Below are 141159 nucleotides of genomic sequence, written 5' to 3'. Positions count from 1 at the left end.
GAGAAATTATTACACAATCAATTGTCTACGACTCAATTAACAAAGCACAAAAGACATATCACAGTTGTGTCAAATTAAACTTTGGTCGAGATCACACGAATTCTATTAACCGAATGAAATCAAAATTTAGTGAGATTCACTCAAACTTGAGCAGATAAGTTCTTATATATAAATAGATGAAACTTAACGTACGCAGTTAGGTACTACCTCTATTTCTATTTTACTGTTTACTTACATTTTTAAGATGACATTAAACAAATTTTTCTAATAATACCCTCTTGCAATAACTGATGAGAGATAAAGGAAAACATAGATGATGTGGAAGAATGTGAGAGAATAAATGTTGTGAAATAGTAATAAATAAAGTTCATAACGGTAAAATAGAAACAAAAATTCTACATCAACAAAATTAATTGCAATTCTTAATTTTGTGTTTTTTTCTCTTTCTAGACAATTATATAGGAACGGAGAGAATACAATATAGCCTTTAATTAAATTTTTTTCTGTTCAGCCCTACTGACTTGAATGTTGGAGTTTCCATTGTGGGTACCCACCAAACAGTTTCAACACTATTACCTACTAGTAGGGGCGTATCTAGGGAGGGGCAGGCAGGGGCCACGATCCCCTCAATAATTTTAACTTTATCACTGACTATAGGTATATTAATGTAGTTTTGTTTGTGGTCCTAACAAAGTTTTGTTGTTGTTGTAGAATTCTAGTCTCATCCCATAATTATCACAAATTGATACTTTACAACGTCCTGGTGAAACTAGATAGAGTCACGTTTTAAATTAATAACAAGTTTGATAAAATTATTTAGTGAAATTGCTAAGGTTCTTGAAAACATAAATGAGAATGTATTTAATTCTTCTCAACAAAGAGATACAAGAGCAACTTCTAGAAAATTGTTGAGTTTTGAATTTGCTTTTATGTTAAATATGATGAAAAAATATTGCGAATCAATAATTTATACCATTTGTCGATCAGTCCTTACAACTATGAAAGAAATTTTTCATTTCAGCTAAGACATTATCATTTAGATGTTTTCCGAGATCTTCATTTAGGAAAAATGTCTACTTTATAGCGATTTTTTATCTTTCAGCTAGATTGATGTCTTGTTTTGGAACTTCCTATTTCAATAGTATATATATATATATATATATATATATATATATATAGCGATATTTTTCTGCAACAAAATTTGTTAAGACTCAAGTTCGCAACAAGATTAAAGATGATATTCTCATAAATGTATTAGTTATATATATATATATATATAAACAACAAATTAAAACCAATAATAACCAGTGTCTGATCCCAGAACCCTTCCCTTACGGGAAAAGGCTCTGGTACCAGGTTTTGCGGAAGATACAGTTCATAATTAAATGCAGAGAAATCAGAGGAAGTACTTACTAGAACAAGCTTTTCTTATTGAAAGATCAAAGTTACAAGCATACCAAAATATAGAAGATATAGAGAGAGAGAAGAGAGCTAGGGAAAGAACCCGATGCCTCTCTTGAACTCTTAGGTACCTATTTATACAAGCCATAACCATGGTTACTTTTGAAAAGTAACTCTGGTTTTCGTAAAGGTAACTAGGGTTATACAAAAAGTAACTACGGTTTACACAAAGTAACTATAGTTACAAAAGTAGGAACTTTAATAATGATAAAAGCAGATTCTTTGTCTACCATGATAAAGAATCTTGATGATGACCTCTTTGTCTTTTGCAATCATATCTGGTTACCTATCAGGTAAATGGATGATAATTGATTCCCAAACAGTCATCTCCATTATCTTGAAGGTAATTTTGACTATTGACTGATGAAGTATCTGAATCCGACTTTTGACTCCCAGACACCATGTCCAATCTTTTTTGGAACTCTTCTGGCGAGCTGGCTGATGCTAATTCGGCCAAGATTTTTTATTTTTCTTGCAAGAACGAGGCCTCTTGAGTAAGATGGAGAGCGGGTGTAGCTGATAACTGTTTCTTGCTCTGTTGAGTAAGATGATAAGTCCTTACCCATGCCTCAATCTTGGTTTGTTGAATTAAGGAAATATTGAATTTTTCCCACCACTTTATCCTGATGATACGATAAAGTTGATAAAGCTCAGTGTCCTCAAAAATTTAAACAGATTTCCAGTCCCAAGTTATGATCCAAGAAATGGCTTGAGAAGCTGTGAACATAAGGAGTTGATCTTCCATGACAAAATTAGTTCTTTTAACAAAATATTTGAATAATGGTTTAACCTCTTCAGGAAAAATGGACTCATCTAATCCTATTTGATAGAACCAGAATTTAAACCATTGTGGAAATTTCAAAGAAATTCCCTTTTGAAACCAGATGAACCAGGAATGTTGAAATGGTTTAAGATACAAGGTGTGATACCAAGCATCCATGTAATCAAAATAATTATAACTAGGAGGATCAAATTGTCTGGAAAATTGTTTGAAATAATGAAGAGGAGCATTCCGGTCTTGAGCTGATAGAACTTTGAGAATTTTGATTTTTGAGAAAGCTATTTCTCCTTGTTTATCTGGAGTATGGGTGACTTCTATGGAGTCAGAATCGACTAGAATGAATTCATAAAAAAGTCGGGTCTTTTTAGGATGACCTGGGACATAATGAAAACTTGGAGGAAATATCTGGGTAGCTATCTCTCTTGGATGTAAATTGAAATATTCTTTTTCTATAATAAGGGATGGCAAACCTTCTGATTTTTCCAGATACTCGGTTTGTTCTGGTTTGACGGAAGATGTTGAAGAGGGTTTAGTTAGTATGGTGTATTTGTTAGTCAATGGGACCAACGAGGTTTTTTGAGGAGGGGTTTTGACAATTTGGGAGGTAGTGAGTCTTTGGGATGATTTTGAAGGGGTGGCTGGTGTGGAGGACCCAGCAATCTTGAGAGGTGTTACTGCAATTGCCTTTGAATTTGATGATGATGATAAACCCAGTGGGGGTCCATATTGATCTTTTGACTTCGGTTTTTCACTCATGCTTTCCCTGTAGGAATTCTCTTGTCAGGAAATCTGGAAGGGAGTTATTATCTCCTTTAATATGAGTTATATCAAAATCAAAACAAGAAAGTAACGACTGCCATCTAGCAAATATATGTTTTGAAACTAAATTTTGAACATCTTTTTGTAAGACTGAAGGTGCTGCTTTACAATCAGTTTTTATCAAAAACTTCTTGTTAAAGACGTCATCTTGAAACTTTTGAACACATAAAACTATTGAAAGGATTTCCTTTTTGACTGTGGAATATTTTTGCTGAGCTGGGTGCCAAATACCTGAATGATATCTAACAATTTGTTCTTTTGAAAACTAGGGTTTGACCTGTTAAAGTATCCCTCCATACCTAAGTTCTGAGGCATCTGTTTCTATGATTAATGAGGCTTCTGGGTCTGGTATCCCTAAACAGGGTAAGCTTTGTACTAATTTTTTAACTTCCCTAACACTGTGGCTCATTTCTTCGGTCCAAGGTGGGGAATTTTTTCTAAGTCTTTTGAACAAAGGGGCACAAATTATCCTTATATTAGGAATAAAACCTGCTACATAATTAACACATCCTAGAAATCTCTGTAATTGAGTTTTTTCTTTTAGTTCATCTGGAAAGTTTTTTGCAAATTCCAATGATCTTTGTATTGGGGTAATTTGCCCCTGATGGATTTCGTAACCTAAAAATCTTGTTTTAGTTTCAAAGATTTTCATCTTTCTTGCTGAAACTACTAATCCATTTTCTTTAATGATTTCTATAAATTTTTCTAAATGTTGAATATGTTGGTCTATCCCTTTTGAAAAGACTAGTACATCATCTAAGTATACAATAGTGAAATCCATATATGGATAAAATATATCATTCATGATGTTTTGATATTCACTAGGTGCATTCTTTAGACCCTGTGGCATGACATTCCATTCATAATGACCAAAAGGGACGACAAAAGCAGTTTTATATCTGTCATCTTTCGGAATGCCATTTATGAATTATAACTAAACTAAGGAGATTAATATAATTCTCGTCTGGTTCTTCTTCATCTCTATTTTGAGGTTGTTTCTTTCCTGAAGTACTAGCTAGAGTTCCTTGTGTTTTAATAATTTCTTTTCCAGCTAATTCCATTAATCGGAATTCTAAGTTAAGATCATTTTGTTTAAGTTGATTGATTTCTTCTTTTAATATTTTTACTTCTTCTTGAAGATCTGATAAGGTTATTGTGGGTTTAGGCCGGAATCTATTAAAGATTCCATTCATGCTATTTATTGGAGGATTAATATCCTTTTTTAATGTTTCTTCTTTTTTAACTAGAAGATTTAATATTGATTCTCCTTCCTATTTCTCCTAAGCATCCTGCACAGTCGCAGAATCCTGAACTATCCTTGACACATTCTTTTTTCTCTTCTTCTTCTGAAGAGAAATGAGAGTCTGATGAATATTCGACCAAATTTACATCTTGGTCTTCATCTCCTTCATATTCATATTCTGAAGAATACTGAGGATCTTCAGTATTAATAAGAACACTAATAAGGCTATCCTTAATTTTTTGATCTAATTCTAACTCATTTATTTTTTGTTGAGTTTTACATTTGTTTGCATAATGACCTGGCTTTCCACACTTCCAGCATACATTTTTCTTTTTCTTTGGGTCAACAGCTTTCTTGATTGTAGGCTTTTGAGTCGAAGAGTTTTGTTCATATGATCTCTTTTGAAATGGCTTTCTCTTTTTATAGCCTTGAGATTGCTTTGTTTGGGATTTATTAATTCGTCTAGCTTTTGAACTAGGAGCCTGTAAAGGTTCTACTCCGTATTGTTCACAGAAACTACCTACTTCTTTTCTTGAAATCTGCATATCTTTTTGCATCTTATTTTGAAGTTTAAAATCAGTACATACTTGTATTCCTGTATAAACTACAGTATTATGAAGTTGTCCAAATGATAGAGAATTAAAATTTACTGGATTTCCTTGATTAAAAAGGGATAAATTAGTTAATACTTTTGATTGCATTAGCCTAGGTAACCCGGCAATAAAGCGCTCTTTCCAGAAGGCGCTGTTGCCATCTTCTCTTAAGGTTACTTTTGAAAAGAAGGTATCTTTATACCATCTGTAATCTGACATAGTAGGACAATAAAGATTAGAGAGCTGGCTTGAAGCTCTTTCTCTAAATATACTAGGGTCTCCTATGAAATGAAGTATAATGGTATATACTAATGTTGCTACATCATCTTCTTCTCCATTTTCTTTCCTTTTATTTAATATAGTTAGTTTATCTTCAGAAGTCATGATATTATCCCACCAGCCACGTAGTTGACCAGTGAAACCATGAGTAATCATTAAGGCTGCATTTCTATCTGTATTGTTATGGACCCTATAGGCCGTAGCGGCCATAATCATCTTATGAGTAATATCCAATATATTTTGTTCACTAAAGCCATTTATATTCCATTCGTCGAGGCTAGTTCCGCTAAAAGTATTTTGAATAAATTCTCTTCGTTCTTCAAATCTCATGTCCGGATAGGTGGGTCTAGAATAGTAAGCTTTTTTATTACTTTCTGGCCCAAATTTTCTAATTTTATTAATATTTAGATCTTTTTCTAAATGATTTAATGAGAGTTTATTTAATTTTTCTTTTAATTTCTCTACACTTCCTGAAAGATTGAAGGAATTAAATTCTTCCTTGGTGTATTGAGGAATTTTAAATATGGGAGTTTGCAACGGGTTTCCTAAGGTAAATGATGAAGGAGATTCCTTGTGTATAACAGAGGGTTCAGGTTTTTGAACCTCTATTCTTCCTAGTTGTTTTAACATGACTGTTAACATGGTATTTGTGAAATTTAATTGTTGATGAATTTTATTAGCCTCTGCTTTATAAGGAGACGCCTCAATTTCTTGACCATCTTTTATTGCTAATTTTACTCCAATCTGCGGAGGATATTCGGAGGTAATTGTATTATTATCAGGAGTTTTCCAAATGGTATCTATTTTTGTGACTGGGTTTATTTCTTTTTTAAAAGGATAGTCAATAGCATTTTTGGTGCAATAATTATCCAACCAGTTAAAAAAATAGATGTTTATTTCAGAAACTTCCATTTCCTTATAGTACTCAACTTCTTGTTTACTAAAATTCTTGAAGTACCATAACCTCTTACCTTTATTATAATCGGCCATAAAATCTTGTCTAATGAAATTTTTATCTATTTCAAAACCAGATTTCACCCTACTTAACATGTTAATCTGGGATGGGGTTGGAGAATAATTATTTGAACTAGACTCTTCATCTTGATATACAGGTGTTGCTATACTAGGGCTAGAAGTTGTATCTATTCCTTTAAATTTTGATGATACAGAAGATCTTGGAAGGTCTACTTTGTATAATTGTTGAGGGGTTCTAATACTAAATGAATTTGACCTATTCATTCTTAAAGTCAGATTTACTCCTTCTTGAAATAATTCTCTTACTTGGGTATTATGAACCTTTGGTTGAGGTAATGAGTTCTTGAACACCCATTCTTCAGGGATTTTACTCATAATTTCGTCATGAGTAAGCTTCTTAGGGACCTGTACTGAAGATCTTTTTAAATTTGCTTCTAGCATTATGGTTTCTTGTTTTGGTGATGATCTTAAGGCTTTAAAATTATAATTAATTTTTGAAACTTTATAGTATACTCTATATATTATTGAGAAAGGATCACTTTCTTCTGCAAATATGTCATTATTTGCTAATAAATCTAATTGTAAAGCATTCTTAGTCCAACTATTTTGAAGATTCATGGCATAATTTGGATAGCAGTTAAAAAAGACAGGACCATCATGAAGATTTGATTCTAAGACTGCGATTAGTGAATCTTGTGGTTTTAATAGTCTCATATCTCGTAACATTACAATTATCGGGGAATTAATTCCTAAACGAAAATTAGGTTTTGCGGCTACTTGTATTAAGCCTATATGAATAAAATTAAAACCATTCCTAATATGTTGATCTAGAATGTCTTCATTTAATAATTTTATAGTACTTGTATGATGAGAACTATGTTGACAACATTCTATGGTAAAAATAGAATCATCCGATCTATTGAATAAAGTATGTTGAACCATAATGCTAGAACCAGCTGTGGTTGCTGATGGAATCATAATCTTGTTGTTTTTTCCTAAACTTATTTCACTTAAAGTTTTAATTAATCTAGCCATATTATTATCTTAAAGATCCTAAGAGTGATAATGCTTCTTCCCAATCTAGCTAAACCAACGGTCTCACTACCTATCTCAGGCTTTACTGCCGGGACCACTAGACTCCAGGGATACCTCACACTAAGTTCTTAAGGCCTTGATGATAATAACAGGGGTGACTAATGAAAACGGTAAGCAGAAACAAAATTTTAGAAAAACAACAAATTAAAACCAATAACAACCAGTGTCTGATCCCAGCCTTCAAATTTATCCCAGTCATCAATTCCACGTGGCTTTTATTATTATTTTTTAATTAGAAAAATAATAAAAAATTATTTTTAATTCCAACTCAATTAAATAATCAGAAAAAAAAATTTAAAAACTTAATAAATAACCTAATCTAATAATCCTTAACTAAACAAACTAATAATCTAACTAATAATCTAATCTAATAATCTAATCTAATAATCCCTATAACCAATCTCAATCTTCCCCCAAATTAAACCCTAACTAAGGAGAGATTAAGAACACAGAGAAGTCTCCCCCCCTCTCCTAGCCGGCGGCCACCATCATCACCATAACCACCATCTCCATTTTCCCCTCTGAATCACACCAGCACTGGTCCTTTTCTTCCTAATCACCTTTGTCGTTCCTCTGTTTCTCATCTCCTCAAAGCAACCCATCTATGTTGGAATCAAAGAAGGAATTCTGAGCTAGACTAAACCCAGAACCCACCCACCTCCACGCCACCCAGAACCTACCATCACCATCAACCAGAAACCCAGAAACCACCCACCACCATCACAAACCTCTTCACGCCACCCCAAACCCAGAACCCATCACCTAGAACCCACCACTATCCCTCAGATCCATCGAATCACAAGAAGAGGAACGATGTTGCTTCCAAGCGGCGCTCCCTGAGGGCTTCGAGATCATCGGAACAGTACGAATCAAAGAGAGGAAAAGCGTGATGGGGGCGAGAGAAAAGGATGACGAACCCAGCAAACCCATTCACCACCGCAAGCCACCACAAGCCTAGGACGACCACAGATGATTTAGAGAGAGGGAGATGAGGGACGGTGGTGACAAGGAAGCAGCGGTGGAGGGCGACCCACACGGAGGGTTTGCAGGGTTGGGGGTGGGGGGTTGGGGTTTCGTTTGGGTTGAGTTGGGTTAGGTTGGGGGTGGGGTGAGGTTGAGGGTGGGTATGGTGGGAGAGAAGGGAGGAAGATGAGAACTGAGAAGTTCAATCAGAATGATGAATGATGAATAAAAAATGATGAATAATTAATTAAATATTTTTTGAATAATTAAAAATGAGTTGGAATTAAAAATTAAGTTTTAGAATTTTTCAATTAAAAAATAATTTCAAATGCCACGTGGAAAAGCTAAGTAGGCTAAAATTGAAGCCACTTCAGCATCAGACGCACTTTGTCCTTAATTGAATTAAAAAAAAATTCCAGGGACCCAATTTGATGCAAAAATTTTCTAGGCCCTGGATTTGATTCCCTTTACAATTACAGGGGTCTTCTGATGGATATATATATATTAAGCGAGAAATCGTGAAAAAATCATAGTTGATGCAATAATAAATAAATTTAGTATTATTAAAGAACGATGAACTGTATTTAAATAATTTTTTGTATTAGTTGATGCAATATTCAATGACAATTTTTTAGTCTTTCATTTCGGCTCCCGCAGCAAAAAGTTCTTAAATACGCGCCTGCCTACAAAGAAGAAGCAAGTAGTCAACGTCGTTAATATACATCAATTATCCCTAAGCCGGTAAATAGTGTGTACCACCGACGATACCAACTTCTGTGACTGTTTTGGATCGCTTGTGGCTGTCTCTGAATGTTTTAAACTGTCACAAAAATGGGTGTCGCAACATCAAGTGTGGGGTTCACCTATCAATCACGGCTGGTTCAGATATTAGGTCCGAACATTCAGTGAGTGATGTAAAACCAAATTGCCCTTTATTATATATAAATATATAAGTTAGACACTTTTGGGAAAGGAAGTGATCGAGAAAGTGGTAATACTGGCTTTGAGACCTTGAGGGCCGGGTAAAATATATCAGTGGCTCGCAGAAGTTGCGTCGCAGTGTATAGATAAGCAGCAATGACCCACAAAGTGATGTTGAATGAGATAGCCATCGAATTGGCCACTACAAATAATATTTGATTTATTTAAGATAACGAAACAACAAGGTAATAAGACACTAGCATTGAAGATCATTGCCTACTTGCACTATATTGCATGCGTTCATGACCCCTAATCAAATCAAAAAGTAGGCATATCAGAGTCTGTGAGTCACTTCTACGTCATAGTGTGACCTCAGCTTAATGTATATTTTATGATGACACGTTGCACATTTAAGATCCAAAAATGTTGTTTTCACGCTCATTTAAACTTGCACTTACACATAACCACATAACGACATGAACAAAAGAGAGAAAAATGAGCGATATGCTGAGTAATGTAGTAGGTAAAAAAAGAAAAAGGCATGAAGAAAAATTGAGTGAAAAGTGAATTATGAATGAATTAAAAGTATATGTTTAGGATCCTTCGATGCATCTCCCACGAAGGTGTTTGGAAAGATCGCTCCAAGAAAGCAAGTTAAGAAGAGATATCTATTTCTTGACTTTTGTATTATTATATATATAGATCCACTTGACTGGTACCACACTCAAGTCATAACTAGCTCTATTCATCATCATCTGCAATATGGACTATTTTCTTGGAAACCCTAATCCTAACCCTGCCGTGAACATGGCTCCTTTCTTTTCCTCTGATTTTGAGATATCTGATTTTCTTGCCCTTGATGATGTTGTTGATCATCATCCAGAGTCTTGGTCGCAAAGCACAGAAACAGAATCATCTGAGAAAGCTGCAGCCTCCAGCGATGCCAGTCATGGATTTGGTGATGCAACCTCTACAAACAATAACATGTGAGTCTCTATCTATTGAGCAACTCGCTTAAAGTTTTGTGTAAAGGAAATTTTTTGGTGAAAAAAAAGTAAATGTTCAGGGTCCGTACAAGATTGTCTGGATCTGTCTTTACTCTTTAGAAATAAAAATGCTAGATATGTGTGTGTGTCAATTGATCTTCAGGATTTTAATTGCTAATACATTAATCTAATGTATATTCTGGACCAGTACTTTTGACAGAAAATGTGAAAGTGGGGTTAAGCGAAACAAGGTGGAAGATCAAGTGAGCCCAAGGGTCACGTTTAGAACCAGATCGCAGCTTGAGATTATGGATGATGGATACAAATGGAGGAAGTATGGGAAGAAGTCAGTCAAGAACAATCCCAATCTCAGGTAAATAGTGATAAATGAAATGAAACCGTATATAACATATCAACTTCTTTTTTTCTTATGATCAATTCTGACACATAGCTATTAGTTAATACTTGCTACTCATCAGAGAAGAATTTCCTTATAATTCCAACTAATCTGAGTTGCTATGTGTCATGAATATGATCGATGTATAAAAATCACATGTTAGGATCTATATGAGTCCGTGAATTTAGAGGCAAGTAAACTAAATTATTTAATGTGGAGCTAGCCGCACTTGTCGAAAATCATGTAAACCCTACCACAGTGCAATGATAGGATATATATAGTGGGCCTGATAGATATCAATATTGTTGTGGCGGCTGATATATGCTTCCTTCTAAATAAATAATGCATATACATGATCAAGATGTGTGCATTAAGAAGCATGTGGTCTATAATCAACATAATTAACTGAGCATGCTTAGCTTATGTGGGGTTCTTGTGGTGCTTGAATTGATTTAGTTGGTGTTCATTGTCACTCAACACAATTAACTATTCTTTCTTTGTGAACAAGGGTGTGCTTCTGAAGCCAAAAGAGACAGGATACGTTGCTATCAGTTTTGGTATCCATCCACAATACTATAAAATAGTAAACTTTATAAATCTATATGTTGGATCATGTGACATTATCTTAATCACTTAATTAATTAAGAATGTTCAATTTTACATGATTAATAGATAAGTCCCTATTAGTTTATGCTTTCAAACTATGGAGTTTTTAGTTAATGAATAATTATTAGCTTATGGTTTTCAAACTATTAATGATGACAGGAACTACTACAAGTGTTCAGGTGAGGGATGCAGTGTAAAGAAAAGGGTGGAAAGAGATAGAGACGACTCGAGCTATGTGTTGACAACTTATGATGGTATCCACAATCATGAGAGCCCGTGTACTTCCTATTATGGCCAAATGTCCTTAGTGCATTCTAATGTTTGGGCAGTCTAGGCTTCAGCAAACTATATATTCATATTGTTGCCTCTTGATGAGAGTTACGTTTTCCATCAATGTCGCATTCTAATTATTGGGTGGAGTAGTCTCCTACAAACTATCCATATTATATATAGTCTAGTGCATTTAGTGGTTTGTTGGCTTGATGTATATATTGGTCAACGTACTCCTTATCTTTTTTATAATGGGTTGGGGCACTCCTTGTACTTCCCATTAATCTATTTGGCTTATAAAAAAAAGTCTGAACATCAAGGTTCATGTCAATTAGTTAATGCACAAGTCTTCATGAACTTTATGATCCATTGAGACAAATTATCTATGCTTGTTTTAAAGAAAAATAAAATCGGGGAGGTGTATTGTGCTTGTTTGAGGAAGGGATTGTCAGATCGATAAAGTTTGGTGTTCACCCGATGGGTGTAGACCACTAGATAAATATGAAAATAAGAGATAAAGTATATATGTGATGTATGATTTTCACTGTGTGATTGTTTAAAATTGCCACAAAAGTGGGTGTTCATGAGTGTTCCAGCCTAATTATCACTTTATTATTAGGGTTGATAATTTTAAGGTTCCCTTGTCCCACTAATAATGAATCATGACATAGAATGTTTTTTAATTATGGGAAGAATAATGTTTTGAGGGAAAATTTATTTATAGCATTATATTGAGATTTGAGAACAACCATTCACAAGTAGAGAAGCAAACAAGTACTCATGACCTATCACAAATGAATTTAGAATAGAAAGAGGATTAAGGCAAGGAGATCCGATAGCTCCTTTTCTTTTTCTGATTGTGGCGAAGGGCTTAGGTGGTGAAGAAAAATATTTGGTCAGGGTTCAAAATTGGAAAAACCAATATGGAGGTCTCACACATTCAGTTTGCAGATGATACTCTATATATACACAGTGTTGAGTTGATTTGAGTTGAGGTGGTTTGAGTTGATTTCTGGCTTGAAAGTACATTTTTACAAGAGTAAGTTGGCAGGTGTTGCAGTAGATGAAAATATGTTGACTGAGTATGCGGTTGTTTTGAATTGTAAGATCATGAGGGTGCCTTTCACTTGTTTGGGAATTGAGGTTGGAGAAAACCCGAGGAGGGACTCAGTGATATGTAAGTTGCGGAAGAGATTGACCCCTTGGAAGGCAAAGTCTTTGTCCTTTGGTGGCCGCTTATGTCTCTTAAACTCGACATTGAGCTCTACGCTCTCTTTTATTTATCTTTTTATAAAATTCCTTTATGTGTGGCTAGCAAAATTAAGAAGTTACAAAGGAACAGGGAGGGAGTGAAGATGAGAGAAAAATACCTTGGGTTAAATGTGATACATTGTGTAAACCGATCAGGGGGGTTGGAGTGAAATATGTCGTGATGTTTAATAGAGCGATGCTTGGGAAGTGGAGGTGGAGGATATTAGGGGAAGGAAACAACACGTGGGGAAGGGTGTTGAGGGAAAAATATGGTGATGGGATACAGGTGGGGAAGGAGAAGTGTTTCGGGAAATGGTCCATTTGATGGAGGGATTCAGGGAGGCTGAGTATTTGGGGGGAGGGGGAGGTGAGTGGTTCCAGAATCATGTGAAGAGAGTGATGGAGATGGGAGTGAGATTGGTTTTTGGGGAAGTGAGCCTAAAAGAGAAATACAAAAGGCTTTATGATTTATCTCAATAGAAGAACCATTGTGTAGTTGAGATGGGTGAGTGGTTACTTGGGAAGTGGGAGTGAAAATTATGTTGGAGAAGGAGGATGTTTGAATTGAGAAGCAGTTGTTTAGTCAATTTTTGCAGGTGATATCAAGTGTCCCGATCTCAAAAAAATCAAAGGATACATGGAGATGGGAAAATGCAACTGGTGGCGCCTATTCGGTAAAGTCTGCATATGAGACACAACTAATAAGGCATGGGGATACTAGCAACATATACTTCAAGTCCATTTGGAAGAGTTCAGCGTCATCAAAGGTGGTGGTCCTATGGAGACTTGCAATGGGGTCAAGTGCCCCCACTTAAAATTTTGAAGTTAATAGTTATCATATGTTTAAAATCGGTTAATCTTTCACAAGTGTTATATAACTAAGCATTATATATATAATGTACTGATTGCCCTCACTAAATTTTTATAATTTTACATTACATGCTTATGTATATGTCCGTGTATATATTGCCCCTACGGTCTGGAACCGTCACTGCTCACGGGAGCTACCATTTTCTGGCTAAATAGGGAGTGCTTCTAGCTCAAAGTTTGTGCCAGTATAAAAAGTAATTACGAATTAATAAACATAGTACACCTTCCGATCACATATATAAGCAAAAAAAACATTTTAGGTTCATTCATTTAATAAATGTATGTAGTCATTAATAATATCTAGATACATTTATTAAATGAATGAACCTAAAATGTTTTTTTTTTGCTTATATATGTGATCGGAGGGTGTATAACTAATATTTCCTCGGTTCCTATTTAACTGTCCACTTTGAGTGGAGGCACACATATTAAGAGTGTGATTAATTTTGTTGATTTTTAGAAAAAGTGAGGATTATTTTTCTATTTTATTCTTTAAAGTATGTGTTATCTCTCCTCATTTATTGTGCTGACAATGACATTTGTTGTAAAAATATCATTTAATGCTCTCTTAAAATGCTAAGTGGACCGTTTAATAAGAACAAAAACATTCCTTCAAAGTGGATAGTTAAATAGGAGTGGAGGGAGTAATGAATTAATACACAGTATAACTACTTAATTTCCTCTTGTAAAAAAAACATAGTATAACTAATTTTAGAATTTAAGAAATGAGAAGTTTGTACCAGAAAAAGGAAAAGTAACATGAACAAAATAAAGAAATGAGGATAAAGTGGTCAGTTAGTGAAGATGCACGTTGTTAGTTTTCCTCGCAAGGTTGGTGAGAAAATTGAATTGCGGGACCCACACAAATTTGATCCCTTCCTTTTCCTTTTCTGTGTAATCCAAACAGCTTGTAAATAGTGTTTTCCTTTTATAATTTATGACCACCTTCTCTTTCCACTCAAAATCAGCCCAAACAAACACACCGTAAGTGAGAAACTAACCCGCTGGAAGTACACAACCCAAATTGCCACAGTACTGTGTGCTTATCCAAAATCAACTTAGGCGTGGCAGACTACAGGCTGCATATATAGGCTTTCTCTCTTTTGTTTTTTTTTTACTTCTTGGTCAAAAAGTAATATACTCTCTTCTCATTTCTAGTAAGAAAACAAGCTGTCTCCTAGTTGGCCATAGTGTTTGGGCTTCATACACAACTTAAGCACTTAATATTATTCCACAAAATTTTCACCCACCCAATCATGCATACTCACACGGATCACTGTCCAGAATTAGATTTCTCACCCCAGCCTTTAGAATTGCCACCCAATCCTTTTAAAAAAATGCTGAGACTACCCTCGATCGCTTTGGGGGGTCACTGTGGCGTGGCTGAATGTAGAGCAGTCCGCCCCTACTGCGTTTGATCAGTAAATTCTGGATAAGTTCGGAAGATGGTCAAGGTAGCTTGCGGGGGCTTAAACCTCCACCCCAATCCAGTTGTTGAGGTTTCGGACTCTGTCCGAGAGTTACACTTTCAGATAAGTTAATTACAGTTTAGTAACCATAAGTTTAGTCCAATTGCAGCAAAAATAACATGACTTTAAAATTGAAAAGTTACATAATCCAAGTTAAGCAAAATAACAATACATAATCTAAATTAAGCATTTGAAAAGTGAAGCAAAATAACTGCATCCTGCTGCATCTAGTAAGAGCAATGTTCTGAAAACCGGACCGGTCATTGAACCGGTCAAGGCACTGGTTCAAGGTTCAAAGGTTGAACCGGGGTCCGACCGTTGTAATTTAAATAGTACATCATATATGTTAATATAGATAATATATGCTATATTTGTGAATAGTAAATACCTACTTTTTGATTATATAAAAATAAAAAAATATAACATTACATTACATAAATTATTACTTTATTTATCTATATATTTAAACAAATATAAACTAATATATTATAAATCTGTATACTTTATTAAAATTATGGGTCTAATACATTCATGTGATCATTACTCATAAGTTAAATATATGATTTTGACAAAAAAAAGTTAACTATGATAAAAAAAAATACAGATTATTAAAAAGATTTAAGCAAAAGTATCATTGCAAGTGTCCTTGGAAAGATGTGAGCACATATAAATTTGTTAAAGTTTGTCTTAATGAAATATATAATATATATATCACTTGTTCATTAATATCACAAAATGTATACTGGTGCAATGGTTGCACACAAGTTTTGCTTCTCTAAGGTCCTAGTTTCGAACCTACGTACCTACATTTTTTTCATTTTCACAATAATTGTAAACCGGCCGGTTCTGGACGGTTATTCCGGTTCGTTACCGGTTCAGCAGTTCAACAACCGGTTTAATAAGTGGCCGGTTTTTATATGGTGACCGAACCGCCTACATGTCCGGTTCCCAGGTGAACCGGTCGGACCGGCCGGTCCGGTCCGATTTTCAGAATACTGAGTAAGAGTGATCCGAGACTATAAGTTTCGGGCTACTTGATAATTAAATTTGCCACCCCACCCCTTTTTAAGACATCTGAAAGTTGCTAAACCGGATTAATATGAAACTTAAAGTTTCGGACCTCTCAAACCAGATACCGAAAGTGAATGAATTGATCCCGTGTTACCGGTTCAGCAGTTCAACAACCGGTTTGATAAGTGGCCGGTTTTATATGGTGATCGAACCGCCTACATGTCCGGTTCCCGGTTGAACCGGTCGGTCCGCCCGGTCCGGTCTGATTTTCAGAACAATGGATAAGAGTGATCCGGGACTATAAGTTTTGGATCTCTCCAGGACTATAAGTTTTAGACTGCTTGATAATTAAATTTGCCACCCCTTTTTAAGACGTCCGAGAGTTGCTGAACCGGATTAATATGAAACTTAAAGTTTCGGACCTCTCAAACCAGATACCGAAAGTGAATGAATTGATCTCGTGTTACCGGTTCAGCGGTTCAACAACTGGTTTGATAAGTGGCTGGTTTTATATGGTGACCGAACCGCCTACATGTCCAGTTCCCGGTTGAACCGGTCAGACCGGCTGATCCGGTCTGGTTTTCAGAACACTGGGTAAGAGTGATCCGGGACTGTAAGTTTTGGATCTCTCCAGGACTATAAGTTTTGGACTGCTTGATAATTAAATTTGCCACCCCACCCCTTTTTAAGACGTCCGAGAGTTGCTAAACCGGATTAATATGAAACTTAAAGTTTCCGACCTCTCAAACAAGATACCGAAAGGGAATGAATTGATCCCGTGTTACCGGTTCAACAACCGGTTTGATAAGTGGTCGGTTTTATATGGTGACCGAACCGCCTACATGTCCGGTTCTCGGTTGAACCGGTCAGACCGGCCGGTCCGGTCTGATTTTTCAGAACACTGGGTAAGAGTGATCCGGGACTATAAGTTTTGGATCTCTCCAGGACTATAAGTTTTGGACTGCTTGATAATTAAATTTGTCACCCCACCCCTTTTTAAGACGTCCGAGAGTTGCTAAACCGGATTAATATGAAACTTAAAGTTTCCGACCTCTCAAACAAGATACCGAAAGGGAATGAATTGATCCCGTGTTACCGGTTCAACAACCGGTTTGATAAGTCCGGTTTTATATGGTGACCGAACCGCCTACATGTCCGGTTCTCGATTGAACCGGTCAGACCGGCCGATCCGGTCCGGTTTTCAGAACACTGGGTAAGAGTGATCCGAGACTGTAAGTTTTGGATCTCTCCAGGACTATAAGTTTCGGACTGCTTGATAATTAAATTTGCAACCCCACCCCTTTTTAAGACGTCCGAGAGTTGCTAAACCGAATTAATTAAAGTTTCGGACCTCTCAAACCAGATACCGAAAGTGAATGAATTGATCCCGTGTTCTGTTCTAATACTAATACGATCCGAAAGTTGAACATTCGGATCGATCTGAAAGCGTATATCCTGGAGTAAAACACGGAGGGGCAATTTAGTATTTCCCCACCTTTAAGTGGGGTGGCAATTCTAAAGGCTAGGGTGGGAAATCTAATTCCCATCACTATCCATCTAATAATGGTTGAGATTCAGTCACAAACAAAACAACGATGATTTGAGGAGCCACGAGCAATGTTCAGAAAAATAGGGTGGAACTCCGAGCGAGGGAAAACAGGGGCGCCGTCGTCGCACTACACCACCACCACAGACTCGTATCCAGCCTCAACAGGCTAGCACAGATCAAGGCAAGCAACGAGGCTCACCAACGACAACGTGTTTGCAAGGCGCAGTAGCGACGAAAGCGTCAAACGCAGCAAAACGACCTCTGATTGAACACAACAGTACCATTGACTTCAAGGGAGACGGAGGAAGACGTCGTCGCAAACAAGGCCACCACGCTCCCAGATCTGGCCTCAACAGGCTAGCACAGATCAAGTAAGCCAAGAGACTTACCGGAAGAGAAGAGCAGTGATGCCGCCTACGGCGAGGGGAAGGCAGAGCATGCAACCGAACGCCTACACCATCAGGGGAAAAGTCCGAGGATCCCGGAACCGCCACACATAACCTAGATCGCTTTCTCTTTGAACTCTCTCTTCACTCTGTGCGCCGTTTGGGTGGCCGCCGCGCCCCCCTTTCCCGGCGCGGCGGAAACCCCCCCCCCCTTTTCCATGCTTTTCCCTGCCTTGTTCCTTCTCGGTTTCGTCTCTCTCCGGTTTTCGTCCGCTCGGTCTCTGCGCGACTCGTTTTTGCTTCTGCTTTCCTCCTTGGTGCGCCGCCCCCTTTGCTCTTGTTGATCCAGTTCTGCTTGCGACCGATCCTTGGTCTCGCTACGTCTGGTGGCATCGACGGTAGATATGTGCCCCTGTTTCTGACTCGCATGGTCTGGATGGGTGGTTGTGCATTGCAGCGGGTCTGGGTGCTCGGGTTCTGGGCTTTGGTGTGCCGTCAGAGGTCGGTGGTGGTGGTTCTGGGCTGGCTTTGCAGTTCCGGGTTCTCGGCAGCGGTTCCGGGATCCTCGGACTTTTCCTCCTGATGGTTTAGGCGCACAGTTGCATGCTCTGCCTTCCCCTCGTCGTAGGGGGCATCGCTGCTCTTCTCTGAAGCGAGTGTCGTCGGTAAGTCTCTTAGCTTACCTGATCTGTGTTAGCCTGTTGAGGCCAGATCTGGGAGCGTGGTGGCCTTGTTTGCGGCGGCGTTTTCCTCCGTCCCCCTTGAAGTCAATGCCACTGTTGTGTTCAATCATAGGTCGTTTTGCTGCCTTTGACGCTTTCGTCGCTAATGCGCCTTGCAAACACGTTGTCGTTGGTGAGCCTCGTTGATTGCCTTGATCTGTGCTAGCCTGTTGAGGCCAGATACGAGTCTGTGGTGGCGGTGTAGTGCGACGGCGACGCCCCTGTTTTCCCTTGCTCTGAGTTCCACCCTGTTTTTCTGAACACTGCTCGTGGCTCCTCAAATCTGTTGATTCTTTCTCAGATTTGATCCTTTCAGAGTGTTTATTGATGTTCAACCCTTCACCGTTTTGCAACTTTGATGAGGTGTGGCGCGGCAGAGTTTTTCTGAAGGCTCGATGTAGACTAGGTTGGTGGTCTCGACGCAACTCGAGCCATCAGTGGTGATTTGATCTCTTGGGCTTAGTTTTGAGGTGCTTTGGTCGATAGTTCGTGCGTTGTTGCATTTCTAGTGCCGAGTTGTGGCTCCATTTTTGTTGGGTTGTGTGACTTTCAGTGTTCTGAAAACCGGACCGGCCGGTCAAATCGGTTCGACCGGGAACCGGACACAGTGCCGGCCCGGAACACTACAAGAACCGGCTAAATAGGAAACCGGGATTGAACCGTAGAAACCGGCGCTGAACCGGCCAAACCGGTCAAAACCGCGGGTTGCCCAGTTTTTTCCGGTTCTATTGAACAGGCAGAAACGACATCATTTTCTGCTGAAATTGGCAACGAGAACGACAGAGTAACAGACCCCTGTAACGGAAAAACCTTTTTCTGGTTCACGGCCTTCACCCTCTTGCTTTCTTCTCCTGGCGACAACTTCTTCCAGCGAGCATAACATAGCTTTTTTTTTGACATTCATAGCATAATAGAGCTGGCTTCAAATGAAATATTTTAAAATATATCAGTGTGCGGCGGCAAGATACAGTGTTAGAAAGAGAGGCAACTAAATGGAAGAAAAGGTGATTCTAGGGTATGGGTTTTATTTATATATTATAGAACCACGACCCAGGTCTCTAAAAAAATGAAATTTGAATTTTGAGGATGAGAGAACCTAGAGAGAGAAGCTCTGGATGGCAACCGCCGTCGCGGTGGTTCCGGCCACGGCGGAGATCAGAGTACGGTGAGGGCCATGGTCGTGAACAACGTCATTGGGGCAATCCTTCTTCTTTGCAGCGCTCTTGGCAAGGCCCACAGCTTGCTCACGCTGCCTCACAGAGTTTCAGCAGAACCAATCATCACCATGGAGTTCGACGTGATCTATATGAACACAGAGATCATCAATGGCAGTTTCTGGCGGCAAAAAATACAAAAGGGGATGGCATGAAATCGGATCCAGCAAGGCCTCATAATCTACGACCCCAACCACATCAAAATATACAGCACAATTCAAATCAACAAACAGAGTCCTTTTCAATTTTCGTTGATGGTTTGGGAGATAGGATTACACTTGCAAAACTTAGAGCAGTATTTGGGCAAGCAGGAAGGCTTCGTGATGTTTATATCCAGCAAAAAAAGAAACACCATCGTCGCTTCCGTTTCGGATTCGTGCGATTTGCAAGTAATGATGAGGCATGGGCAGCAATACGTAAGTTTCATGGCTTGCGGTTGAAGGGAATTATTTGGTGGTGCAGAAAGCAAGGTTCCAGAGGCCATCACAAGATGCACGGGTTCCTTTCCCAAGGAAAAACCAGTACGTAATACGTGGAAGAACCTGGAGATATAAGGAAGAAATTTTGGTGGAAAACAAGGATACAGTACCTCAAAAATAGCAAGGTACAGGAGGGTTCTCTGGCAACTCAGAGGACTGTCAGTTGCAGTTTGCAGCAGCAAACTTGGAAGTAAAATGGGTCCAAAGGTGTGCTCAGGCGAGAACGCTCACACTCAAGCCGGCTGAAGTATTGCAGGAGGAGTTCAGTCAAATCGGTTTGTTCAATTTCAGACTAATCCCGCTTGGTGCGAATGAGGTGCTTTTGGAGTTCGAGAGTAAGGAGGAGATGAAAAGTACAATTACAGAATGTGCTTTTTTCCTGGAACAGATGCTTACTGACATAAAACCATGTTCTGAGTTCACGTTTGGCACATCATATTTTATCTGGATTCGCCTATGGCAAGTTCCATTAGGATTGTGGAATGAAACTTTTTTTACTGCTATAGGAAACAAATTGGGGTCTTACGTTTTATCTGATACCACAACGGTTCAGCGACATCGGGCTGATTTCGCAAGAATATTAGTCCGTATGAGTCATCCCCTCTTACACTGCTTCACCCGGTTGACGTTAATGGTACCTCCAGTATAATTTTGATTGAAAAGGATGGGGAAGCGCATGATTATGGTATTGTCGAGGATATGCCATCCACGCCGGTAAAAATTTATAAGTCTGAGGAGGAGGATGATGATGCAGAAGAAGAGGCACAGGAGGATGCTGCTAATGCTGATGATGCTGCGAAAAATCAAGAATTCCCACATGACAAGGATTATGAATCGGCCATTGAAATTAATTCAGAGGAAGAAGATGAAGTCTTTAGAGATGGGGCTTTGGAAGGTTTGCGTTTTTGTGGAGAGGAGGCAAACCAACCAGCCTACGGCGAAAAACCGTCGGTGGCGGTGGCGGAATTGATAGTTCCACCGGCAAAGGAGGAGCTCCACGGGGAAGTTTCAAATTTGAACGTGTTTATGACAGAGTTCAATTCAGAGGAGGAACAGAAGGAACAGTTACAAAATATCATTGAATCAGGCTATTCATTGGAGGAAATTAAGGAATGGAGGAATAACTTAAAAGCTGAAGGATTGGTGATAAAAGAAAATCAAATCTTTGATAAAAAAATTCAAAATCAAAGATATTCAGTTACAGGTTACTCTTTCAATTCCTTTGATTTATTTCAGAATAAAAATTATTTTTGGCCTTTTAGTTCCTTCTGTAGGGGCCCACGAAATTACAACAAAAAACAAGGGTTTCATGCGTGTTTGCCTCACCAGTTTAGCATCCAAAAGGAGTTTTTGGGTCATCATACAACTTCTGGAAAAAAAAAACACGTTGCAGCAAGGAAAATACCAGGAAGTGTTTGTGCACACCACTCCAAACCAGATAATTAGACAACACGTTACAATCCCTTCCCCTGTGCGTGCTCAACCAATGCTTGCGACGCCACCACAGATTCAACAAATCACGTGTTCTCCTGGTTGTGATCTTCCAACGATTTTTGGAATAATGGGGTTGGAAAAAACGCCAAATACAAATTCCTCACAAAAAAGTTCACAGCGTGGTCGACCAAAAGGAAGCAAGAATAAGCCAATACCATTGCCAGTTGATTTTTTAGAGCCTGTACAGGGAGAAGATGTAGTGACGACAAGGGCTCAGAGAACTTGGTTACTTGGAAAGCAGTTGGGTTTGAGACCGAGAGGCTCGGAGGCGTTGATGCTCCGTGGCTTGGAAGCTCAAATTCGCGAAAACCATCCCCATCTTAATTGACATGTCAGGCCAGTGGCTCTCTTGGAATGTCCGCGACTTATGCAGATAAACTAAGAGGGAAGTTGTGAAGAAACAAGTCTTACAATTGAAACCAGAAATTTTGTTGTTGCAAGAAACAAATCTGAATGAGCAGCGGCAGCGTACAATGGATTCTTGGACTCAGAGTCTGCAAATAAGGTATATTCAGGTTCAATCTGTGGGTTTAGCAGGAGGATTGATGTGTTTGTGGTGGGAAAATTCATTATAGGTTCAAATAGTGGCTTTGGAAACATGGTTAATTTTATTGAATGTGAAAATTCCCATTGTTGATAATACCGTTTCTAGTGGGAAACGTCTATGGTCCTCACACGCCGCAGGAGCGCCGAATTTGTTTTGAAGCGTTGAAATCACATGTTCTGAGACATGGTGGCCTGGTGTTTCTTGGTGGTGATTTTAATGTGGTTTTGTTGGGTTCATAACGATCATCTGGAGGTACTTTGGATACGGGCGATAGAATTTTTCAGCAGTTTGTGCAGGATAGCAGCTTGTTGGATTTACTATTAAATAATGGTGAATTTACTTGGTACTCAAGTCGCCAAGATGGCCTGTGGAGTCGACTGGATCGCTGGTTGGTACCTTATGAGGATGTCTAGAGTGGCAAGTGTTTCTGTTGAAGCCATTTTTTTGTTGTTGTTGTATTTGCTGTCTCGTTGTTGCTGCTGATGCGTTAGATACTGTTGTTGCTGTTGCTATTTTGATGTTGCTAATTGCTGATGTTGCTGATTTTATTGTGTTGTTGCTGGTGTTGTTGTCACTGTTGCGAAAATGGTTATTGTTGTTGGTGTTGTTGTCACTGCTGCGAAAAAGGCCGCTGTTGCTGTAGTTTGCTTATTGTTGTTGCTGTTGGTGCCCATGTCTGCTGCTGCTACTTTTCATAAACCTTCTTGGGCCTGCTGTTGCTACTGATTTCCGTGGATTGTGATGTAAAGGTCCTTGTTTTGAGCTAGTGTTACACTTGTGACTTAAAGTTTGTAGTGCTTATTTGTACTTGTGCAGAATGACTATTCTAGGTTTGGGGTACTCTTTTTCCTTGCTTGATTTTTATCTCATTGGGTTTTTCCAAGTAAGGTTTTAATGAGACTCCTTCCTGTGATTTCGCCTAAGTCATTTTGTGGGTTGGTGATGGGTTTTTAGCATAGCTCAGGTCTCTTCGTTTGCTTCTACTTCTGTCAGTTCAGATTGTACTTGGTTCTTACCTAGAGTGTTTTACTCAGACTATTTATAATAATATTCATTACATTTTCAAAAAAAAAAAAAAAACCACTGCCCAGGTATTTTATTTTTGAACTCACGGCCCAGGTTTACATGTTCCTCTTTTTGTGAACTTTTGTTGACAGAGAGAGAGAAAAATTATGTTTCAAAGATCACGTGACACATATACTACTATATACATTGACCAAAAAAAATAATACTACTATATACTCTTTTGGTTACATACTATATACTATATACTTTTTTAAAACAACGATTATACTAGTTTCAAAAAATAAAAATAAAAAATAAAACAACGACCTTAACATTCTTATATATAAAAATTATTTTTAGTAAGGTAATAATAATATACTTATATTAAAGTATAATAACTTCAAAAAATTTAAAGCAAATATTAGTGATTTAAAGAAAATACTAGTGTTTTTTACCCGCGTGTTGCACGGGGAATTTGTCCATTGTATTTGATAAATCGATCGATATTTTAAATTATAAAAAGTTTAAGATACTAAGAAGGTAAGAATAATCATAATAAAGATGTAAATATTTAAATAGCATAAATTCAGACACTCAATTCTAGTGTTTTGTAAAGTTTTGCATATATGAAGTATAACTGAATTTTGTTTGCGAAGATGTATACCCGTGTTACATAGAAGATATTGCTTTTGTGTTTTAGATATGTAACAATACATAAATATATAGTTATTGTTTACATTATTAAAAGTACACTTAAGTTATATAAAAATGTTTTTTTTTTCACTCGTACAAATTTTCATTTTTCATGTAAAATGTTCTTTCCCGTGAGATCTCGTAACTCAAATATGTTAGCACTAATAAATTTATAGTACATATGTATTAATATTTTTTGTTCCTCGTACTATTCTTACTATCAAATTATTATAGTTACATACATATATAAATATAATTACTCTTAACTTTTCTTTACCTAATCTGAACGATTCAACTTTTAACTATTATTCTTCTTCCACCTCTTCCCTCTAATAGTATTGGATGACTCCAAGCTCTAAAACTCACTCATTAATATTCGACACTTCATTAGTGAATCATCAAATATATTCCATAAGTACTAATTGGATATGACATCTAGGGGTGAACATGGGCCGGGTAGATCCAATGAACCCATCCAACCCAATCCGATCCAATAGAAAAAATACGAGTTGGATTGGGTAATCGGGTTAGTCGGATAGATTTTACTACAACCCAACCCAGAATCCATACGTATAATAATAAACTTTTTTATAATTTTATTCATACTTGGAGTGCTAGTGTCGGAGTAATGACTTTTTGAAACTTTGAGACTTAAGTATTTGTAGTTAGTTGTCATATTTGAACTTAGAGTATTTGTTCGTAGTTATTTGTTACATGTCTATATATATTATTTGGCATGTTGGAGACATCTAAGTTCTAGGTGTCATGGCATGACATTTAGTGTTGCTTTTCACATTTTAGGTACTATTTATGTTAGATTGTTTCATATCATTTGGTAATGAAGTTTTATGTTTTCATGATATTTGGCTATAGCCTATATGTCATTTATGTGGTATTATTTCATGCTATTTGGTATAACTTTTTGTGTTATTTTCATGTTATTTAGTATTATAACATATTTAGTATTTTTTATAACTTTTTCTGAATTTATAATAATATTTTCAAGATTTTTTAATATTTCAGATATATTATTATTTTAATATAGTGACCCAATCAATGCATCCAATTCAATCGGAACTTCGTCGGGTTGGTTCGGATCGGGTCCGAAGAAGAAATTCGTGAAATCCAACCCAACCCAACCCAGACAATTTTGATCGGTTCGGATTTTATTTTGACCAAAATTCATCCAACCCAACCCATGTGCACCCCTAATGACATCATACCATCTAAAAATTCACATTTCACCTACTTCTTTGATCCCCTTGAAGTGCTACTGCATGAGATGCTTTTTTGACCGCGTAAAAGCGCTTTTATATGAGAAACAAAGGGTCAACCTTAGTAAAGCTTTGTTCTCATAGCAGTACTTATCCCACAGGTACCAAGAAGTATTACTACAATGTTCAATGCAGAACTTGGTATATTTGGCAAAGCTCTGCTAACAACATAGGAATCAACCTTAATAGTCAAATTCTTGAGCCTCACTTCCACAATTAGAGCTTTGCTCCTAAGTCCTAAGACAATAGAAATCATCAATCAGTTCAAATCATCTATATATTATACTGGGATCAAATACATGATTCAGTGATTTGATTTTATCTTAAACATAAATTTGACTGATTCTTCTAAAAGTTAATAAAAGGCATAAACAGTGGCTAAAAGCTAGGTTAGTCTCAAAGTAAAATACTTGATTAGAAGGTTAGCCTCAAAGTGACACACAACTGACATAAAAGCAGTAAAAATGAATCTTTGCTGCCCTAAACCACCTTCTTAGAGAAGGAGAAAAGCAATGTAAGCATACTTGGAAAAAGGAGTAGACTTGAATCAGGACGGAACACAAACTTGACATCAATTGCGAGCATGTATGGTTTTAATTTTAACCATTCAAAAATTACCTCTCAAGTTGCTTCTAATAACTTATTTCTTAAACGAGAAATCTAATTCCCAAACCTCCATTGAAACAATGGTTAATCAGGGAATAGAGTTCCAGAAACTTGACCAAAATACAAAACATCAAATTGTTTTCCCATCTTAAGAGTGGAAAAGAAAATTTCTTCAAAAGGTGCATAATTTCTGAATGCGATCACTCCTTCAATTACACAAAAATAGTACTCCAAATACAACAATAGAAGGTTTTATATGAAAAGAACATACCTTTGTATAAGAAATCATATGCATAATCAACAATGGTACGATTATCAAACTGACAAAGGTAGCATAGTCACTTGTTAAAAATAAATTAACTAACAATTATTGATCGTGAGAGATAGAATTTAAAAAATAAAAACAAAATAAACTTGGATGATCATTATTTCTCGCCATCCCATAAAAAAAAGTGCAAAAAATCAGTTTGAAATTACCTTATGTACAAACATAGTTGTTAGAGCCTTTAAAAATCCTCCAATCATCTATCCATCTTCTAATCATGCTGAAACAAAGAATCCACACACACCTCTTAGGACCTTGCTGGGAGAAAGCAAGATGCATCCTCCAATCCAAAGAATATAGTTGAAGAATGTATCCAACATCAAATGCCTAAATCACCACAAACTACATTCATATCCAATCTATTTGGATCCAACATCAAAATCATTCTCCAATAATGGCTATAATACACTGTTAGTCATATCTGTTTAAGAACCTAGTTGTATTTGAGTCCATGTTTCTGGAAAACTCATGCTTCGTGTACATGTTCAATTGTCCATGTATCTTGGTTGAGTGTGTATTTTAATATATTTTGAGTCGATTATTGCTTTCTTTTATTGGTTATTAAAATTATAATGGAATTAATTAATTTATGATATTAGGAGATTGAGTTTGTTAGAAATAAGATATGATAGTTATATGTTTGCTTTTTGAATTTTAAGTCGAGTTGCAGGTACATATAAGAGATGAGATGGTTGATGCAGTATCTTAGTTAATTAGGAAAAATATTTTAAAATTTTGATATTTTATAATCTCAGCACTACATATTTTATTTTTATATTGTAGATCATGAAAAAAATAAAAGGAGAAATCAGGGGATTCCGGTAAATATGCAGTAAATTAGCATAGAGAATTTTCCTAATTTGAAGAGATAATGAAAACGGTTTCAAAATTTATTTTGAAAATAAATTTAGTAATGAGTAATCTAGGTAAATCTTAGATAATTAGAGCAAATCTTTTGAAATATGGAATGACACGTGTCAACAGAAGAGAAACTTTCTAATAGAATAACACATGAAATTTTTTATAAACAAAAAATAATAAATTACCTAGTTTATCACCTAAAATAGAACGGCTCTACAATCAAGAGATGAGGAATTTAAAATTTTCATTTACATTAAATATAATGTTACATGGTGGCTGATTTTTTTTTTAGTGATTTTTGCTAGTTTTTACTTTGATTTTACGTAATTTCTAGTCAAAAAAACGTTGATATTTCATGTTTATTTTTAATTCATGAGTGTATGCTATATTTATTGAATGAAATAAAAATATGAATTAAAGGAGTGTGCATCCCAGGTCGAATTTTAGAAAATATTTTTTTAATTAAGATAAAATCAAGAAATAAACAATCTAAATTCTATTCAAATAAAAAATTTAATAAAGTACTAATTAAAGATAAATAAAAACTACCAAAATCTAGCAAATCACAATACAAACTCATAAAATTTCCCTCTATTTATAGTTCATCTCATCCTAGTACTAAGTAACTACTATAATAACATCTAACTAACCTAGTAGTCCCTGATTAATTTCCTCTTCTGTTACATCCTTACATGAGTTTGAAAATTTAAGTAAACACATTTCTCTTGGGTGATAAGTGGAAAAAATGTAGAAATAATCGCAGTCCGCAGCTATTGAGAAACTCTGCCAAATTCACCTAGCAACCATCAAATCTCTGTGTGTCCATGGTAGCTCTGTGGACCCTCACTACCAGATCAACTCCCTTTTTCCTAGAATTAACATTAAATAAAAATAAGACAAATTAAGAAAAATCAAGAAAAACAACCTCAATCCTAATCAAATCTAAAATTTAAAAAGGTACTAATTAAAGATAGATAAAAACTATCAAAATCTAGCAAATCACAATAAAAACTTATAAAATCATAAGTTAAATAAAAATCCGAAAATTCAATAAAGACACCATAAAAAATTAATACTCTCAAAATAAAATAAAAGACCCAAGATAAAATCAATAAATAAACAACCTAAATCCTAATCAAATCTAAAATTTAAAAAGGAACTAATTAAAGATAGATTAAAACTACCAAAATCTAGCAAATCACAATAAAAAATCATAAAATCCTGAATTAAATAAAAATCCGAAAATTCAATAAAAATACGATAAAAATTAATTAATACTCTAAAAATAAATCCAAAATAAAATAAAAGACCCACAGATAAAATCAAGAAATAAACAAACTAAATCCTAATCAAATCTAAAATTTAAAAATGTGCTAATTAAGGATAGATAAAAACTACCAAAATCTCACAAATCAAAAATAAAAATTTATAAAATCCTGAATTAAATAAAAATATGAAAATTCAATAAAAATTAATTAATACTCTAAAAATAAAATAAAAAAACTCACAACAGAAGAGAAAAACAAACATAAATTTTTCCTTTAGATTCAATACAAAATTTTTGGATGAAAAATTAACTTTAATTTTTTGTTTGAATTAAAAAAAATTGAAAGTTAATTTTTTTTTAATTTAAAATTATTGTTCATAGAGAAATAGTGCATTCAATGTGTTGAAGAAAACTTTGTAAGAATGCAAGAAAAATATCATAAAATCATCAAAACCACAACAATATGGTTGATATTTCATCTATGTTCTACCAAATAACAACATCCGTGTTCTACATTAAGTCTAAGCCTACAATCTGAATTAGACACCCATCATATAGTAGGACATATGTTACCTTAGCACCCATAATTACTAACTAAACACTTTGCAGACTGTTTATAGAAGATGCATATAAAGGACCAAACAATCAATCAATATAAATGGCCAGAAACTCAAATCAAATTCTCTCTCACATGTGCTAAGGAGATTATTACTTTTAAGGCATGACATGAATCTAAAAACTACATAGTAAATGTCATGTAAAGTTCAAACCTTTCAATGATAGCATCTCATGCTCCTTCTTCTAGATATCCCCATCAACCTTGACCTATCTTTGGGCCATCAAAAAAATTTGAAAATAGGAAGAGAAAATGATATCACCTTCCAGATCCATAAATCTAAAAAAAAGGGGCAAAAGTAATAAATGATGAGAATCCATACATCAAATTTTCCATCATAGATCGTAGCACCAACCTGAGCAATATCGTGAGTCTCAAAGGTAATCACACCGCTCTGCCATGAGATTAACCCCGTCATTACGAATACTTTCTTCAACCTACAAATCAAGGAGAAAAATCACAAATGTTATTTAACCCAAGAGACCTGAAAATGTATAGAAGCCAATGTATAGAAGCCAAAGATATATAAGGACTCTGTTGAATATCTGTTAAGATTTAGTTTATTATTAATCTAAAAAAGAGATAAAAAGAAACTAAATCTATCTAAACTTATCTCTATTTAAATAGATATTATCTCTATTTAAAAAAATTCAATAAAAATACCATAAAAATTAATTAATACTCTAAAAATAAATCAAAAATAAATTAAGATAAAATCAAGAAATAAACAACCTAAATCCTAATCAAATCTAAAATTTAAAAATGTATTTTTTTTATTAGAATTAACCTTAGAATGACACGTGGAATTTGTTTTATGAGAATTAACGTGAGAATGACACGTCACTAAGAATTAACGTGAGAATGACACGTCACTAAATCAGCCTGATGGAAGTTCTTCTTTTCTAATATATATTGATTGATATTGATATTGATATTGATACCATTTGAATTATTAAAGGTTGACCCCGGTTCAACCTCGGTTCGACCCCGGTTCAACTTTTAAACCTTAAACCAGTACCTTCACCGGTTCGGTGACCGGTCCGGTTTTCTGAACATTGGTGACTTTTATCACAAATTGGGTCCCCGACGGATGTCCGTCTCGTAGGTTTTTATCTGAGTTTGTTCTCATGATCACTAGGTAGCAGTTTTATTATATGCTTTGTAGCATTGGATGTCTTTTTGTACTATCGACCATTTATATATATATATAACTTTTGTTTTAAAAAAAAACAAAAACAAAACAACGGTTGCCCTTTGCTGCACTCACCATCCAATAGCCATGACTCTTTCTACAGAACCGAACCTTCAACAGTTCAACTCACTATAAAATGAACGGTATTCTACCTCAACCTCAACCCTTCTCCACAGCCTACATCATGTAAACTCCATTCACTTCTTCTCCACCCTCCATTTTTCCTTGGACATTCTTCTCCCTCATGGCTTCTACCATTAACCATGTCGTATATGCATAAGCGCTGCCCAAATCCATCACCTACGCCCCTAAAGTTTCTTCCTTTACAATTCTCTTCAAGCCAAATACTAAGCCCTTAGAGAAGACACTCATATCAACCCTAAAGCAAACATGCACTACTATCATTTACAATAATAGACTTCTATACTTTAGATGATACTAAAAATTGAGAAAAATACAAATTTACATATATGTTATGATTGAATTCAATGCTATTTTTGATAACTTTCCAACATCTTATTTTGTGCACAGTTAACAAAATAGGCATTGATTTCACTACAAATGTAAATGAAAATTTACAATTGCCCTGTGTGTGAGCTCTCCTTCCTTGTTTTTGTTGCTGCAGAGGTTTTAAAAGTGAAACCCCTCAACCCTGAATCCTCTTTGAGTTGTTGCCTTCCCTGCTTAACAACCGTAAATGAAAGAAGCAGCATGTTGTGATGTTGAGATGATGAAAGAGGAGCATGAACCTGGGCAATAAGGCAGAGTGTGGTTTAAAGAGTTACTAGGAAGCCTCTAATTTCCATATTAATTCACTTAAACTATGCTTTTCACTTAAATTCACCTTTTGACTGATGCTAATCAATGTTTTTCTTGTATGTCGGTTAGGACCTATTTGAATATAGAAGTCCTCATAGCCCTTCGTAGCTAGGACCCTTGAAGATCGGCATAACTTGATAACGATTAGCTGGTAATTACTAGTGGCAGATTGTCCAACCTTGTATAATGCAATCCTAGCTTGGACAATGCTAGAGTGACATATGTGTTTTGGTCACGAAATAGGTTACACTAGGGCTGTCCAAAATTTTTTGGCCCGACCGAACCCGACCGGCCCGTGGCCAAAAAAAGGCTTTTCGGGCGGGCCGGGTCGGTTCTCGGGTCTTACAATTAAAAAAATCGGTTTTAACCGGTCGGGGTCGGTCTGGGTTCTGAACCGACCGGCCCGACCGATTAGGGATATAAAAAAAAAAGTTCCTCCAGCGGCCCAGCCCATTGTGTGTGAGTGAGGGGAGGAAAAAAAAAGGCTTCAGAAACCCTAGCCCATTACCCCACCCACTATAAATACTCTATTTTAACCCTCCCTCACCCTCCCAAATGCTAGCCGTCCCAACCTCTCTCTCTCTCTCTCAACCTCTCAACTTTCATTCTCTTCTTCTCTCAACCTCTGCTCTCTCTCTCAGACCCGCCGCCGCCACCACCACCACCACCCTTCTCCTCCTCCTCTTCTTCTCTCCAAACCCTAGCCGCCACCACCCTTCTCTTTTCAGATCCGCCGCCACCACCCTTCTCCTCCTCTTCTTCTTCTCTCTAAACTCCAAACCCTAGCCGCCACCACCCTTCCTTTTCACATCCGCCGCCACCACCCTTCTCCTCCTCTTCTTCTTCTCTCCAAACTCCAAACCCTAGCCGCCACCACCCTTCTCTTTTCAGATCCGCCGCCACCACCCCTCCCTGCGTCGCCATACTCTGTGCCGCCACCACCCTAGCCACTCACTCCACCACTGCATCTGTATGGCTTCTTGCCTTCTTCCTCCATGCTTCTCTGGTCCGTAATAGCCTGTTTATCTTCATTTTGCCTCAATCTATTCTGATATCGCAAGATGAAATGAACATGCTATTTCGCATGAGAAAAGCAATTGAAAACTTGTTCTTGACTATGTTGTTCTTGGTTAATTTGTTTGGTAATGGTTCTTCATCTTTCTGTTCTCTGCAAAACCCGGTGGAACCGACCCGACCCGCCCGTTACCCGACCAAACCGAAACCGATCCAAACCGACACATGTCATGTCTGTTACGGGCCCAATTTTATGTCATACGGGTTCGGTCGGTGGACCTTTTTGGGCCCGAAACCGACCGAACCCGACCGGTGGACAGCCTTAGGTTACACGACTTGGTTGTCCAACGTTCCTTTGGTTAAAAATTGAAACAAAAAGTGACATGTGTTTATTCTCACATATCTCAACAAAGCATGCTCAAAAGACTCTTTCTTGTTACCAAACATTGACATTCTGGTGGCAATTCACAAGGTGGCCTCATTCACCTCCACCGCAAGAACAATAAGTTTCTTCATAAGAGTCTGCTTCGAGACCGGTAAGAACATTGGTGGATATATATACGAAACGTACAACTTAGCGAAACTTGAACATGAGAACTTTGAAGCAGCATGAAAGTATGGATCAAGAAAATTTCCCCTTTAAACATACTATGTCAACTCACAGATCCAGCCAGAACCGGATACTCTCCCCTTTGTACAACTAATCATTTATGAAAACTGAAGCTAAAATATCCCCCCTTCCCTCATAAAAAACATCATGAAGAAACCGTTCTTATTGTGGAAGATTAGCTCATTCTCACTCAGGTTTTATTTATCACAAATGATCTTTCTTTAAAGAGCCGCACTCTCATTCGCAAATCTCTATAGCCATTTGAATGAAAAAGCTTTGTTTTTCCAACTTAAAAAATCCTAACCTCAATCCTCCCCCATGAATACTTTTACATATGTGACTCCAAGTTATTCATCTTATTTTCCCTTGTCTTTTATTTCGTCATAAAAATGTCATCATAATTTTCTCCATTTCTCTAATAGGAGTGCTAGCAACACACTCTTTTAAATACATTCCTGATTCCTAACACACTTTAATGTGATTGGTCTTTTTCATAAGATATAAACATATTTTTTATTTATTAAAAAATGTGTTCATATTTTAAAGGCTTAAATATATTTGAAGACCTGACTTATTAAGTCAATTCCTTTAATTTTCAATCTCTTTTGAACATATTAATTGGTTTAGTTTGATGTAGAACTAATTAACCTCAAGGCCATTGTGCCTTTGTCGACTTGGTTGCATTTGTGCCTTTGCACTTTAACTCCAACTAATTTAAAAGGTAGATTTGTCCTCAGCTCAGTTGAAGGATTGTGGTTTTGATTTTCTCATATGGTCTGACATTCTTGCACAGTATATCTAAAGAATAGCTTGAGCAATTTCAACTCCGTGTTTTGGTCATCAACACTAATTTTTTGCTCATGTCCCTCCACAGTTTCTTGACCTGAGTTCTGCATTAGTTCGGGTTAGAGTCAAGAATGATGTGAAAATGATTAGAAAGATTTTGAATTGAGTGCAATGACATTGATACGTTCAACTTGGCAAGGGATATTTGGCCCGACATGTTTAATTCTACACTTGCGCTAAAGATTTGACATATGTGCAGACTTCGTGTTAGAACCAGAAGGTTCTCTTTAGAGGAGGAGAGAGAGAGAAAGCTAGAGAGAGATAAGTCTTGAGAGAAAAATGATTAATTGTTTATTGATAGTTCTGACAAACTCATTTACACTGTGTGCTATATATAGCACTCATTAACTATACACTAGTTAATCCTACTGAGCCTAACTAACTGTATGAATTATACTGGCTTCAACACACCTCCCTAATTCATACTAGCTAAACTAACAATTCCAAGCTGCTCCTTCAGTTTTACAAAAGTGTCCCTCTTCAAGGGCTTTGTGAGTATATCTGCAAGTTGTTCCTCATACTTGCAAAACTCTAACTTCAAGTTCTTCTTGTCTACTTGATCTCTCAGAAAATGATACTTGGTCTCAATGTGTTTACTGCGACCATGAGACACAGGGTTCTTGGCTAGATTGATTGTTGACTTAGTGTCCACTAACAGTAGCATTGGATCTTCAGTGTGCATTCCCATTTCCTTGAGCAATGACTGCAACCATAAAGCTTGACATCCACCCATGCAAGCTGCTATGTACTCAGCTTCACATGATGACAATACTATAACTTGTTGCTTCTTTGAACTCCAACTCACTGATGCATCCCCATATCTGAACAAATAACCAGTGGTACTTTTCCTATCACTTTTATCCCCACACCAGTCAGCATCTGTATAGCCATACACAACTTTTAACTCCTTATTCTTCTCAGCTGGGAACAAAACCCCATGATCCATGGTTCCCTTCAAGTATCTGAGCAATCTCTTTACTGCCAACATATGAGAATGTCTAGGATCCTCCATGAATATGCTGACTAAGCCAACACCATAGGCTATGTCAGGCCTGGAGTTGCAAATGTACCTCAGAGAACCTATCATCTGCCTGTAGAGAGTTGAATCAACAGCTTGATCTTCAGAGACTCCTTTGCTCAACACATTTCCAGTTTCAACTAGAGTTGAAGATGGATTACATTCAAGCATATTGTTCTGATGCATTAGAATCCCATCATCACTTCTGAAAAACTCAATCCCTAAGAAATATGAAAGGGACCCCAAATCTGACATTTCAAACTCCAATTTCAATTTTTCTTTGAAATCCTCAATCTCATCATCCTTGCTGCCAGTTATCAGTAGGTCATCTACATATAGGCATATGATCATCAAAGAATCCAGGGAGTTACCTTTAATGTAGATACCATGCTCACTTTTGCATCTATGAAATCCAAGCTGCAAGAGAAAGCCATATATCCTCTTGTTCCAAGCTCTGGAAGCTTGCTTTAATCCATAGAGTGCTTTATGCAATTTGTACACCTTCTTCTCTTGGTTAGAAACTTCAAATCCAGGTGGCTGAGATACAAAAACTTCCTCATCCAGTGGACCATTCAAGAATGCAGATTTAACATCCATCTGCCATAGAGACCATTTCTGAGAACTTGCAATTGCAATAACTAGCCTCATTGTCTCTATCCTTGCCACAGGAGCAAAGACCTCATCAAAATCCAACCCTGGTCTTTGCAAGAAATCTTTGGCCACTAGCCTGCCTTTGTACTTAGCCACTGTCCCATCTGGCTTCAATTTCACTGTATAAACCCACTTTACTGAGATAGCTTTCTTCCCAGTGGGTAATGAAGTGAGTTCCCATGTGCCATTCTTCTCAATGGATATTATTTCCTCCTTCATAGCTTCAATCCAGTGAGGTTCCTTAGCTGCCTGCTCAAAAGTCATTGGTTCCATTTCAGCTAACAGAGCCATGTGCACAAAATCACCTTCAGATGTGATTGTGGAATCAGGGAACATCTCATAATCCCTCAATCTAGCTAGCAATTGTCTTTCCCTTTGAGGTCTATGAGTTACGGTAGTAGTGGCAGTACCTTCACCACTTGTAATTTCCTGACCACTGTCAAAGTCCAGATAAGAGACTTTCCTTGAAGTTGTTGTATCTGAGCTCCAATCCCAGTGTTGAGACTCATCAAACCTCAAGTCTCTACTAAATGAACTGCTACCAGTTACAGGGTCAAATACCTTATAAGAACCTGTTGAATGATATCCTAGGAGAATCAATCTTTCACCCTTATCATCCAACTTCTTCCTCTTATTATCGGGGACATGCTTATAGCAGATTGAGCCAAACACCCTAAAGTGCTTCACACTTGGCTTGTTTCCTGACCATGCCTCCTCTTGTGTCATGTTCTTCAGCCTTTTTGTACTATACATGTTCAGAATGTAGGCTGCAGTATCCACTGCTTCACCCCAAAACTTCTTGGGAAGCTTCTTAGTCTTCAGAATACTCCTAGCCATATTGAGAATGGTTCTGTTGACTCTTTCAGCAGTTACATTATGATGAGGAGTGTATAGGGAAATCACCTCATGTGTGATGCCTTCCTTTTCACAGAAATGAGAAAACTCATGTGAAACATACTCCCCTCCTCCATCACTTCTCAGCAGCTTCAGCTTCTCACCACATTGTTTCTCTACAAGTGTCTTGAAGCTTCTGAATTTTCCAAAGACTTCACCCTTTTTCTGAATGAGATACACTCATAGCTTCCTTGTGAAATCATCCTTGAAAGTCACAAAGTATCTATTCCCTCCAATAGATTGAACCTCAAAAGGTCCACACACATCACTATACACAACTTCTAATGGTTTAGTAGTTCTAGTTGGTATATGTGAAACAAAAGATTTTCTGGACTGCTTACTTGTCATGCATTCATCACACAATTCAGTTGGTGATTTGATGTGAGGTAGTCCAGTGACCAATCCTTCCTTGCTCATCTGTTCCAAGCTCCTGAAGTTGAGGTGACCCAATATGTGATGCCACTTCCATGATTCATCAGCCACTGCCTCCAAACACTTTTGATCTATGATGTGAGGGGAACCTTGAATGTCTTATTCTGTGAGAGTGGTGCTTTGAAAATCAGAACTCGCTTCTTGTTGAAAACCTTTAGCATTCTGTCCTCTAACGTCATCTCGTACCCTTTGTCAAGTAACTGGCCTAGGCTGAGAAGATTGTTCTTCATCTTAGGCACATACAAGACATTTGCAATGTAGGAAGTTTTGCCATTCTGCCTCTGGAACATCACCCTCCCCATTCCTTCTGCACGAATGAAGCTATCATCAGCAAATTTCACCCTTGTCTTCACAGAGTCATCAATGGATACAAACCACTCCTTGTGCCCAGTCATATGATTGGAGCACCATGTGTCAAGATACCAGTTGTTGGAGGCATTCTGGTCATTCTTGGTAGTCACCATTAGCACTTTGCTCTCATATTCTTCAGTGTTCAAATCTGGATTTTCACACCTTGCTAACAACAACACCTCATCAGAATCTGAATCATCGTCTTTAGCTAATCTGGCTTCCTCTTCCTTGCCTCAGGTAGCCTTCTTTTGCTTGCATTCTGAAGCAAAATGCCCCTAATTTCTGCATTTGAAACATTGGATCTTGCTCTTATCCTTCTTCTGTTTCCCATTGTTCTGGTTTCCACCTTTCTTGGCATGACTTTAATCAGAATTTGACTTCTGAGATCTTTGCTCTTGTGAGCTTGAGCCTCCAACATCATTCCTCTTATCCCCAGTCCATTTTCCCTTATCTTTCTTCACATCATTCTGCCCAGAATTATTTTTTCCTCTCCATTGAGCACTCAAAGCTTGTTCAGATTCCCTATCACCTGATCTCTCCTTAAATCTGTTTTCATGTGCCTCTAAGGATCCTTGTAACTCATCAATTTTGAGAGTTTCAGTGTCCTTAGATTCCTCTATTGCTACCACTACATGATCAAATTTAGGAGTAAGGGCTCTGCGTACCTTTTCAACAATTCCTTGATCTAGCATGCTCTCACCGTAGGTCTTCATCTGGTTGGTCAAGCTTCTGATTCTGGTGAAATGTTCTGCAATAGATTCTTGCTCCTCCATCTGAAGTAGTTCATATTGCCTCCTCATCGTCTGGAGTCTAACCTTATTCACCTTTGCCAACCCATAATGACTTTTCTCCAATATCTCCCATGCTTATTTGGAAGATTTTACCTTTGAGATCTTCTCAAAATTTGCAACATCAACGCACTGATGAATCAAGAAAATTGCATTGCAATCCTTCTTCTTGGCTTCACGGTGTGCAGATTTCTGGGTTTCATAAGAAGATTCAGTGATTTCTTCAAACCCATATTCAACAACCTCAAGGCACTCTTGGAATCCGGAAATTGCTTTCATCTGGACACTCCAATGATCATAATTCTTCCCATCGAGAGTAGGAAGAATCATCGGAAGCGAATTCGATGTCGACATCGCCCTCTGTTCTTCAATTCTTCTTGAATTCTCTCAACCCGTTGATCTCTGCCTTGAGCTCCGCCACTAGAACTCCTTGCGTCGCCTCGCCGCAGCACCACCTTGCACCGCCCTGGGCACTACCACAGGCTCCTGATCGACTTGCTCTTGATGCCACTGTTAGAACCAGAAGGTTCTCTTGAGAGGAAGAGAGAGAGAGAGAGAGAGAGAGAGAGAGAGAGAGAGAAAGCTAGAGAGAGATAAGTCTTGAGAGAAAAATGATTAATTGTTTATTGATAGTTCTGACAAACTCAGTTACACTGTGTGCTATATCTAGCACTCATTAACTATACACTCGTTAATCCTACTGAGCCTAATTAATTGTATGAATTATACTGGCTTCAACACTTCCGCCAAGGATTTGACAAATGTGTAGGTGGATCTTGACCTTAAGTCAATGGATATATTTAAAATGGATTAGGAATTAAAGGATTCGATAATAACCCAAATTCATAGGCTTGTGTTATGTCTATGTTTCTTATAAACTTGGTAAAAAGTTCATTCTTAGATAGTGATGACTTTGTTTGGTTTAGAAGAGAAAGTTAGAAGATAAGAAGAGAGAAAATGAGAAGAGAAAAAGCGATGAGAAAATAATAGAGTTTGTAGGTTGTTTGGTAAGATGATAATAAAGTACAAAGAGTAGAGAAAGAATGACGTGGATCTCTCATTTTATTTGGTTGCGTAGAAAAAGATATGAGAGAATGTAAATATTTAGGGTTAAATATGTTTTTAGTCCTATAAAATAAGATTGAATTGGATTTAGTCCCTGACATTTTTGCTTAGATAGTTAACTATATTATTAAATTTAATTATGACAAAATATGTTATAATAATAATTTAAACAGAAAAAATATTAATAAAATGTTTAATTAAATTATTTTATAAAACCTAAGTGTTATAGTTATAGTATTAATATAAATATATTATAATCATTTACAATATAAAATAAAATTATAGTAATAAAATTATAAAATTATATCAAAAGGTAAAATAGTAATTATAAAAATATCACTCTCGTTTTTCCTTTCATTCTCTCTCATTTTCTCTCAATCAAACAACTTAAAAATCACCAAATTTATATTTCTTCCTCTTATTCATTTCTCTAATTTTCACATTTCCATTCAAATAAAGCCTTAATTCTCAATCGCTTTTAAACACATTAATTCATTACATGTCTAGAGCCACCGACTCATTTGCCAAAGTTGGTTGCATCTATGTTATTGTACTCCGGTCCATAATCTTTTAAAATTGTTTTCATCATTTTGGATCCCCACACCAACTAATTTTGACTGTGTCAGAGAGACTCTGAAGGGTGTTTGTCCCTCAAGAGTTCTTGACACAGTTTAGATTAATTGGAGTCAAAATTAATAATGATATGAAAAGGCTTAAGACATATTATGACTTGAAGTGCATTTGCATGTTTGTGTGATCAGTTAGAGGACTCTAGCTTAAGGTCAATGAGACAGCTCGACGATTACACTATCCTCATGTTGACTTTGGTTTACGAGCATTTTCCACTTGAGATTTTTTAATAGAGGTAGGATGAGTGATTACACAGAGGACATGCAGGTGCATTAGGACTGGTTATGAGCCAGTGCAACATAACGGGTACAATTGGATGACATGGATGCTCACTTCGTCATCTGAATACCCTATTTTGATCACTAGGGGCATCAACCATTGCAGCCCTTGTCACTATATTCCAAGTACATTCGTGCAACAAATATCATACGACCTATTTACCAGAGAGAGTGCTCCAAAAGATTGGATACAAACAAATGATCCCCCGTCCCCTCAGACAGTTACAAATTCACCAGTCGCAGGGGAGGAGACGAATGCCTCGTACGCCTCGTATGTCACTCATGTCATTTTGATAGAGGTTCGAGTTACTTTTCTAACAGAGTGTACCTACGTACATGTCATGCCATAGCCGAATATCTCATCCTCTCATCAAACTTGAGTCTATACGGATGGCTGATAATTTAATGGTACTTAATCTCATTCTATCGAGCTAGCTCTCCTCAATTGGGTTTTTACTTTCGTTATACCCAAACATCAAAATCACATTATTTTTAGGTTGTCATCGGCGAATGGAGAGGTTCTAGCAGCAGATGATGTGCCTCCACATGGAGGACAGAGGCAAGCTATATTACAGAGGGCCTTGGACTTCGCAACGTGGAGGACGACAACCAACTTCGTATATCAACGGAGAAACAAGGCCCCTGACTTATCCACCTTTACTTCATAGACATTTAGTTGATGTTGTGATTATTTTGTTGGATATTTGGATTATGTCGATGTTTGGATATTTCGATTACGATTATGTTTGAATATTTCATTTATGTCTAGGATTATGTTGATGTTTTGATGATTATGTTGTTGTTTCTATCACTGTTTTATTATTACCGGGTTCTTAATCCTTATGGGCAAAAATAAAATTATTGTTAAATTTGCTTTCGGGATTTAAAACCCAGAATGTAAATTCATGGCCAATATTGGGTTCTAAAACTCTGTATTGTTAAAACACAATAGTAGTTTTTCAAGTTTCAAATAGTGTTTGAATGTCTTCTCAAATTTGAAAGACTCAAAACATATATTGAGAATTTATGCTTTCGGGTTTTCAAGAACCCGAAACATGTGCATATGCCACAACAGTAATATTAGCTCAAAACACGTAACCTTCAAACTACCTTCTAAGTCTTAAACTCTACTTCCTCCATTCATATTTATCTGTCCAGGAAGAGAAGGTTCACACAAATTAAGAAAAGCAATTAATTATGTTGATTTTCATAAAAGTATTATTTGTTTTCTTATATCACCCTTTAAAATGCATTTTATCTTTCTTCATTTATTGTTTCTGTAAGGGTACAAAAAAATTTCTTCAAAGTGGACAGTTAATAAGGAACGGAGGGAGTATAAACAAACAGTATGAAATGAAGTGTAAGTTAATTGATGTTCCAGTTTTAAGAACTCGGTAATGAACATAAATAAGGTTATTATGGAAATTTACTACATTAAAGTGAGGTAGGAAATGTTTTTTGTAGGGTGGGAAACACCATATTGAATTTTGCACCATATTAATTATTTTTTAACAATATTTTTCTTACTTAATTATGAAATGTAACATTAATTATAATCGCTTTCATTTTCACCAAGACTTGCTTGTACATTTGAAATTGCATTATGGGTAATTTTGGAAATTCACCATTATGGATAACAAACTTTCTTAAGGGGTGTGAAATATTTGGTTGATTCTTGAATTAAGGACCAGAGGGAGTATTCACCTACAACTTCAATAAACAATCATTTAAATTAATATGCGGTCATGAATGAGTACTTGAACGGCCATTAGCACAGGACTAGTAAGACTCTTCTTTATCTGAGAGTTCCACGATTTTAAAGCCTAGAAAGCTAGCTTCAAAATTATAAATAACTAAGCTTTTTCCCTCTATGTGAGGTCAGTGAGGTCAACTATATGGATCATACAACACCATAAAACTCAATCATGTATTCAATTTAGAGATTAACAACCACTTAAATTTAAGTCTCTTGCAATGATTTGACTTGTAGTTTTTCTGTCTCTATACCTCTAGCTATAGGACCTTTGGAAGGTAATGGATGCAGCATCTACCTTGTTACTCTCAACAGACATTCATTGTAGAATACAACGATACTAAGTAACATAACTTTCCTTCTATTTGATTAAGCTACAATTTTCTCAATTCCTTCAAATTTGCAAACTTTTCAAGCTTTCACTATAAATGAAACATATTGTATTCTTACACCAACACCAGCAATCACGAGAAATAGCCAAGCTGAATAGGCAAGGATTCCTCATTCTGAGCCACAACAGCCTCCTCTGCTACAATCCACCCCTTACTATTGGACTTCGCTAGTTCAGTCTCTTCACAACAACTCTGAGAAAATCAAGGCACAAGCACAAAAGGAAAAATTCACCAAATATATATATTCTCTACAAAGAATTAAACCTACATTCTTCCAGTAAATAAAGAACAATTCTCCAAGATAGTAGCTGTCCACAGCTGTGAATTATTCAGACAAAGCTTAAACAACTTTCATGGTCAAATCGTTTTATAAGCATCAAAACATATATCCTCCCATTCAATGAATTACGATGAAGATAGTGGTGAAAACAAGAAAACATGAATGTTAAACAGGAGGAACTAAAACAATTAAGATAAATGAAGGGGGTAACAAGGTTGGGAGATGAACTATCAATAAATTTCAGGAGGGTTAGTGCAGTGTTTAACAAGTAAAACCACCTAAGCAAGCAAATTCATCTATTTCTTGTCCCTGTCGAGTAAGCATTTTGACTAATATAACCAGTGTGGCACACAATACAGATACCATTGCTATCTGACAGCTCTTTTACTACTTAACCTTTCCTATATTGTCAAAATTGAAAAAGGGCAGTGCATAGTTTATTGAGAAAACTAAAAAAATAGCAATGACAGAATACCAACCTCAGAGCACGTATATACAATAAGGGTCATCCAATCCCAATTTTCCAACATCTGTCTTTGGTCCTCATCAACTGCTTCCTGTAGAAAGTATAGTAACGGAGGCATTAGCTGCATCTCAAATTGCCTTGGTCTGCCACAGAGCGTGCAGCTGCCAGGGTTTATTTCATCAGCTGCAGCTAAAATTGGCTTCCCACCATATGCGTATCTGCACAAAGGAATAATAAAAATTTATTCTACTCCCAAAAAATAGGAGGGAAGAGAACAGGGAGGGGGAGTGTAGCACAGAAAAAGAAAGATTCTTTATGCTTTGAAAAGTATACATAAAAGAATGATAGTTTGGACTTTGGATGCATGATCAATTAATGTATTAAATTACCCTCAGCTAGTATGCCTCCCACTCATCAAAAGGGAGCCATAGAGAGAGAGAAAGAGAAGTGGATAGAGAAACCAAACTTTCTCTACAGCTTCCTCAGCTCAGGTGGATTGACATAATTATTATTGCATATTCATAAATCCCAGCCCAGTAAGATAATAGCAACTCCCAATTTGTACAATGACTAGAATTATATATCTCTAGACTCTAGTGAAGGTTGAGCAAACAGCCTCTTTGATCAGTATTTAACAGCTACAGCAGAATCATACATTACACTCTCCAATTCTACAAGCCAACCTCACCACCCTTGAGCTGTTGCTCTAGTCTCTATAATTCTTTCATTTATAAAGATGACAATTAACTATTCTGAATCCTTAACCAGTAATTTAAACCAGATTGAGATCATAATATGTGATAAGGGCGGGGCAGGTGCATTTCGATGTCCAGTTCACCCCAAAGCGTCATTTGTCACGTACCGGAAACACTGCTCAGGATATGCATCCAAACGTTTCTTGAACTTGAGGTACGTTCTATCAGCAGTCAACGCTTTATCATATTCATAACGTTCCTTTTCCCAGGATTCTTCTGGTTCTGAATGATCCTCAACATCACTTTTGTTCTCCTTAATAGAAAGCGACGCATAGTTAGAGCATATAGAACTCAGATCCCCTGTAGATGGCTCTTCTTGTGTGTACATATAAAAGCAAGGAACCACTGAAAATAACCAAAACAAAAACCAATTACAACAATATTGGCACAAAATTCACAATACTACAAGCTCAATAGTTCAACAAAGAACAGTCACGTTGCAATATCATTCTGCGTGAGGGAAAATTCAGTTATACTTATAATACATAAACCACCAACAGTCCAAACACCCCATTTTTCCCTCTATCTTTCACTTCTTAACATATCAGACATCATATATCACATTCATTACTTCTCTCTATTATCTTCCTTTCTCTCTTTGGGTGTCTAAGCACCTCGGTGATCTACTAAACACTTTCCGAGGAAAAAAAACAATTGATGTGTTATTTGCAACAAGGGAATCATGACACAGACATATCCAAGTCAACCAACAAATTTCCCTTGGTTGTGTTTCAACTTAATTAAAAATTCACAAACATTTTCCCCTCATTATATTTTCAGAAACATTCCGATTTCTTCACAAAGAACCACATAGGTTCACATAATTTAAGTAACAAGGATCAGCTTTATTTTCCATATTTGTGGATAATTAGAAGTCAGTACAAATTTAACTAATTTAACTAATATACGCCAATCACATCTCTCCAATTTAATTATTATGTGTCAAGATAATGAAACCTAATCACATATCAGTGCATACATAAAGTTATTAAACTCTTCATATCATATCAAGGCACTATCATATATCATACCTGGCATATCAATATGATTATCATCACAAACTAGAGTTGCTGCTGCTGCTGTACATGGAGAACAAGCAGCAGAGGATTTGTGTTGTCTTCTTCTCCTTGGTTTCTTGCTTTTACTATTAGAAGCAGCCAAAGTCCCAGCTTCAAATAGCGCCTTGCCCAGTTGCGCCAAATCCATTTCACCTTCATCTTCATCAACATCTTCGCACAATTCAGCATTTTGAAGCTGAACCTCGCTGTGCTTAAAGCTCTCCACATCGTCACCATTCTTCTGAACTCGAAAAACTCGCCAGCGGGTTCCGCATTTCGGCGAAAGACAACCCAAAACGAAAAGAGCGCGATGCTGAGATGACGGGAGTGGAGCATAAACCTGTGCTACAAGGCAGAGTGTGCAGTCACAACCACCGCACCGGAGCAAATCGCCATTGATGGGAATGGGCCAATCCTGCAAGAGCAAGGTAATCAAATGGTTCAAACATCACAGAATTTTTCATGTTAATTCACTATGATTGATTCCAATTTTGAGAGATGAAGTGGAGTTTGAAGAGTTACAGGGAGGCCTCCGATTTTGGTTGTGTAGGGATCGGAAGGTTCGCGATAGTCGTCAGCCCATGGCCCCGGCATGCCGAGCAAAACTGCACCGCCCATTCTGAACGGCGCTTCCTTCTTCCGATAACCGGCTGAACGGCGCTTCTTGCTGATGATGGGAGGGCGGTACTAGGGTTTAGTTATGTAAACGACAACGTTCAACTCATAAAGTGAAAAATCTATGTACCTTAGTCTATTTACAAATCGACAATAGTCTTCATCCTCCCACACATTTAATTTTTTAATTACACTTGAAATCATCATTATCAATTTTATAATATATCAATAGGTCTGGAGGCTTAGGGTTTAAGACAATTGGCTCCAAATTCTCAGCTTAGAAAATGAGCAAATGATAGCATAAGTGTGAGTGTGACCAAAAAAAATTAGGATAATTACTAATTAGGTATAGTTTAGTTGCTTAAGTTTGAATCTCCAAATTCAAGGTGCGAGAGGGGGTGGTTGTGGCGAAGAGGGTAGCATAACTACCCGTGAGTAAGAGAGTAGAAGAGAAGTCTATTTACAATATTGTCATTTTATCATCTATCAAATCTTAACTATCCAATAAAAGAATATTCCAAGATTCTCAGATCCAACAGCATATGATGATGGTGCATCGGTGGACCAATTTTAAAGTTGTACACCCTAGTGGGCACCTCTATTAAATATGAAGATGAGATATATGGAACTACCACATGAAAAAACTCTACTCTCATTTCATGTAAATTAAATGTAAATTTCTATCCAATCCATTGGACTATTGGAGTACTTTTTCACCTTCCGAACATCATTTTTAGTAACATTTCAAACTATACCATTATAATTTATCTATTATTGCTTCAGTTAAATAAAAATTGATAATTAGTGATTTAAGTCATGTTATTTGAATATTTGGAAGAACTTATTTGAATTTATCTAATATCATAAACAATTATGTAAGTGTTTGGAAGAGCTTACGTAAATAGCTTATGACCTACTTATAAATTGTTTTAAGCTTATTTTCATAAGTTGTACGTATTAGATTATGAAAAAGAGCTTATGCTTATCTATATCCTATTTTTAGCTTATTTCAATTAGTTTCTTAAATTAGCTTATGAATAAGAGCTTATGGTCTTATTGTCATTATTAGAGTATATAGGTGATATGAAAATATTGGTTATGCTTAGTGTGTGTGTGCCAGCTGGAATGCCAGCTGGACACAGTTGTTAATTCTGTTTTGAACAGCTGTCAATTCTGTTAGAGGAACAGCTGTCAATTCTGTTAGAGGTTGTTACCATTCAGTTAGAGTTAGCTTAGCTGTTAGTTTAGCTTGTAGAGCAAGCTTCTTCAATCCTATATAAGGATTCAATCCTCATTGTATCGGTTAACAATTCATAGTGAATATTTCATATGCAAATCTTTTTCTCTTTCTCTGGTTTTCCTATTATGGTATCAAGAGCCTAAGATCCATGGCTATGGATGCTTCATCTCCTTCCTTACCTTCTTCTTCTTCTTCTACAAACACTCTCTCTCAAGCGTTTTCTCACAAATTGAGCATCAAGCTCGATGACTCCAATTTCTATTCATGGAAACAACAAGTGGAAGGGGTCATCAGATCACACAAGCTTCAGAAATTTGTGCAAGATCCACCTCTGATTCCTGAGAAGTTCTTGACTGATGCAGATAGGATCACAGAGAATGTGAATCCTGCATTCTCAGATTGGGAGCAACAAGATTCACTCCTCTTCACATGGCTTCTCTCTACTCTTTCACCTTCAATTCTTCCAAATGTGATTCAGTGTGTGCACTCCTGGCAGATTTGGGAAGAAATTCACTCATTCTTCAATGCAAAATCACGTGCTCAGTCAACACAGTTGAGGAATGAACTGAAGAACATCAAAAAAGGTACAAAAACTGCTTCTGAGTTTCTGCAAAGAATCAAGACAATTGTGAATACTCTTGCTTCAATTGGAGAACCTGTCACCTTTCGTGATCATCTAGAAGCGATTTTCGATGGTCTCTCAGAAGAATACAGTGCTTTGATGACTGTTATCTACAATCAAACCACCTATTACACAATCTCTGAAGTGGAAGCCATGGTGATCTCTCATGAAGCGCGGTTTGACAGGATGCGGAAGAAGCAACTCGCAGAAACCACTCCTTCGGTGTTTCTGACGCAAGCGACAGCGCCGTCTGCGTCTTCTACAACACCGGCGCCGCCGCCACAAGCTTTGTGGACTCAGCCTGCTCCAGCGCCGCCGCCACCAGCGACGCAACCTCCAGCGACAGCTGTCGCTCCTTTCCAGCCAGTCGATGCTGCTGTTGACTCTGGTTATGGGAATCGCGATGATCAAAATCGCAATTCTAGAAACTATGGCAGAGGACGCGGGCGCGGAAGAGGACGCAATGTCCAGTGCACTTACTGCAACAAATGGGGCCATGATGCAGCTTCTTGTTGGTCGCGTCCCTCAGGAGTTAGTCCTCATGCTAATTCCAGTACCAATTCTGGTCAATCTGGGAATTTTGGTCAGAATTACCCTGCTCCTGGTGTCAATTTAGGGTTTCCTTCAATGCAATTTGGGGGTTTTCCCTCTATGGCCAATTTTGGGTTTTCTCCTTATGCTTCGTGTAATTCAGTGTTTCCTCAGTATGGTTCAGGTGCTATTCAACCTTCTGGCATGCCTCAATGGCCTCCTTGGTGTATTCCACAAATGCCTTATCCACAAGCTGCTGGAATGCAATTTGCTCGTCCTTGGACTCCTCAGGGTCAGTTCTCAGCACCTTCTGCTCCATCACCTCAATTTCCTAGGCCACCACAGCAACAAGTCTCTACTGGAATGCTTCCTCAGGCCATGTTAGCTACTGTTCCTACACAGAATTCATCACAGATAGCTTGGTGCCCTGACTCTGGAGCCACTCACCATGTGACTAACAATCCAGGCATTTTTGTGGATCATATTCCATCACCAACACAGGATCAGCTTCTGGTGGGAAATGGTCAAGGACTGCCAATCCAGTCTATAGGTTCAGCCACTCTTCCTTCTTCTTTTAATCCTACAGCTAGTTTAATTCTTAAAAAGCTTCTTCTTGTGCCTTCTATAACTAAAAATCTTGTTAGTGTTAGTCGTTTTGCTCGTGATAATAATGTTTTCTTCACTTTTCATGCCAATCATTGTTGTGTTCGTCATCAGGACACTTATGAGCTTCTTCTCACTGGTGCTGTTGGAGATGATGGTCTATACTACTTTGATGGACCACTCACCAAAGCTAGCTCACAACCTGCTGTCAATGTTTCTTCTCTGTCCTCTTTACATTCTCAGTCTTTGTCAAGGTCTTCACAGGCTTGCTTAGCTTCCAAGTCTGCAGCAAATAAAGCAACTTCTGCTATTAGTTTGCATTCTGCTTCTGTTTCTCCTGTTGTTTCTAGTATAACTCAGTGCAATAATGATGTGCATTCTGTTCCTGTTTCATCTACTGTTTCTGGTTCAGCACATTGTAATAGTGGTAGTAGCATTTCTCTTTATGATTTGTGGCATTCAAGATTAGGTCATCCTCATCATGATGTACTTAAACATACTCTTTCTTTGTGTAATGTTTCTGTTCCAAATAATAAAAGTGTGTTTTCCTTTTGCAAGGCTTGTTGTCTGAGTAAACTTCATAGACTACCTTCTTCTCCTTCTACTGCAGTTTACAATACTCCTTTTGAACTTGTCTTTGCTGATTTGTGGGGACCAGCCTCTCTGGAATCCTCTTGTGGGTTTTTATATTTTCTAACATGTGTTGATGCATGTACTAGATATACTTGGATATTTCCCTTGAAGAGAAAATCAGACACTTGTGCTACTTTTATCAATTTTCAAGCTATGGTTGAGTTGCAGTTTGGTCACAAACTTAAGAGTGTCCAAACTGATGGGGGAGGGGAATTTAAACCCTTATCCTCTCATTTTCAGAAGTTGGGAATTATTCATAGACTTACCTGCCCACATACTCACCATCAAAATGGGAGTGTAGAGAGAAAACATAGGCATATAGTTGAAACTGGTTTAGCTTTGTTGTCTCATGCCTCAATGCCTTTGCATTTCTGGGATCATGCTTTTCTTGCTGCCACTTATCTCATAAATAGAATGTCTACAACAACTTTACAAGGTGCAAGTCCTTACTTCAAATTGTATGGTCAACATCCTGATTTTAAGAGTCTAAAGGTCTTTGGGTCAGCTTGCTTTCCTTTTCTTAGACCTTATAATTCTACTAAATTGTCTTTGCATTCCAAAGAGTGTGTGTTTATAGGGTACTCAATTAATCACAAAGGATACAAGTGTTTGGATCAATCTGGTAGAATTTATATCTCTAAAGATGTTCTTTTTCATGAACATCGCTTTCCCTATCCTAGTCTTTTTCCTGATGAGACTACTTCTTCTACCTCAGCTGAGTTTTTCCCTTTATCTACTATCCCTATAGTTTCACACACTACACCACCTGCATTGGCTAGTTCTGGCTTTTCCTCACCAGGTTCAGCTGATTCACCACAACTGCAGCAGCCTCCAAGTGTTACTGTTTCAGCAGATGTTCCTTCTTCATCAGTTTCTGCAGATACTTCCCCAGCATTATCTTCTGCTCATGATCAGCCAGCTGATACTCCTGTTTCAGTGGCTGTTGCAGCTCCTCCAGTGGCTGTTAACAGTCATCCTATGCAAACTAGAGCCAAATCAGGAATTGTCAAGCCAAGGTTACAACCCACTCTGTTACTTACTCACATGGAACCAACTTCTGTCAAGCAAGCTATGAAGGATGCTAAGTGGTATAAGGCAATGCAAGAAGAGTACACAGCTCTTATGAACAATGGTACATGGACTCTTGTTCCTCTACCAACTAACAGAACAGCGGTGGGGTGTAAGTGGATTTTCAGAATCAAAGAGAATCCTGATGGCTCTATCAACAAGTACAAAGCACGGCTGGTGGCTAAAGGCTATAGTCAGGTCCAAGGGTTTGATTATTCTGAGACCTTTTCCCCAGTAGTGAAGCCTATTACAGTGAGACTTATCCTTTCACTTGCTATTTCAAGAGGCTGGCCACTACAACAGCTGGATGTCAACAATGCTTTTCTTAATGGTGTGTTGGAAGAAGAGGTGTACATGGTACAACCTCCTGGTTTTGAGCGCAAGGACAAGAATCTGGTCTGCAAGTTGCAAAAGGCCCTTTATGGCCTCAAACAAGCTCCAAGAGCTTGGTTTCATAGGCTGAAAGAGGTTCTCATCAAGTTTGGTTTCCAAGCCAGCAAGTGTGATCCCTCCTTATTCACCTACTATTCCTCACAAGGCTGCATTTACATGCTTGTTTATGTGGATGATATCATCATCACTGGGGCTTCTATGACTCTCATTCAACAACTTACAACTCAACTTCATTCTATTTTTGCTCTAAAACAGCTTGGTCAACTTGACTATTTTTTGGGTGTTCAAGTCACTCATTTGACTAGTGGAAGCTTGCTGCTGAATCAAACTAAGTATATTTCAGACCTTCTCACCAAAGTCAACATGCTTGATGCTGCAGCTATTTCCACTCCTATGCAATGTGGCGTCAAACTCTCCAAACATGAAGGTTCTGTTCTAAAGGATCCTACTGAGTATAGAAGTGTAGTTGGTGCACTTCAATATGCAACCATTACTCGCCCAGAAATCTCATTTGCAGTCAACAAGGTGTGCCAATTTCTGGCACAACCTCATGAGGAGCATTGGAAAGCTGTCAAAAGGATTCTAAGATACCTAAAGGGCACTCTTACTCATGGTGTACTTCTTCAACCATGTTCCATGACCAGGCCTCTCCCTTTGATTGCCTACTGTGATGCTGATTGGGGATCTGACCCTGATGATCGCAGGTCCACATCAGGCTCATGTGTTTTTCTTGGTTCCAATCTTATTTCTTGGACAGCTAAGAAGCAGACTCTGGTTGCAAGGTCAAGCACTGAGGCAGAGTATAGGAGTCTAGCAAATACTACTGCAGAACTGTTATGGGTGCAATCTTTACTCACAGAACTGAAAATTCCCTTTACTACTCCTACAGTTTATTGTGACAACATGAGCACAGTGTTGCTGACTCACAATCCTATTTTGCACACCAGAACTAAGCATATGGAAATGGATATATTTTTTGTAAGAGAGAAGGTTCAGGACAAGAGTCTCCTTGTTCAGCATGTGCCCTCTGAACATCAAAAAGCTGACATCTTCACCAAAGCTCTCTCCCCAACAAGGTTTCTACAGCTCAAGGACAAACTGAATGTAGTTGACAAGCTTCAGCTTTTGTCACCTCCTTCAGTTTGAGGGGGTGTATTAGAGTATATAGGTGATATGAAAATATTGGTTATGCTTAGTGTGTGTGTGCCAGCTGGAATGCCAGCTGGACACAGTTGTTAATTCTGTTTTGAACAGCTGTCAATTCTGTTAGAGGAACAGCTGTCAATTCTGTTAGAGGTTGTTACCATTCAGTTAGAGTTAGCTTAGCTGTTAGTTTAGCTTGTAGAGCAAGCTTCTTCAATCCTATATAAGGATTCAATCCTCATTGTATCGGTTAACAATTCATAGTGAATATTTCATATGCAAATCTTTTTCTCTTTCTCTGGTTTTCCTATTAGTCATAAGCGCTTAAATAAGTTGTTTTTCCAAACGCACCCTAATATCAATTATGTGTCATTTACCCAAAAGCTTAAGTTGTTGGTTGAAGAGCACATGAATCATGAATGGTCTTATATAATAATTCTAAGACTGACAAAGGGAGGCTCAGTGAATTAGTTTTTTTTTTTCCTTTCTTTTCGTTCCCTGCACACTGAAATCTTTAGCAGGAACTACAAATGCCATATTGAAGCTTTTCTATATTGCAATCAATTAGTCTATTCATACATGAACATGATATATACATAGAGGCTGAGTAGCTAGCTAAATGTGCTACTTCATCTTCTTTCCTCTTCACGTGATAAATTAGTCTCTGAGATGGAGCTCTTGTGAATTGTGATGAAATAATGAAACGGGTTACTCAATTCCATCTCTTGGAATTTTTCACACCTTTAGACTTCTGTTTTGCCTGCTGAAAGGCCTGCATCTTTTGCTTCTTCCGTGCTTCTTTCTCTGCCTGTTATTGCAAACAAACAAACAGTGAAATCTATAAGCTATCCTCCAATGCTATAAACCACCCCATTCATACATGGGTTTAACAAATGTTTACCTTGGACATCTTGGATTTTGCTTTCACTTTAGGAGCTTTGTCCTCAAGTTCTGCCTCGCGTTCAAGCTCTCTTTCCCGAGCATCAAGATTCTTCTCTAAATAATACTGCAATTTTTAAAATTCAAACATGTTAGAAACCTCCAATAGGTCATGCAATGGCTCATCATGTTGTATTCATTATTTACAAAATTGGATAAGATTTCAATGAACTATGTAAGTTGCAAAAAAATTACCATTCATTATGTCTATTGAGTCATGCAATGAAAATATGGCTTCAGAAAATGATCAAAAAGTTACCACCAGGCACAGTAAGTTATGCCCTCAATTATTTAACCGTGTCACACAGCATTGAGGAAAGAGGGGACACATATCAAGCGAAAATCATATTATACATGCATCAGAATTTGAGTAAAACACTACATTGGACCCTCTCAAATCAGATCTCAGTTATTTTGAAATTTTGAAATTTCAACAATGTATTTACAATCATTTTAGTCCCTCACAGATATACTAGCTTTTCATGGTCCAAACATCCTGCAGCATGCACGGAAAAGGACTGCAACCAAATGAGAAAAGGACCAGAAGGACCCAAAAAGAAACTGAATACATCTGGAAGGAACTATGATGAGAAAATAATTGAGGGGCCAAAATGAAGTGAGGAAATCTGGGACGGACCAAAAGCGTTGTACAGATTTACTCTGATTTTAATATGATGAGAGAAATGAGACTCGACATAAACAAGATCACCTAGTAGGAGCCTAGAAGGAAACACTGGAACAGGGATAATATAAACGAACAAAGGCTTGAGGGCATTCAAGCACCCAGAACCATGCTATGCATGTAGATGATATTAATCATCAAAACATTGCACATACAAATGCCATAAAAAAGTCAAAACAAGACTCCAACTAAAAAACTACTCCTAATGTTCAATCGGTTACTCAGACAAACTGCATCGTGATTCATGAATGAAGTTCAATTAACCCGTTTCAACTAATTCTAAATATTCTAAATTTTATTTTTATAACAATCAATTGGCCACAGAAAAGAGGGGCACGGAAGGATCAATGGACTTACATTGTAATCGCCTGCATAATCCTGTAAAGTGCCATCGTCAACTTCTATCACTCTGTTAACTATCTGCTTTATGAAGTATCTATCATGAGATACAGTGATGACAGTGCCTTTGTACTCAGATATAGCCTCCTGGTAGAATAATTACAAATCATTATGGTGATGGGTGATAGTGAGCTTAAAGGAGGAGAAACATATGTAAAAAGTGAGGCAAACCTCAAGCATTTCTTTAGATGGTATATCCAAGTGATTGGTTGGTTCATCCAATACAAGCAGAGTTGATGGTTTTACCATGAATTTGCAAAATGCCAGCCGTGCCTATTAAAACAAACGAGACAAGATAAACCCAAATATTTTTACTTCATATGCAGATAGTGAGAATGCGTGAAACATTGCAATGAAATTAGTGAAGCTAGCATTATATCTGAAGAGTAACATGGGAGCACATAAAGAGTTTTGTTAAAATATTATACATAGGTCACTCAGGAGTAAATCAGGCCAAACAAGAATTAGAATCTGTTCAGAATTATTATCATCGCACAGCTGTAATATTGCTTAAATATAGGGAAGTAGCGGAACTTGTATACATAATGTGAATTCCTATGTAAACTTTTCTTCAGTAATAAATTTTTCAGTTTTACAACTATTTTTTCAAGCTAATCATTCATGTATGTAATATTTTTTCAAACTTAATATTGAAAAATGAACCATTCAATCATAGAATTAAGCTGGAACTTGAATCTTACATACTCACAATTCGCAAATGCTAATTGAATGTCAAATGAAATAAAAAAACATGAATCAAGAATTTACCTTCTCACCACCACTCAAAAGGGAAACTTTTCGGTCAAGCATGTCAGCTTTAAAATTACAACGTCCAAGAAGTCCTTTAATATCATCACGTCTCCAATCCTCTGCAGCTTCCTCTACTGTCTCAAGCACCGTCTTGTCCAGATCAAGTGCCTCAGCCTGTTAACGAAATTAAGATATACATAAATTATATTAACCGCATAATAGTTTTGGAATGAAGAACTGGAACCAACAACACCCTCATCAATAAATTACAATTTGCATTTCCTCGGTAACAATGGCACACCTGATTTTGCTCAAAATAGTTAGGCAATACATTATGCTCCCCAAGCATGACTTCACCCCCAACTGGCTTCTCCAAACCCATAATCAATTTCAGTAAAGTACTCTTGCCACACCCATTAGGACCAATAATGGCAATTTTTTCTCCCCTTTCAATTGTAAGATTTGCCTTTTTGAAAAGCGTCTGGCACAGAAAAACTTGATCAGCTGATGTCATAAAAACTTATGTACAGTCATTCAGAAATTTTAATGCTCACGTTTTCAATAATAGGATCATGCTAATTTACCTTATCTTCAAAACCAAAATCCATGTTCTTAATTGTTGCAACAAATCTTCCACTCCTTCCACGCTCAGGGAACCTGATTTTCATTTGTTTCCGTTCAAATGGTTTCTCAACTAGTTCCTCTTCCTGAAGTCTCTCCAGCTTCTGTTATCATATAGAAGGAAATTCTATTAAGATAATAGCATAAGAACAAAAACAACATGTGAATTTACAATGTAGAAAGATGCAATGCAACTAGTCTCAGCAATTAACACAAGCACCATATTATAAGTCATCTTAAGCTTTTTTTTTTTGATAAGCTTATAAGTCATCTTAAGTGACTATTGTTTAAGGTCACTTAAACCTTGTTAGACATAACACCATTTATGAACTCTCACCCAAGGAAATAACCTTTGAGTGAGTTGGTTCTTGACATAATACTAGAGCCTCGATAACCAAGGAGTGAAGAGTTTGATCATTGCCACCCCTATTCTTTTAAGTATTAAATAATCAAAAGATATATTTCAATATAAGGTAGGATGAGCTAGTGCAGTGTCCATGCTTCAACCACAAAAAATGCTAACATGAGAGGCGTGTTAGATATAAAATCATTCATGAGCCTTCATCCATAAGCCTTTGGGACAATCGGTTCTTGGCAAACTCATTTAATAAGTATAAATTGCTTATTAACATTTTGTACAAACAATAGCATATCTGAATCAAACAATCAGCTGTTGACCAGTTGGTCACAATATACCTTCTCAGCAGTTGAAGCCCTGCCAGAATTTGCTCCTGCGCCTAACCTACTTATCAGGCCTCTTGTCTGTTCAATTTCTTTCTGCTGCTTCTCCCACGCAGCATACTGCGCTTCAATCCATTCCGCCTTTGAAAGTACAAACTGAGAATAATTCCCCTCAAACGTCCTGGAAACACCCATCTCAGTTTCCACAATTTTCGTACACAGCTGATCAAGAAAAGCCCTGTCATGAGAAATGATAACCATCGGCACATCCTGCTTGTTAAGATACTCTTCAAGCCACTCAATCGTGTCAAGATCAAGGTGATTCGTCGGCTCATCTAACAATAATAAATCAGGATCCTGCAAATAAAAACACATTGCCATTGTAATCAGTAACACTTCCACACCCAAACCCAGATAATCCATACAAAAGATTTTACCAATATGCATATTCCCCTAGGTTAACAATAACTCAATTAGCAAGTAGCATTATAAATTGAAGATTGAAGAGAGAAAACAATAACACAACACTCTTCCCCACATATAAGAGCAGCATTTTGGTAATAGCACACAATTTCATACTCAAACCCAGATAACTCATACAAAAGATTTTACCAATATGCATATATTGCATAGTAATATTGTTTATATAAGCATAAGATTAACAATAACTCAAAAAGCAAGCATTATTTATTATACATTGAAGATTGAAGAGAGCAAAGAGCAAGATGATTACACCTGAAGTAGAATCTTGCCAAGACACATCCTCATCTGCCACCCACCACTAAAAGACGCCACTAACCTATCAGAATCTTCAGGAGCAAACCCAAGTTCAGGCATCAATTTACTTATCTTAGAATCAACCACATCCAAATTCACAGACTGTGCCCTCCTCTGAAGCAAATCAAATTCATCCAGTAACCTCCCCATCAAATCCAAATCATTGACAGCCCCCTCAAGCGCCCTCTGCACCTTCTCCAGCTTCGCCGCAACCTCCATTTCCTCCTTAAACGCACTCATAAACTCCTCCCTCACCGTCCTGCTCAGCGACACCTCAAACTCCTGACTCAGAAACGCGATTTTCATGTTCGGCCTCGCCTTCACCACGTTCCCTGAATCCGGTTCCTCCAAACCCGCGATTATCCTCATCTGCGTCGTCTTCCCGGCACCGTTCACGCCAACCAAACCCACTTTCTCCCCTTTCTTCACCTCCCATGTGACATCCTTCAGCACCGTGACACCCTTGTAGGTTTTGGTGATGTTCTCCAACCTCACACCGGAAGAAACGCTTGAAGCTCCGGTGGTGTTCGATTTCTTGTTCGAGTAGAGTTTGTCGTCGGAAGGGTCGGAGAAGAGAGACTCGATGTCGTCGACGGCGGTGACAGTAGCTGCGGCGCCGGAGGTGGAAGAATTGGGCCTAATTGGGGTGAGGAAGCGGTGGTGGGTGTGAGTTAAGGTGGTGATGGTGGGTCTGGCGGGTTGGGTGAGGGAGCGCGGCGGAAAACGGTGGCGTGTGGCGGAGGGCTTTCGTGTGTCTAGAATGACGGCGCCGGTGAGGTCGAGGTGGTGGAGTTTCGCGGCTAAATCCATTGTCGTTTTGAGGTGTTAAGTGATGAAGACGCATGCGATATGAGAGAAGAGAAGGGAGTGAGAACAGAGAGATATGAATTCTGTTCTGTTCTGTTCTCTGCCCCACGAATTTTTGTACAGAATTTCAGCCCATAAACTAGTTTTGCTTTGAAACGCTATCGGTGTCTACATCTTCTATTTTAGTGACAAACAAGACAACAAGATAATTTAGTGCTGACAAAAAATAATGTGTTAGTAATCAATAAATTTGATTTTAACTAGAGATTAATTTCTATGCACAGACGGTGTAAAAAGTTTTACACAATCATTCAATCACAACCTTCCATTTTCTATTTTAGATATTTATTAAATTCAAAATTAATTGTGAGCTAACAAAATGGAGGGATGTGATTGAATGATGGTGTAAAACTTATTTACACCGTCGGTGCATAGAAATTAATCTCTTTTAACTAACAAGTTAAGAAGTTCCTATGAATAAATAATAATGATAGATAAGCTAGGTAATGTTACAAGCTCGAACTTTGGAAGAAAAGTTATTTATTGAGAATGACGGTAACTATTTTTTTTAACAGGTTAAAACTTGTTAAAACCTAATAAAAATATATTCAATTTTATTACAATTATTTTTTATTTTTCTACATAACTTTTATAATATTATTAATTGAGTAAGTACTTAGGAATTGATTAATAAGGAAAATGATATTATTTCAAATTTGTAAACTAAATAAAAATGAAAATCATTTTTAACAAAAAATTGCACGAATATTTTAGTTTGAACACAAAATATTATTGTGTGATTAAATATTTAAATTACACGAATAAAAGGAAAACTTATCATTTTTTTACATAACTTAATGCATGTTTAGTTTTTATGATTTAAGAAAATATATACAAAATTGTAAGAGAAATGTCTTTGAAAAATCTATTATTTTGTATTAGATTTATGAAATTAGAAGACATGTATAGAAGGGGATTTTTTTTCATTTTCATGAGAGGACCTCTCGTATATTTTCTAACCTCATAAGTTATAAATGTTTTCTTGAATGAAAATATGAGTTTGACAATATAAAACCTGATTACACATACAACCAATATGTATTTTTATTTTTGAAAAAGATATAGTCTAACTTTGTCATTTTACGAATAACCTCAGTCTAACTTTCCGATGCAGAAAAAAAAAGAATAACCTCAGTCTTAATATTTTTTTGGTCTGAAAAATATCAAGTTAACAAATTGTTCTCTAGAGATTTTTTTGTGGCCATAACAAATTACACAAATATATTACATTAAAATAATAATAACCTAAAGATGAGTTGTTTGTGGCTCAAAGTTCAGAAGAGTTGAGACTAGCCTGATACGGCCCGCTCTTTTTGTACCACGTGTATGGTGTTGGGTGGCTTGCATCACCTCCTCAGTCCACGTAGATAGATTCATCATGTGCAACAAAAAAAGGCTTCAACATATTTTTTCCATAAAATATAGCAAATATTAATTTTATTCCGTGAGAAAGTATTTTATAGTTTTAATCTCAACAAATATACATTGTTTATCTTTTTTACTTATGTTTTTCTTACATTATTCAAGAATGATTATTCACCTTTATTATTTGGAGTTTTTTTTATTTATCAAATTTAGCATCAAGAAGTTACTCATTTACACATTCAATCGCCTACTTTTTATATGAGAATCACATGATTCATTAGTTATGTGTGTGTTGTTGAGACAAGAAGTTGCTTAAATCGATATTTACGTTCACATAGACTAAAGAGCAAATCACTAGTTAATTGGACATCACATCTTTAACTAAAAAACTTAAAGCATCGGGTAAATGAGTTATTCCACTTATAGAGAGCTTACTTCCGTTTATTCACAATCACCCTCAAGGGCGGTGAAGGTTAATTTTGATGGTTTTGTTGCTACTTCAGGTCTGGTAGATTTTGGCTTTGTCACCCGAGATGGTTGTGAAGAGGTCCTTGCTTCAACTTCATCAGATGTCGCAGAGGCCATTACGTCTGTGATCGCGGAGGCTCTGTCCTTTCGGTGGTGTCTCTCCTTCACTTTTGATATTTGCTTTCAGCGGGTTTTTTTTGGAGACTAATTGCATGCTTCTGTTTGAGGTTTGGAAGAGATACTTCGCGAGTCGTTTGTACTTGTCATTTCTTATTCAGGATTGTCTAGACTTAGCTTTATCTTTTGATTTTGTGGGTTTCTTGTTTGTTCGTCGTTTTGGTAACTTTGTGATGATTTAGCCAAACTTTCTTTTTTCGCATGGTTTTAATTTTGGGTTAAGGAAGTTTAGTGAAACTTGTTTCCTTAATCCAGGATGATGTTTGGACGGTCGTACCTCGCGCTAATCCATTTTGCTCAGTTTTTATTTTATAAAACAAAGGGAGTTGTTATTCGGACCCCCCATTTATTCGAACCCCCTTTAGAGTGCAAAAATACTTAAATACCCTTAATGAAAAATATAATACGTTACCTACGCACTTTCAAAGTGCGACCATAGAGGTGCGTCCATAACGTAGTTTTTGAAAGTGTGAGCGGAATTTTTATAATGGTCTTTTTAGATTTTACGAATTTAACAGAATATGAATAGATGTGGAGGGTCTGAATAACAACTCCCTAAAACAAACTATCAAGCACTTGACTCTTCTACATAGAATCATCGATGATTTAGATAATGGAAAAGGAAGAAATTAATGCTCATTATCCCATTATTCCCTTTTCTTTCTCGTTATGGTAAGAGGACTGTTCAGTTTTATGTTTAAAGAAAAATGGGTTGCTCTCATTTTATTACTACCTGTCATGGTGGTGGGTGCAACTGTGCAAGACTTTAGAAATTAGAAGAAATGGAAGCCATAAATAAATTAGCCGGGTCCAGATTAATTAAATAGTCAAATACGCCAATTTCATTGACTAATAAAATAAACTCCACCACATGATCTTCTCATTCTTTCTCATTCATTCATCCATTTTTTTTCTAAAATATCACTACTCTAAAATGACAATAATGTAAGAAGCGTAAGCATTTTTAGCTGGTTCTGAAAGATAAGCATGGACAAGGATTATTATTTTATTTCGAGGGGTAAATCGGGAAAGAGAATAATATAGCGCAGACACGACAGCTAGAAAACCCAAAGCAAAGCAAAGCAAAAGGCGGTCACAACAACATAAAGAAAGAAGAAAAATAAATGCAAAAAGCTTATTCCAGACAACTCCAACTAGGCAACAACAACAAACAACGAACGAGTAGATAGATAGAACTAGAAGTAATCACTTGGCGCGTACAAGAGTGAGTGGTACTTTCGTAATTAAATAAACCAAAAGAAAGAACAACAAAAAATGCTCTCAATTAAATTAAAAGGACTTTGTTTGTTTCCCTTTATATATATATATACACACTGTGAATGATACAACCATAATTGATAACTCTGCCAAAGCCTATACCCTGTGCCATTTCTCTCAACTCTCTGAAGATCTGAACTCTCTGGTTGTCTGTCATGGACCAAAGTAAGGAGGTAAGAGCCTCTCTAAACGCTAGAAGTTTACCTTTTCCCTGATGCTATGTGTTTGGTTGCTGATAAAAACTAAGTAATGGAGTGGAATATAGATAGCATGATTCTGATTATTACTTGGAATTGATGTTTCTTATGTGTTTGGTTTCATTTCCTCTATGAGAGGATTGCAAGCTTCAATTTCTAGGAGCCTGACAGAGAAATTGAAAGAGAGAATTCAAGCTCCTCATGTTTATGCAAAAATCATAGTGGCATGAAGTTATCCTTCTAAATGGTCCTTAAATCATGTCTTGGTTTGATATCACGTCTAGGTCTTGTTATTTGATATTTTTGTTTTGGTAGTTGAAGACAAGCCCCTCTGAATCGCTGATATTGTTGTATTGGTAAAGTTATCATAACTTTATTGAGAAATCAATGGTTGAGATTTAAAGAACATCATAATGTGTTACATACTTATATACTTACACATATACAAGTATGCGATTACAATCACAACATATGATTTTTCAATTAACTATTGTGGTGACATACTTCACCCTCTAAAGTGACTCGCTCCTTGTCACTTTAGAGGAGTCAGGAGGAGCCAAATCCCTAGTTCCTTTTAATCCCTAGTTCCTTTTAATTTCATGAATTTGTTTTGTGCTTAAATTTTGATATGATGATAATTTTCTTCTTATCTTATCATTTACATCATTGTTATACGTTTGTAACACAAGAATGAATATTGTGATCATCAGGCATCTAACCTATAAATGTTTTCAATGCAGAAAAATGCCCCTTGGCTATCAGTTCCACAGTTTGGGGACTGGGATCAGAAGGGTCCATTGCCAGATTACTCAATGGATTTCTCAAAAATCCGGGAAATGAGGAAGCAAAACAAGACAAACATTTCAAGGGCAAGTCTTGGCAATGAAGAGGAGCTCACAGCATCTACCACGAGCAGCAGTATAAACACTGGCCACACTGAGCCCCAGCAGCACTCTAACTACCACCAAGCTAACTCTCCCACTGTAAGATTTCTGATTCTTTTTTTTATTGGCTACTATTTAAAACTACTCAAGAATGGTATTAGAGAAAGTTTTGTTGTTCAAAGCTGAATTTGTTTACTAGAGTAGTAGCTGTTGCTGATAAGTGAATTTTATTTTGGTTTGTTGTTATTGGAAGCATAATTTGAACTGATTCCTACAACAGTTAACTGGCTGGGAAGATGAGTATATACATGAATCTTTTACTTAATAGGTGCAGTTAACTGTAATGTGAGTTGAGTGGGAGGGTTCCTCATTAGAACCAATTCTACTTGGTTAAAATCAATTCTAACTAATTAAAATGATGTTTGAGTGCATCAATAAAACAAAATCAATTCTGCTTGACACAACAAGTAGTTGCTTCTGGGTTAAACATAATTAATTCTGAGATTTTATAACTGAATTTCATAACATTACAATCAACATGCAGTTTTTTCGTATGTGTATCCAAGCATAGATCACATCATTTAAACTCACATTTACCACACTCAATTTTAGTAGAATCAATTCTGTCCATAATCATTTTTGCCAATGCTGATCAAACACACTTAATGTTGAACTAGGATTTTTGTGGTTTATGAAATATTGCTTTTGATTGATTTGGTTTTTTTTTTATGTGACAGACAAGGAGGAGCTTTTTCAGCTACTTCAACTGTTGTGTAAAAGCCTGATATTCAAGGGCATCTGCAACTGTTTTCTTCTTTGACTTTCTCAGCAGAGATAGTTATGCTTTTGCACTTGGATTGCCGAAACTTAGTTTGCCCTTGTTCTTGATTTAGGAAAACAAACATTTCCTTGAAGGTTTAAACTTCAATTGGTGGTTCTGTTATATTCATTGAAATATTTGTATCTAGTTAGAGGTGCCAATGGGAAAATGTAAATGTGCTATGATGATGACTTGATGAGGCAATTCAGAACAGTAATGTGCTTGACAATGAAATTTCCTCCTCTTTTGTTCCTCAGTTAATTTTTCAGTTTAAGCGGTTCCTTTGAGTCCTAGACTTTTAAATTGAGTTGCACTTGTAAAATATTCTAGTGGTTACAGTTTGAGGTGATTTATTGAAGTTCTTCCTCGAGTAAGCTCCAATCACAAAGAAATGAACTGTGTTTACTGTTTCTACATCAACATAAGGAAAAACATACTAGCATAATCTAATGAAGGGATTTTGCGATGTCAACACAAAATATATAAATTACAATAACTCACAAAAAAATAAACACAACTTAAAAAAGAAAAACAATCAATTAAGTCATCCCCAAAACTCTCACGATCTCTGATCTACTAACCCTTAACTGAAAATTTGATAATGTTCTTTTTTTTTTTATCACCTTTTCAACTTCTTACGGCCTAATCAACTCTACCATTGCTGTAGAACTTAAGCTACGCAGAAGCTATGTTGCGAACAAAGCCACAAAAAAGGGCCCTCGAAACACATTTTTTGGGTACTTTAGGTAGTTAGAAATTCCTAGCTAGATTTCTAGCTGCAATTTGACCAGTTTAATCAATCAAAATCAAATTGTCCAGGTTGCCAGTGGGACTGACCACCACTCCTGTGCCAGCTAAACTTTGCTTTGAAGATTAAGATAGTTTTAACAGGCAAGTTCTATATTGCAAAACATAGACATATTAACGATGTATCCACCACCAGAATTACAATGTATCCAGAAAACATCACATTCATGTTCACAAGCACACCCCCAACTCAATTCCACCCATTAATTATGTTCAGACATGTATATAAGACATAATTTCCAAATCTAGCACTACAAAAATCGTCATCCCTTGAAAACAAGAGGTTTAACTACGCATCGAACTTAGATATATTTTACATACCCCCAACTGAAAAGAAAACAAGTGGAGTGAAATCTAACAACAATGAAGAAATTCTCACTAAGAGACCTTAGATCTGGCTCGTAAAATCCTCTAATATCTTGTGCAGGCACTGTGATCTGTTTTCACAAGTTCACATCTTGGATTCCTTCTGACTTAGAACAAATTATACTTTCTTGATAATCTGAACAACATCTTCATCTTCCAGTTCATGTTCCTGGTGTACAATAATGCATTCCACATATTACTTGACATCCTCACTAATGGATAGGAAAACAAAAAGAAAAGTAGAAACACAACAAAGAAAGAAAATGACTAGAAAATAATATAGTACCAACCTTGCCAACTCTTTGAGGCTTGTGTTTTGCACTTGAGCCCCAGACCAGAGCACTGAATCATTTAGAAAATGTTAGCATTGAATGAACATAAGGGGATTTTTTTTGTACAAAAGTACATTCTAATACTTTTTTTGTTTTCAAAGAATTTGACCCAAACTAAGTTCATTCATAAAACGAAAAATCCATTCTAATTTCTAAGTTTATAAAGCAAGTTCAGACTAGCACAGGCCACAGCAACTGGCCTATATGAGAGCTGCCTATTAATGGATGGTTTCCTCATAAAATTAACAGCAGCAATTCATACCTTACAATTGAAAAACAAAAGCTCATCTTCATATATATATTGTTCCTCATTCATGCAAAAAATGCTCATCATTTATGCAGGAATAAAGCTTAAGATATAATAAGCATCGGAAGAAGGTACTCACTACTTAAACTGTTTAAGCATGTCCTTGTGAATGCGAGTACAGAAGTCTTCAACTGTCCTCTTCTTAGACGACAATATTACAGGGTCTTCATAGTCAGGATTCATCCCTTTAGGTTTAGTATAAATACGAGTTAAACTGAGATATTCCCAAATTTTCTCCAGAAGCCCATCAAGGTTCCACTCCAGATGTGCACTGATTGGACAGTAATGAGGTAGCTTATCCAAGATCTCCAGTTCCTCAAGTGTGATCTGATCAATCTTGTTCACAACATAGATGCAAGGAATATATACTCTACTGCCCTCAATGACATCTATAAGGTCATCAGCGGTGGCATCATACCTAAGAGTAATATCTGCGTTGTGAATTTTGTACTCACTACATATAGCCTTCACAGTATCAAGATCCAGATTAGTATTGGCGGCAGTTGATGTGAAATTGATACCACCCTTCTCTTTCTTTCTAAAGGTCAGATTTGGTGGCTCCTTGTTTAACCTAAAGTCAGAAAAAAAATCCCATAAAAACAATTGTTATGAAGAAAATAAAATAAAAGCCAGAAAAACTCCAATCAAAATTCAATTGAAATACATCAAAGTAAACACATGATAACGAATTTCTTATCATCTGAATGGTGTAACATCCAAAGACAACAAAAATTCATAACATATATAAGTAAATTATCTCATTTTAACTAAATTCCTCTCCCAGCAGAACCAGACCCTCCAGCCAAATATGCATGTGGTTACATGCAGTCACACTTCCCTCATTGCTAATACAGGTCTAGCTGTCTAGAATCCATGTTGCTTTTCCATCCCTCCTTAATTGAAACAAAGGTCAATGTAGGTGCTAAACAGAATTCTACGAGACAACTAACAAGTTCACCAATGTCTGTAACGTACAATTTTAGTTAATATGTATATTAAACGGACAAGGTTGTTAAAATGATAAAGCTTTATTCATTAAGGTTCGATTCCACAAAGACACGATAAGAAACAATCCCCCATAAGATTCAATTATTTATCAAAATCATACTTCATCGCATGATCCACACCTACCAAAAACTAAATCAAATCAGTGTCTCCATGCCTGAGTGCAGGTGTGCAACTACTGTCATCAAACAATAGCCAGAAATGCTTACTTTAGAATCAAAAGCCAAACCAATAAAATAAGCATACATCATTTTCATGCTACATAGATAAATAATTTTAAAAAGAGTGCAAAAAAGTGAACTATTCATTCAATATAGGCTGCTGCACATTGTGAAAGAAATGCAAGCGGTGCCCTCTGCACTTGGCCAAGCAATTGGTGGTAAAACATAAGCATAATAAATAAACAACATTACATATTACCTTATACCAAATCCCTCCAGCTCTTTTTCTATAAGACGCTTATGTGTTATTGGCTTTATTGCATCAAGAACAATTAAAATGCAATTGCATGTCCTTGCAGTACTAATAACCTGGGTTAGCGAAACATAATGTAAAGCAAAATGTAAGTGTTTGTCTGTGTGTAAACAATAGTGGACCTGTAATAAAAAGGGTCTACACTAGGAAAAATAGATGGGTAGGAAGGGATAACATCTCAACTTGTAATAGCAATAGTTATTCAGGATTTGGTTATATATGTGAGAGATCATTTGGTCTAGTAGTAATGGGGAGAGGATCATGGTCTCTCGAATACCCTGAAGAACTCTGATCTATATAGCACTTTCTTCCTCTGGATCACATTGATCAGAGGGGAGTGCGTTGAATAATACACTGAGTTTTTGTTTCTTTACTCTGTTACTGGTTTGGGCCTACCAGTAAATAAGGTCCAAACCAGTAACAGTTCTTATACAAGACACGCTTGGCTTACTAAAATTATCTTCACACAAATGATACTAAATGTAGTTCAAATATGATGGGAGTATGTCATGTTTTTGTATTTACCTGTCTTCCTCTACCCTTTCCATCCTTAGCACCCTCAATAATTCCAGGGAGATCCAGCAACTGCCACATAAAATTTAATAATTACCACTTCAAAATTGAAAATAACTTCAATATGCATCACAAACATATTATAGTAGTGTATTATTATTAAGTTGTAAAACTACATAAAACTATACATTTTTAACGACAGCATACATAAAACTATCCATAAAGTAGTAACTAATTAACCACAAATTTTTAGGGTCGAAAATTTCATTTTTTTAAGTAAATATTAACAGGACAGGGCCATCTTGTCTCTCACATGATAGATTTCAAGAATTAAGTTCATATAAACTCTTCAATGTTTAAATAGCAAAATCAAATCTGCAAAAGGAACACCTCTGCAAAGTTGTAGAGACTTCATATAGAAAAACTTTGGATGCAAAATATGGAAATATAAACAGGAGTACAGGACTAGACTGCAAACATAGCAACCTTCCAGAAATATTCTCAAATTTTTAATTAATAACATATAGCACAGCAAAAAAAAATCTAAATATATTTGTTTGGAATATGGATAAAAAAACGCCAACAGAAACAACCATGTGAGACAAGGAAGCTTTAATCAATTTTAAGTGTTATATCTTTGGTTGCAGTCATCTAAGGAGTGGATACAATACAACAACCAATACAATTTTGCAACTCAATTTGATTCGCCAATTCAAAGGGGGGAAAAGGTGAATAATTGGGGAAGAAAAATAAAATCCACCAAAACCCATATCATGATTTCCAAAAGATGCTCCTGAAAATCTAAACACATGTGCAGCTAATAGTAAGAAGTTATCAATTTAGAGTGGCACCATTCACATATCATTTACTCCTCTCAACTATCACCAGCAAGAAATACAAGTAAATTTAGCTTAAGGAAATCTGAGTTTTTTTAATACACAAGCAAAATATCTTGCCCTTATATCACAAATTCATCAATATATAGCTTGTTGTGTCTTGATACCTGAATTTTAGCTCCACGATATGTGATCACACCTGGGATGCAAGTCAAGGTAGTAAACTCATACGAAGCAACCTACAAACAAAACCAAGTAAAAATCTTGAGAAAATCTTTTAACACAAGCTGAAATTTAGACAGTTAAGAAAAGTGTCATAACGCCAAACCTCATACAAAGAGAATTAATTATCTTCAGTGCACAACATGGTTGATTACTTGATAAAAATACCACAAATAACATTTGTTGCATTATTTAAAAGAAAGAAGGGCCTTTGAACATTGGTTTCTAACCCCCCTCCCCATAAAATAAAATAAAATAAAAAATAATCTGTGATGCCGTTCCGGTAAGAGAGCGAGAATCAATAAAGAAAAGAGAAAAGAAAGAACAATCTGTTTAATATTACAAGAAAACCACCGCGTTTTCAGTCCTTGTTTCCCATTTCAAAGAAAACGTTGATATTGACTTTTTTTGTTTTCAATTTTGGGTATGTTTCTGAAAATATTTTCAATGAAAACATTTCCTAAAATGTAAACAAACATGTTTTCTATTTTCAGAGGTAAACCAAACAGGCCCCTAATTACCTGATCTGTCAGCCTTAACAGCTAAACCAAACAGATAATCAAAACCACATCGATCATACCGGGACCATAATATGAGAAGTGTTTTTAGTGTTTATACAACAAGCTCTACATATAATCAAGCAAAGAACCCAAGACATGTTTTAAAAGCCTAAGGTTTACCAATATTGTTTGAACTAGAAAAATAATAACAAAGCAGTTGCAAGAAAGGCAGATATTGTTTGAGTATGAATCAGAAAGAAAGAAACATATCATTTGCGGCTTTGCGCAGAATGCGTTCAAGTGCAATGAATACAAATAAAATTCTGAAAATTCTAGAGGGATTCAAATGAACATTTAAAAATAGTTATCCTATATGGAATTGGGCTATAATGCTTGTTTTCTGGGAGTAGATAGGTATATTTATCTAGAACTCAGCAAAATATCAAATAAGTAATCTTCTGTATGGAAACAGTACTAATCATGAATAGCAATGTAACAAGCAAGATTGAAATTGGTGATAGAATTGAAGGGCAGCATAATAGAAGTTCTACGACTCAATGTATAGTGGAACAGAACTGGTTAATAAATATAGCTTATAGAGGATAGCAGTTAGGTTCTCTCCGGGGGTTTTCCCTGCGGGGCAGTTACACTCTTCCGATTAATGCACCAAAGATGGGAATTGTTTGGATTGAATATAATAGTAATGAAAAGCTTCCTCCCAGAAAGAGCAGCTATGGCAAGAAGTTTGGGACCTCATGATGTTATCCTTTAATGGTATGGAGTCTGGTAAAAGGAATTGTTTGAAAAGTGGAATTTATATTGAAAGCAGGCCCATAGTTAAGCAGATCTACACTGGGAAGAATAGGACAGTCGCAGGGAATAAATCCCCAGGTGACTAGTTTGTTACATGAGAACCTGAATTACTAGCCCTCCAGTTGTACATGGGAGAAAGTGGGCAGGGGAACAGAGAAACTAGTTAGCCAGAGAGAATCAGGGTCTCTTGAATACCCTGAAGAGTAGGAGTGTGTATCTTCTTCTACCTCTTGATCTCTTTGATCAGAGGATTTCAGCTTAATAATACATCATATTTTGCATTTTATCTTCTCTGTGCTGGTTGGGTTCCACCAGTATCAGAGGTCTACTCTAGTATCACTCACAGGGTCCAGAAGATGATGGTTATTTTTAAGAAAGCTTTAACATTATTAACTTCTGATAAATCTTCTTTCCTACTATTGCCACATTTTTTATCTTCAATGTCTCTTTAGGTTCTGATTATCCTTTTCCTTTCATTGTAAAAAAAATAGTACTTCCTTGGGTTCCATTGAATCAAACTCACTTTCCAGAACATAGAAAGAGAAAATAAAAGATTGGCTTATATAATTAAAGATGTATGAGAACTGAAATACTTCCATACCTCTGAAAACGTCCCCGTTAATTTATTCAGCAGAGTGGATTTCCCAACTGAAGGGAAGCCCACCAGACCAACTCTTGAATCCCCACTTTTGGTAACATCAAAACCTTCACCAGCACCTCCACCTCCTTTTGTTGTAGGTGTAAGGAGTTCCCTCCGCAGCTTTGCAAGCTTAGCCTGGCACCATATGGTTACTAATAATATTAACCCCTCAACAAAAATAGCAACAGAAGAGAGGTAAATAGGGAATAAAATTCCAAATAATAAGAAAACGACCATCTTTCCTTCAGCCTCGCATATCAGAAAAAACTAATACCAAGGATCCATACCAAAGATACCAGGAAAAACAAAGATAAACAGTATAAGATCGCATATTTTCAGAGACCTATTTACTAATATTTTACTGTTCCTTAACCCAAATGGGCATCCAAATACTAGTATCATGTGCCTATAGTAGGTCATTTGCAGAATGTGCTATGCTACAAATATAACTTCCACTGTGAATATAGGGAAAGGGACAGCATAAGTCACAAAGAACCTACTACACAAAACAAAAACAATCCATATAATGTACTGAGACAAAGTAAGCCAATCAACCAGAAGACAACTTCTATGAGCAGCCCAAGTAGCCTATGCCTACAAAGACAACTTCCACTACAAAACGTAGGCAAAGCAATATGATCATAACTCATGAACCAGAAGCACTTTCAAGTACAAACATCATAACAATTATCCTATTCGGTCATGCAAAGAGCTAAGTGCTTTTGAAACAGTTTATACAAGTTTAAAATAAAAAGAACTCCCACTGATTTCAAGAAAAACTTCAACTAAAGCTCAAACACATGCAAAGAATCACGAAAAAAAGGAGCACTTCACCTGTCATTGATAAAAGTAATCTCTAATTTTTCCCCATATGTCAATTAATAATCAAACGAAATGTAGTAGTATTAACATGTTTACCTTGAGCAAACCCAAATGATGAGCAGTAGCCTTATTCTTTTGAGTCTTTGCCATCTGCAAAATAGAAATAACCACCATGTCATAATCAAAATAATAACTAAATGACAGAATAATGTCTACAGCTACTGCATATAACTCAATCAGTAAATATAATCTACTACTTTGGTTTGATATTCATTACCATAAGTCCAAGTTACAGAAAAATGATTATACAATAAGAAATGAAGCTTGTTAGAAATGAAATGAATATATGCAAACAAAAATTAAGGAACAAGATAAACCCTACTTTTGGAAATTCAGCATATGTATCGAAAAGGTTAATGTTTCAGTTTGATAAATCGCATGTCTCATCACTTACCTCATCTTCGATGTCTTTGATCTTCTGCATCACGGTCGCCATGGTTGAAGGAAGATAAGCTCAGATTAGTCGAAATGATGAGGGAAGTGAGAATTTTGCAGCGTTCCGGTGGTGAAATTTGCAGCGTTGCGCTGCGTCTGAGAAGAGAAGGAGAACGAAGAAGGTGCTAGAACAAAAGCACTTACGGTGGGAGCTAGGGTAGAGTAGTTGATTCTCGAAACCAAAATGGGAGTAATTACAATTTTTTTTGGTCAAAATTACAAATATTTTTGTCAATGCAAATTTCAACAAAACAGGCAATTGATTGTTATGTGGGCCCAAAATAATCTTATAGCTACGAAGTTGTTTGGGCTTGACTTAGGTTTTTATCCAACTCCTAAGCAATTGATTTTTTTTTGTCTTTTATGATTATAAAAAGTTTAGAAAATTGTGGCAGTTCCTCCAAACATGTGAGTTTCTAGTAGTTCTAAGTTGTGCCATCATTCTTACGATTACTTATTAGCTTGCCTTCAACTAGACTAACACCTTATTGGTCTCACTAGATAAATATGAGACTATAATAGTTGCATGCGAGAATAAACAAATAAACAAACTTTTCACTCTAAAGTGAGAGGCTTGGATTAATGCTTCGTTTGGAACGCATGAAAACAAATAGAAAGAAAATTTGTGGGAGTGAAAATATCATGAAAACGCTATTCTACCTACTGTCGTGTTCGCTTCACAGTGAAAAATGGTAAAATGGAAAATTGAAACCAAAAAGCTTTCATCGGAAGAGGGCCATGAAAATTGACACAAAACGTAAAAACTAAAAACTGACAAATGTCATGAAACTTTTCTCTCTCTTCAATAAATTTATAATTATAAATTTTTTTACAGTAACTTTAATCACAAAAGGGTATAAAGGTAATATTATACTACACTCATTTCTCTTCTTCTCTCTTTCTATTCTCTTTCTCCTAATCCAAACAACTAAAAAAAATCACCATATCTTTCCGCTTTTTCTCTTCCACTTATTTTCCTTATGACATCCAAACGTAGCATAAGTGACAAAGAAAACTTGTGAAGTTGGTTTTTTCCTTGTTTGTTTAGGTTCTTAAACTATGCCTTATTCAAATGACTTTGTTAATGACCAGGAGACTTTATTTTAATTGTTGTTTTGATGACTTGTTAGAGCAAATGTAATTGTTTTTTGTTTTGTTTTGTTCTATCGTCACAGTCGACGACCGTGAGACTAATCTCTCGTGTCACATTCAATGCACTAAGCGGTATGAGAGTGACAAATGAGTTTTTTTCACTTAAAAGAATTCGGATTATGTACTTATGCTTTAAGTATTTAGACACATAAGAGGAACAGATACCGAAGACACGAGAATTAATGAACAACATAGAACATGAGATTAAGGATATGATAGTATGTATGAAAATAACGACAGACGCAGAGGAATGTGACTAATGACGACCCACACAAAAAAAACAAGAAAGTGATTTCAGAGCTAAAAGACAAAAAAGGCTCAAGAAATGTTCATTGCCTAGAGTCCCAAAAGAAGGAATAAAAGAGAGCTAATGAAGAGAAAAATACATGTTATAGCTGAAAACAGCCATAATATTAGCACCATAGCATCTCTCTTGACCTATTGTGACTTGTGAGCTTGTAACCATTATAAGAAGGAATCAAGGTCCTCTAATGGAAAAAACAAATTAAGCAAACATTACTTATGGCTAAACAATGAGGTAAGCAACCTCCATTGTGGATGCTATTATCCTTTAAGAACAAAGTTATTGTTGAAAATCTACACAAAATAAATATTATTCTATATAGATCTTTAATCCATATCCAGATGTTTAACGACTCTACACTTAGTCGTTAAAGGAGATTCATAACGCTTTGTGGGTAAAATAATATGATAGTAGTCCTTAGTCCGTTGAAGAGCTTAATACATCAATAATGATAAGTTGTATATGATACAAGGCGGAGATTGACAACAAAGAAGAAATTGCTAGATAAAAAATTAGTTTAGCTTAATTAGATGAGAAGTTGCCATAGGTTTTGTTCAGAAAATAATTCTAGGTAACCAATCTGAACTAGTCGTATTGTCTCATGGCCTCAACCTATTGAAACAATTCTTCATTAAGTAGCATTCTTGATTTATTGATCTTATTAAGCAACATGAAAAAATGAAAATCAATTTGCTAAGTGCACAAAGGAAGAGATCCACTTCCAACGGTGAGGCCACAAAATCATAAAATAATTAAGTTCACACGAGAAAAATTCAAGGAAATCCCTGAAACAATCTGTTGGCAACATAAAAATAGCGTTCTACAGCTTTAGGTCCAAGATCAATACAAAAACAGAATATCAAAAAACGATTCTAACACTTTTCCCTCTAGAATTTAAGCTCATGAGGCTTCATGCCAGACTTCAAGGAAAACCTGGCACCTAGGTAAGACTTCAGGTCTGGAACACTCTCGATGGCGGTTAACAATGCAGAATCAACAGTTTTTTGGTCATCCTTCTTCTCCTGGGGGAGCACATTTTTCTCCTACATTGGCAACAACAAGGCAGGGATCAGCAAACAGAGCAACTGAGAAAACAAGGAAGAAAAATGAACAAAACAACAAACTAACCTCCTTGTCTGCTTCAAAGAACTCTCCCTCTCCCTTCTTTTTCTTTTTCTGGGCTTCCTTTGAAAAGTATTTGTCATCAAATTTATCCGACTTGACTGCAGAGACATCTACTTTGGTAGATGTGGCAATCACATAGGACTGATTCACACGTCTCAAAGGAACTCCATTAATCTTGAAGGGACCTGAAAGAGTCAGAGAGAAACATAAGAAAACAGGCTGAACATTAATGTAGTCAGTGGAGTATATATATTTAACAATGTTTAGTACATCTTCCAAAAAAATTATCCAAACAAGGGAACATGAAGAATCCCTCCCTTCCCCTCCACATGAAGAATCCCTCCCTTCCCCTCCACTCAGCCATATAGCATGCATTGAAATTGGAAATCAATAGGAGCCTGAAGCAGCTAAATGAACACATGCTTAAAACACCCCCCAAAGACAACCACTAGCACTAGCACACACGCACAAACACACTGGAAACCAATGATTAAGAGACACTATTGAGTATACTAAGAAACAGCAACCAACATAACTCTAATTCAGGCAATAAAACTTCACCATTTCCAAACGAATTAATTCTCAAAAGAGAGAACACCAAATTAATAAGAGAAATTCAATCAATCAATCAATGTTGTTGAGAACAAATGGAGTATTATCATCCATCAACAATGCTCACTTGTCAAGCAGCATCTCTCACTAAACAAAAACACTCACATCATTACCAATAACAAATCCAGCCCATGCAATAACACAAAATGCAGCTTAACAAGTCATGGTTATTTAAAAACAAAACACACCAAAAGCTCATCAATCAAATAAGATCAAAAAGATTTACCAGTCACAAGAAGCAACCCAGAAGGAAGCTGCCTCAGAAACACAACCCTCTTCCCCTTGAATCTGCCTGCAAGCAAGATCAGCACAGTCCCAGGGGTAATGCTAGCCCTGAAAACACATCCAACCACACCACACAAAAATCAGAATCTATCATCTTAATAAAAACCCAATAAACACAATAATTAACATAAAACAAACAAAATAGACACACACAAAATCATTTCATCATTCACAATCTAATAATCCCAAATCTAAAACACCCCTTTTACAGATCCAATAATAACAAATCAAAAAACACCATTTTTTCCATTATTTTCACATTTCATAAAATGAGAAAATGGATGGATTGAAAATAATTCACCTGAGCTTGGTGGGTCTGGGTTTGTGTTTGTTGAGCAGAGGCTTCTTGACATCATCAGCAGGGTAGAACTTAGGTGCCTTCTGAGCAGGAGCTTCAGGCTTAAGCTTGGCATCGTGGCGAGGGAAAGTGCCGCCGTGCTTGGCCTTGATGGCCCAGAGACCCCTCTTGTGGTACATCTTGGACCTGGAGTATTTCCCGATTCCCCTGATCAATTCAGGGTTTCGGCTCACCCTTGGTGACCTCTCCTTCTTCGGCGCCATTGCTGCTCTCTGCTTAGCTCTGTTGTGTTGTGCTGCCACAAAACCCTAATAGCTTTGTATCGCTATTATACTGCTACTCTTCTTATTGCAATCTCGCTTTGCTGGGTCTTGCTCTTCTGTTTCAGGGCCCAAACCTAATTGCATCTTGTTGAAATATCACGTTAGCCCAGCCCAACCCTTGCTTGCTTTTCTTAGTTTTATCAACATTGATCTTGACCCAAAATAATATTAATTTGACAAAAAAATTATCAACATTAAAAAAATGTTTGCAGAAGATTTGATCAAATTTTGATATACTACTACTGCATCTATAATTTATGAAAATGCATTTATTACTTTTGAATCCCTAGGTCGAGAGTTGAGTCACATTCTTTAGCTGACATTTGATGTTCATCACAACTAAGTTGGATATCAATTTAACACACAAAAAAAAAGTCATATATGACGTCTTGAGTCCAGACTTATTCAATTACTACCTCCGGTCCTATTTATAAGCATGAAAGAGAAGAAAAATCTTGGTCCTTTTTATAAGAACCAAATGAAAGTTTGAGCTATATTAAATATTTTTTTCCAATGATACCCTTATTAATTCTAACTTGTAGAATGTGTCCCATTAATTATTATCTCTCTTTCCCACTTTCCAACACGAATAATAAAGGGTAATTTTGGAAGTTTATTTTGATTCAAGACAAATTTAATGCATTTTATCTAGTTTTACCACATTTCTTAAACTATGTGAATTTTTTTTTGTTGCTTATAAATAAGACCGGATGAAGTATTTGACAATCTTTATAACAATGTGTTTGAATTTGAGTTACTATCAACTTGAAAGTACTTTCAACTCAATGAAAGAAATTGTTACTTCTACTTTTAGTGTTTTAAAATGTGTGCAAAGTTGGTTGGAAGCATATGAACTGAAATCTAAAAATAGCTAGAAATTATCACTTCTACTTTTTGTGCTTTAAAATGTGTGCAAAGTTGGTTTGGAGCAAGTGCGCTGAAATTCTGACTAAATTAGTATAAGACCTGATAATAATTTAATATTATACGATGTTTGGTCATACATTGTATAGCTTACTATTTTGCTTAAATTAACATTAATCTTATGTTTTGTAAAATATAGAAGTATGATAGATAGTATAAAAATGAGGATGATGTTAGTGGTAGTGAAGATGGTCGTGGCAACCGATGAGGTAACGATGGTGGCAACAACGAGAGTGGTTGTGGAGGCAATGATGGAGGATGGTGGTTGTGGCGATGGCTGCAGGGTGGCATTGGCGATGTTGAGTGGTGGCAACAGTGGAGGGAGGTGGTTGGGATGATAGTGGTGGTCGTAGTGGTGGGTTGTGGCGGTAGGTGGTGGTGGTGGGTGGTGGTGGTGGCAGTGGTGGTGGATGATGTTGGTGGAGAGTTTTGTGGTGGTGACACTGTTGTAGGACAATGACAGTGGTAGTGGTAATGGCCGTGATGGTGGTGGTGAAGTTGGAAGGTGTTGTCGAGATAGTAGTGGAGTGGACAGTTGTGGTGGGTGGTGGTGACATTAGCAGTAGCAATAGCATGCGCGAGTGATGAGGCAACTTTAGTGGTAGCGGTAGAGACAGCGGAGGTGGATGGTGGTGGTGGCAATAGTGGAGGGCGATGATGGTGGCAATAGATTAAATATTTTCATTCACACTTTTATCAGCATTGTCCATCATTTATAGGGTAAACTACATTACCTATCATTGTAATGTAGAAGAGTGAATTGATGGAAAAACTTATACAATATAATACCAAACACGATATTATATATTGTATAAAATTATATTATAATGCAATACGGAGTCGCAAACAAGCTCTAATAAACTTCTTATCCGAGACCATCCTTCCAATCTTTCGTGGTTGGAGAGCATGCTATGTGATGTGTCACTTGCCACAATCATTTTGCCAACCAAACTGGCGACATACGACTCAGTGGGAGTAGCACTCAGCAGTCAGCACCACTCACAATTTTCCTTTTACAATTACTGAATGAAAAGTTCATAATAATTGAGATTTTAACAATTCTGTAATGTGTTCTAAGAGGTGAAAAGGTTTCAGAATCTCTCTCTGCTTACATTTTACTATTTTTTTCAGCATTCATAGGATCCTATTCAAATCAAACTCATATATCAATGTGACATCGATTTTCGAATATTTCATATTTGTTTATGCTCCGTTCTGGATTAACTCACTCCATTCCAGCTACTAATTTTGTCGTCTTGTTCCATTTGCATTTATTTATTCACTGATTCTGTCATATCCATTATCTTAACGGGTCAAAATCACGCTGAAACCGCATTTTATCATTGATTTAACTTACTGTCGTTGAATTCGGCAGTTTCGAACTGAAGAAACCATGGAAGCTAAAGCGGTTCACAGCTTTCACTTGTCGACCATGGTGGTCGGAGACAAGCTCGGAAGAACAGGACCAAGCAGTTCTCTGAGAATGTCTAGTGGTTTTGTGAAGCCGAAGAAGTTTCAGGGTTTTGTTTCGCATAGGTTGTCATTATTGCAAAGGAGTCAGCAAAGAACGGTTCCTGTTGTGGTTGCATGTTCCTCGTACAACAATATTCCAGGTTGCCATTTAAAGTATAACAACTTCTGACAATTTGCATCTATGAATTCTCGTACTTGTAATTTTTTCACAAATTTTTGAATAAATTATAGAGGAATTTCAAAACATGCAATCCACTTTGAGTGATGATGGATTATATTCTTGTTCTTCTCCATGTCAATTTTGAAGGGGTGATTTTTTTTTACCCAAAGGAATACCAGTTTTGATTAGTGAGCTTATAGTGTAAATCCTCAATTTGGTTCCTAATTTTTTTCCTTCACAAAATCACATCCATAATTCATAACTTCAAAAAGCTACATATTTAGATGATATTAGGCACATTAGTTGCTAATATGTGGTTTGTCAGTCTCATCAAGACTCAAGTGCTATTGGCCTATTAGGTAATGAGATTTGCTTATATTAAGGATCAATTTGATGGATGTAGAAAATTGAGGGTTTACTCTTATAGCTAATAATGGGAAGAAGGAGAAAGGAACAATTTTTGTATAAATTATCGGTGGATAGGAAATTCGTAACTGTATGGAAATTGCAGTTCTGCCCTCGAAGCATTAGTTTCTGTTTTTTCTTTCTTTTTAGAGGTTTAATTTTATGCTCCTCCCATTGAATAAACAAAGGCTTCCCTAACATATTCTTTTTGTTTCAAATGTCACTCTTGTAGCTTCTATATTGGAAACTGGGAGCTTTCGTGGTCCTCTTGATGAAGAAATGATTTTGAAGGTAAAGCATGATGCGAATTGTCATTTTTAATTAATTTAAGCCCTTTCGTTGTAGTGCTTCTATTATGTAATTCATCAAGAAATGGTAATTTGAACTTAGTTTTGCTTGTGTGAGCATCTATGTGCCATTGTCTTATGTGAATTAATTAAATTGCAGAGTAAATCACAAGAGATCGAGCCATATTTAAATGGACGTTGTATATATCTTGTTGGTCAGTTTCTTGGTAGAAGGATTTGTGCTTACCAGGTATACATTGCCAATGTAATTACTTTGGTATTCAGCATTTTGAACTTTACATGCAGGAATGATGGGATCTGGGAAGACAACTGTGGGGAAGATTTTATCAGAAGTGCTTTCTTATTCCTTTTTCGACAGGTTAGTATGATATTCAACTGATATAGTGCATGCTTGGTTTAGTGTTGGGAGAATTTTATTTTTTAGGCACATCAAAATTTTCTGCTAAATATATATTTTCTGCATTTATCAATATTATGTTCTTACATTTATGGGAGCAGTGATGCATTGATCGAGGAGGAGGTTGATAAAACTTCTGTAGCTGATATATTCAAGAACTATGGGGAGGCTTTTTTCCGTAATAAGGAGGTCAGATAAAATGCACAACGTTTCCGATTTGTGTGTTGCTATTCTTTTTCTTTCTTGGTTCTATGATCACATTTCTGTTCATTTTCCATGCTTATTTTACGGTTGCAGACAGAGATACTGAAGAAGCTGTCAATGATGCGAAGATATGTTATTTCAACTGGTGGAGGTGCTGTTGTGAAGCCCATCAATTGGTATAATAAAGGACTTACTTATAGTGAGAAAAGTTTTACCTTCACTTTTATGATTAACTCTTCTCAGTTCATAGCATGTTTGTATCAATTTATTTCTCCTCATAATTAATGTTGGCACCCAAAAACTAATCACTGAAGCTTCTCCTCAGAATTGATTCAGGCTATAGAATCAATTCGAGAAGGATTTACAAAGTGTTGACACATACTTGAATATTGCCAGGAAATATATGCATAAGGGGATTAGTGTTTGGTTGGATGTACCTGTAGAAGCCTTGGCTCGGAGAATAACAAAAGTAGGAACTAATTCTCGCCCTCTTCTACATTATGAAGCTGGAGATGCATATACAAAGGTAAGATTTTTTCCTTCTTAAAAGTGTTTTTCTTTTGCAAAATGCAAGAGGGTAATTATGAAGTCACAAACTGAGCTGGGATGGGAATCTGCATCAAAATTATTTCAACTGCTAAATAATTTTATCCTTTGTAATTTTTACCTGCAGACTTTCATGCGTTTGTCTTCTCTTTTTGAAGAAAGAAGCGAAGCATATGCCAATGCCAATGCCAGGGTCTCCTTGGAAAGTATGCCTGCAAATGTTGTTTCATCGTTTTTAATAAGAGTAGTGTTTATGTCCAGAATCTGTGGGAATAGAACAGGAAAGGGATTGGTATTTATTAATAGGCTCCTGTGACTTATGCGGTTTTTTGTCTTACTGTTCTACATAGTTTTAATCTTCAAAGATTGTCGAATGAAGCAAGATATTCGGATTATTTATGTTATAGATTTTGTTTTCTTTTTGGTCAAGTATGTTAAATATTTCTGTGAAGTTTAAAAGTGTACTATTCTTTCATCCTATACACGCCGATGATTAATTGTGTTCTGTTTTTTGTGCAGATATAGCAGCAAAACTGGACCAAAAAGATGCGTCGCATTTATCTCCAAAGACTATTGCAATCGAGGTTTTTCACTTTCTGCTCATTGCATTTTACTTTGCTTTTGCCCTGAGTGTTCCTGTAAGCTCAAATTAGATCTACATTTGTATGATATATACTGACAAATTTGTGCCAACGTATTTCTCAGGCACTAGAACAAATCAATGGGTTTCTAAAGGGTGAAGATGGCTGTTAAGTATGATGCAAGCACAAACAAAGACACAACCATGTAGTGTTTATATTATTTTCAAATTGCAATAAGCATGGGAATGTGATGTATCTTTTTTGTTCCCAGAAAAATAAGATGTAATAATCTACGTGGTCTATCGTTAGCTTTTATGCAATTTGTGTCAGCAATAATTTGGCATGAAATAGCAAATATTAATGTTTTTTTGTTCAGTGTATTATACAGGCAGATCAGGATGTTTGCTGTAATTGGATTTAGATATGTATGCCTTTAAAGAGGTCTGTTTTGGTGGATAGTGACCCTTACTTTCTATATATTTTTTTTTATCTTACATATAGTTATCTCTAGTCTTCATGGGTGCAACTGGAGCTAATTAACACTTTTCTTTAAATGATCCCTGGATCTCTTTGAAAATAACAGATGCGAGCGTGAGCCGCTTGTTTATATACGATCTTGGAATAAAGGGATTGAGAACAACTGCTTTGTGAGCGACTGCGTTCCCCAGAAGAATGCCGCTATAATTATAATGCGCAAAGTGAAGGGAGTTTCACTTCTCCTTTTAGTTAGAGAGGATTTATATACGATCCAGGAATAAATGGATTGAGAACAACTGCTTTGCAAGTGACATCCTTCCTCAAAAGAATGCCGCTATACTTATAATGCACAAAGTGAAGACAGATTCACTTCTCCTTTTAGTTAGAGGAGTAGTTTCGCTTCTCCTTTTAGAGGAGTAGAGAGCGCTTGATTTTATCTTGTTGGTTCTTCTTTTTTAAGTCAATATATGAAGCAAGTTAATTGACTTTATAAACGAATAAACATATGTCAAAGAGTAACCTTGTAAAAAATACACCAACCGTGTCTTAAAGAGTTTACACCTCTAAGAGCAGTAGTAATGAGTGAGAAAATATGCCACTGTGACAGACAATATTTTGTTCTATTTAGATGTAAGTAGGGATCAATGTATATATGTCAAATGATTGTCCAAATAACTGAGTAATGCTTGTTCAACATTCCTTCCAATCACATCCCTCAATACCTGCACAATTTCAATCATCTTATGCCAGCTTATATCCTAGCATACATGCGTTCTGCAACAATATTTGTTCACTAACGCCCATTAAACCAGCAAGCAATCAGTGTTATCAAATATTCGCCATGGCGGGGTAGCGGAATCTCATGGCAGGTCTTTGGCTATCCACCATGGACTATATTCCGCATAATCCGCTATAATCTGCCATCATTATATGTTAAATATGGCAGGTTTTTGGCTCCCTGCCATTAACAACACTGCAAGTAATATAGTTGACAGAATGATAGTCATAAGCTGAGGTATATAAACCTCGAAACTCAGTGCAGTTTATTGGGTGAGGACTTTAGTACCAACTCTGTACAACTTACAAATTCACTCATACAGCATACAGATTGCAAAGCTAGGGGAAAGATGACTATGGAACTGCTAAAGTATACACACTAAATTTACAGTTTATTCACTACTGTAAGAGGAGCTCCTATTTATTCATACAACATTGCAGTCAACTGATCAAACAATAAAGGAATTTGCAACATCCGGTGGCTGCAATTTACTGTAAAAAATCTTGAGATGCTCTAGTTACACCTGAAAAGGATCTCAATCCAGTAGGATATGTGTTGATAGAAACAGGTGACCTGAAATAAAAGCCGAAAGAATTTCACCACAACCACAAATATAAACCAGAACACCTTGGCCTAACAAAAAACTGGGGGAAAAAGAGTATAACATCTTCAAACTAGAATGAATATGAACAATATATAATGTGGAATTCACAGAAAATTTTCGAGCACAAAAGCTATATGCCAAATTGCCAATCACAAGTTGAACCCAATCACAATATTAAGACTACTATCAAAATTTTCCTTATGGCTATTCCATCATATTTCCATTCTAGTCATGATTGCATTGGAAGTTATGATCTATTTACCTTAGTTGCTAGAGAATCAACCAGCAACCTTGTCAAGTGTTTACCAGCATGCTAATGAACAAGCAAAGTACATTATTCAGGGCTATATTTTTAACCAAGACACACATTGCACAACTGAGTGAGTTAGCCAATTGCACTACATAATTTGATTCAAGTTCATGCTGATTACATTTGCAAATTACTAGTATTCATAAGATCTTTTCTCTAACAATTTCACAAGAAAAATAAAATTCCACAGAAACTGCTAAGGAGTTCACTTATCCAATTCATCTACTCATACTCCTTCCTTGTCTACATCAATTCAACTAGAATCATGAAATAAAACACAATTAGGAAAGAGAATAAGAGTGGGATACCTGACATAAAAAGCAGGCAATGTGATACAGATATCAAAGTTCTCACACAGCTACAGAAGAACAATGAACAATGGAGGACCCTTTTGGAACAGAAAGAACCTTGCCAAACCAGCAAACACCACCCCACAATTCCCCATTCTGCTTCTTGTTCACCTCAATCTCAGCACACCAAATATCTATTTCTTTGCCAATACCACCCTTGACCGCTTGGTACTCCCAAACCACAACCAATTTTCCACCAACATCAGCCATGGTTGCTCCACACAGAAAAATCGGCAAACTGTTCAACCCCTTTAGCTCCCTCCAACACCCTCGCTTCACATCAAACCCCTTGATCTTCCCCAAGAAATCATAGCAGTACAGCACCTCATCCACCACACACGCCCTCCCCCGCCACCCAAGGTCAAGCTCGCCACTCACGCTCTCCCACGCGCCGCTCCGCGGGTCGAACGCGACGCCGCCGCGATCAGCCATGGCGTAAACCTTACCCCCGACAACCGCGCTAGCGTGCATCCACTTCTCCTGGATCTCAGGCGGGCTCGGGACGCGCTCCCACCGCCCGGTGGCAGGGTCGAGGGTTTCCGCCCAGTGGGCGGAGCGGGTCCAGTTGTCGGCGATACACCCGCCGATGACGTAGATATTGCCGTCGATGACGCCAGCAGCGGCGAACTCACGCGCGACGCGCATGGAGGGGCCGGGGAGCCAGCGGTGGAAGCGGCAGTCGAGGAGCCAGACGTGAGGTGTGGGGACGTCGTTGATTGAGCCGCCGAGGATGTAGATGGTGGGGCCGAGGACGGCGTAGGCGGAGCCGAGGGCGGGGGAGGGGAGAGGAGGGAGGGGGAGGAGGGTTTTGCGGTGGAGCGTGAAGATTTGGAGCGCGGAGGCGCGTGTGCGGAGCGTGAGGTAAAGGTGGTGTTGGGTGCAGTTGAGAAGGGAACGCGCGTTGAAGAAGAGTGGCGAAGTGAGGAGGAAGTGGATTGGTTTGGAAACGAGGGAGAGGTTCGGGTGGTCCGAACGAGGGACCCGAGCCAAGCAATTCACTGCTACGTCATCTGGAAGGTTCGGGATCAGGTTCTGGTTCTGGTTCTTCTCCTCCTCCTTTGGTTCGCCGGAATCCGCCATGCTCTCTGGCTCTCTCTGCCTTTCCTTCCCCCTCGTTTTGATTTTCTGAGCAAATGGGCTATTTTATTGGATTTTTTTTTTATTTATTGAAATAATTTATTTGTGGATCCTTTAACAAGAAAATGTTGAGATGGCCGAGTTGGTCTAAGGCGCCAGATTAAGGTTCTGGTCCGAAAGGGCGTGGGTTCAAATCCCACTCTCAACATATAATTTAATTTTTGTTATTTTCTTAAAATTATTTTATTTTTTCCATTGTTTATAAGGAGGTTTCAGAAGCTTTTGTATTTAGAAGCTTGTTTTTCACGTGGTATCGCTTCAGAGCATGAGAAATGTTCAAACATGTATTAAAGAGATATTTGGATTCTCCCAAGCCTAACTTTTCTTTATTTGATAGTTAAGTCATTAGTTTTATATTTAATTATCTAAATGAGTTTGAACCTCAGTTATGAGCTTGGACCGTGAAATGAAGGTTGAACTATAACCTTCTTTTGATTGTATGATATGAAGGTAATCACTCAAATTTCAAATAGAGAGAAAAAGGAGATTAGTTGGATGAAAATGATAAAGTTGTGTTAAAGACTGCATAAATGGCTCGAGTTATAGTGCATGTTTGTTTGCTAGTTTGTACACAATCCTAAGCCTGTCAAAAACAAAAGTTACATATATTATAACTTTTATGAATAAGTGATTTTCAACTAAAATAATGCAACCAAACACACTAGTAACTGAATATTTTCAGCTTAGTTGTTGTGGCAAAGGCTGGATCGCAGCTGAGGGTGCCACATAAGACAAGTTAGGGAGTACCTTAATAAAATGCCGGAAATAAGCATTTAGAAGCAAAACAATCTATGAATTTACACATTAAGTTTAGAAAATTACTCCATGCCATTCTTAACTCGTCATGCATACAATTACAATTTATTCAGAACTTTCTGGACTCAATTTTGTGCATGGGGTAGAGTTGCTTCTTTCGATCACCTGAACTGGTTCGGGCGACGACATCAGATCACCAGTGACCAATTATACAAGCAAGCCCAAAAAATTTGCAATATTATTACATCTTTTCACAGAAGCATCCACCATTCTCAAATTTCTTGACCAAGGCACCCAGCTTTGATTGATCAACATCGTGCCTAACTCCAGCAACTTGCTGTTACAAAGCTAACTCTTCTACTCTGCACTCAAGTCAGGATTCCGTATTCAAAGCCGGCCATACATTGAAAGCATATCTTTAAGTCTGGCTGCTTCTCTCTCCAAGTTATCAAAGCTCACAGAACTTGCAATTCTCCAACCCCAGTTTCCAAACTGCATCATTCATGAGATCAACAATGTCATAATTTTATTCCTTTTTTTTTGTCTGTGGGGATTTGGGGATGGTTCTGGTTGCATAAACTAATGTTGCTAATTGCTAGAATAAACTATGAATCCTATGCACAAACTTTTACCTGAGTTGCAGGAATATTCATCCTAGCAGAGTTCCCCAGTCCAAGAACATCTTGCATAGGTATTACTGCTGTTTGAGCAACAGAAGCTAGTACCTTCTGGATTAGCACCCACGAAATGTCATCCTCCCCAGTTAATGAAAGATAACTTAATGCCTGAGACATAAAAAAAGGAGATGAACCCTCATCCGACTTGATTAAAAATTATATTAACTACTACATATTTGTCATAGCACCCACTTTGGATTTCTCTTCTTGGTTCATAGCTTCCCACCAACCTTTGACCTGTGGCAGTAAGACATTTGTTGTCAAGCTTTATTCGTATTGATAGGTAATATTTCTAAGAAATGATGAAAGTATTGAAATGAAATAACTAAGATATAATAAAAAATATGTCATTATCCAAATAGGAAAAGTATTTATGAAAAAAATGCATGTGTCGATAGTTATACCCACCCAAATCCATGTACTTTCTAAAAAGATTAATATGCAGCATCAGTAAATGTATTACCGTGTCATTGTCATGAGTCCCTGTATAGACAACTTGGTTGAACTCGTGATTATGAGGCAAATGAGGATTATCTGCACCACCTCCGAACCCTGGAAGATCAAAATAGACAATGCTCTAGCACTCAGAATTACTTTGAAGTATGGACTGAAGGATGGTAAACAAAATTAGTTATCAATCATTACCAAACTGGAGAACAGCCATTCCAGGGGCTCCAATGGATTTTCTTAGTTTGACTACATCCTCAGTGATAACTCCCTGCCATAAATCACCAACTCAAAAATTAAGGGCTTGCCTAAGAAAGAGTAACATACGGATGAAAACAATGACCCACACAAGACTAATTATGCAATAATGTTAAGTGATTTTCAGAACTTGTTCTGATAATACGTACCAAGTCTTCTGCAATAATATTAACCTTTCCAACAGCTCTGAAAATGGCATCAAAGAAAGATATTCCAGGTCCTACCTATCATTTAAATGATATAGAGCATATTAGAGTTTGAACAAATAGACAAAAGGTACAACAAAATGACTGGTTCTGACCTTCCACTTTCCAACCATAGCTACTTTTGCTTCTGCACATGCATAATCATAGAGCAAACACATGTTAGGAAAACATCACACCGTGTAAAACGGTTACATAAGCTACGTCTAGACTTACCAGAGGGAACAGCCCAATATCCAGCAAGTCCTCTAAAGTGGTCAATCCTAAATTCATCATATAAATTCTGTGCGCGCTGTATGCGACGTATCCACCATGAGTATCCTTCCTTCTCCATAGCATTCCAATCATACAGGGGGCTTTTACATTAAAACATGAAAATATTAAAAATAAGAAGCCAGTAATCTAAAGTAGACAGGGGGCTTGCTACAATTTGCTCAAATATATGTTAGGAATCATTACAACAAAAACAAAAACAAAGGAAAAAAATGCTGAAAAGGGGTTTATACAAATAATCAGGTGGGATATATTGTTACACAGTCATACATGGTCAGAGCATGAAAGTATGAAAGGGAAAAAATGCCATAGGACAGCGGAAATGTCTAGGTGACCCGGATTGCAGACTAAGCAGATGTCTTTAAGAACAATAAAAGATCATTATGTTGAAAATATAAAATGAGGACAAGAAGAACATAAAGAACATGGATAATTAAGATTTATGAGAAAAACATTTATTATGGGATTAGCACCAAACCTGCCCCACAGCTGTCCGGTTTCACTGAATGCATCAGGAGGAACACCACTAACTAAAAGGGGAAAGCCTTTCCTGTTCTGCCAAATAAATGGAGATTATTATACAATGACAAGGTACAAAATGATCTGGCAAAAGGTTAGATCAAAGTTTAGACTTCAGAGACATGTTCTTAAGAGACTACTAACCAGTGAAAACTGGTTCTTATTTGCCCAAACATCTGCACTATGATAACCAACATATATAGGCATGTCTCCCATTATACTGATTCCCCTACTTTGTGCATAGTCGCGAACTTTCTGCCATTGCCTTTGGAACAAGAACTGTTGTGCAATAAATACATTTATCTGCATTCAAAAGTAAAAACAACTCATCAAGGTCACTAATGGCTATAAATAGACATTCAATGAGAAAGTGTTAATGATAACTATAGCTAGAAGGATTCTTTATCATCTTACAAAATCTCGCTTTTGTTCATAAATATTTTCTAGAGCTACAAGATGGCGGTTTCTTAAAGGTTCAGGCCAGTTGTACCAGCTGAATGTGTTTAAACTGTCATCAATAGCAGCAAAATAAGCTGCATCTTCAAGCCAGCCTACAAAATTGAAAATTTATTACAGCCTTACTAAAGAAAATCTTGTAATGAGTTTTGACAAACTATAAGGAAAGCCTTAGGAACAAATAATGAAGATGATGTTTAGACTGATACATTTATCCTTGTTTATACTTTTGACAAAAGAAACGTGCTCACGCCACACCACCATTCTGTAATTCAGCTTTATGACCTAACTACAGGATGCGTACCAGCATTTGTGTTCATTCATTTACATCTTCATTCTTTTACCCTACATATCTCAGGTTTACACTGTATCCCTCTATCTGATCTTCACACAGATTGAACATGTCAGAGATGTGGGGGTTGACCTCACTAGTGGCTTGGGCATGATGAGTCAAAGCCATTGAGGTGGGAGATGTGTAGGGTGGAAATAGACTGGGTTGGCCTCACTAGTAGCTTTCACCTGACCTACTTCCTAAACTCAAGGCTCGAAGCTGGCCTGTTGGCATGACATAGGCCATTTTTCAAGCTAGCCAAGCCTTTTAAAAAGTCTAGATTGACTTGAAGTTCTATTTAAAAGGCCTAGATTATTTCTAGCTTGAATTGATTATCTCGGCCCAATCATTGAACAGTAATAAAGGAGGACTTCTAGACGTTTTTACATTATGTTTGATGGGATTTTCCCATGATTTTTTTCTATATTTTATTTAAATGTACTCCTAGTTGAAAAGAATTTACAGAAATGAAAAGTACATTAAGAGAGGAAATAATCTGGAGAATCAAGAATCCCCAACAAGCTGGAGAAAAAGAAAGCCAAAACAAAAGAGGAAAAGATGCATCTTATTATTTGCAAATTAACATCTCTAAAGTGAAGTATTGAGGCTAACAGGCAGGCAAAGAGACAATATTAGAATTACAACTAAATAAGTCTCTCACTTGATATGTTAGGGTCCTTGCGAAAATTTTCAAGCTGTGTTTTGAGTTCCCCTTTACTTGAAATGAGCCTCTCTGCAGCCTACAAATAGGATTTCAATAAGAAAGTTAACATAAAGTACAAGACACAAGATTCTGAGAAGTTCAATGTCATAAAGAAAATAGAGTAATGCTACTGTAACAGATGAAAAGTCACAAAAAATCACAGCCTCCACAGACCACTAATTGACTAACTATAGTGCACTTGTGTTTTTTTGCAACTCACTGTGTTGTACTAGGCTTTTCCAAGAAATTAACAAGGTATCTGCAGTCTACCATTATTCTAGAAAAAATATGAAAAATCTAGGTATGTTTCCTAGCAAAATTTCATTGATGAAACTAGCGAGGCAAATTAATAGAAACTTCTAAAGACAAACACTAACAATCTCTCATTGACCTGAAATTATATTTAATTTCCGCTTAATACACTAGTCTTTTCATGACCTCTAGGCCTACTTTCACCTTTGTCTCCCATCCTTCAGAAATACTATCAGGCACTCACCAAATTATAGTTTTATGAAAAGGTTGAGCAGTAGCAGGTAGTTGTAACTTATGATGATGCACAAGTAACTGGCGATATTGCTACGGTGCACTATGCCTCTGTGAAGCATGAATATGATGGCTGTTTGAACTTGGATGTCTAATGTGAATGAATGAACACATAGCCAGCAGAGTCTAGAGGTTGTGGAATGTGTGAAAGGGTATTGTGACTTGAACAAAATGGCATGATTTCTATAATTGATAATTAAAGCATCAAATACAAATGGATGGAAAATATTTAATTACTTCTTTGTTTAACTCAATTTTAAAAAGGTTGTTACATTTAGAATGAGATGCACAACAATACTCCACTCACAGGAAAGATGCTTCTAAGTAACTTACCTTAGTTATCAAAGGATCCTTAAGGTCAGCAACAACCGAAAAGTCAACGCGCTCTGCATCACTGCATTCATTTAACAATAACCATAAGATATGAAAACAGGGAACACTATAAAGCAAAGAGCTTTTTGTTCGCGACCAAGTATTCCTACCGCCGGCAGCCGTGAGACTAATCGCTCGCCCCACGGTCGAGGGCTGGCCAGAGAGTTTTTTCCTTTCTCAAAAGCTTTAAATCAAAACTATGTTACTTACATAAATTACAAAAGAAATTAAAAAAAAATCTCACATTGGTTGAGGAAGCTCATGTTTTTCAAGCAACCCATCATCAACAAGGCCTTGAAGAGAGATCAAGAGGGTGTTCCCACAATTGGCATCCTAAAAACCAAAATGTCAATACTCAAACCTAATAATTGCATTAAAAGAGTTGAATTGAGCCTCAACCATGGAGAAAATTCCAAAACAAAATTGATAACCTGGCCAGAGTAAGGAGATCCCTCTTCATTCGCCTTTCTACCAGGAGGCACAAGAGGAAGAACCTGCCAAAGCGAGCAACCAGCGTTGTGGAGCCAGTCAACGAAACGAAAGGCCTCGTCGCCGAGATCGCCAATGCCGTAGGGGCCTCGAAACGACGTCGGATGGAGCAGAATGCCGGCTCTTCTGCGGAGGTGAGGGTCCGGAGTGGGCAGCCAATCGCCGTAGTTTGATGGTAAATCTTCACCGACACTGAGTTGAGCTAAGGAAGTGGAAGTGAAAGAGGAAGCACGGGGGAAGAAGGGTTTGGGTTTGAATTTCCATTGCTGTTGGTGTTGCTGGAGTTGTGGGAAACGCACTGAGATACTGGGAGTGAGAAGAGCCATTTCTTGAGTGCTGAGTAGTTGCAGATTCACAATTTTTCAGCTGGTTGGAAGGAGAGTGAGAGTGAGAGTGAGGAGGAGAAGTAGAACCGAGACAACGCAAGATAAGCGTGAGAACGTGTCTGTCATCACTGTTTGATCCGAGGGAGACACAAGAATCAACCTACAACTTGTTTGTTTTGTCGCTTTCTATTTATATGTAATGGTGGTTTATAGCTTCATTTATTACAATAATAATTTTTTTCATTACACAATTTCACCCACAACCTTACAAAAATAGCAATTGAAGAGGGATTAAAAATGGCTTGAAAGAGATGTAGGGCATGTTTGATAACACTTTTCAAAAACTGTTTTCACTTTTTAAAAATTAAAAAACTGAAAAACTTGCTTGGGTAATTAAAAATCAGTTTTCAATTCTAAAAACTGTTCTCAATTTTCCTTTTTAAATACTGAAAAACGGAAAGAGGTAAAAGGTGTTTTGCTTCTCACTTTTGCTTTTCTCTCTCCAAAACAGAAAACACACGGAGAACAGGTGTTTTCAGTAATGACAAAATTGGTAAATATCACCCAAAGTCCAAAACGCTTATCTGATCGGTTTTTCTCAACACACTCACGTCTTCCCATTGCTTCTGGAACGCCTTCCCCAACCTATCTGCAGCAGTGGAAAATCCAAATCTCAGGTTGGTTTTTTTTTCATTCTCTTGTAAATCTCAGTTTGGTTTAATTTCTGTTGATTTGGTTCCTCTTAGTTTCTCTATCATCTTCAATTTCTCTAATTTCTTTGGGTTTAGGGTTTAGTTTCTATACTTGAATCTAGGGTTTTGGTTGGGTTTCTTGGGTGAGTTTTGTGAGGCTGTTGGTGGGGTATAATTTTCGTTCATATGGGTGCAGTGGGTGGAGCATTATTTTTGTTCATATGGGTGCTTGAAAATTCTGTGAATGCTTTTTCGTGCTATCTCTACTGCTGCTGAATTTTGCCTATTGCTACTTAGGAGTGCGCGTGAGTGGTTTTTGTTCTGCAACTGAATTTTTCCTATTGCTACTTAGGAGTGTGCGTGAGTGGTTTTTGCCTATTGCTACTTAGCATTATTTTTGCCTATTGCTTTGGATAGATACTGGGTATTATATATTGAGTGTGTTGGATATTTTACTATGGTTGTAATGTGATGGATTTTTAATTATATATGATTATTAAATGTGCTGGATGTTTTGTTATGATTTAGTTATTGAGATTTTGTTATATAAATTAAATGGCAGGTTATTTCCATTATGGATATTGATGGAGATTTTTCAGGTTCAAGTGATGATGAAATGGCAGAGATGCTAATGATTAATATGGTTTATGATTATTACCAGAATCATTTGAATAAAACAGTGGTGAATGATTCTAAATTGTCTGGTCGTGAATTTGTTAATGAAATATTGAATGGATCTGGAACAGTTTGCTTTGATTTATTTCGAATGAGGAAGCCATGCTTTGTTAGATTCTGTAATGAATTGAGGGAGAAAAACTACTTAAGTGACTCAAGGGATGTGTTTGTTGATGAAAAAGTTGCAATGTTCTTATTCATTCTTGGTCATGGTGTTCGGCACAGAGTTGTTGCAAATCGCTTTCAACATTCAACGCAAACAGTTTCAGTTTCAAGTTGTTTGATAATGTCACAATGTCTTCTTTTTATTAAAGAATACAAATATGAAGTCAATTTAAGTCTCAAAATCTCATAAAAGAAAACAACACAATCAAACAAGTTCTTAATTTTTTAGTTTTCAAAACAGGTTTTCAAAATGATTTTACCAAACAAGTTCTCTGTTTTTTCATTTTAAAAACAGTTTCCAAAATTAGAATTATCAAACAAGTTTTTTCTCCGATCTCTCCCTAAAAACAGTTTCCAAAAATTGATTTATAAAACAGTTTTGAGAACTCTTTTTAAAAAGGGTTATCAAACAGGCCCGTAATGTGTGAATTGGTTCATTTACTATACCATATTAGAGCTGTTTATTTCTTTAATTAAGAATATGTGCCAGAGAGCCTTCAATGATTTCAAGCATTGAACATTGACTCCAACGATCAAGTAATCCGAGAAGAGTTGGACTCGTTTGAGAGAGTTAAGAAGATTTTTCACATCCGAGATATCAGTACCAAATAGAGAGTTGTGGCAAGGTTCAAGTTAGCGAAAATCCCTAAAAGTTTCAAAGCATGAGATTTGGTCTTAAGGAGGGCGGATATTAGCCCTCAAAGGATTCGTAAAGGAAATCTTTTTTCCAAATTAGAAATTTCCTTATCTGGACGCTCTTGAACCAATAAATGACTATACGAGCTTGTAACCCTTGAGGGCAAGGAAGTTTCACGCCATTGAAATACCTCAAATATCATAAGATAATATAGTTGAAGCCTTTTCATCTCACACGATTTATTTGCATTCACTTTCTTTCTTTTCATTTTCGTTGTTTGAGTTTCATAACTTTATTTTGCTAGTAATGCAACAAGAAGTTTTTTGACTTTCTATCTTTAAGGCTAGACACCTAACTTTCAAATGACGAGAAACCTTGGAACTAGATGCATGATCACACTCCTCCTCTTCAGACGCATGCATTCCACTTAGGAGATGGACTAAAGGTTGGGAATTAGCTAGAGGCTGCACTCCTCGAGCACATGTGTCTCAACTATGTGACCAATAAAGCTAGAAAGTAGTATAAGGATCCTTCTCCTCGGGCACGTGCGTTCTGCTTAAGCAGTAGAGTGAAGGTTGGGAACCATTCTGAGGCTTCTCTCCTTAGATGTGTACATCCAAGCTATGCGATCAAAAAAGCTGGAAAGCAGCTAGATGATCTCGCTCCTCGAACATGTGTGTTCCACTAAAGTGATGAATTGAAGGTTGAGAACCAATATGAAGCTTTGCTCCTTGGACGCGTGCATCCCACCTATGCGGCCAAGAAAGATAGAAACCAGTGTTAGCAGCACGCTCTTCAGACGCTTGCATTCCATTTAGGTGATGAAGTGAAGGTTGGGAACGGGTTTGAGGCTTCGCTCCTTAGACACGTGCACCCCACCTATGGGGAAAAGAAAGCTAGAAACCAGTTCGAGGATCCCGCTACTTCGACACTTGCGTTCAACTTAGGTGATGTAGAGTGAAGGCTGGTGGTGGGAACCAGTCTGAGGCCAAGAAAGTTAGAAACCCGTTTGAAAACACACTCCTCCGAAGTGTGCGTTCCACTTAAATACAGTTGCGAGATTATTTGGGCACAAATCCACAGGGTCGGCCCAAGGGTTAAGCGACCCAAGCAAGGGCTTTAGGCCTCAAAAAATTTGTTTTTTTCAAAGTAAAAAATGCCTCATATTTTTGCAAATAAGGCCTCAAATAAAAAAAATATTATTGCTCACCATTACTTGCCACTTTGTTAGTTGTTTTTTCCCTAATTTTTCTCAAAAAATCGGGTAAATGGTCACTTTGGTCCTCAAAAGTGTCAACCGACTTGGTTCATTTACTATACCATATTAGAGCTGTTTATTTCTTTAATTAAGAATATGTGCTAGAGAGCCTTCAATGATTTCAAGCATTCAACATTGACTCCAACGATCAAGTAATCCGAGTAGAGTTGGACTCGTTTGAGAGAGTTAAGAAGATTTTTCACATCCGAGATATCAGTACCAAATAGAGAGTTGTGGCAAGGTTCAAGTTAGCGAAAATCCCTAAAAGTTTCAAAGCATGAGATTTGGTCTTAAGGAGAGGGGATATTAGACCTCAAAAGATTCGTAAAGGAATTTTTTTTTTCCAAATTAGAAATTTCCTTACCTGGACGCTCTTGAAACCAATAAAGGACTATACGAGCTTGTAACCCTTGAGGGCAAGGAAGTTTCACGCCATTGAAATACCTCAAATATCATAAGATAATATAGTTGAAGCCTTTTCATCTCACACGATTTATTTGTTTTCACTTTCTTTCTTTTCATTTTCGTTGTTTGAGTTTCATAACTTTATTTTGCTAGTAATGCAACAAGAAGTTTTTTGATTTTCTATCTTTAAGGCTAGACACCTAACTTTCAAATGACGAGAAACCTTGGAACTAGATGCATGATCACACTCCTCCTCTTCAGACGCATGCATTCCACTTAGGAGATGGAGTAAAGGCTGGGAATTAGCCTCATTAGCCTGAGGCTGAACTCCTCGAGCATGTGTGTCTCAACTATGTGACCAATAAAGCTAGAAAGTAGTATAAGGACCCCTCTCCTCGGGCACGTACGTTCTGCTTAAGCAGTAGAGTGAAGGTTGGTAACCATTTTGAGGCTTCTCTCCTTAGATGTGTACATCCAAGCTATGCAATCAAAAAAACTAGAAAGCAGCTAGAGGATCTCGCTCCTAGAACGTGTGTGTTCCACTCAAGTGATGAAGGTTGGGAACCAATATGAATCTTTGCTCCTTGGACGTGTGCATCCCACCTATGCGGCCAAGAAAGCTAGAAATTAGTGTTAGCAACACGCTCTTCAGACGCTTGCATTCCATTTAGGCGATGAAGTGATGGTTGGGAACCGGTTCGAGGCATCGCTCCTTAGACACGTGCACCCCACCTATGGGGAAAAGAAAGCTAGAAACCAGTTCGAGGATCCCGCTCCTTCGACACTTGCGTTCAACTTAGGTGATGTAGAGTGAAGGCTGGTGGTGGGAACCAGTCTGAGGCCAAGAAAAGTTAGAAACCCGTTTGAAAACACACTCCTCCGATGTGTGCGTTCCACTTAAATACAATTGCGAGATTATTTGGACGCAAATCCAATACTTGGTAAAACACAAGCAAAGAAGTTTGAGGTGAATAGTGCACTCGTGAAAAGATTACAAGTAATTCGAAAAGTAAAGACAAAATGTTAAAGACAAGTAAATGTATTAAAATCATATTTCGTTACAACTTCAATTGTTACAATACACTACAATTGCATTTGGACTTTGAAAAGCTTGAAAATAACATTCTTCAAGAAAATGCGCATAAGAATTCCCCAAATGCCTTATTTCTTAAATTATGTCCCCATGAGATGTGTGACCCTCAATTAGAGAAATCACTCACTTCAGAAGGGGCTCAAATAAACCAAGTGGAAGGCGCCTCCATGCCAAGTTCTAGAAGTGAACCACCACATCAAGGAAGCACGAACTTGCAAAACAAAAGAAAATGCACTCCTAGGATGGTCTGGAGGTTAAACCTCACGCCGAAATTAGCCTCTCTTGGCCACTCCAAATTTGTGACCAATGCATACACCCTTGTCTATTTAGTATCCTTCTTGCTCCAACCTCGGGTATAACCGTTCGGTTGGATTGACCAGAGAGGCTAGGGGGACAATGAGTCTTTTTGTGAAAAATCTCCAACTATACTTTCAAAGCTTCTTTCACTGACTTTCTCTCTCTAAGAGAAATTCTCAAACAAAATGAACTCCAACTTTGATATTTTATTATTGATACTCATGAATCATCCGAATTGAAAGAACTTATCCACTGAATTATGCTAATCTCTTGTAAGAACACAAAACTAAATTACATTAATTAATCAATTGATTATACAACAGACATTAGCCATGCAAACGATTCAAACACAAACACAAAATAAGTTATATATAATATCATTGATGCATTAGTATACAAATACAATCATTTACAATCCTAGTTCTGTCACATTCTAACCTCTGAAATCTGAACCTCATAAAATTTATTAGACCTTTCTACATTAACATGGGATCAATTCTCAAATCCTGACAAAAAATATAGTAAGCTCAGGCCCAGCAGTATTCCCATCTGGACTTAACATGTAAAGAGTCTCTGAATCCTTCGACCCCACGACATGCTCAAAAGGTGCTCGCACATAAGTCATCTCTCCACCATCCACATCATCACCGCCGCCAGACCTCATCGGAAGAACGCCGGCACCCATCGACACGGCCTTGAGGAGCTCCATCACACTAAGATCCTCCTCCGTCGCCTCCCTCCTCATACCGTACCCGGTTTTCTTCCCATTACAAAACATTGTCCACAACGGCTCCTCCAACAACCTCGTCTTGTCCTTCTCTGACCGCTTCTCACACTCGAGCGCCACCCTCACCATCCCGGCTGCCATCTCCTTCTGCAGCGCGCTGGTATGCATGGACAGCTCGATCACTGCCGTGGGGAAGCACTTTGGAGTCTCCTGAACGGACAGGCTCACACGTCCCTTAGGGTATCCGAATAGCGTGCCCGATACCCTCGTACCGCCGCTGCTTCCATTGACGGTTCTGAGATGGTGGTGGTGGTGGTGGCCGTCGGGGATGCCGGCGGGAAGTGAGGGGAATTTACATACGGGGGTTATGATGGGTAAGGAACGGAAGACAGAGCGGAAGACGCGAACCATTTTGGGTTTGTGTTTCTTCTTCTGGGAGGGTTGGACGAGGGAGATTTTGGGGGAGAGGGGTACTGGTGGTGGTGGGGGAGGTGTTGTTGAAGAAGCTTTGGCGGTGTGTGATGATGTTGGCTCCCCCATTGGTCGGTGTTGATCAGCAACAACGAGGAAGAGAAGATGAGTGCCATCAAGAGAGAGGGAGAAAAGCCAGGTTTCAAGTTTGGGTGTTGTTGCGAGTTAATTTGGTTAATAGTTTTGCGGCTTAAGATGATCCTTGGACCTTAAATTGTTCATGATCCTATTTATTTGCCTTCATTTCAGAAGTGCTCTTGGTTCAGCACGTATTGTCCTTTCTTTAAAATAGCATAGAATTTTTCCCCTTATGGGAGGTGAGTGAGAGAGCACCGAGTCCGGATCCGTCTGGCATAAGAATCATAACCCTTTCATGTTCCCCAATCAGTATTTGCCATTTCAATTAGCAGACACATCATCTTTCAACGTCGTTTACGACATGATGTTCTGTTTGTAGTTTCTATAATCGTAGATGTAATTCAAAGTTAATACAAAAGAATGTGATTAATCTATATATATATATATATGTAAAGCTCACTTGAGCTATAAGTATTAAATGCATTAAATAATTAAGTTAAAAAAATTAAATTTCTATTCAACTTTCAATATAATGTAACTTTTGAAACATCTCAATCTTTTTGTTTTTTGACTTTACACATGCCAATATGATGTAAACTTTGAATTAAATTATAATTTTTTTATTAAATACATTAAATATAAAGATTGAAAACTGAAAGAAATTAACTAAAGAGTATTTAGCTACATATACTAAATAATACAAATATATCTTTATTTCAGGAAAAAAATCATCAAGTATAAAAAAAATACATTAAATCATACGACAATACTATATATTAAATAGTAAAAATAGAAAATAATAAAAACTCACGTTTGTGTTAATTGTATTATCGATTAATTATAAATTTCAGGTACTTATAAGAAAATAGTTTATCCAATATTAATTAAAAAAATTTAGAAAATTAATTATCAATCATAAATTGAAGGAGAGAAAATTAATATAAAACTAAGTAATATTTTGATATACAAAAATATTGAGAGTTAAAATTAATTATAATAAAATAATATTTATTAAAAATAATTAAGAAAAAGTAGTCTTTAAATAAAAAGTGGCACTCTATCAGTATTTACCATTAACTATAATGTGTGTGTATTCGTTGAAAAAATTCTTAAAATATAGTTTTTGATTTCTTGAGAAAGAATAACATAGTGAAATAACTATGACCAAAGTTGAATAAATATAAGTCTAATAAATAATTCTTTACACTAAAAAATCATTTCTTATTATAAAAAGTTAAAATTACTTTATTGTGGCTATAAAGTGTAAAAAAATGTCATTATAACTTATTTATGATATTAAAAACTTATTACTTGAATATATTTCAAATTCACATAATGAATTTCTATATTTTTAAATGAATAAAATATTAAGACTACTTCAATACTAATTATTTAATATCAATTACTAGAGTCTAGAGAGAAATGCACGCGTGTTTAATAACAAAGTTATTTCTCTTGAACATATATGAGACTATTGCTTGGTTTGTGTGTTTTGGTGGGTCAAGGTGAAGTGGAATGATTGTCGATATGATTTGGAACAGTTTGCTAGAGGCTTTGAGCGTATTGAATGGCCATGAAAACAAAAGATGCCACGAACAATGTATTGGGAGTCACCGTCAGCCACTGTTTTGAAGGTTAATGTGGATGGGGCGTCTAAAGGTAACCCAGTGGTGAGTGGTATTGGCATTGTTTTGAGGAATCAAGAAGGGGAGGTTTCAGGTTACTTTGCAAAAGGAACTAAAATGTTGTGGGCTTTTGACGAAGGTTCAAGTAGTGTTACATGCTTTGTTATTTTTCCAGCAATTTAAATTTTCAAATGTGGTGGTTGAGAGTGATTCCTCCTTAGGGTTGGATGAGTGTCTAGGGGAGATAGGAGGTCAAGGAAATTGGAACATGTATTTAATCATATGGATCATTAGATGTCTATAATTCAGTGTGTTGGTGTGGTGCATGTATTGCGTCACGTTGACAAACTTTTTGGCAAATCAAGGGTGTGGTAGGGAAGAACAGATATGGGTATGTTGTGATCAAATGCAATTATCTAAATGAGAAGGTTGTTCTCATTTTTATTGTGTTTCAATACAGTTTTCTTTTTAAAAACATATCAATTATTAAATTTGAGTAAACTCTATTCAATGAAATCTCTTACCTCCATTATTATTTAATTTATTAATTTTATGATTACACATATTTGAATATTTATATATTTATTAAAACTATAATAATCATATATAATTTTTAAAAAATTATAAATAAACCCGTGCAACGTACGGGTATAATTTCTAGTACTATATTGTATTTGATAGTTCAGTTTACATTTATAATTAATTTATTTAATTTGAAGGTGTTGAATGTGGGAAAGGTCATGGAGGAAGAAGATAATAAAAAAATTGACTATCCCAGTGCCATTTCTGCACTAGTATGACAGTACGAGTAGCACAAAAGTCACAGGAAATTGCAAAGCTGATATGTATTAGTTCTTCTGCACAAATGGGGATTTTTTAGATCGGATATATATGACATTCTTTTTGTTTTCTGCACAATAAAGAGCATAACAGTTGGCACTACTTTGAATAAATGGTTATGTTTATATGTTTATGCAGTGATTTTTTATGCGTTCATATATTAGGGGTTATGTTTTATATTCTAGCACTCAGAAATGTTTCAATCTGATGCTCAAAGTTTAATTTCAACTAGATGATTGATGTCTGATTCCAAGTTCTATATATTCTTCCATTACTTTGAGAACATTTATCTTCTTTTCCAATATTGCACTCTACCCACAAAGATCATACATTGCAGATAAAGTGTAAAAGAAATGTAAGGCTACCTTTATTAATGAATTGGATTAAACATTGTCCTCTATATCTATGTTCTTAAAATTGTGAACTGAATTTTGAAAAAATTACAACGCAATAATTACAAGGGCTGAGTTTAGCAAAAGCCCTTGGTAACTTCATTTTCCCTAAACCCTCTACCTCATAAAACTGTGACATGGTGTATCCTATCTTGTAGAAGCCATCATGTCTGCTTAATGTTCATGTCTGCTTAATGATTGACACCATTAACAAGATCTGATATTTAATTTGTAACTTAACTATCATTGGGAACATGGATTCCATTCCTTCTCTGTCCCTACACTTGTTGATAAAGTCCAAGTACTTCATAGCATCACGAGGTGAGAGTCCTTCGAGAAGAAACTGAAACAAACGGCCATGTGTCTCAGAGGCATTATACATTGAAAACTCTTGCACCCTTTAGTAGCTACCATTTTGCAGAACGCTTAGTTCAAGCTTCCTCTGCCTGTTAGCTCTTGCAATATAATCTTCAACCCTATTGTTCAATTCATGAGGAACTTTATTAAATCTACATGTAGACTTCTCTCTTATCACTTTCACTTTCTATGCAACCAAACGAGAGGAGAGTGTCCACATATCAGTGTATTATTAAAGTACGCTAATATGTGAACTAAACTTGGTGTCAAAACACCCAATTTTATAATGATTTTGAACTGTCACAAAATGAAAAGTTTTGTAAAAACAACGCGCGCTTTGTGAATGACTAAAGCCGCTACAAATGCTCGTGTTGCTAATGTTAGCAACTCACTAAATATTGGGTTGAAAACTAATAAAAACATTCAGAAGACTTGAATATATTTTTAGTGTGTGGAGGTATAGCAAATATTGTTTTTAGTCTCTCGAAAAATATTTCTTAGTTTTCAATCTCTGTAAATATATATTGTTATATTTTTTAATCTCTATCGTTAAGTTCCGCTTATGTGTCTGAGTGACTCATTTATCTATATATTTGACATTTACGTGTCACACAATCTGATTTGAAGTCAATAACGTGCCACAATCTGATTTAAAGTTCCACTGAGATCTATGTAGGGATGTCAACATAGCCCGAACCCGAACCCGATTTTACGGGTAAAACCCGATATGATTGGGTTTGGATTTGGTATTGGCGGAACCCGCACCCGAACAATATATATAAAATTACAAAATTACTCTTATATATACCATGTTAACAACTTGATTTGTTAACAATTTGATTATATTTGAAGAACAAGACATTATATTTTTTGCAAAGAAGATATAAAATGGTTTTTCATAATAAAATCATATAAGTTGCGTTTTAATTATTTTGCAAAAAACTCTATGTATCAAGTTAGGTTAGGTCGTGAGTTTGAGGCTGTAACGCCCCGAATTTCAGGGGTTACGGTAACAATCTAATAAAATAAATATGCAATGTTTTTCAAAATGATACATAAACACGAGTATATTTTTTTTTTCTTTTCAAATGTACTTCCAAAACATGTCATGCATACTCCATAACTACAAAGGGATTTACATCAAGCCTTGAACAAGGCGAGTACCCGAAACCCCAAATATAAATTTCTAAAATCATTATGCAAGCTTAAACCAATAATGGTTAGCTCTTTAACCCAAGGCTCTAACCCTACACGCGACTCTATTCTTCAAGTCTTCCACAGTTCTTCAAGTTCTCCTCTCCGACTCGTACGAAGGTCAAGCTCCATCGAAGATTTTCCATCGCCTAATAGCGTTAAGCGCCCAAACAACAAGTAGCAAACAGAAAGGGTTAACTCCATACAACTACCAGATATAAAAGAGAAAATCATGTTATTCAAATTTGATTACTTAGCATGGTAAATAAACTAGCAATTTAACTCAAATTAGATGACAACTCATCCTATCGATCATGAAATCAAATCATATATTTAACAGAATTAAACGATATGGTTTTAAAACAGATATTAACAAAACTTAACACCATAAACTAACTCGTGAATCAATAACTTAACAGCATAGATAAATTCAGATAACGATAACTTCAACAGTATAGATGTAGATCAAATTTCAACAAAACCAACAATACAAATCAACTCATATATCAACAAAACCCACAATGTCAATCAAATCAGATATCGTCAAGCCAACAATTTAAACCAACCTAGATATCAATAGAACCAACAATATAATCAACTCGGATATCAATAACCTCAACAATATCAATCAAACAATAACGTCTCGCAAGACGGGACAATCACGTGGGACAAACCCACCTCATCGCCACTTTAGCATCTCAAAAGACAGGACAATCACGCGGGACAAACCCACCTCATCGCCACTTTATAACGTCTCGACAGACGGGACAATCCCGTGGGACAAACTCACCTCATCGCCACTTTAACGTCTCAAAAGACAGGACAATCGCGTGGGACAAATCCACCTCATTGCCACTTTATAACGCCTCGACAGACGGGACAATCCCGTGGGACAAACCCACCTCATCGCCACTTTAGCGTCTCAAAAGACGAGACAATCGCGTGGGACAAATCCACCTCATTGCCACTTTATAACACCTCGAAAGACGGGACAATCCCGTGGGACAAACCCACCTCATCGCCACTTCAAGCAAACCAAAACATCTCATCCAACTCAGTGGTCACTCAAACAACAATCTCAAATTCAATAATCAAATCAACATAATCACATGTTATTCATATTGTCAACAAACATAAGTCTCATCAAAATGCATACTAACTTAGCTCACTATTTCAACATAACAACAATCAAGGTATCAACAATAACCATGTCTTATCCACTAGAAAGCAGTAATGACAAAAACCAGTAAACGACCGAAGCCTCTCAGAAAACGGAGACACACGTCTCAATAAGTTCAATCGGCCGAAGCCTCCAGAAAACATTTGGCACAAGCCTCAGAAACAGTCAACATAAGCAAGCATACAACATAGCACTTAATTGCCAATCAAGTTTAAACAACTTCATCTCAAATGCAAGCAGTGCGAATAAATCATGCAAGACTCAAATGACGCTCTAAAGCTGAGTTACCCTTACCTTAGCCAATTTCTCAATCCAAGCTCAACATCCCAGTCCAATCCAAAATAAAGCTCCTGAACTCAGCAAGTTCCCCGGGCGTCCTCCTCAGTTGTGAAACCTCACCACTTGCTCCAAAGCCTCTTTCCTCAGCTCAACTTGTTCCAAACCTTAAGCAAAGTATCATTGCTTAGTCGCTAAGAAACAATACAACTAATAACACTAACAAAACCCAAAAAGAAGCTTTCGAAGCTTTAGAGTTCGACATTTAGGCACGAACAGACAATGGAGACTTCGTTCGCTAAAACGCGCATAACTCGAGCTACAGAACTCGGAATGACACGAAACCAAAGCCAAAATTTAGACAATTGAAAGAGCTACGCTATAGCTCAGGCCATACTGACCAAAAATTTATTTTTGGACAAGGCACCATAACACTAAGTTTCGGCCACTTTAGAAAATACGGTTTCCGAACTTTTTCTTCGATCTAATTTAATTCCTAGGTATTATTAGGCGATATCTAGGCCAGAGAAACTCTCAGAAAAATAATCGGGTCGAAAACTAGAACAGGGGTATTTTGGTCAGTGTTTTTAGCTCGGAAATTTAAAATTGGAATTTCGAAAAATAAATTTGATAAGCTTGATCCTAACGACATTTATAACAACTAATCCTACTGGCGCTAAGCTCAGTCGAGAGTTTTCGAACAAAAAAGCAAGGCTTTCTCATAAAAATGGGTATTTCTACAGAATTTGATCTCTGCGGAGATTCGGCGAGATTCAGCGGAAAATAGCTGGATATTCATGTTCTTGGGAATGCAGGGAATAAGTTTAGACAGAAAAATCAAGTTATTTGGACACTTTTACAAAAAGCTCAAAACTTTGAGCACAGAAAGACATAGAGAAAAGCGACAGAATTTACGATCAGAGGTAAGGAATAACATCAGTACCTCGAGGTCTACGCGTAGCAACGAATAGAGCGACAATCAGGCAAGAATCGGCAAAAATCTCTCCTCCTCCTTCTCCTCTCCAAGTCGCGGCCTCCATGGGTGGAAATGGTGAGGATTTTTGGTTTTTCAAGCTATTTACAGGAGAGGGAAAATGCAGGAAAATAAAAATTTCGCGATTCCGATTTTTTCTGCACATTCCTCTGTGAATTATAAGATAGAATCCGGCGACAGAATTCCAAAACTCGAAACAGGTTTCTTAGAATTTAAGCAAACGATTCACTAACAGTGTTAATCGATTTAACCCGAAAAGTTACTTTTTCCAGTTGATGTCGGAAGAGAAAACTTCCTTCTGAAGAAAGGTCTAAAACATCGAAAGAAATGGGTGTTCGCGTGTTGAATCTTCGTTTGAAGCTCCGAATAGAAAAAGTCTTCATCGACAGTTTACTCTAAGGTTCTTGTGCTATCACGGATTCAGTTTCGGCAAACTTCTGAGAATTGAAATCGATCGTTCGTACAATCCAGGGTTTCGTGTCGAAACACTCGTCAGGGAAAGGAATAAGAGAAATTCTTATAATCCTCTGAATATTTTTGAATTCCGCTTCTACAGTGCTTTAAGAGCGGATTAGCCTTTTACTAACGCTTTCGCCCTAAGGCGGAAGTGAATAAAGCTCGTGCTATAACCTATAGCGACTATAGTACTATTCTTAGTCATTTCCTGAACTTTCTCCTTCATAATACTAATTCAAACATCAACCACAAGTCAAGTTCCTCTCACGCATACACAAAATTCTATGCGTGAGTTGGAAATTAATTATTTATTTAATTATAAAATCCTGGATCTTACATAGGCTATAACGGGTTTGGGTAAATTCGAAACCCGATGGGTTTGAGTTTGGGTTTAGCATGAGAGTTCGGGTTTGGGTTTGGGAAAAACTAAACCCTAGCCCGACCCGACTCGTTGCCATCCCTAGATCTATGTGATTCTCACTTGCATAATCCGAGTGGTATTGAATTGTATTCAATGGCAGGTCCCACATGCCAAATCAAATAGAATATTCCAAGAAGAAAGATAAAATAGTCAAAACATAACTGCAGAGACTAAAAAATATAACAACATATATTTTCAGGGACTAAAATCAACATTTACGTATTTCTAGGGACTAAAAACATATCTAAGCATTTTTTAACAATAAAATTAGAAGACTCATATTATGTGTAGACAAATATTATAATGTCTTTTCGTGGCCTTTGTTATAGAGTGCAGGTAGAAGGTTAGGGGTCTCTAATCGTGATTGGGCTATGGGTTTTAATTTATATTCTTTGGCCCATTTTGTATATTCTTTAGAGAAGTTTTCTTTTCTTTATTTTATAACAAATTTAAATTGTGTTAAATAAATGATGTAGACATCGAAATATATGAAGAAAATAGTGAAGAGTGATAAACATAATTTGATGTAACCGAAAAAGATAGATAAATATAAAGAAAATAATGTAAAGGAGTGTTCAGTGTTATTATGATGATACATGACTTAGTTTTTTTTTTTTTATAAGCATGATACATGACTTAGTAATGTTTTTCATAACTAGTTAAATAACATTTAATTTTTTTAAATCTACCTGTTGCGCGATTAAATTGAAACGGGCACAAAGGTCTCAAAATCAGAAAGTACAAACGGGTTAGCTTCAGGAGGCATCTCCTCAATCAATCCACACAAAATGGTGAAAGAGGAGGCGTCCCGAGCTAAAAAAATCCGCCACCATATTACCATAACGTATAACAAAAGATAAAGACATAGAATCAAAAGAACTAGATAACTGAGCATACACATGAATAATAGAACATTAATACGAACTACCATCAGGAGGTTTTCTCCACCTTTGGAAAACCTACAGAGAGTGTGTCTCAAAGCACACCGATCAGAAGCCAAGCCGCGATGCTAAGATGATCGCCCAACAAAAAGCCAAAGCTTCAGCCATCACAGCCGATGGTGCCATAACATGAAACATTGTTGCAGAAGCAAAGATCAACCCTTCCACTTCGAGAGGTCGGATCCACCCCATCACCTGTTCTAAAAGAAGCACTAAAATTGAGCTTCACCACACCCTCCAACGGACGTTGCCATGAAGTATGGAGGTCAGCTCCACGCTGCGTCACCTCTACCACTCGACTGCATCCCTCTACGATCAGATCTGCCTGCTGAAGATATGCCTTGCAAGAAAAATGTGTCTCTCCTAATAAAACAAACGATTTTGGGCCTCCACGACACATATGATCCAGTTTGCCACCAAGTAGCGTTTAGATGAGTTGAAATGATTTTTTTTTTCATTCTTTACAAAGGTATCTCCACAATTGATAATTTAGACTACTATAACCACACTATCAACATACTAAATGATGATGAAAGACTGATCAATAAGTTTTTAGAGTTAATCAACCCAAATACTTGTGTAAGACTAATATTTAGTTGATAAATCAATTCCACCTCCGCCTTATGCGATAATGTGAAAATGAGAGAGAAATAAATTATATGATTTGTAATGTGACAGAAAATACGAAGAAAAATATAAAGTAAAATGATATAGAAGAGAAAGTGATGTGTGTATGTATCATTACTATATGTACGAAAAACAAAGGGGTGAAGCTAGCATAGAAATGAATAAAGAAGTAGTAATTGGATGTAGAGTGAGGTAGCGTAGCGTAGACTCCACCGTTTTTTTTTTTTTCATAAGCTGTGGGGCAATCGCTTTCGTTTCGTCTTCCTATGTTGGCGTCAAGAAAAGAGAGAGAGAGAGGGGACTGCAACTTGCAAGAACGCGTTGAGCGGCGCGTGTCTGTGATGTGCTGTATGAAACCCGTGTCCTTTCTTATTCCATAATATATCTCTGTCTGTCTTCCCTTCGCTTCCATTCCACTTCAACTCCACCAACAACTTTTCCTCATCCTCTCTTTTCCCACACCAAACACATTCTCTTCCACATCTTCTCAATTATTATTATTATTACCAAATTAATCCTATGTATTAACATGTTCAATAAGGTCACAGTTGTTGAGAGCTTTAAGATTCCATGGCTCATTTGGATTCAACTCATAGTCCTCTTTCTCCTCCTTGCACTTCTCTTTTTCGTCGCCGTCGTTCCTTTAGATTCCGATCACGATTCCGCCGCCGCTGCCGTCACGTTCCTTCCCAGCGCTTCAACTCCCTTCCTTTTCGATGAGATTCAACAGATTCATGATTCAACGCCTACTCTTCGACACCTCAACCAGGTTAGCTTATCATCCACTTTCTGTTTCTTTTACCGATTTTCCTATTTTTGGTAACATTCATGTTTTTTATTTTTCTTTTATTTTCTCTACTGTCACCAATAATTCAACAAAATTCACTCCTACAAATCCAACTCTGTTTTTTTTTTTTTTTTTTACTTGAAACGTGATGATAAAAAGTTTTTCAAGTAACATTGAAATTAAGAACATGGTTTTGAGAAGGTGGAGCAGATTTGTGTTTTTTTTTCTTAGATTGGACTTGTGTAGCATTGCTTCTCTTCTTACTCAAAACGCATAAAGAGGAGGAGACGTTTGGATATCCCTTGACGTCAATCAATGTTAAAGGTTGTTAGCCATTGAAGATAAAAAGTGAATAAAACTCTTTTTATAAATTATGTTTATGATGAATGTCACAAAAAAATTGGAAAAGTATAGATTCACATACCAATTACACTCGCACACTCACACCTAGGAATAAGAATAAGAAGAGAACCAAGAGAAATGAAAGGCACACAATTTTTGCTTTATAGTTAGTGGATGTTTTGTTTTGATGTCAGAGCAAGGCAAACACGCGAACGTAATTTGACAACGTTGATATTACAATGGATCAGAACTCAGAAGAATGATTTTAACATGTTGACTTCAAATATTTAACATAGATTCACATTTACTTCAACAGAGACTGAAATCACATACTTCATGTTATTTATGAAACACACAACCTTTCTTCAATTGGAATTTACTTTTTCTATATTAGGAAATGATTACCACTCTCACACTAGCCGTGGTCCTATTGTCCTAACCATGCTGCATTTGATATTTTGTTTATTTGGGTAACAGGGGCAGGGTAGGTATATATATTTGATTAATTTTGGGACTTATTCAATTCTTGCAAAATTGTCTCCTAGTCTGGAATATATGCTTGTGATAAGAAGAAGAAAGAAGTAGTAGGGGAGGTGAATTTCTAACTGTTTCTGGTAATTAATTGTCCGCTCAAATCATCTCTTCTCCAACTTCTAAATTCCAATTATAGAACTGCCCCCATGGGCCATGGTTTTCAAAGCTAAAGGATAGCGAAGACACATTACACAAATGACTCCAACCTATATCCATTTCATGCCAGAATGCTACCCAAGATTAGCTGGTTCCGTTAAAAAAATATGATAATTTAATTTGATTTGCAAATTGATGTTGATTCCTATTTGTTCACTTAGTGAACATAAAAGACTAAGAATCAAGAGAGAATTCAAATCTAGCCTTATCCCCGAACATAACCCTCTTATGGCAATCCCGCCCATATATCTATCTATACTGTAGGATAAAACTCCACATTGGGCTTTGAGCAAACCATAAGTGGACCAGACACCACATCTTTCACAAAAAACCTTAAGACAATGGGTGTATGAGTCCTCACACTTATAAACCACTCAAACTTATTCTTAGCTTCCAATATGAGACTTACTCACACTTGAAAATTTCTAACAAAGAGGTCACCCATATGATGAAGAGGTTGCGTGTGATGAGGTTAGGTCACCCGTGATGACGTTAAGATCGTCTATGATGAGGGAGGTCTCCCGTGATAGGTTAGGTCCCCGTGATGAGGGATTGAGAGATCTTCCATTGGAGTCCACTGTTGTTCAACAAGATGTTGAATCTGAAGTTAGTTATTGATATTTTCTCATCAACTCTATACCTCACGCAAACCTTTAATTTCTGTATGAACAATAATGCATGCATTAAATTGTTTGTGCATTTATGATTCAAGGTAGGTGAAATAATTGAACTGACGGAAATTATTTTAGCAGGGTGCACAAAATCAAAATGTAATTATAAAAGACGAGGTGTCGACAGATGCAAGTTCAAGCATGAGTGGGGAAGAGATTGAAGGGGATGTTTCATCATTAAATCCCAACCCTTGCCATTATTTCCGGCTAGCCACAGTAGCATTTCTCAAATGTTTTGGCCTGGATTCCATGTCTGATTGTTCATCAAATCCAAAGAGTAGAAAAAGAAAAGAAAGCTGATTATTTTTGAAAATTATTGTTATTGTCATTTAGGTGAGAGAGGTCTATTGATCAATTCCTATAAGGTGCAATTTATCTTTTCAATGTACAAAAAGAAAAAAAAAATTAAAGGCCTAAATCAACAAGGAAAAAGGCCCATCATTCTCAAGTACAGTTTCATCATCAACCTTTCATTGCTATAAAAAAAATCACCAACCTTTATATTTTTCGTTTGCGCCGCGGTTACTAGGGATGTCAATAGGTACGGGTGGACATGAATTGTATATAAAAAAACATGCATCTGACGATTATAAATTGCCACAAATTTAGGGTTATCTTCATCAACATTCCCCTGAATCCTTAAGTGCCCGTGGTATGGCTAAAGACACCGCCCCCATTTTCCTATTCTAAATAACATACTATTGGTTTACGCTGAATGTGATTTAGACACCGCCCCTTTATTATAAAATAGTAACATTTACATAATGTCCAATAGACCAATACAAATTGGTGATAGAGATGGTTTTGTTTCCTTTTTAATATTTTGAATGATTTAAATGAAGAAGTTTAAGCTGATGATTTGGAGGCTCAATAGACCCTACCCTACATATAGGGTAATGAACTTAAATACATTAAAATAATACTAATTATAAATAGACCTCTCTCTCTATATATATATGTGTGTTAATAAATATTGCAAAAGTAAGCAAGGATGTGTTGGACTTTTTAAGACCTAAAAACTTATTTTTTTTTGGTACATCGGAATTTAAATTGCACCTGCCAGGGATTGAACCATGGACCTTCCCCTCCCAACCCATATGTCTCCTTATAAAAACTTATTTAAAATAATACTTCATAGCAAGGTATTTAAAGATTTTATAATCTCTTTTATCGTATATTTATAAGCGTAAATAATTACATAATTTCAAGATATTATAGTATAATTATAATTTAGCAATAATAATAAAATAAACATATAATTATATTTATATAAATAAGTCTGATAATTAGATTTAAAAGGTTTTTTGAATGGCGAAAATCTGCCATTTTTAGAGCTAGATAGGCTTTTGAAATGCATCGGCATTGGCCATTTATTATTTTGGCCGGGTAATACGATTCTCCACGAAATAAAAAATAATGGACCCTCATGAAAACCATTAAAAAACTTGACTCTAACCACGGTCTACTTGTAGAGCCAAAGTCATCAAATGATAAAAGGAACTTGACCCTAACTGTTACCTGCCGGCAATAGAACTAAAGTTATCAAGATGCGCGATCCTAACTGCGACCTGCTGGTAGAATCAGCACCATAAAATTATGTTTTTAATCCAAGGACAAAAGGGAAGCTTTACAAATGGAGAAAACTCAAATATAATTCTAATTTGTGCATACATTGAGTTCCTATTTATACACTAAGTGGGCAACTTAGTTTTTCACTAACTGACAATACTCCCACTAGCAATTAAAAAACTCCACTAGTGATATATGAGCTCCAAACTAAAGCAAAAAGCCCGCTAATCCTATTGGTAGCCTAACAACTCACAAAAGACGTTGAAAATCAATTGGAGATACAAAATGTCATCAAAATATTCCCCCAAAAAATACATGGTGGCTTCTAGGATGAAATAGAAAGATAGGTATGGTGAAAGGCTAAAATTACCTGCTATGACTGTTGAGAAAAAAAAATACACAACAATTTGAATTACCAAAAAAATCCTCACCTACCCCTTCTCCTCCTCACCTCCCTTCCACCCATCGTCAAACCCATCCCAGCCACCACCACCACCAGTGCTCACCCAAACATCATCACAATTTTCAATACATTATTTTTTTCTCCCGAATACAAGAATTGTAGAACAAAAAGGCAAAACGTAATTACCTAACTTCCTATAACTTGATTGATCAAAAAGAAGAATCTACTTCAACTGATATGCCCTTAGGCACGACCATACATAACATAGAAATCACATTCGGAAAATGTGGAAATTAGCTAGAGCAGCAGGTGTTGTAGCGAAACTGATTGCATAAGAGGAAAGCAATTGAACCTTCTTCCCCACGAATTCAAATCAGTAGCGAGAGAGATGGGACCGAGAGAGATAGAAAGAGAGAGATGGTGAGGGTGAGATGCAGAGAGGGACGTGAGACAGGGAGACACTGGAGAAAGGAACAATGTGGTCGTGTCTCGATGGCAGAGGTGCAGGCCGTGCGCGGATGTGGTCGTAGTGGTGCGTGTCGTTTGTGGGCTTGAAGACAACGCATGCCATCCCGATTTGCGGAGAAAAATTGGCAACGATGGTGGATGAGTGGTGGTGGAGCTTGGCTGCTTTATGGAGCTTGTTCGATTCAGTTGATTATGTCACAATTAGGATTTGTTTCCTTGAATTACAACATGGCCTTACATTCATCTTCCCTCTGAATCAACAAGCAGAGAGACAAGGGTATTGCAGAAACCGATGGTTGTCGACTTCAAATTTTGGCTTCTTTGATGTTGGTGTTGTTGGGGTATGTGGGTCTGGTTTTGGAGCGAGTAGTGATTTTGAGGGTTGAGAAAGTAGCCATGATCCATGAGGCAGAGGTGGTGGTGCCCAGAGGCGGTGGCGGCGCTGCCCAGAAGCGGCGATGGTGGTTGTGTAGGTATTGGATGAGCTTCGATAAATTGGTGAAAATGAGGGTAAATTAGTCAAGAGAAGATATAACATCAATGACACTATTGAATGTACAATTCATTTAAGGATAACTTTGTCATTTCAAATGGTTAAAAGATGTCTTTCACGTGTGAATTAGCAGTAAATATTCAGTTTTTCATGGTAAACAACCCAACCACACTTTCATGCTCGTCACAATTATTTATCATTAGTGCATCTTGAACATGCAGATTAAGTTATTGAAAAGTCTACCTAATGTTGGGTCTTTATTTTTGAGTAGAAGGAAAGTGAAATGCACTTAAGTGTAGCTTCTAACTCAATTTCATCTTTTTTTCCCTTGAGCTCCAAAATTATTTCTCGCAAAACTTATTTCATATTTTTAGTCTTGGACCGTGGACATCATATTTCTTGAAGAGTCTTTGAATGGGCTGGTTGATCCCATCTATATCAATGCCTACTCCACTTGCATATGGACAGAGTTACACGTGTTATTTATCAGACCTTGTGGCGTACGTGCAATGTGACACTTTGCAGGTATGGAACTATGTTTCAAATTCCATTCTTTGTTGTTACTTGTTCGTTTATAAGACGACATGCAATGCATTTGATGTTAGTGAATGAATGTGCTAATAATCTTAAAGCGCCTTACGCAAAAGCAAGGTTAAAACAACTATGTTTTATTGCTTTATATATAGCAAGAGTCTCTTTGCTGAGACATCTTCGAAACACTAAGAGGCATGTTAGATAACTAGTTAGCCACGAACTAGAAGGAGAAGAAGAAAGAGAAAGGAAGAGAAGGAAATATATACAGAGATGCCAGCAGCAGATAAGACAGAAAGAGAATCAGCATGGAATGCATATAGTGCGTGCAATTTCATAGAACAAGTTGTGAAAGCTTTCTCCAAATGTTTCGGCCTTGATAAAGCTAGAGAAGTAACACCAACAATATCTCAGGCTTTGAAGAGGCCACCAAGACCACCATTGAGTGTAGGCCAAATCAACCTTTTATCGTCTTAGCTTAAAAATAGCATCAATATATCACGAATTTGTAATACTCTATGGGCTTATTTAATTTAGCTACATGTTATGTGTGCTTGATTTTAGTCTCGTAAAATCGTCTTAGATTTCATTGTAGTAGACTTTGGAGTTGTTTTCAGTTGCAATGAAGATGATGAATGGAATCCGAAACTTAGTTGTTGTTAATCTTTAACTCGATGATCAAATTTAACTTTCTAATATCAATTTAAAAAAAATTGAATATTCTGAAATTGATACTTTTAATGCCATATTTTAAAAATTATTTCTATTAAAATAAGAAATATACCCACAATCTATTCGGTGATATTTTCCATGCCTATCCCACTTTGCTTCTAGTATGATAGCTGTTCCCCTTGTATAAGGACACTGAACATTTAACATTAATCTGCCCAATGGCAATGATTCGGTCATTCGGTGATGGTAACCGTATTATTAGTCACAAGGATAAAGATGGTGATACTTACTGGAAGAGGCCATGTTTGGTGTTCTTATCATATAGCTTATTTTAGTTGGTATAAGTTATTTTCTTAAGTTATTCACATTAGCTTATGAATCAGAATTTATATTTATCGATAACCAATTTTCAGTCCAGTATAGCGTACCCACTTATTACCATAAGTGGGTTTAATATAACAGGAATAAAGAGATAGAATGAGACAGGACTAGAGAGAAAGAGAAAAAAGAAAAATGGTATGGCATAATAAAATGTTTAGATGACTAAAGATCAGTAATTTTTGTCTTTACGGGACTGCCAGTTGAGTATCATAGATCTCACAAGAAATTCATTTTTAATTAAAGTTGATAAAGTTATAAGTTCTAATCTTTCAAGAGAAAAAAAGTGATACAGAGAATAAAATTGTATTGATATGTTCCAAACTAAAGCATATACTTTTATTTATAGTAATTCTGGTAAAGTAGAAAGACTAATTTAAACTTCTAAACTTAAATAAGAAAACAAAGAAACCAATTCTAAGGAATAATGTTATGACATAAGATGTTTTTTTATATTCTAATACTTCCTTTCAAACTAGAACTTAATTTTAAGCTTGTTATACAGGTATCTTCTAGAAAAAGAAAAAAATGAGGGGCCTACAGGGGGTGCTTACTGTGGCTTAGTCACCCCCAAGCTCCAAGAATTTCATTCTTTTATACTATCAGGGTCTGTGATGAGACTCTGTTTTACTCCTTTGTTCCCTGTTTCTTTTTTCCTTCCGGTTTAGCCTTGTATCTCCTTCCCTTTCTTCTTTCTTTCTGTTTGTTAACTACCACGGGCCCTTGTGGCTATTTTATTATAATTGATTGGCTTAACTAAAAGCTGTTTTTTTTACATTCACTCACCCCTAGTCTGTGTGGTTGGCTTCTCTCCGTTTCCTAGGCCTTGTTTCGCTCCCCTGTAGCTCTTGGTCCTATCTGTATCTTTTTTTTATAACCTTTTGCATTAATAGGAAATGTTTTACATACCTATAACAAACAAATGTCTGATTACATTTTTAAAAACACTAATATTAAATATCTAAGTAGAGAAGTAATTAATAATAATTTGATTTTTATTTAATATGAATATTTATGCTACTAGACTTTCTGATAAAAGAGTTGATGATGTGGCTTCATGAGATTCAAGATTGAATACTCAACTTTAAAATATAACTAGATTCAAACCCGCGCGATGCGCGGTTGAAGAAAACAGTAATTTTATTTTATTTAATTAAATTATATATGAAAAATAAAATAGGAAAATTAATATTAATGTAAATATTATATGTAATCATTTTAAAAAGTAGTCTTTGATATTAAAAAAATGTACAAGAATATGTGATTTTGGTTAATAAAAATGTGAGTAAAATATGTTCATACACAATATTTTTTTTTTCGGGGGATAGACATTTTGATGTCATTATTGTTTTTATGTTTGACCACCTTCAAGCATAATTTAGTGAACTTGTGTTTTAGTGGATATGGTTCTCCTAAAAGCTGATATATTACTTTGAAGAAGACATATATGTCATTTTCTTACTGGATAATTCATGTGCTTCTATAACATTAACAAAAGGATAAGAAAATTCTTCAATATGTTACTATAATCAACATCCATACAACTATAGTTAGACATTATTGGAAGCCTGAGTTGTGAATAAGTAACTACCTGTCAACTTTCATTTGTGGTACAAAGCAAAAGGATAGTAAAAGACGACATAGGTGGTGCCATGCACCCAGAAACAGGGACCGGAAAGGTTGAGGTAAAACTTAAACATATTTTCTTACCTGAAAGTAATATAAAATTTAACACGCATCAGGTTATGCTTAGGTACTGCATCAACCACAACAAAGTTGTTGGAAAAAAAAAACACTAAAACGGGTTATGCACGCATGCCTTACCATGATCGTATCTCCGGGATGTGGATGCAATTGTACTGGTCTTGTATCTCATTGAATTTTATTCCTATAAAAACTTCTTGAAATATTTGTAAAAACAACTTTGCTGTGCAATTCATTTCCTTGTTCGTCTGCTGTTGTTATGTGAGAGTGCCTGAATATAGATATTGCTTTGGTGATGGTAGGGGTTATATAGCATTTAAGAGGGAGGGAGAGAGGATGCTCATCATGAATGAATATGAAGGGTTGAAAAAATAATTGTTCTGTAAAATGAATGAGAATGAGCTTTGAAGGTTTTAATGTCTAGTGGATAATGGCTTTAAATTTGTAACATAAAGGATTAAAGGAATAATAGTGGCACAATTTTAACGGAATAATATATGGTTATGGTTTAAATTTGATGTGGCAGTTTAAGGAATATAATTAAGTTGAGTTGGATAGGTGTGTGGAAAAATGGAAGGTGGAGTGTGTGGGATTATAACGTTTATTGACGTTAGAATGGAGAAGCCAATACAGGAATATGATGAGGCATAGCTTTAGAGAATAGAAGAAGTACAATGGACGGAAGGAGAGACAAAGGGGAAGTGATACAAATTGATTCAGAGAAGAGAAAGTGACACGTAAGATAAAAAGCTGATGTGGCAAATTTTAGAAATAGAAGGAAAGATGAGTTGACAGCGTCATATTGCGCGCTTCACAATTTAGATATTATAATAGATTGGTGGATAAATATGCATTAATACTTAATTGATAGTTAGTTTTTTATGTTACAAGAGAAAAATAATTTTTTTTTGAAACTAACAAGAGAAAAATAATTTGATAGCTAGTAAAAAGAATTATACTGCAAAGTTTTTTTTTTTAATAAAAGGGTTCATTTACTATACACAAGAAAATACTTGTGTAAAGTTACACAAACCTAGATTTACTTGTTATAATAGGTTACTTTGCAGGTAATATTTTTTTTTTATTTTTTAACTAATTATTATTTAATCATTGTTATGGTTTAACCCACCACCATCTTAATTTCCTCCCGTGACAAAAATACCCACCACCATCTGTACAAAAAAAAAACCACCACCACCTTCTTGGCGATTGTGGCTGAAGAGAAGAGTGGCGACGCCGGCGGTGGGAGGAGAGACTGCGGTGGCGACTGGAGCGAGCTAGGCTTGGATCTGAGTACGAGGCACTCTCTTCCCCTTCCTTTTCCCCAATTTTTGCAACTGTGGAGCACCCAAAATCGACATCCTCTGCAACTCGATCTCCCTGCTTCATCGTCAACGACATAGAACGTCGCGGCGCGCGTGGCTCCCAGGAACCCAAATCGATTTCATCACGTACCTTGCTTGGGATTCTAATGGGGTGAATAAAGCACTGGTCAATTGAATTCTCCATGTTTCAGTGGTTTTAGATTTGGGGGTTTAGGGGTTTTCAATCTTGTAGGTTTTCTTTCATCTTTCCATTTCCTGGATGTGAAATTTCTGGAATTAATGCCCAAAGGTCCTAGCTTTCATCATCCCTAACTTGGATTTATGTGTGTTTGTGGTCTGGGATAATGCTACATGTGTTGGCGTGATGGGCTTTTGTGCTCAGATTGGAGATTTGCAATTGGATTTGATGAATTTCTTGATAGTAAGCTACTAGACATGTATCGTGGGATGATGCACACCTGTTGGGTGGAGGATTTTCAGTGGGGTTGTTGTTGGGTTAGGTTCTAGGGGAAGGAGGAAGAAGGGGAAGAGGATGAAAAGGGTGAAGTCAGTGGTGGAAGAACAGTGAAGGGAGGAGAAGAACTGGTAGCGGTGGTGGAGGAGGTGGTGGTGCCAGCGACGGATGGTATGGAGGTTAAGGGCAGGAAGGGGGTGGAGAGGAGAGGAGAGGAGATAATCATAAATTTTTAAATTAAAAATATATAATTTTTTTAATTAAAAATATAGGTGACTGAGAACCTACAATAGCAAGTTAAAGTGAGACTTGTGCAACCTTACACAAAGATTTTTTTGTGTATAGTAAATGAACCCTTAATAAAAGACATTAAACATAACTTAAAAGTATTCTTAATAGTAATATAAGTGAATGTCTTTCATCTCCTTTATCCACACACACATGACGCATTATTGGTGATGCTTAGCTTTTTTTTATGATATTCAATCTTAGCCCCCCTAGAGATGAATTCCTGCCTCCGCCCTGCCAATGAGGGTGAAAGACCAGGAATAATACATCCAAACACAAAACAAGAGTGATACAACAGTAAACCATCTTGGCCCAAACTAGAGAAAATACAGCATCTTGGTGTAAATCCTAGCCATGAAACTCATAAGATAAAGCACTCAAACTTACCATAAAAGCATCTAATTAGAGCTAAACAAGGAAGTGGAACCAACAACCACGAGACCAAACAAGGTGCTTTACGAGAATAGGAGCCATAGGCAGTTGTCTCTATAGACAACAAACAGTGGATGTCAAATGAGATATCACAACTAACAGACCCAAAAGTCAAATTGGGGCATAAGAAAACCAAGATAAGTCAACAACCAATATAGAAGAAACAATGAAATCATCGAAGCTGGTAAGTGACACATGTGCCCAGCGGATAATGGACTGGTTGGTTGATAGCATCTAAGATGGACAAGGGTGTATAAACTTTAGCACTTGACGCCTGTAGAAAGTGGGCTTACACTTACAATGGTTAATGCTCCTAGCAACAAGCACAAATGACAGAAGTAATGAGGCACATGCCTTTGCCTTCTGACGATTTGACTGTTGGCGACTGTAGATGGGTAAACGATGACAGTAGCCAAATCCCTAAACCCAGGTAACAGAAAGAAGGTCAGAACTTGTGGCCACAACATATGATAAGCCATGATAATAGCAGTTGGAACCCTAAAAGTAAGAATACAGACAAAACAAAGTACCTAAAGGCCAGCTTCATAATTTGTTGAGAGGGAGAAGATGACATTTAGAATAAAAAAGTTTCAAATTTTCGGGAACTAAGCAACCGAGTAGTGATGAGACATGCCACGGGGTATGATATCGCTATGATATCATGACGCAAACCCACAGTTGGTCAACGATACATCGTGGTTCATGAGTAATGACCCGTAGTGGTTGAGGCACGACAAAGGATAGGGCAATGATCCATGGTGTATCGCAAAGGACTAAGCTCATGATGGAGCTAGGTGAAGAGGGGAAGGTAAAATAGAACCAATTTTAGAGCGCGATTGAGAAGGGTGGTCGCTCCCTAATTGCTTCATGACACATCACAGGATCTTGTAGTAACAAAGTACAAAGCGCAGTAGCGCACATCATGTTGGAGAGGGGGGAGGATGATAGTTTGGCCAAGACAAACTTGCTGCCTTTTTATGGTGAGGCGACAATGGAGAGAGGTGGTCTGGTTGGTGCGGCACCTGGGTGATGCACAGTGGAATGATTTGACGGAGACCAAGTGATCCATGCAGGCAAAGCTCATGACAATGTCCCGACAGCAAAACACCTCAGTGATGGAAGGATAGATGGAAAAGGGGAAAGAACAAGAAGAATAGGAAGGAAGGATGGAGATACCCTTCTATCTTCGAGCGATGATGAAACTCATTGGCCAAAGGATGCAACCTGAGAAAGGTGGTGGTGGTTAACCACAGTCCACAACTCCCTTGGAAGATCCCCTGCTCCTTGCGTCCTAAACTATGGCTTCCGGATGTGAGGAAGAGATTGTATAGGGATGGGACATTTTTGTAAAATAATACCCTAAATCACAACTGTTTAATTTTTAAATATTATATTAACCATTCCTTTTTATTGATCAATGGTACTTAACCATATTGCACTCAATCAATTCATTCTAGGTTTCGAAACAGATCTAGAACTCATAAAGTCATAAAATTATATCATTTTCTTCACCTATATCGCTAAGGTGGTTTAATATTATGAGTAAGAATAGACTTCCCCTGGTACACTCATCCTAACAAGTAACAAGTAACAACATTAAACATTGCTTTAACACTAGTAAGAATTAAACTATGCAGCAATATCTAAAGGAAAATGCCTGTGTAGTCACTCTATTCTATTGCAATATGTAAATATACAAAATGGCAAGAGTGCATGATCAAACCATCCGGGAACAAACATAAGACCAACACCACAAATAGAGAGCAGAAGTGGAGAATAGTTATTCGTTTTTTTTTTCTTTGCATTACAAATACCAGTAATTAAAAGGGGAAATGCAAAATCTCTATAAAAGAGTGAGGAAAAAGGAGACACATACACAGAGAGAGAGAGAGAGAGAGAGATAAGAGAACATTGATGCTCACCATGAAGAGATCTAGTATTTTCTCTGGCCCCTAGCATTATCTACGTCCAGTGATATAGTTGAGAGCAAACTTGGAATATCGGGCGAGGGTGAAAAACATTTGCAAGATAGCACGACCCTTGACAATGCCCTCTCTCACACCCCTTGCAGCTCTGGCTACCGCAGGTGCACCCGGGTCAGCCTCAATCTTTTGGATGCTCGTTCCCTGGAATGAAGCTATAATACAAATTCAAACTAAAAGACTATAAAACATCCATGATTGGTATTATTGGTAGGTAACCTGAAGAAGGAGGAGGCACAGTGGTGAACCGGCGCAGCCTCTGCTCCGCCAAGCGAACCGCGCGAGTGGAGCTTCTAACGCCATGGGTAATCTCTTGGCTACAATAGACAAGTAAAAACCGAAGTAAGGTTTAATTTTGAAACATGATAGCCAAAACAAATCAAGAGAAAAAAGTTAAAAGAATAAATTGCTACCCTATATCACTGAGCTCAGTGGTTAAGTCACTGATTTCCATGCCGGATAATCGAATTGCAGCCATGGTGTTGGGAAGCTCCTCCCTGGTGGCATCCATCAGCTTCTCCATTGATTCTGCTGCTCTCTTGAAAGCCTTCACAGTCACAGCAACCCACATTCTCACAATCAGAAATTAACCCCTTCAAAAAACAAACCCCAATTCGATTACCAAAAATGCTTTTGGATTACACAAACCAGAAGCGCCGGAATCGCAGAGCAAAACAGCCACGTTGCACATATCCCTGTCTGCACAAAACAAAAGCAAGAATTTCATCGTCACAAATTGAAGAATCTACAAATTCAGTTACAAACATAGCGAGAGAGAGAGAGGGTACCACGCAGGCGAAGACTTGGAGAACGGTGAGATGACGCTGTGTGAGGTTCCAATGAGAGAGATGAAGCGGTGGTGAAGATCCAACGGTGGAGGTGTAATGCGGTGGTTGATGAGATTGTACGGTGAGAGAGCACAAGGGTTTGGGAAGGGTGTGGCGTTTTGTGCACAAGAGGTTGCGTTGTGCGTGGATGTTGCCGGTGAAAGCATTCTTCCAGCTCGGAACTACGCCGGGGTTTGAAGATTGGAATTGCAGGGAACTCTGCATTTCTGAATGACAGTGATGAACTGGTACAGTGACACCGACCAGAACAAGCAACACGAGGTGTTTTCGTCCTCGCACTCTCCGAAACTGATTGAGAAGAACCAGACCGGTTTTTTGTTGGGCCTGGGCTGTAAAACTAGAATGCAGTATGGGTCGCTGAAAGAAGGAGATACCAAATATGGAAAAAGACCAAAATAAAATAAAAAGAGATTGACAAAAAGAAGGGAAATGAAAGGTGTATTATTATTATTTTTTTTTTTTAATAGAATGAAAGGTGTATTATTGAGTTTGACCATGTGTATGTTTCGACTTACATTGGAGAAGCTAGAAATTGTTGTACTGAGTTTAACATTGATCTCAGCAACAATATTTCAACACATTGAATTCAACATGGATCTTGGGTTCAATGGAAATCCAAACATACTCTACATTTGTTGCTCTTATGTCTCTCTATTTAATCATAAGCTTGAACCACAATATGAAGTTTGGATCATCAGTTTTTTATACACTTAAATATAAATAATCCATAGCCAAATATTGGGGCAGGTTGGCTTTCTATTTTTGTTGGTTTTCTGTATCTTTCTAGCCGAGGTTTTTTTTCCGTTTTGAATAAACTCCTTTAGTTCTCTAAAAAAGTAAAAAATAAATGAAGAGAGTCCAAATTAGAATGAAAAACAATGTTCTGGTATTTCGTTTCATCATACTTTTTTTGGGGGTGACACAAGTATCTCTGCAAAGTAAATTTTACATGGACTAACTCTCCCAATGGAGTTTTTCATATACAAGACAGAAGAATGAATCATGTGCCACCTGAACCAAGTATCTATTGGTTTTTCATTTCATCATGTTGAGCAAATAGTGTCTTCTTATTGACTAAATCAAAATAATAAATAGATGCTAACAGTACAAAAGAATATGATCAACGTCACTGAATCATCTACATTATTTACAGCATTCAGTGAAAACGTACAAAAGAACATTTCTGCTAATCAAATTCCTGACAACCACCGAGACAAAGTTCCTGAACCAGAAAAAATGCCTGACGAAACACCCCCACAAACTTTGATTGATGAACTGCAAAATGCTGAAATACAGAATAAAAGTAATCTGAGTTGAAAAGCCTTTCTCTCCTAACAAATATAATTTATTTATATAATTTCTAATGTGATGAACAAAGCCATGCGATTCTCACTGATTTCAGTGAGATCTCCATACTCACATATGTCAATGGTTTTTTTACCATAACTGTACTAGCCTTTTAAATTTAATCCCCCAAACATCTAACCATGTTCTACTGCAGAGTTGGACATCACGGCCTCCAAAGCTAATTTAGCGAATAATGAAGAGTTGCCATGCTTAAAGAAAGAAACTTCGACAACTTTGCTTGCCATTTACATCGCATATTTACAGCATAATACCCTCTAACAAATCCTACAAAATTCTTAATTCACCGATGGCAGCGACATCCAGGCCCATACGAAGCACTTCACCACCTTGAACAGATTAACTCCTATGCAACTACCCCACCACCCATCTTACTACACCCTATCTTAACCTTCTGTTTTCTTTCCTAAACATTTGTTGTCATTTCTGAAATATCATGTTCAAAAATAGGCAACTAATCAGCTATGGACCAGCTTAGGTGCACCAGGAACCGAGCAACCACAAAATAGAGGCTCCTCAGCCTGTCTTCTCACATATTCTGCTCACATCTGTCACTGTAGCATTGCAAAAGAAACATCTCTGGCAGTTCAAAAGATGTCTGGTTATACAGCCATAGCAAGACCTATGTGAACATGGTTCAATCTGGGCATCTGCTTCACATGCATAACATATGCAGCATAAGCTATCCTCTAGGTCTGTATCTCCTACACTTTCCACTTTATCATGCCGTGACACAATGCGGCAAGTAAGGAGGCTGAGAAAATTCTCTAGCTGCTCGTATTTTGCCAGAAAAGCTTCCCGGCGACAAGACCCATCCTGGAAAATGAAAGAGCAAAATGATGGTAAACGTGAGTAGTGAGTAAAGACTCACTTAAACAAAGTAATACCAACTACTTAGAGATCACCGGAAAAGTAGAAACGTAATGGGGCAGAACTGCTAACTTTTCAACAGCACTCTTTTCATTAGAAACTATTTATAAAAAGTTCAAGTTGCTAACATGATGTGATATGGTGAAAGATCAATAAGATTCAGAGACTATGTATCCCACTATTTTAAGAACTGATATCTCCTTGAGCATGTTTTGGTATGAATGTTGAACTTTCATGGTTGAGTTTATTACTAATTTAGCAATAAATAGCAGCAAGTTGGAAGCAGGCAATTAATGAACAGGATAAATTCAAAAAATTGGATAAAGAGTACATTAAAAACAACAGCATTCAAAGGCATTCTTAATGCTTTGGCATGCTAAATATTTAGAGGAACCAATAACATAAATTAAGGGACAGCAACTAACCCAGTTATAATCCAGAAGATACTGAAAACCATAATGAACAGTATCTGGACACTCCATGCTTGCAAAAACATCCAAAAGATCATTGTTCTCGGGATCTTCTGCCAAATTTGTAGCATCCAATAAATTTAACATGATCCCAACAAGAGGTGCCAAAATCATGCCTCGATTTACTTTCTCCGAAGATTGGTTATGCCGTTTAAATGATCTGAAAAAAATACAGAAAGAAGGGCAGCCTCTCATCAAAACTCAATTGATGGAAAACTATTTTGAATAGGTTTGGAAATCTCAAGGAGTCTTTATTAAGGGTCAAATTGGATAGTGACAAGGTTGGATTATGCGTCTCTCCAGAAGCAATATCCAAATATGGCAGATGGATAACCAACAATTTCAAATATGTGTGTGTGTTCTATAAGCTCGAGTTTAAGTCACGGGCTAGGAACTTACAAGTCAAAGAACTCAGCATCAGCCGCAGAAGTAATATGATTCAAGATAAATACAACCAATTCAGTTAACCTCCGTAGGTTTGTTTCTGGACCAGACAAGAATGCTTGAGGAATCTCACGAGTGTAGAACTCCAGAATCCTTGTAAGATTACATGAAAGATCAAATATGACACAACATTTCCTTTGCTGAAACTCTATTACCTGTGGAAGAAGTGTTTCAACAATCAATTTGTGGAATGAAGAGCACAGATAAATCAAAATAGCCAACTAAACTCTAAATAAGACAACAATCACTATGTTGACCGAAACAACATGCCAGATGTTTTGGAAATAAAACTTGAATAACTCGAAAATTAGATCAGCTATAACAGTGAGTACATAAAAAAACTGAAATCCAGGTCCTATGTAGCATTATTGCTACGGAACACTAACTTAAAGCTACAAGAATAAGGAGAGAAAGTAATTCAAGATGGAAATCCAATAAAGGGCAGAAAAAACAGACCTGGTACTTTTCTTGCATTTCTCGAACAGAAACGGAGAACTCAGTCATGGTCCAGCTAAGTGTATTAAATAGACGGTTTAGAAAAGATGAAAATAATCCTTCATCGTTAATGCAAGCTTCTCTTAGCAACCTCTACATTGTATCAAGAGTCAAAGGGAAAAAACCTCTGGTGAGAAATCAATCCAAGCAAAAATTATTCACCAAAAAGAGGATGTTACATACTTGGAATAGAACTGATGATGAAGATGACTCTCCAGTCTTTGAAAAACTAAAACCACTACCCTTGCATAATCGCAGGAGAATGTTCATCACTGGGATCCAAGATCTATTATCAAATGCTGATAATAAAGCTTTGGGCATCCTTTGGGTGGCTGCTTCATTGCTCTCAAAAGCAGCCAAATACTCTCTGTACTGCACCAGGACGGATATCGACTGGAGAAGAAGATCCCTAAGATCTGCACTTGATATCCTTGGATCGTTGAAATGAGTAACTACAAAAGTGACCTAGTGAAAAAGATATAAAAAACATAACTTAGAACCAATGATAGAAACATTCAGCACCCTTACTACGGGTTATTACAAGCATCAGGCATGCTGCACCATAAATGAACAATAGATATCAACTTCATTAAGCTATCCAATACCTCAACATATATGTAAGGGATAATCTTTTAAAAAGGTTGCTACACACGGAATAGAAGCCAAATACTTAATCTTATCCCAAAGCTACTGCTCAACTGAATAGATATCATAAAGAATGTGATTATAGTCAGATCACCCTAAGGCTTATAGTCAGATCTCATTAAATTGGATGACATCAAGACTACCCCAAATCTACCCAATAACAGACATCAATGACGGGGTCCCATATTAAGCTATTACTTTGAGTATATGCAAAATAATAAATTCCTGTAATCCTCCACTTGATGGAACATATATTTAGAGATGCAAATTACTTGTTGGAAGTAAAAATTGGAAACGACATCATACCACAAGTTTCACAGATTAAGTACCGAGGATTTATTATGCAAAATAATGGGGAAATTGACAAAGATGTTACACAAAAAATTCAAGTTGGGTGGCTAAAGTGGGAGAAAAGCATCATGACATAAGTTATCTGTGACCGCAAAGTACCTACAAAGCACAAAGGAAAGTTTTAACAAACCGCTATAAGTCATGCTATCCCCTCTGGTAGCGTATGTTGGTCTTTAATGGGAAAACATGAGAAAAAAGTTGGGCTAGCTGAAATGAGAATGTTAAGATGGATGAGTGGTCTCACTAGAAAGGAAAGGACAAGATAAACAATGATAGAACAAGAGGAGATATATGTGTGGCCTCTATCGAGGAGACGATGGCGGAAAATCGGTTAAGGTGGTACAGGCATGTACAAAGAAGACCTTCGGAGGCACCTGGGAGAATGGTTGATAACATGGTTCTTAGTACTGTGAAGAGGGATAAAGGGAGGCAAAAAATAACATCGGAAAATATTGTTAAAAGAAACCTGATGGTCAATAATATCCCACAAATTTTGATTTTGATTGAGTGCAATGACGTCAGGTGATCCATATAGTCAGGCCTCACTTAGTGAGATAAGGTTTGTGTTGTTGCAAATAGGTTAGAAGATATCATAATGAAAAATATATGATAATGGCCAAAAAGAACTGCCCACAGTTCTCCACACAATATTAAGTGTACACTTACATCTAGCAAAAATCTAATATAAAAAATGAAGAATGAAAAAATAGAGATGGGAAAGGTTACGCACAAATGAAGTGAGTCCTTGCTTGATCAAAATTGTGGAAGGAACAAATGGAGGATCACTTTTCCGCAACACATGAAAGCAATCAACCTGTACGAACGACAAAATATTAATGCCAAGAGAAACTATTCCATAAGAAATGCTCTTTCAAGAAACAAATGCTGAGAAAATGTAATATGAGTTAAAGCACACTTAAGCTTAAGCAAATTAATTGGGGCAGGCTAAGTAACAGGACCCCCCCCCCCCCACCCAACAAAAGAAAAAGAAACTAGTTTAATGAAGCAGATAAGTAGTGAAGATACTTTGAGCTCTGCAGGTGAGTGAGTCAAAACTGCAGTTAAATCTAAACCAAGGGGAAAATGCTTATTTACCAATGCTTCCAGATAATATTCAGGGATGTAGATGAACACTGAATCCATATTGCTCAGAACCAGTAACAACTGGGCAACCCACATGCACATTGCATACATTCCTCGCTGTTTGCATCGAGATAATAGAGAGATGCGATACCTGGAAGGCAAGAAATGACCCAAAAAGACAAAGAATCAGTAAACAGTAATATGCATCTTAATGTCATTAACAATGTTGTGAAAAACTAGATTCTACGTAGAATCGGAGAGGGGGTTCAAAATCGTATAATCGTAAATTGAATCGTTAGATTCTACCATAAATAGAAAAACAAAAAAATAGCATTGATATCTTGTAAGTCACATCATTTAACAAAAATTGGAATAAAAATTCATCAGATTAACATCCATACAAGTCATAATCTCAATCCAAAATCATAAGAGTACTAGAACATGAAATTAAAAGATGAAACAGAGACGTTGAAGAATGAAGGAAAACAAAGATGTTGAAGAATGAAGAGAAAACATAAGAGGAAGAGACCTAGATAGAGACTACAGAAAACAGAGCATGAATGCGTGATTCAATTCACTCTACTATGAGTGAATTAAATAGGCAATTAGAGGCATGAAGGTTGGGTCACATAGGTTGATTTTTCGAAATATACAATCAGTTATTAATTCTTGTCAATTAACCATTCAAATTTGGCAACTACAATCAATTAGAGCTTCAATTTCGAAATCCCCTAAATGCTGGGTGGTGGGTTGTTTTTTCCACAAAGTCAAAAAACTCTCTAGTTTCCCCAATTTTAGGAATCAACTTCAAAAATTAAAAAAATACTAGAATCGTAAGATTCAATAGGATTTTACGATTTTACGATTAAAATCTAAGATTCTACGGGATTCCACCAAAAAAAGATTTTGCATGCGTTTTGAATCGGAGCAGTGCTGCAAAATCGTAAAATCTTAGGATTTTGCGATTTTGCTATAGATTTTGCTAACATTGGTCATTAAGAATTATGATTGCAAGGCTTTTTAAAAGGATATTAGTATTTGAGAAACATCGAGAAAACTCAGTCTGAAACAAGACACTGAAATATACTCTAATACAATGTCTTAAATACCTATCATGTTGACCTCATATAAAATAGAGGTAGCTGCTATAAACCCTGAACCTGATAAGTTCAATAAGTAGCAAAATTCTGAACTCACAGACACACAAGAGGATCTAAGAATGATATTTCATCCATAAGTAGCAACCAAATCTAAAGGATAGATCTCTAAACATAGCTATAATAAATTTATAACTAAAAAGCAACTATTACAAGTCATATGATATAGTACAGCTTCAAACCTTTGGTATACCATGAGATTTATGAAATGTGTACACAGATATGACATAGAGAAATGAAACACAAATATTTGGAAATCACACTCTTCCTGTAGTTTTGAAAATATGAACCATATTTCAAGTCTTCTGAACTATATACAATATCTTTTTCCATTATTAGATTTAATTTAGTTCAGTAATCTAAGTACCGCCCAATGAACAAAAAATGTAAATACTATTGTTAAGTTAACCACCCAGAGAGCTTCATTTAACATACCCAGAATGCAACTCACCAAAAATTTAAAAATTAAAATAAAAAACACAATCAAGCTGTTGTCATCAAATTGCATCCAATCAATTCGGCAACAATAATGAGTTGAGAACATAAACTATACTAAACCACTACTACTGAAAATTTCAAACTAATACCATTTGGAAGAAGTAAAAAGCCAGTTGAAAAGCAAAAATCAATGATGGAAAATAAGCAGACAACACAAATTAGCTTAAGCGCTACTTGAACATCTTACCAAGAACAATGCCTAACACAATCAATAACCTCTTCTCTATATTCATTGCGAGCTTCTTTCAAACGCTTCAATTTCTCGCCACAAGATCGTTCTCGTATTTGTTTATCTGTTTCCTCTAAAAGGGAGATTGATTGTGCCTGATGAGTCATGTAGTATGACGCCTGCAAAGACAGAGAATAGCATTCATCTCTCTTTCCAATCTTTTCCGTATAATTCAATAATATTCAGAATCAATTAAATGGACAGGCACTCTAAAATATTTAGCAAGGAAAAATGGGGACAAGCAGAGAAAAAGATCAAGGAACCAGAGTTAAACTCTTATTACTGGCTTAGGATCATGCATATAAATTTTAGGAAAAAGTGTCCAGCCATCCTAAACTCCATGCCTTTTGTAAATAGGCGCCCTGAATTTTAATTGTGTACCAATTAATCCTTAAACTTATACTATGTCATAAATACATCACTCTTTTCATAGTCAGAGTCTAATGATTAATTACAATGAAGGGCTTATTCAAAATTACATTTGCACAAAGTACAAAGTGTAAGGTGGTTGAATGCTATTTTCCTAGAAATTTTAAAAGATCTATATTTACTAACCAATAGTTAGTAACTTAAGTTAACAGAAGGGTCTATAAAACAAACAAAGTTTAAGGATTAAGATGAATATAATATAAACTCAAGGTGTCTTTGCAAAAGGCACAAAGTTCAGGGTGGTTACATACTCTTTTCCCTAAAATTTTAAATTTTCCAAAGATTGTTCAATGAAATATTCGTGTATTGATTTCCATAATCATTTTTCCATAAAAATTTATAGAATGATGTAACAGTGTAAAAGAAAATTGTTTATAGCACATGGCCAAACGTTGTTTCTCACATATTGGCAATAATAAGTAGTTGTACAAGAATTATAAGTATATTACTTTGATATTCTTGCAGGTTAATGAATTTTACTTAACTCCCCTCTTGTTTCAGAAATTACATTGACTGACCTATTCGGCTACAAATTCTCATCAAACAGCAAACCTGTTTAAATTCTTTCAAGATATACCACTCCGACAGGTGAAAAACCGAAGACAAGGGAAAAGTCAGTAATTTCTTAACAAGAGGATATGTGAGTGTAAGTTAAAAAACTCAAGGAAGGTCAATGTAATTTAAAAACCTCAAGGAAGCTCAATGTAATTCAACTGGAGCTAAGTCTTGAAATGCAAGTTCGGTTTTGATTAATATTTGAATAAAAATTTCTTCTTTTTTCACAATATCTCTCAGCTTAGTAAGATTTTAATTATAAGCTGTTTTGAATACAACATAAGTGTTGATAGAATCACACACCGAGTCAGAAACTTAGTTCTAGATTCATTATGAATAACTTTTTGTATGAGCATTGACCTAAAATAAGAAGAAATTAGCCTTAGCAGAGTGCGATTAGTTAGTCTTGAATTGGGGTTGAAATATATAAGCTTTTTATACGACCACAACTACTTACATTTTTCACTCTCACTCTTTTGAGAAATTTCAGAGAAATTCAAGTTGCCTGCCATCAAAACTTGCTATCTTATAAATCATAATAAATTTTGCCAACGTGATCTCACCTGCTTAAAATTTGGAGCAAGACCAACATGATACAACCACAACAAAGCATCAAGTAGCTCTTCTTCTTGAAGGGTAGCTGTAGACATATTAGTATCCCTTGATACAGATTTCATATGGTACACTTGGCGGTAACCGTACTCAGGTTCAGATTGATCACTGGAGCTAGGCTTATCTGTTATTTCATCGTTCAAACCCTCATCACTGCATTCGGCAGCAACATGAGCAGGTCTTTCTGGAATGGAGCTACAATGGCCCCGAGAACCTTTGGCCAGGTATTTAGCTGGAACCTTCAAGTTTCTTGTAAAATCAGAATCGTAACTAGAACAACAGCACGGCTTCTGCCTGGTCGAATGCGTTACTCTGGTTTCTTCATTATCCATGCAACCTTCATCCCATTCAACCACTTCCATTTCATGCTCAACTATAGGGTGTATCTTTGATAAATGGGTGTAGGATCCCCCAAGCCGGGAAATATTAATTCTATGGGGATCATTTTTCAGAAACAAGCGTGTGGGGAAACTTCGTTGACCACCTCTGTGAAGGAAACCAACATCTGATTTGCAGCTCTTTAACCAGCCACAGACTTCACCCAACGCAAATCCTTCAGATAGAAAATGGAGCAAAACTGTATAAATTGAAACAAGAACCGAGTTACTAGAAACTCCAGGTGGCGGGACATTTCGTTCTGCTCCTCTGTTCTTCAGCAGAAGGCTTTGTAAGAATGTCCTGAAAACGGCTCCAGGTAATTGGGGAGGTGTTGTAGGCGGTATAAATTGTATAACTAAGCGACAAAGGTCCCTATGCTTCTCCTCAATCTACAAGTGGAAGAGGTATACTCAGAAAAATTAAGTATGAAAGAAGCATCCAAGGGCACAATGGTTCACCAAATTTTACCCTTGAATAAGAAACAAATGTAGTTCATGAAATTCATAGAAACAATGTTATCATTTGCATTATACTGTTAAATAATGACTAATGAGCACACCTTTTCTATGATAAAAATGAGAGGAAGTATTAAGCAAATGAAAAAAAAAAAACTATTTTGTACAATAAATCTGAGCCCTAATACCTAGTCTCATACTATGAACACATGGAAATATGGAGAAGATTATGAAACGAAAGTGAAAGTGACTTCATTATAAACAAGAATAATCAACCTGAAGAAAAAGTAAAGAATAATTTTGCTCAACCTTGTATCTTAAGGAATAACAGAACTCCCGATTCACTAATAAGATCACATGATTCGGTCATATAGTAAAAAGTAGAGTTGATTAGATTTGGCATCACATATTCAACAGTCAACTTGACTAAGTTTCTCTAAGTTGCACTCAGCTTTACACATAAAAGACAGGTACCAGCATTATTTCTGTGCTCTCATGCCTTACATGCATTGAACAGTGTAGGAGCAACAGCAAGATGAAGCAATATACGTTAGCAAAATTATGTAATAATAATGATTCCTTCATCTAGAAACAGAAAAGTAGAACAAACTACATGTTACACTTTATATCCACTTTCTAATATTCTCCAATTACTTTGTAATACTGTCCTATTCCATCAACCATAAAAATGCCGTAGATAATTTTTCAGCACGTAAATTAACAACTGATTGTGACCGTTGTGTTGAAAACCTTATCAGCGTTATTGGTTGCTCATTGCACCTTCGAAGTTTAAATAGCAACATCGAATTCACAACTGAGATATACTACCTAAATCCTAAAATGCAGCTAGGTCAAGGAGAAAAAGAATTTACCTTACTGATTGATTCAGACAAAGCTGTGGTTGTCAACATCATGTTACCTTCATAAGATGCATCTTCACAGGAACCAGGCCACCAAACAGTTGGTATCAATGAGTCAAGATCCTGCCTGTTTGGAGTCTTTTGTGACAGAAAGCCTTCAAACAAAAATTCAAAATCTGGTGACTTCCACCAAAGCACCATTAGTTCCTCTCGTCTTAGTAGATGACATGCTAATGCAAGGTGAGAATATGATCCAGAGTAAGGACATTCAGTGAGGACTAACGGGGCTACTTTACAACCACAGGAAAGGGCATTTATCATGTGGTAAAACAGGAAATGTGATCCTTGAAATTGTAGTAGTGTTTCAACTACTTTATCCAAGCTTGAATAGTCATGGGGTGGATGAAATCCTAAAACTTCAAACATAAAGGACAACAAAGGACCCCAAACCATATACTCTGTGTTCCCAGCATCTGCTTCAATTATAGAGAACAATTCCTCACAAATAGCATCAGAGGCAGGGTGAAAAATTTCTTCCAATGAAACAAACTTCTTCACTCTTCTCAATTTCTGAGCTAAAGAATGATCAGCTCGCTCTACTGAATGCATGTCCAAAAGCCTTGACCAGCATTGTAGCAATCGTGTCAAAAAGTAGCTCTTGGAGGGAGGAGCCTGAAGAGGAAGGTAGCCTTCAACTGGGTACTTGAAGGGCCGTGCCCCAAAGTTCAGTTCACATCTTTCGCCCTGGGAGAGGGAAATTGCTGGATAATAACCAAAAGCAGGACCCATTTTTCGAATTCCTCGGAATGCCACCCCAAGTGGATTGCCATTCCTGAAGAATAGTATTTCATCTCGATCTAAATCTATGCAACATCCAATGACATCACCAACAACCCATGACTGACCATATGTCTCTGCATCCTTGTTCCACTTGCTAACTCGTCTCCCATCATAAGCATATGAATCATCAGCATCGCCAACACCTTTATGGTCAGTGAAAGGGCAAGAAAGAGTGGCCCAACCAATCTGCTGTATACCAGATGTTTCTAACATAACTTCATACATCCACTTTCCTTTCCAAACACAAGTATTAGCCCTCGCACTACTGAACATTGCCAAGCTCTCTATAAGAAAAGGTGACTTGATGATTTTAAGATCGCCGCAGATGCTAGATTCTTCAAGGTCTACAACATCAGGCCCGTTGCCATTTTTATTACCAATAAAAATCCCTTCTCTTTCCGTAGAAGAATCGCCTGATTCGGCATTACATCTTGAGAAATCTTTCCTAATAACGGAGCGAATAAAATCGCGGTCCACCGGACCAGCCAATGAATTGAGTGATCTGTTGGGGAGGCCAAAAACGTACTCAAGCGTTCGCTCCACAGACTGTTGACCTAAATCATCACAGCAAGAAAGAAGCCGATTTTTCGACGAACATTTCTTACTGTCCTCGCCGTTCAATATCAAAGCCAGACCAGCTGAAAACCCACCAACCCGCCGGTTATCTTCACCCATCTGTGACAGACAGAACAGCACTATCCCTCAACTAGCCCCAAGCCAGCTGAAAGCCTTTCCAATTTCAGATCCCGGTCAAGCGTCGCAAACTCAAACGCGCTCCCTAGATAGATATTCACAATCCATGGCAAAAACAAAAATATGAAATCATTAACATGAACAGTTTTGCACACAAAATTCAGAACACACAATAAGAAGAGAGAAACCTACAGGGAAAGCTTACAATCAGAAATTCACAATATGCTCGAAAAAATTTAGCAGAAATGAACAACAACTCAAAAACACACAAACAACAAATCTCTACCAAAAACAAAAAATCACAAAATTCCAAAAAAAAATCCACATCAGCTTTCGCGGAATATAAGCATAACAAGGGGGGGAAATACATGGAAGGTTTAAGATTTTGATGGTAGCTACGAATTTTTTTCCAAATCGCCCCATAAATTGAAACAAAACGCGTTAGCGAGTCGAGAATAACATGAAGAGGCTATGAAGTTAGTGTTACTAAATAAACAAAAAATAAACAAGATAAAGGAGAATCAATCAATCTTACAAAAGAGGTTCATGCCGCTGCAAACGGCGGCGGTGGCGGCGGCGGAAGGTTGCTAGGGTTTCGATTCGATTCCAAACTATTGGTGGTGACAGTCACACTGTGAAAGAGAGAAGGTGGAATTTTCAGAGGGAGGAGTCAATTTCGATAATAATGTTAATAAAATAATAATGTTTTTCGCCAAAAAGTTTGGGGGCGAAGGAAAAGGGAACAAGAACAACAACGAACGAACGAACCAGAAAAGGTGAAGGGGCGTGTGTGTGCGCTGACTGGAAACCTAAGTGACCGACACGTGTCGAGAACTTGTTGAAAGCCACCGGTTGAAATGACTGGTAGTGGTACTTGGAACTGTGGGATTACAGGGGCCACCCGTTGCTGGCAGTGGTGGTGGACAGACAGCGTTGTTGAATGTTGATGAGTCAATACTACTCAATCATGCGTTTCACTGCACTATCCTGTTCTAGGGTTTGGTTTTGGGAGGAACATATTCCGTTTAGAAAGAAAAAGATGCTACCTATTTCACTTTCCTTCTTTCTTCTTTTTCGTCGAATAATAAACTTTCTTTTGTCTTTACCACTGTTCGGGAACAAGGATTATTTCAACTTGTGCCATACTCAAATCTAGCTTTCCTTTTAGTGTAACAAACACAAATGTGATTTTACTTATTTGATTTATTAGTTAGGTTGAATCTTTCGTTCGGGAAGTAGAATCTTGACATGTTTAGTTTAAACTTGAATCTGCATTGAGTTTAACTACGACATATTAGTAATAATAATTCATTTTTAAGAAAATATTTACTAATTGAATTTTTTTCTTGTGTGTATTACTTATTTTCTAAAGCAATCATCTTAATAATAGTTTGCATCAAAGGCAAATGTGGTTTTAAATGTAAATTGAGAAACTGAATTATATACACAGTAGTGAATTATTTCTGTTTACACTTTACATGCAGTGTTGAAGAAAATTCAACATGAATTGACAATATGACATTGAGTACTTCAGCAAAATCTTTATGGGAATTCTCCTTTCAAATAAGAAAAAAAAAATACTGCTCTTTAAGGGTGTTGGCTTCGGTGGGGCAGTTGAAAACTGCTCCACCATGGTACAGTTGAATAGTAGTCGTTGGATAAATAAATATTAAAATGGACGGTCTAGATCAATTACTGGATAAAGGCATTGAAATTGTACTACAGGTATTGAATAGAATGTATAATATTGCAATTTAACCCCTAGGATGCGTCTAGATGAGGGGTTATTATTTGTTAAACCAGAAACAGAAACTGGAAATTAAGAACATTTTGGTCATGCCATTGCCAATCGATGTAGGCCTCTGCGAGTTACTGATATGATATAGTGGTCCTGAACAACATCGTTGTGGTTGCCGGCTAGAAGAAGGGATCCGCGGTGGCGGTAGCAGAAATGTAAGAGGAAAATTTGTTATGGCCTTTGGACCACGAAGAGCGCGTGTGGCGGCGTCATATGCACGCGCCGCTTCCTGTGCAGAACTGAATTAGGTGCCGAGCCAGACCCTCGCCTTGTTCAATGGATCTCTGATCTCCGCCGCGAACCTCCCTCCTTTCGCACCGCCGATCCGTTCACCTCCGCCACCACGCCGCTGCAGCTACTCCTCTACCCTTTTTCATCTCGTTACTGATCTAAACAAATAAGTGAGAGAAGGGAAATGAAGACCCAAGTTGAGAAAGTAAGAAAATATAAGTTTTTTGAATTCAGAGAGACATTTCAGACTTTAAAATGGTGATGGGTGTTTCTGGAGAATGGATTTCTAAGCGGGGTGTATGCTTCTTTCTTCTCTTTGGGGGTTTTAGAGAACAGTGAGGCCTCCAGATTCATTAATTTTAGATCAAATACTTGATTTCGAATCTTTAATTTTAGATATTCGATTTTGTTAATATGAATAAAAAGTTTATTATGCATAGAATGAACATGAATCATGATATTTTTTGTTAATCTGTATAAACAACAATCTTTGATTTATGCTTGACTTCTTGCATCCTGGGACCTCCCTGATTTCCATCACAATAACATGTGAATTGAAGTGATGTGTAAATATCAACAAATTATAGTATGGATTAAATAGCAATTATCAGTTTATAAATACCCGGTAACCAACCTATTGTCATGGGTTAATTTTTATATTTTTTCAGTGACACACGGTGTGTCACAAACCACACTGATGCACCGAAGACATCGTCCTCTTTAAGAGACTATCCTCATCAAACTCTAAGATAACATTTTGGAGAATTTAAGGTTACCTTAGGTGGGTAGTTAGGTTTCTCCTAAACAATCTTCCTTTATACACATTGTTTAGGATCAAACTCTCAACTATATTTTTAAGGAGTTTATCAACCTTGGTCTCTTCCAACAAGTAGTTTTTTATATGCATTACCTAGGAATCGAACTTTGGACTAAATGTTTAAGAAACTCAACTATCTACTAATATTAATTGTGCAGGTTGGCATGAGTATGATTTTCAATTTTGATTAATACAACTTAAATTTTGAATAAGAACTTTTACGATTTTTTGAAACTAACTTATATGATTGATCAATTCAAAATATTAAAATTTAATTTATTGATTTTTAGTGTACTTTAAATGAAGTTTGATTTTTTTTTTTGAAATTAAAGTTTGTTTAAACTATAGCAAATGAAGAGCACTATTGAAACTAGGTGCTTAAAATTATTGCATCCAGTACTGATGGTGCATAATACGTAAATTTGTCAAAGTGGGGTTCACATGATAACTTAACTTCCATTTATGGTTCTTAAAGCATGATTATTTTATCGGTTTGTAAAAAACATTGATTATTTTATTTATATATTTAATTTGCATGAGTCCAAAAGTTTACTTCTTAATATTATCTACGAAGGACTGCATCTCTAATCCCTGATTTTAAAAGTAACAACACGTTTAATTTATCTCGGTTCTCCTTGCACCCTTATTAATTAACTTGTAGTATAAAACTAGTTTTAAGTAATCAACTCAATTTTATGTACATTTTAACTAAACTTTGATTAGCTATACTCCTTTGAATATTTCAATCAATAAAGACAAGGATAAAAAGGGAGAATCTTCATGACAATTTGAGTTGGAGGCCAAATGGAGGACAACCCTGTTTTGAACACATGCATTTGATATGAGATTGGCTTTCTGCGTTCCTTATCACCCAAAGTGCGTTTGCCAACCGAAACCGTGAATTTTTCTCTTTTTGTTCTTGTTATCTTATCTTTTCTATTGACACGTGCCTTAGCCTTGAAGGACACACGCTATGAGGAGTTCAGTTGTCAGCTGCGGTACCAGCTGATGGCAAAGTTCAATTTCAGCTCTTCTTTGCCATACGAAATGACAGTGCTATCTCAATGATAACGACATAGCCAGAAAACAATTCATATATGTGCTTAATGATTGGTTTATACTAGGATTGAACCCAATGCACGGAAAACTAATTCTACATTTAAAAAAAATGATTTGATTAAGTAATTCACAAATGGAGGTTCCATCGAAGAGGTGGCGCCATCGACGTTAGAAGCTACTGAATTCAATCAACTGGCGGTGCTACTCTCTGATTTTCAGGAACCACGGGGTGTCATGACAAGAGCCCAGAAATGCACTATTAATGGGGAAAAGGCATGGTTTTTGAGTGTAGTGATGAACAGGGCCGGATCTGGGCCTGTGCAAGCAGACTCACAGCCCAGGGCCTCCAAAAAGAAGGGCTAAAAAAAAATTTTGAATTTTTTTACAACGGTTTTTCTTTAAAAGCCGCTGTAAATAATCTATCTTTTACAGCGGTTCGGACCGCTGTATAGTCTTTTACAGCAGCGAGCTCTACAACGGGTTCAAGCCGCTGTAAAAGGACAAATTTAACCGTTGTAAAAGGTCTTTTTGGCGTAGTGTTCTCATTAAACTTTCTCCAAAAAAAAAATTAGGGGTCTAATTTTATTATTTAACCAGGGCCTCCAAAATGTCGGGTAGACCCTAGTGATGAATGTGTCCTGAATGGTATCGCTTCTCAAATCCTATCCAGAAGGTAGATTTATCCGCGGTGGTGGTGTGGTGCGTGGGTAGGGGAAGAGTTTGGTTTTCATGGGATATGTGAGGACTTGGGAAAATTGTACAAAGGGATGCTGTCAAGAAAAAAGTCGTTGGAAACTCAAACCTGAATTGATCTTGCTACAGGAGACAAAGTTTAAATGGGGACCGAGTCAATGATCTTCATTCCTGGGCTTCAAGACTTGAAGTGGTGCCAGTTGAAGTATTTGCAGGTGGTCTTGTATCATTGGTATCATGGATGGGTGTATACATCGAATTTTGGGGTTTGCTTAGGTTTTCCTCCTCTTTGTAGTTACCTTATTGCCATCCTGTTCGGATTCAATTCTTCCAGCAGCTTTGTAGACGACGTTATGGCTTTCATCTGCTCTTCCAAGGTGCAAAGAGCTGGTTTGGTTTTTGTATGCTTGCTTGGATTTTGGGCTCTCTGTCTAATTATTTGACTGAGGTCAAGTGTTGTTATGATGTGCCCCAATTGGTTGTTTCTTCTCTGGTTGTTTCCCTGTGCGAGTATGTTGGTTACTTTCGTATGCATGAAGCTAGTGATGACACATCGAGGGGAATGAGACTTAAGCCAATTGGAATCAGTGAATAATGGTAACCCACCATTTGAACTTGAAGATCCCATGAAGAAGGTTCATATGGGTAATAAGAAGTTATTCATATTGATCTGACAACACTAAATAATTTTATTGTATAGTATATTCCAAGGGTGTAAGTGTTGTGCTACATTTTGAGAGGATAAGTTTTAGAGCTATTAATGATTTTCATAGCCCTAATGGGTGGTATATGAAGTGCGGCATATACTTGATGAAATCACCTATATGAGTGTCAAGTGGAGCCGCTTGCATGAGATTTGGTTGATCTCTAGAGCACTCAAAGAATACCAGGCACGCACATGGCCGTTTAGCGCACCACAACGATAACAACAAGAATTGTGGGGTGTAATGATTGATAAGGCCTCTAGCACACACCAAAATGTATTGGTTCATAAAGCTTGCTCCACCAATTCATTTGTGTTAAGTCTTATCAATCTAGGTATGATTCATAGCCCAAAAGGCACCATATTCGAAACAATTACACTCTTGGAGATTGCCCTAGAAAATTTCTTCTTTCTAAATTCTTATTTCTTTGAACTTATGAAATATGTGGGGGATTGTTGGAAAAATAGTGAGTATTTCAAAAGTTCAAGCACCATTTATATGTTTTCACCGTCCAAATAAATGTCACTATCAAACCTAGATTGTATCACCCTTGTTTAGTGTGTTGCCACCCTTTAATTAAAGGCTTGCCGCCCATTATTTAATTGTTGCCGCCACATTTATGTTATCCACTGTTTTGTTATTCACAAAGTCTTTGCATATAAATACCAAGTCCATTTCTCATATGGAAATATACATATCAGTTTTATTTCCTCACCTTTCCTCTCCCCTCTACTTCCTCTACTTCTTGGGCATATTGAGAAATTGATCTCGCTAGTTCTGTGACCCGGTTTATTGTCAGAAGGGGATGTTTAATCCTGGGGGAGTGTTTGGGATAATACCCGAATATAACTCTCAAGGACAACGAATTGATTTTCGCGACTCAGCTTGTTTTATTGTAGATTCTGGTTCGTGAAGGTGTACTGTTCGTGTTGTTGCTGGTTTTGTTCCACCAGGGTTGCTGTTCGATTCGGTGTTCGCGTTGTTCATCCCAAATTTTCCAACAAGACATTGTGTAAAATCGCCGATTGAGTTCAGCTTTCACCAATTTCAAATAATTAAATTTAAGGGTTTGGATAACATGGAGCCCGAAAATCGGGCTCCAAAATTAGAGCCCTGGGTTTGACCGGTGATCAACCTTAATTTCATTTTTGAATTTTTTTTAAAAAATTATTAATTTACATTAAAACTTAATTAATGTACAAATCTCAATTTAATTCAATTAATTGGTTAAACCTCCCTTCTTTTCTATCCCAACTTCAAAACATTTTTCAAATCTTATCACACCAATTTCTCTTAAAAACCAACAAATCATATCTCAAACAAAATCACCCTAAATAACTAATTCACGGCTTTCTCTTCCCAGCCACACACGACTTTCTTCTTCTTCCTTCATCCACACCAGTTCCTTACCCTGCCCAGAGAGACAAAAGGCGCGGCGAGACACCTTCAGGTGCAGTGGCTCAGTCCAGGAAGAGGCTTACGTGCCGTAGTTGGGCTCGGGCAAGGGAGTTGAAGCTGCGGTGGTTACCACTGATTTCCGCAGTCTCCTTTCCTTCTCCTCTCCCCGTCGCAACTCTCACCGGCAACACCGTCGCCACATCGCCTCGCCGCATCAGATCCCGGCTGGTAGTCGCCTTTGCTACAGCTACAGCAATCGCCACCGCCGATCCTTTGTCAATGGATGCGCGGGATCTAGATCTCAGGTTCATAGATCTTTCATGACGTGAGTTCTTTTCTGGATTTGATGGTTTGAAGGAGCTTCTGGGTTGGGATTTTGGGTTTGGATGGTTCGGATTTCTGGGTTGAAGGAGTTCTTCTGGGTTTGAAGATGAAGAGCATGATGAAGATGTTGATGACGTTCATATTGATATTGTGTTGGTGAGAAGAAGAAGAATGGGTTCTGATGATGGTATCTTTGAGCTTCAAATTTGATATTGTGTTGTAAAGATTTGATTTTTCTGTTGGTTTAGTGTTCAGAACACTGTTGAGCATCTTTTTGTTCATCTAGATTTGATTCATCTTCTTTTTGTAAAATTTCGGATTTGGAGATTCAATGAATGGATAAATTTCTGGGTTTGAGATATGGGGGAAGATGAATGTGGAACAGGAAGAATATGAGATTTTTATTAACTTAAACCGTTTACTACGATTTTCAAATTAAATATATATTTTTTATTTTTTTTAAGTGAAGGGTGATAGCAGGTCAAAAACAGGGATCCAAAATTGGAGCCCGAAAAATAGGGCTCCACAGTAGCGGGACCCTAAATTTAATTCATGTTGTTTTAGATGGGAAAAATGAATTGTGCTTAAATCATTAAGTACTAGTGTTTTTTTATCCGCGTGTTACATGGGGAATATGTCTATTGCAATGTTCTAAAAATCGGACCGGTCGGTTCAACCGGTTCGACCGGGAACCGCCACGGTAGCCGGTCCGATCTGCTTAAATAACCGGCCTGATTAGGACCGGTGGAAAACCGCTCGGAACCGGAAAAAACCGGGAAAACCGGCAGTTTAAAGGTTGAAACCGGTTCACCATTACAACACAAAATAATCTTTTTTTTTTCCTGCATCATTCTGCAGAAGACGTTTTCAGTCTTATCGAATTCTTTTAAATAGGAAAATGGCAAAATGGGTAATGAATGGGGAAGATGAAGAAGAGGAGGGAATAGTTTGTAATGAATTCGGCCATTTGCACAGAGAAAGTGGAGAGCACTGTATGAACTATGAAGAAGAGAAGAGACTATTAGGGTTACAACTTTCTCTCTCCCCTTAGGAGTAAAATATAGAATAAATTACATTTAAAGTAAAAAATTAAATGCTCCCTTGATTATAGCTCCATTAAGTTTTTCGGTTGGCTCCATTATTTTAGGCAATTACTTATGCTCTTTTTTTTGAAACACAATTATCAGTGCTCTTTAATCACTGTTATTTCTGCATCACTCTTTTTGATGGATAATTATATCTATAATGAATATATAAATATAGTAACTTCTCATTTAATTTTTTATTTCGAATGAAGAATACCATTGTTGCTGACTTTTCAACTTTATGTAATTTTACGTGTTGAATAATACTACATTTTTTTTTTCAAAGTGCGTTGAATAAACCCTAAACCCTAAACCCTTGCTCTGCTAGGGTTTCTTCGTCCCTAGCTTCGAAAGGTGCGGTGGGTGGACTTGCTGCTGTTGGCGGCCTGTCGACTACAGGTGAGGAGGATGGCGACGGTGAGGAGCCTGATGGTTGGTCTCTAAGGGAGGTCGGGGTTGTTGGCGAGGTCTCTCGGCCTTGTTACACCCTTTTTATTGACGGTATTACTGGCCATGTGAATTACTTCCAGGTTAGGGATCTCTTCCTGGCTTCCTGCAACATGGGACGCTAACGAACGTTTTTGTTCAACGAGAGAGGAAACCTTGAAGAAGGTTTAGGTTTGGGTCGTCCGTTTTGCTCTAAAGGAAGATGCTATCAAAGCAATGAAACATCTGGATGGGTTCAGGTTGGGTGGTGTTTTTTTGTCGGTGAAACCAGATAAATCTTGTGGTAAGAAGGGAGTAGTTTCTAGGCGCGATTCCTCTGGGCTTGAGGGGTTCCCTGCTCCAACCAGGAAGGTGTCTTTGCCTCCTGCTAAGGAAGGTCGGTGTCAGGAGAGGTTGTTTAGCGTGGGTGGCTCCTCGTCCTCAAGGTCCTGGAGCGACGTGGTGAGGGGGTTTTCGAAGGAGAGCTCTTCGGTGGCTGTTGGGTTGGATTGCGAGGCCATCCTTATCGGCTCTGGTCTGTGCGACTCGCTGGAGGGGAGACTTTCTGATGATATTCTTTTCCCTGAGCTTGTAGGATCGGTGGGGAGCAAGGGAGGCGGGGAGTCTTATCGCTTTTGTGATGAGATGTTATTTCCAGAGATGGTTTCTTGGTCTGGTATAGCTGTGGATCCGTCTCCTGCGGCTGGTCATCCTTTGGCTGGCGAAGTTGAAGCGGTGCAAACGTGTAGAGAGGGTGGATTGGTGGCTTCGGGTATGATGAGAGTTTCTCTCTCGTCATTAATGAATAATGATGGTTCTTTATCAGGTGTAATTGATATTGTATCTTGGCCTTTGCACATTCCAAAGCTCTTTTACAAGGATGGTGTGTTTTCATTTGATGAAGAGGTTTCAAATATTAGAATTAAAGTCATCTCTCCTCTAGGCTCTAGTAGCCATAGGTGGGGCTGGCTTAATGACTTTGTGCTGTCTCATTTCATCCGCTGTTGTGGGGCCCTTAGGTGGGAGCGGACGATGCTAGCTTCTCT

General features: G+C 37.0%; 15 protein-coding genes, 1 long non-coding RNA gene and 1 other non-coding gene across 21 annotated transcripts; 6 read left to right on the top strand and 11 right to left on the bottom strand.

Annotated features, from left to right (window-relative positions):
• Window positions 1-9838: 9838 nt before the first annotated feature.
• On the top strand, window positions 9839-11746 carry LOC130711437 (probable WRKY transcription factor 51). The gene is made up of 3 exons (XM_057561058.1): window positions 9839-10116; window positions 10325-10489; window positions 11279-11746. The coding sequence occupies exons 1-3, from the start codon at window positions 9893-9895 to the stop codon at window positions 11451-11453; spliced, it is 564 nt and encodes a 187-aa protein (XP_057417041.1). The 5' UTR covers window positions 9839-9892; the 3' UTR covers window positions 11454-11746.
• A 24829-nt stretch (window positions 11747-36575) lies between these two features.
• Window positions 36576-36968, bottom strand: LOC130746368 (uncharacterized). The gene has a single exon (XM_057598981.1). The coding sequence runs from the start codon at window positions 36966-36968 to the stop codon at window positions 36576-36578; it is 393 nt and encodes a 130-aa protein (XP_057454964.1).
• A 249-nt stretch (window positions 36969-37217) lies between these two features.
• Window positions 37218-37655, bottom strand: LOC130746361 (uncharacterized). Its single transcript, XM_057598968.1, has one exon. It carries the CDS (start codon window positions 37653-37655, stop codon window positions 37218-37220), a length of 438 nt encoding a protein of 145 aa, XP_057454951.1.
• A 3874-nt stretch (window positions 37656-41529) lies between these two features.
• Window positions 41530-45076, bottom strand: LOC130711405 (uncharacterized). The gene is made up of 5 exons (XM_057561001.1): window positions 44843-45076; window positions 44294-44735; window positions 43370-43607; window positions 42521-42725; window positions 41530-41953 (listed from the first exon to the last, which is right to left on the bottom strand). The coding sequence occupies exons 1-5, from the start codon at window positions 44936-44938 to the stop codon at window positions 41834-41836; spliced, it is 1101 nt and encodes a 366-aa protein (XP_057416984.1). The 5' UTR covers window positions 44939-45076; the 3' UTR covers window positions 41530-41833.
• Window positions 45077-51627: 6551 nt separating this feature from the next.
• LOC130711387 (ABC transporter F family member 5-like) lies at window positions 51628-56979 on the bottom strand. The gene is made up of 9 exons (XM_057560979.1): window positions 55976-56979; window positions 55256-55597; window positions 54523-54663; window positions 54240-54419; window positions 53957-54112; window positions 53360-53461; window positions 53147-53275; window positions 52070-52174; window positions 51628-51976 (listed from the first exon to the last, which is right to left on the bottom strand). Exons 1-9 carry the CDS (start codon window positions 56825-56827, stop codon window positions 51881-51883), a joined length of 2103 nt encoding a protein of 700 aa, XP_057416962.1. The 5' UTR covers window positions 56828-56979; the 3' UTR covers window positions 51628-51880.
• Window positions 56980-60186: 3207 nt separating this feature from the next.
• On the top strand, window positions 60187-62329 carry LOC130711379 (uncharacterized). Its single transcript, XM_057560967.1, has 3 exons — window positions 60187-60345; window positions 61110-61352; window positions 61991-62329. The coding sequence occupies exons 1-3, from the start codon at window positions 60328-60330 to the stop codon at window positions 62036-62038; spliced, it is 309 nt and encodes a 102-aa protein (XP_057416950.1). The 5' UTR covers window positions 60187-60327; the 3' UTR covers window positions 62039-62329.
• A 623-nt stretch (window positions 62330-62952) lies between these two features.
• On the bottom strand, window positions 62953-70396 carry LOC130711370 (developmentally-regulated G-protein 3). Its single transcript, XM_057560958.1, has 9 exons — window positions 70165-70396; window positions 69807-69860; window positions 68850-69023; window positions 66881-66952; window positions 65890-65949; window positions 65311-65420; window positions 63965-64456; window positions 63537-63588; window positions 62953-63415 (listed from the first exon to the last, which is right to left on the bottom strand). The coding sequence occupies exons 1-9, from the start codon at window positions 70204-70206 to the stop codon at window positions 63365-63367; spliced, it is 1107 nt and encodes a 368-aa protein (XP_057416941.1). The 5' UTR covers window positions 70207-70396; the 3' UTR covers window positions 62953-63364.
• Window positions 70397-72375: 1979 nt separating this feature from the next.
• On the bottom strand, window positions 72376-74373 carry LOC130711361 (60S ribosomal protein L6-like). The gene is made up of 4 exons (XM_057560946.1): window positions 73985-74373; window positions 73625-73731; window positions 72790-72971; window positions 72376-72704 (listed from the first exon to the last, which is right to left on the bottom strand). Exons 1-4 carry the CDS (start codon window positions 74242-74244, stop codon window positions 72549-72551), a joined length of 705 nt encoding a protein of 234 aa, XP_057416929.1. The 5' UTR covers window positions 74245-74373; the 3' UTR covers window positions 72376-72548.
• A 1847-nt stretch (window positions 74374-76220) lies between these two features.
• LOC130711355 (shikimate kinase 1, chloroplastic) lies at window positions 76221-79796 on the top strand. The gene is made up of 11 exons (XM_057560933.1): window positions 76221-76316; window positions 76604-76841; window positions 77499-77557; window positions 77714-77768; window positions 77860-77932; window positions 78073-78160; window positions 78269-78351; window positions 78572-78701; window positions 78849-78927; window positions 79241-79305; window positions 79427-79796. The coding sequence occupies exons 2-11, from the start codon at window positions 76622-76624 to the stop codon at window positions 79472-79474; spliced, it is 900 nt and encodes a 299-aa protein (XP_057416916.1). The 5' UTR covers window positions 76221-76316; window positions 76604-76621; the 3' UTR covers window positions 79475-79796.
• Window positions 79797-80779: 983 nt separating this feature from the next.
• Window positions 80780-82958, bottom strand: LOC130711349 (F-box/kelch-repeat protein SKIP6). Its single transcript, XM_057560926.1, has 2 exons — window positions 81780-82958; window positions 80780-81130 (listed from the first exon to the last, which is right to left on the bottom strand). Exon 1 carries the CDS (start codon window positions 82899-82901, stop codon window positions 81822-81824), a length of 1080 nt encoding a protein of 359 aa, XP_057416909.1. The 5' UTR covers window positions 82902-82958; the 3' UTR covers window positions 80780-81130; window positions 81780-81821.
• Window positions 82959-83025: 67 nt separating this feature from the next.
• TRNAL-AAG (transfer RNA leucine (anticodon AAG)) lies at window positions 83026-83106 on the top strand. The gene has a single exon. It is a non-coding gene; the product is annotated as a tRNA-Leu (tRNA).
• Window positions 83107-83702: 596 nt separating this feature from the next.
• Window positions 83703-89472, bottom strand: LOC130711340 (4-alpha-glucanotransferase, chloroplastic/amyloplastic). Its single transcript, XM_057560915.1, has 15 exons — window positions 88928-89472; window positions 88741-88829; window positions 88458-88518; window positions 87540-87618; window positions 86506-86642; window positions 86236-86394; window positions 86051-86127; window positions 85516-85655; window positions 85398-85429; window positions 85246-85320; window positions 85037-85109; window positions 84855-84943; window positions 84584-84628; window positions 84347-84499; window positions 83703-84206 (listed from the first exon to the last, which is right to left on the bottom strand). Exons 1-15 carry the CDS (start codon window positions 89309-89311, stop codon window positions 84102-84104), a joined length of 1698 nt encoding a protein of 565 aa, XP_057416898.1. The 5' UTR covers window positions 89312-89472; the 3' UTR covers window positions 83703-84101.
• Window positions 89473-94803: 5331 nt separating this feature from the next.
• Window positions 94804-95924, bottom strand: LOC130732046 (protein MIZU-KUSSEI 1). Its single transcript, XM_057584173.1, has one exon. The coding sequence runs from the start codon at window positions 95798-95800 to the stop codon at window positions 95033-95035; it is 768 nt and encodes a 255-aa protein (XP_057440156.1). The 5' UTR covers window positions 95801-95924; the 3' UTR covers window positions 94804-95032.
• Window positions 95925-105378: 9454 nt separating this feature from the next.
• On the top strand, window positions 105379-108068 carry LOC130711292 (uncharacterized). 2 transcript variants are annotated; one of them, XM_057560848.1, is made up of 2 exons: window positions 105379-105881; window positions 107681-108068. In XM_057560848.1, exons 1-2 carry the CDS (start codon window positions 105642-105644, stop codon window positions 107900-107902), a joined length of 462 nt encoding a protein of 153 aa, XP_057416831.1. In that variant the 5' UTR covers window positions 105379-105641; the 3' UTR covers window positions 107903-108068. The 2 variants fall into 2 exon arrangements, with proteins under 2 accessions (XP_057416831.1, XP_057416838.1); XM_057560855.1 differs by having other exon boundaries at window positions 105392-105881; window positions 107684-108068.
• Window positions 108069-109840: 1772 nt separating this feature from the next.
• On the top strand, window positions 109841-111714 carry LOC130711300 (uncharacterized). Its single transcript, XR_009010664.1, has 2 exons — window positions 109841-111060; window positions 111222-111714. It is a non-coding gene; the product is annotated as an uncharacterized LOC130711300 (long non-coding RNA).
• A 6249-nt stretch (window positions 111715-117963) lies between these two features.
• LOC130711268 (uncharacterized) lies at window positions 117964-119459 on the bottom strand. Of its 2 annotated transcripts, none has more exons than XM_057560816.1 (5): window positions 119090-119459; window positions 118950-119000; window positions 118715-118848; window positions 118521-118618; window positions 117964-118456 (listed from the first exon to the last, which is right to left on the bottom strand). In XM_057560816.1, the coding sequence occupies exons 1-5, from the start codon at window positions 119351-119353 to the stop codon at window positions 118278-118280; spliced, it is 726 nt and encodes a 241-aa protein (XP_057416799.1). In that variant the 5' UTR covers window positions 119354-119459; the 3' UTR covers window positions 117964-118277. The 2 variants fall into 2 exon arrangements, with proteins under 2 accessions (XP_057416799.1, XP_057416808.1); XM_057560825.1 differs by having other exon boundaries at window positions 117964-118445.
• A 695-nt stretch (window positions 119460-120154) lies between these two features.
• On the bottom strand, window positions 120155-132562 carry LOC130711251 (E3 ubiquitin-protein ligase RKP). 3 transcript variants are annotated; one of them, XR_009010635.1, is made up of 12 exons: window positions 132114-132323; window positions 130058-131663; window positions 128304-129119; window positions 126715-126875; window positions 124885-125023; window positions 124520-124603; window positions 122977-123258; window positions 122755-122886; window positions 122254-122453; window positions 121810-122014; window positions 120570-121330; window positions 120155-120434 (listed from the first exon to the last, which is right to left on the bottom strand). XR_009010635.1 is itself a non-coding variant. In XM_057560802.1 (12 exons), exons 3-12 carry the CDS (start codon window positions 131558-131560, stop codon window positions 121031-121033), a joined length of 3822 nt encoding a protein of 1273 aa, XP_057416785.1. In that variant the 5' UTR covers window positions 131561-131663; window positions 132114-132210; window positions 132347-132562; the 3' UTR covers window positions 120155-121030. The 3 variants fall into 3 exon arrangements, 2 of the variants coding, with proteins under 2 accessions (XP_057416785.1, XP_057416777.1); XM_057560802.1 differs by adding an exon at window positions 132347-132562 and having other exon boundaries at window positions 120155-121330; window positions 132114-132210; XM_057560794.1 differs by having other exon boundaries at window positions 120155-121330.
• Between the last annotated feature and the right edge of the window lie 8597 nt (window positions 132563-141159).

Source organism: Lotus japonicus, chromosome 1, assembly GCF_012489685.1.
Source record: "Lotus japonicus ecotype B-129 chromosome 1, LjGifu_v1.2".
Lineage (NCBI taxonomy): Eukaryota > Viridiplantae > Streptophyta > Magnoliopsida > Fabales > Fabaceae > Lotus > Lotus japonicus.
Note: the sequence above shows the minus strand (reverse complement) of the source record. Positions and strands in the feature narration are given on the sequence as shown.

Coding starts and splice junctions, on each gene's coding strand:
- LOC130711437 (XM_057561058.1), top strand. CDS start 9,893: ATGGACTATTTTCTTGGAAACCCTAATCCTAACCCTGCCGTGAACATG. Junction 10,117..10,324: donor ACCTCTACAAACAATAACAT/GTGAGTCTCTAT, acceptor ATTCTGGACCAG/TACTTTTGACAGAAAATGTG. Junction 10,490..11,278: donor AAGAACAATCCCAATCTCAG/GTAAATAGTGAT, acceptor TAATGATGACAG/GAACTACTACAAGTGTTCAG.
- LOC130746368 (XM_057598981.1), bottom strand. CDS start 36,968: ATGGTGACTACCAAGAATGACCAGAATGCCTCCAACAACTGGTATCTT.
- LOC130746361 (XM_057598968.1), bottom strand. CDS start 37,655: ATGAGGAGGCAATATGAACTACTTCAGATGGAGGAGCAAGAATCTATT.
- LOC130711405 (XM_057561001.1), bottom strand. CDS start 44,938: ATGGGCGGTGCAGTTTTGCTCGGCATGCCGGGGCCATGGGCTGACGAC. Junction 44,736..44,842: donor CCAAAATCGGAGGCCTCCCT/GTAACTCTTCAA, acceptor TTGCTCTTGCAG/GATTGGCCCATTCCCATCAA. Junction 41,954..42,520: donor TTGTATATACGTGCTCTGAG/GTTGGTATTCTG, acceptor TGATTTTCTCAG/AGTTGTTGTGAAGAGACTGA.
- LOC130711387 (XM_057560979.1), bottom strand. CDS start 56,827: ATGGATTTAGCCGCGAAACTCCACCACCTCGACCTCACCGGCGCCGTC. Junction 54,420..54,522: donor ATTTTGGTTTTGAAGATAAG/GTAAATTAGCAT, acceptor TTTCTGTGCCAG/ACGCTTTTCAAAAAGGCAAA. Junction 54,113..54,239: donor ACTATTTTGAGCAAAATCAG/GTGTGCCATTGT, acceptor TTTCGTTAACAG/GCTGAGGCACTTGATCTGGA.
- LOC130711379 (XM_057560967.1), top strand. Junction 61,353..61,990: donor ACCAAGCTAACTCTCCCACT/GTAAGATTTCTG, acceptor TTTATGTGACAG/ACAAGGAGGAGCTTTTTCAG.
- LOC130711370 (XM_057560958.1), bottom strand. CDS start 70,206: ATGGCGACCGTGATGCAGAAGATCAAAGACATCGAAGATGAG. Junction 66,953..68,849: donor TAACGGGGACGTTTTCAGAG/GTATGGAAGTAT, acceptor TTTTGTTTGTAG/GTTGCTTCGTATGAGTTTAC. Junction 65,421..65,889: donor GAAAGGGTAGAGGAAGACAG/GTAAATACAAAA, acceptor TCGCTAACCCAG/GTTATTAGTACTGCAAGGAC.
- LOC130711361 (XM_057560946.1), bottom strand. CDS start 74,244: ATGGCGCCGAAGAAGGAGAGGTCACCAAGGGTGAGCCGAAACCCTGAA. Junction 73,732..73,984: donor CCCAGACCCACCAAGCTCAG/GTGAATTATTTT, acceptor ATGTGTTTTCAG/GGCTAGCATTACCCCTGGGA. Junction 72,705..72,789: donor TCTTTGAAGCAGACAAGGAG/GTTAGTTTGTTG, acceptor TTGCCAATGTAG/GAGAAAAATGTGCTCCCCCA.
- LOC130711355 (XM_057560933.1), top strand. CDS start 76,622: ATGGAAGCTAAAGCGGTTCACAGCTTTCACTTGTCGACCATGGTGGTC. Junction 76,842..77,498: donor CTCGTACAACAATATTCCAG/GTTGCCATTTAA, acceptor TCACTCTTGTAG/CTTCTATATTGGAAACTGGG. Junction 77,558..77,713: donor ATGAAGAAATGATTTTGAAG/GTAAAGCATGAT, acceptor ATTAAATTGCAG/AGTAAATCACAAGAGATCGA.
- LOC130711349 (XM_057560926.1), bottom strand. CDS start 82,901: ATGGCGGATTCCGGCGAACCAAAGGAGGAGGAGAAGAACCAGAACCAG.
- LOC130711340 (XM_057560915.1), bottom strand. CDS start 89,311: ATGGCTCTTCTCACTCCCAGTATCTCAGTGCGTTTCCCACAACTCCAG. Junction 88,519..88,740: donor CATGAGCTTCCTCAACCAAT/GTGAGATTTTTT, acceptor AAATGAATGCAG/TGATGCAGAGCGCGTTGACT. Junction 85,110..85,245: donor ATATTATTGCAGAAGACTTG/GTACGTATTATC, acceptor GATTTATGGCAG/GGAGTTATCACTGAGGATGT.
- LOC130732046 (XM_057584173.1), bottom strand. CDS start 95,800: ATGGGGGAGCCAACATCATCACACACCGCCAAAGCTTCTTCAACAACA.
- LOC130711292 (XM_057560848.1), top strand. CDS start 105,642: ATGTTCAATAAGGTCACAGTTGTTGAGAGCTTTAAGATTCCATGGCTC. Junction 105,882..107,680: donor CTCTTCGACACCTCAACCAG/GTTAGCTTATCA, acceptor AAATTATTTTAG/CAGGGTGCACAAAATCAAAA.
- LOC130711268 (XM_057560816.1), bottom strand. CDS start 119,353: ATGCAGAGTTCCCTGCAATTCCAATCTTCAAACCCCGGCGTAGTTCCG. Junction 119,001..119,089: donor TCCAAGTCTTCGCCTGCGTG/GTACCCTCTCTC, acceptor TGTTTTGTGCAG/ACAGGGATATGTGCAACGTG. Junction 118,619..118,714: donor ACTGAGCTCAGTGATATAGG/GTAGCAATTTAT, acceptor TGTCTATTGTAG/CCAAGAGATTACCCATGGCG.
- LOC130711251 (XM_057560802.1), bottom strand. CDS start 131,560: ATGGGTGAAGATAACCGGCGGGTTGGTGGGTTTTCAGCTGGTCTGGCT. Junction 126,876..128,303: donor TTGCTCCAAATTTTAAGCAG/GTGAGATCACGT, acceptor CTGTCTTTGCAG/GCGTCATACTACATGACTCA. Junction 125,024..126,714: donor TGTGTTAGGCATTGTTCTTG/GTAAGATGTTCA, acceptor CTTGCCTTCCAG/GTATCGCATCTCTCTATTAT.